General features: G+C 40.6%; 1 protein-coding gene across 1 annotated transcript; it reads right to left on the reverse strand.

The window, feature by feature from the left end:
- Positions 1 to 25,410: 25,410 nt before the first annotated feature.
- Positions 25,411 to 97,237, reverse strand: LOC118233001 (cadherin-18-like). The gene is made up of 12 exons (XM_035428291.1): positions 96,817 to 97,237; positions 83,696 to 84,177; positions 69,580 to 69,874; positions 62,996 to 63,115; positions 48,773 to 48,940; positions 47,472 to 47,659; positions 47,011 to 47,264; positions 44,335 to 44,471; positions 38,431 to 38,552; positions 36,679 to 36,793; positions 28,839 to 29,090; positions 25,411 to 26,247 (listed from the first exon to the last, which is right to left on the reverse strand). Exons 2-12 carry the CDS (start codon positions 83,921 to 83,923, stop codon positions 25,703 to 25,705), a joined length of 2,424 nt encoding a protein of 807 aa, XP_035284182.1. The 5' UTR covers positions 83,924 to 84,177; positions 96,817 to 97,237; the 3' UTR covers positions 25,411 to 25,702.
- Between the last annotated feature and the right edge of the window lie 46,942 nt (positions 97,238 to 144,179).

Consider the following 144,179-nt stretch of genomic DNA (forward strand, 5'->3'; position numbering starts at 1 on the left):
TGGTCATCCTTCCACTTTTTCTCTACTATTTGATCATTTTGTCATGTCAATCACTTACATTTTGTCACAAGCCGAATACCTCCGGTTTATAATAATATAGTAGAAGCGGTGACAGCGGCATGAGAAATGTCACAGAACACAAGGTGTCAGTCCAAAAGCAATGTTTCTTGGAACTAAAGTTTTATTTTTTAAAAATTGTCAAATAAGAAAATCTCAGAGGTGGACCAACAATCAGAGGGCAAATTTAACAACAAGGAAGTTGGGGCCTCCCCACAATGGGAAGGTGGACCTGAATTATTGCCAGCCTGCCCACAAACACAAACCAAAACAAACTCAGAAACTGAAAATATCCACTAAATAAAACAGTCCCGCAATAAAGAAACCAAATCTACAAGCAGCAAGCTTGCTGCTATCAACAGAGACTGGGTTGAGGAGAGGAGGGATGAATATTCATAAGCATCCAGAAGCTGAATTGTGGGTCTTTCCCAGTTTGCACAGAGAAAAGTAAGAGATACCTACAGACACATGACCATTTCAGTAGGGGAGAAAATTAATAATGGCATAATTCATGCCAACTTTCAAATGTATGGCATGTGCGTGTACACCAAACTAACATGTAAAGAAACCACACCATTGAACTCACCATTACCGGAGAGTTTCAGCAAGATTAGCCACTCAGCTGCAAAAGTGTGTTAATTGTCTAAATAAAGCAAGGTATATCTCAGGAGATAAATAGTTTTGAAATAAAATTCAATGGCAGTAATGAAAAGAGATCATTTGGCATTCAAGGAGCACTGTAAATGGATTTTCCAAGGATCAAAATAAACCCGGGTTGTCTTTATCCATTTATTAAGAACATTTTCTTTTAGTAATCATGGTCAATGAGTGCAGAATAGTTCACCTTTCACTTAATGAAAAGGAAATTCATTTTGCCCCTGTCATTATTTCAGCTACAATTATTTGTATTTAATTACTTCTGTTTGATTAATTTGAACATATCAAGGACACAGAAAAAGGAACAAAGCATGTTTAGAAAGAGGCTTAAGTGCACAACTCCAGAACTTGTTGAACTTTTGGCCGATGTTACTCAACAGGAACGTGTTTGTAGGAAGACAAAAGGACTCAGAAACTACGTGTATGAGTGCATATTGGATGCTGAAAAAATGTATGCAAAGGCATAAAAAATTACTTGCAGCCTATGAGGACCCTATGGAATTAGATAAGAGGCATTTTTATATTATAAATCGGATGTTGAGGATAAATGGAAGTAAAGATAAAATATTCAAAACCCAGTGCCTGCGATTACCTATTCTGTGCTGTCAGGAGCCATGAATGCAGAGGAGGCTTGATGCTTGATTTCACTCTGGTGAACTTAAGAGGAGTTTCACTCATGTTACACGGCACAGCAGTTGTTTGAAGCTTTGACAAATGTGTCAGCATTTTTTGTTTTGCAGTCCCGTGGAAAAAAATGGAAACGCGGTACTTAATCTCACGTTACGTTTAATCACCCAACGCGACTGTAGGGAGCTAGAAATGGTCCGCCTCGAAATTCCTCTTCAGCGTTTGTCATCTCACAGGGCACCACGGCTACGCTATGCCAACCGCTCATTGGCATCACAAGATTAATGAAGCCAACATGGTGGGAAAAAAAATAGACAAAAACCCAGCAACACAATGAAAAAAAAAACATTTTGTTTTAAGTGCCATGGTCTGTATGAGGTTTGGAGAGCTTTAAATAAATGTATGTGGAGCTGTATGAGGAGCTTTGAAAACTGGACTCACAATTAAATGTAGTAAACCAATCGAGCGCCATGCCCTTGCTGGTGGCATGCACTCCCTGTCTTTTGGTCCATAATGTTGCAGTAGCCATTTTGTTTTAGGCTTTTATATCTCTATACATGCTCTATATACAGGGTAGACCTTACCCCGTAATAATCACTCAGTGACTAACGTTTGCTACAGTTTCTACCCAGAAAAGTGAGGTCAAAGATTCGGTCATAAGTATGTAGCCTTGATAAAGATGAACAAGAACAGAAGCAAAATAGGTGAAGAGCTATCTTTGGTGTCCAAAAATAGCAACAAAAAAAAAAACCTTTTTTTAAACTAGTACAACAATGCATTGTTCAGAGAAAGTTTTTTTTTGTTTGAAGTAAAAATTGTACTTCTATGTGCGTCAAATTATTGCCAGCCCTGTAATAAGTACCCTGCTCATGCCCACTTTGGAAGCATAGCACTACTGAGTTTTCTTCTGTAATATTACCCCACGGGGTTCAATAAAATTATATATTACCTTATTTTACTAGATTGATGAATATATTAGGTGCCAAAAGGAGCCAATAATTTTGGATACCAATCTGATTTACCTTAAGTCAGACATAAGTTTATATCAACAGCCATACAATAACACCATCTCCAAATCTTCTCCATCTCTCAGTGGAGAAGAATTTTATACAGTCCTCTCACTACATTTCTCTCTCCAGTGCAATGTCCACAAAGCATACATTTTGGATTTAATTTCTTAATTTTTAAAATGTATTTATTTTGTGTTCATCTGCTTCAGCAGTATGCCCAGTGTCTTGCGATGTGGTACAAAGAGCAAAGAGAGGACAACTATTCCTGTGCTGAATAATGTTTTCCTAAAATAATATTTCCTACATCGATGAGGCATGTTATATCAATAAATGTATAGGTAGTTGTGGCCTTAGACTTCATTTCCCGTGAGGGCCATTGTGAAATGTGCAAGATTCCACAGCTGCACAGAACAAATTTTCTCCATAAAGTACATTCAACACTGTGGTAGTCTTTTGTTCTATAATTGTACACTGAGCACAGAACATCTTCACCACATTTGAGATATACTGTGTCTTCATTAATTTCTGCAGACGCATTCCCCCTGAGGAAGCATTAAAAGAGCATTATCGTCCTACCATATCACTAATACACTTATGCTCAAATTCATTCCTATCCAATGGTGCTTTGCATCTAATTTTCCTCATAAAGAATTGCAAATTTCCACCGTCTTGTTTCGCGTCTGATGCCTGTACATCTTCGATTTTACGGCTACCAGCTGTGCCGTTCATCTTGAAGAGAGGCATTAGTAAACGTGAGGCAGCAGTAAATGTGTGAATATTCATGTTCGGCATTTGAGTACCGCGGGGTCAGAGAGGGGTGAATTTCCCTGCCCTCGGATCATGTCGTAAACTTGTGTGATTCATGTGCACACATTCCATTAGGCACTGTTGAGCTTAATTCATTTTTAAAAGGACCGCTCCTGGCTTGATGTATCCAGTGTGACGTTCAAAGGCGCAGTATGGCGTTATTTTCTTCCAGGGGTGCCGACACTGTCCTGTTTGCATACGTGCTCTGACGCACAAGTATGACCTTTGATTGCGCAATCAGTTCATCAAGTGATACAGAGAACTCTTGAAATCACTCTTGAATTTTGCTACTAATTTACATGGCTCCCCCTTACTGTTTGTATAGCCAACACCTGTTTTTCTTCCTCCTAACCTGTGCTTTGAATACTCTGACAGATGGGAGCTATGTATTATGCTATGTATTAAGGGTGATTCAATTTGTTATGTTTTGTTAAATACGAGAAACTGTCTGTATTTGGCAGAGTATCAAACAGATAAACAAAAACGTCTGCTGTGAGTAAATTATGCTGTTAGTCACAATTCTTTAAACACACTGTGAAAGAGATGGGTACAAAATAATACACACAAATGATCTATTGTTAAAATAAATGAATAAATACATGCATGCAGGATTACAGGGTCTTCCAGGTGGCACAGACAAAACTTAAAGAGGAAGAGAGAATAGGAGAAACGGACAGGCTGACATAAAGAACAGACTGACAGAAAGAGGACAGATAATGGAAGAGACATACACTAAGAAAAAGGAAAAAGAAAGACAGATGGAGAGAGAAAGAGAGAGATGGGGGGGTAAAGGGCAAAGGTGCTGCAAGCATTACAAAAATCAGAAAGACACACAAATAGATGGACATGCCAAAACAAAACAAATATACAAAGAAAGATAAAGTCTTGTCTTTCTCTGAGAAAAACACAAATACTTTTTGCCAGTAGATTTGGCGGATGGTATTCTGTGGAGATCCAACTATGCCATGGACTATTTACAATCTATGTAATCTCACTATGCAATCATATAATAAAAATAACTTGTCTGGGACAGGAACAACCCCATTACTTCAAGTTTAATGCAAAGCTGTGTACAATATTGTGCCTCAATAAAATTGGCACCGTGTAGTGAACCCAGTCTTTACTATAAATAAGTTAAATGTTTGCATTTTAATTACATAAGTGAACTGGGTCACCTTAAGAGTTTCCTTTCATTATTCTTCTTCATTTACTCCATGTTCCATGCAAGATTTACTGGAATAGTACATTTCCAAACCATGTCACAGAATAATAACACAATCACATAAACAAAACAAAAAAAGAATTCCAAACTCTATCACATTCAGAGACAGAGAATGAGAGCGAGAGAGAGAGAGAGAGAGAGCCATCAAGCAGGTGTATTTAGCAGGTGTTTAGGGGCACTAATAACAAGCGGAAGCAGACCAATGCAGAGCTTTTTTAATGCATCCGAAGGGGCAGAGGGAGAGGACCTGTGACACTGTGTCCAGCGGGAGCACCATGAGCCCGGGTGCAAAGGTCTAATGAGCAGCCATGCTCTCACAGTCACCCATGCGCTACCATTTCTTATTGCAGCCTTGTCCAAAAATACTGTGGAAACTCAGGCCATGCAAAAACACAGGTCACATTGTACATCTAATGTGACTAAATCAGTCAAATAGATGTTACATAAAAAAAAAAAAATTCAAATGAATTTGTAACCATCACAGCAAGGCGTTTCTGCGGGTGAAAGTGACGTAGAGCCAGGCTGAGCTCCTTGGAGCCTGCGGTGTTCGGTTATGTAGACCTCGTTATGTAGCCTGCTGTTATGTCCAGTCATGGCAGCATCTCTGTGGTGTCGATAATAATCTACCTCCCAGACACCTTTGTCCAGGACCACATATGAGGCTCGCGTGTTGCTGTGGTGCAGCCATACAGCTAGATCTTTGTTAAGTCTCCCCAAGGGGATCTGGGGCATGACAATTTTTTTGTTCAAGCCTGTGAGTCACAGCTTGATTGATGAATGTTCCCAACATGTATCATGTGACCATTTCCTGTTTTTTAACCATCGTCTCATCCTACCCACATCCAACCCCCTGCTGGTTAGTCAGTTACCTGCAATTCTATTTTAACCTGCCCATGAAAGATCTTCCTCATAACATTGCATTACATTTATTGGGGATATGCTTTTATCCAAAGCGATGTCCAATAAATGCATCATTGGGTCATTGGAACAATGACAAAACGCGAGTCCGATAAGGTACAATACTCATTATGTAACAGTTATTCATAGCCATGAACACGTTAAGTCCCGTTCACATAGTAAGCATAGGCCAGGTCAGAGAGTAATGTTAAGTCAAACTAGGAGGCATGACAACAAGCTACAACATCGAGAGGGACGGAGTGTAGCACAGTGGGTAAGGAACTGCGCTTGTAACCGAAAGGTCGCAGGTTCGATTCCCAGGTAAGGACACTGCCGTTGTACCCTTGAGCAAGGTACTTAACCGAAATTGCTTCAGTATATATCCAGCTGTATAAATGGATACAATGTAAAAAATGCTATGTAAAAGTTGTGTAAGTCGCTCTGGATAAGAGCGTCTGCTAAATGCCTGTAATGTAATGTAATGAGATAACGATACAAGTTCAGTATAAGTGCTGGATAAAGTACATGTAATATGAAAGTGGTACATGAGGTAACATGAGGGTGCTACAGGAACAAAGTGGAAGAATATAGGTCATAAGTGTGACTCTAGAATAGCAGTGCCCTGCCCTGGGAGCACTGATAGTTATTCCAGGTATAGTCTAAAGAGATGCGTCATGCCTCCCTTGCTGCCTTTACTTATGACTTGAGAAGTGCAGCGTGGAAAGAAGTGATGGCTGACATTGTGTTCTCCAGAGGACAGCCCACGTTTGTCTGTGCGCTCCCCAACAGATAGTGGAGGCTGCAGCAACGGGCTCTCAATTCTCAATGGCTCTATGCCACAATTAGCAGCTATTTTTCATTAGCAGCTATTATTACACAGTCTGCCTTTGCTGTCGACACATAATAATAATTCTCTGAGAATGTAATTCTCTGTATGCACATGTACTTCTGGTAACCTCAAAAATTAGGTGACTGTGAAAATGAGGTTCATTACCTCATTTAACAAATGCCATTTACACAATGTTTGGGGTGATGATGCAGCGCCATTGATCAACACAAAACTGAGAACTTCAAAAAGCTGTAATTCGTTTTGCCTTGCTAAAGTTCACGTGGTGTAGAGTCCAGACCTGGGTCAAATACGTATTTGTTTTGGATTCAAATACTTTTCTACACTTTACTAATCTTGTCTGGTGTACTGGAACCAATGAAATACTCTCAAATAGTGCAAACCCTGCCTGCTGGTCATATTGGCAGGCTCAATTACGCCAGGCAGGATCAATGGAGCACAGAAAAGTATGTGAATCCAAAACAAATACGTATTTGACCCAGGTTTGGTGGAGTCACACTCTGGATCTTGGTAATTGGAAATGCTTTAAAACAAAGACATCATGAGCCAATCAGACCAAAAGAGGATGATTTATTCTTAAATAAATCATCGTACCAGGTACTCTGCCAAGTGTGACCAATGTCCACTCTGTCCTCCACACTTTGTTGTGATGGAACAAATAAAATGTCTTTTTTGTTTTGTTTTATTTGTTATTTGATTTAGAACTATTTTATTGTAGCAGATAGAAAATGACATATAGAGAATTGTTTAAACTATAATGTGATGCATGGAAGCATTCACATTGTACATTATGCTAATTCACAATGTTTGTCTCTAGAGTGGCATTCTAACAGATTACATGTAAACAGTACACGAATTGAAGTAGACAACAGTTAAAATGGCAGGATTTCTACAGATGACTTGAGAATAATGTATGAAAATAAATATTTACACACAATCCCGTATGAAATTCCATTTCAATTTTTTGTAATATGTAAAGGCAGATAATTCTTGATTCATGGTCCCTTACAAAAAAAAAGGCAGACTGCCAAATTTGTGTGCCTGGTCATACCTGACTTTTTCCCTTTCTTTAGATCTCTCTTTGATACTTTTTGTTATAAATTGCTTCCACACTTGATTTATTTCGAGTGATGTGTTCAGTCCATTAAATATTGATCTCTCTCTCTCTCTGTGTCTCTCAGACACACACATTTATTTATTTATTTATTTTGTTTTGGGTTTGATAATTGCAGAACAGGGTTCTTACATTTGCTTTTAACATGGTAGCCATTGTGCTTATTACCACCTGTGCGTATGTGTTTTTTTTGTTTTTTTTGTTGGTTGATTGGTACAAAATTACAAAAGATTTTAGAATAAATCGTTGTGAACTGGAAATGCCTTTTTAGTTACTGCTGAAAACAAGGAAATACACACACACAATTACTGAATCCAGCAGTAGGGAAATTCATAAGAGATAGTAAGACATTATAATAAAACATAATAAAGGTATAAAAATGATGAAAACATAAATTCTCTATGAGGCAGCTGGGTATTGTTTATGGGGAACATGCAATTACTGGTAGTTGAATGTATATGCATATGCAATATTTCACATTACTTCTCCAAGGGCCTTTTCGCTTCATAAATTGTCTGTGCTATTTTGACGATGAGCTTGAATCCACCCTTGTAAATACTAGCATAAGAAACATGCACACTTAAAACATGTTTCATATGACTGATTGGTTGTGTACCAAATGCATCACTATTCTGGTACTGTGCTTGTGTATTTCATTTATTTATTTATTTTTGTTGCTGAAAGAAAACGTAGTTATAAAAAATGTATGTACATAATGGTCTGCTCAAACATTCTAATCAGAGTCTCTCAGTGGTGATTACGATGATTCCACACTGGCAGATTGTGTGGGAGTGGGCCGTTTCAGTGATGAGGTTAATCAACTGGGAGATAATCATCATTAGCCATCAGATGGGCTTCTCTTCCAACACAAACAAAACAACCTGAGGCACAGAGAGAGAGAGAGAGAGAGAAGGGGGGAGAGAGATACAGAGAGAGAGAAGGGGGCGATACAGAAAGAGAGAGAGAGAGATTATATTTTCAGTGAGAAGTTGGGGGACAGACAAATCAAGAGAAAGACAAACACAGATACAAAGTGAAAGTTGGAGACAGGCAGACTGACAGATGGAGGACAGAGATGGACAGAATATTAAGGACATAAAACATGCAATATGCTACTTGTTTCATTGTTTGTTTGTTGAAATCACAACATCCATATATCCAGTCAGCATATTTTAATTCTATTCTACATATATTCTACTTTATATTCTAAAATGTTGTGTGTAGATTTTGATGATAGTATTCTGTGGAGATTGGAGATCCACCTATGCTAGAATAATGGCAAGGACTATTTACAATCTATGCAACCTAACTATGTCATCATACAAAAACAAATGACTTTTCTAGGACAGGAGAAACCCCATTACTTCAGGTTAAATGGAAAGCTGTTTGCAATATTTTGCCTTAGTAGCGTGGCTACAGTGGAGTGAGCCCAGTCTTTACTGTATATAGTTTAAATATCTCTATATTTTAATTACAGAGGTGAACTGGGAGATTTTAAGTTTCTTTCTTTCTTTGTTCTTATTTATTTATTGTTGCATGCAAGATCTATTGGATATAGTATTTTTGCCAAACCACATTAAAAAAAAGAATAAGAAAAACACATTAAAAAAACATGAATTCTAAACTCTATCACATTTAATTGCCGGATGCTGGCTGAACAAATGGAATTGAAGTGCCATTGAAAACATGTTCATGCTAAATTGGTTCAGTAGTACCACTCACAACACAGGAAAGTCAGAATGGACATACTGAGGCTGCACTCTGGCACTTTGTGAGTATCAAAAGCCACTGATATCCCACCGGTATATTAACAACTCTCTGCAATATCACTTCCTGTTGGACACCATTTTGGTGAAAGACAAACTCAGTTATTCATAAAACGTATCGGTAGCAAATGTTACATGTGACTGTTTACGGGTCTCATTTCATAAAGGTACCATTCCAACTTTTACTGCAACAGTGAACTATAACAGCCACCCAAGCAATATGATATTCTAGATTTTGGCATTACAACATTGCAGGAGCAGTTTAAGCAGATATTTAAGAGCAGATGGCATTTGAAGCACTGGTTGTCACTGACTTGTCTACTATAATTCTACCCTACCCCCACGCAACCTGGAAATGTGTTCCATAGAAACTCATTTGCAAAGTAAGGAAACAAATCACACTTTTATTACTTTTACAGTGTGATGTCACATTTAATAGATGTTCATGTAACAACTCACATCTCTGAACTTCGCTAACTCCTCTACACATACAAAAAAAGAAAAAAGAAAGAAAACTCTTCTGATTTGACCATAGAATACAATTTGAAACTATGTATTGCACTGAACCCACAGCATATGAACCAGATTCCTATCTGAATGCTCAAAAACAAAAAAAGTAGCCAATTGATAGCATTTCACATTGATTGATGAAATAATAATATCAGTCCACTTTGCCTTAGACCACAGAGGAGCCAACAGTCTAAGTGGTTAAATGTGGCCAACAGTCTGAACTTAAATGGCTGTCTGGAAGACCTGCCGTGATTCTTAGTGCAGTCACATGATTGCCTGCCCTGAAGGGCCCTATTCAACTGGCCCACAAAAATTTGTCCCTGGAAATATTTAGTTTTTATTTATCAGGTTTTTCTTCTTCCCTCATTGGTAATAGATGCACAGCTTTCTTTCTTGACATACATCAAAATATTGTTTTATTAATACCACAACATCTGTAACCACCAACCATTACTACTTATTTTGTTGCTTTGTAAAATTTACAGTATTCGGTCGTTTGTCTGTGTTTAAACTCAATAGTCTGAGGTTCAGCTGTGTTTAAGCGTCACCTGCTTTCTCCCCAGGGCCAGCTGAACTGACGGTAGGTATATGGTCAGTACTTTCCAAACAGAATTTCCTTACGGCTGAACCATAGTCTAAGAAATAAGGTCCCAGGGGATTGCATCAGAAGTAATAATAATGTGCCTACTGCTGAACCTTTGTTTAGTTACATATTTTGTCTAAATCCTAAGATTAAGTAAGCGATCTTCTGAGGTTCAGATATTGGGGCATACATCAGACTCTGCTGTTCTGGTAGGCAGTATGTCCCAGCGCTCTGCAAGAATAAAGTTTCTTTCTTTACAATTGTTTAAATAGTAATACATTACCAAAAATCTGGAATCTCCAGTGTGTGATGTACTGTAATAAGGACATTTTTAAAAATGCATCCTTGGTAGGCCCCTGCATCCAGTTTTGCCCCTCTGTCAATAACATTTAATCTCAATAAAAATGTTTATTTTTACATTTACATTAAAAAAGGCGAGTTACTTGCACATAGAAATAATATTTTATCAACACGTCTCTAAATATATAATCTGTCTGCCTACCAAATTACTGATATCAAAATGATTTCAAGATTCAAGGGAAATTTTATGTGCAGCCAATGTAAGTTTTGGAAAATTGTTTTGTATTTCCTGAGATGTGGGACATGTAATATTTGGAAGACCACGTTGTCCTTAGATGACAGGGTTAAGAAACAGTTACATATATAAATGTCAACAACAAAAAAAAGAAAAAAGTGGGGCAGCATTGCAATGGAACAGTTCTGGTTTCCCTGAAACCTAGTGAGCAATATTGTAACATGGCCAAATTTTAATACCATAAATGCGATAAGCAGATTGATTTATCTAGTTCATATTTTCACACAGGGAATTCTACACAGGGCCATAGCTTCTGACTTGTAGGATCGATCTCCAACCAGATCATTTAGTTCATGCATAATGCACCTAGTTCATTTATTAATATTCTTTTTTGGCTGACATCATGAATGCATAGTACTGTGTGTCCATAATCCAAACAAGAATTACATTCAATTCAGTTAAACTTTATTTGTTTAGTGTATTTTATTTTTACAGAGACACTGTCAGAAAGATGCTTGATAGTGGAATTGACCTGAACCCCCAATAAGTGAGCAATCCATTATGAATAATTGCGATTGAAATTTAATAATCTATTTTTCACTCTCACATCTTTGTGCAGGTCTCTGGTTCACAGACAATACCTCCTACTGAGAAATCCCATTTCACCAAGCGTGTGTCATGGGTCACTCTAAATGTCTCCATGATTAAAGAAAACACATTGCGGCAGTCATAACATCAATGTTTTCATGGAATATTCTGCATAAGTGCAGAAATTAAACACTGAATATTTTGAACATACTGTAGGTTACACTGCCACAAAGACAGCAGACTCCAACATGTTAGAGACAGTGTTATCGCCCTGTGCATATTTTATTATGTGTCAATGTAATCATGTATAAAGATGCTATTGGGATGTTTTCCTAAATGGGCAAACTTTCACTTTGTTGCTAATAGTTCAAATGGGAAAAGAATGATTCATATGGAAACAGGGTGCCAATGGATGAGAAAAACCTAAATTAACACTGACTGCCACTAATAAAAAAATGAACAGGCATAAGATCAAAGAATGAGTGGGTGGACGAGACTATGCTCTGGTTTTCCTTGTGCTTTTCTGCTTTTCATATGTATTTTTTATTCATTTGCTCTGCTGAAGAAAGGAAATAAGCATTCCATGTTTTTATTTTATTTAATTAATTAATTTTTTTAAATCTGGCATTTATTGTGGCTCATCCAACTGTGTGCTACCACTGGTCTCATGCCTGGCGACAAGAATGCTTGGTGGTGGGGGGGGGGGGGGCAGTTCACACAAAATAAGCTCATAGGATGGACCGTTTAGGCCATCTTGTGCTGGTTGGTGGGGGGGTGGAGGGCGGGGGGGTTTGGTTGGCGTGTGCTGGAGTGCAGGGAGACGGAGCAGCCAAACAGTGGCTGACTGCACTTGAAAATACCACAGATGGAGGAGTGTAAAAACCATCCCAAAATACCCCCTTAGAGTAAAATTGTGTGTTCGGGAATCCTCACTGATGCCATAGGCTACCTTGTCCCATGTACATGTTATTGCTGCAATGAAATGCAAAATCCCATGTAGATATATACAGTGAGCTCCATAATGTTTGGGACAAAGACATATTTTTAATTTATTTGACTCCATAATCCACAACAAATCAAACAATTCACATGTGATTAAAGTGCACGTTCTCTGCTTTTATTTAATGGTATTTCGGCTTCACCTAGTAGAAAAGACAGCACTTTTTATACACAGTAGAGTTGCTCTTCTGTTTTTCCTTACACATCGCACTAATACACAAGCATCACTGTTATCGAATGTGCCGTATCGACCACAATTTCCAACCCTATTTGCTGATGTCTTCCCCATAGATCTACATGCAGGTGTCACTTTAGTCACTGTTCCTATGGAAACACCAGCCAGTTGAACAGTCTTTGTAACTGAAGCGCCTGCCATCCATGCCCCAATAATGAACCCTCTGTCAAAGTCACTTCGATCATTTCCTCCTACCATTTTGATCCAAAATCGAGGCCAACTGGGCCCACTCAGCATTTTTATACATGCTGCCAAGTATAATAAAATGCTAATTGCTTAATTGTGTTATGAGGTACACCTGTATGGAAGCATTTTCATTCATTATGTTTCTCCACTCATTTATTCTGTTTTTTTTTATTATTTGTCACCCGTCTGTATACACGCACGCACACACACACACACACACGCTCATATATATATATATATATATATATGTATATATATATATATAAGCTTTTGATATCTACATATTACAAAAAGCTGCAAATTAGTAAAGCTAGTGATACAAAGCTTTTGACACCCTAATATAAATAGCATTGGCATTTTGAGTTGGAGGTGGACACCATAACCTTTTAAGGTTATGGGTTATTAATTGCAGTGCTGTGACAATTAATTTGCCCTTCATAATTAATTTGTAATAAATAACCCACACATATGCAACCCATCCACCAAGAAATGTATTTTTGTTAATTAGAGTTTTGACTGTTTTCTGGTGTACATTTATACAGAAATTACCAAACCTTTTCCCTTAAAGACTCCCTCCACTCAAAAAGATATACAGATTGATTTTGTGCAGAACTTGTCACCAGAGTGCCTTTTTCATATTTTTCCACTGTAGACTGAGATTTTCTCCATACTTGGAAATCTTAGTTGTGAACTAAAACAGACGAGAAAAATTTTTGACATCACAATTATGTTGAACCTATCATGGTCCACTATGCAAATATAAGCATTGTTTCCCTATGAGAATAAACTTCTATCAGTTTTATCAGTCTATACAACTTCCATACATATGGATTCCAGATTGGGAGACATTACAGAGTTCCAAGAGGTTCCAGTCAAATTGTACAATGTGTGTCAGCATGTGTTTGTATTTGAATTTTTCAGGGTTGGCTCTAATGGTCAACCCACAGTTCAAATGCAGAGAGACTGATTGGACTAATTGGTTTTCCTGTCGCAGAATCAGCGGTTGCCGTGATGCTAATACACAGGCCTCATCACTGACATGAATGTCCTCTAAAATGATGTGGTGTTGCTTAGTAAATGGCCTGTACCAGGCTCCGCTATCTGCAAACAAGTTCACCCTCTGATGATGTGAACAGAGACAGCTGGTTTCTTTATTGGCTTGGAGTGTCTGCCTGCCTGTCTGTCTGTCTGTCTGTCTGTCCGTAAGTCTGTTTACTGTCATAGATCAGCCATTAGAAGATGCCCGCACCGAAAGAAGTTGGGACAAGGGTCTCTGCACTGATTTCATAATTTGTGCTCCTTTTGAACAAATAAAAAGATCAAAAGTGAAAGACAAGAATTTCTGAGCGGCAATGTAATCCGTCAAACCGCAATGCAATCAGAAAGTTCTTTCAGTTTTTGTTCAAATCACTTACCCAAATTGGTACTCACCTGCTTGAACAAAAGGAAAGAAAGAAAGAAAGAAAGAAGGAAAGCAAGGGAAAAAAGAAACACTGAGGCTATATTGAAAGGCCTGCATCATTTCCATAAACCACAGGACATAATTGACCCTGTGCGCAGTGAATGTATGTGGAATTTGCAAGGTTAGCGGTGGGTACTGCAATGGAAGCCTTGGAGGGAAATGGCTCAAGGTCAGCTAATTCCCAGCTGCAGGCTCCAGGTGTGCATCCTCACTCATAGGAATCTCTTGGTGTCATCACACTACATGATGGAGCCGCTGGGTGGTATTGCATGAGAGCTTGAAGGAGAAATCTAATTGACACCAGAAGCTCTTGTCCCATTCTAAGATCCCTGGGACTCTTTTTCTTTCTTACAAAGAGCCATAGACATAGAGACACAGACTTATGTAATTGGCAAGTTATATGAGCTGGCCAGCATATTACGAATAAAACCATTTTTTCATAACAGGCAACAGAAGTTCAGATCCAATCCACCATACTCTGTCTTGTTCTGACTGATAATTGAGTAAAAGTAAAAGACTTTTGCACAATTTAAAATGCTGTTTTGAGTCAGCTCTAATGGTTCCCAAAATCATGTTATTCTTCGTATCATTATTATTTTTGATATTTTATTTTCTTCTCCTAATTATTATTATTATTATTATTATTATTATTTTGTTTTTGGATAATTGCTTTTGGATAACATAGTATGCAGGTACAATTTTATTTGCATTAACATTATTCCTGTTCAGCACATGCCTGTTTTGAACATTTTTTTTACATTTATTATAACAGCACAGTAGTACCCAGCACATGCAATCATAGTGAGTCAACTGTAAATACCATTCATTGGTGATTCACTTTGATACATACCAACAAATAATTGCGCTTCAGAAGATATTTATACATTTGCATGTTGCCCCTGGCTTTTTACACAGATCTGTGCTAGACGAGTGTACTTGCGATGATCTAGGGAGGAGGCAGCTTTCAGAACTCGGTTCACCTGGAGAAGTTGGGCAAAGCACGCGGTGCTTAATCTGCATTTCCGTGGTCCATCAATCACTCCCTCCGAAACCTTCCTTCACAGCTGCGTCACCATGGTTACATCTTCCAGCCAGTCATTTGCAATCTTGACTCAAGGCACCCTTTATAGTCAGCAAGCAAGTTCAACAAACTGAGCATAGTCCTCATTCACTAGATTTATGAAATTACCCTTAAAGCTTAAATGCAGCATTCACACATAGTACTTCTCTTAATTAGCTGTGCTTCTTAATTCATTTAACCTTGGATAGATAGAACGAGCAAACAAAAAAAGGCTGTTTCTTAGTAAGGTCTGTTTATAGCCTACTAATTTGTATAATACATGGGATAATCTAGAAGCTGATTAGCCATTGTAATTCTGCCTTTATGATGGCAAGGTGTAGACTGCATCATGTACTAATCAAGTGCTAATTGATTTTGTCATCATTTCAGCATGCAGGGGTTTTTAATTTTCCTGCAATTAATTAAGGAATCCAGTTACCTGTAACAGCATGTTCATTATCCTCATGAGACTAATGGCATTGCTGTTGCAAAGCAGCTGATATTGAAATGCGTCTTTATAAACTTTGGGAAAACCAAAATAAATAAAAAAATTTATAAAAACAATACATAATGATGAAAACAGGCCGTTCAGCCCATATAGGCTTACCATTTTCCATAGTCTAATGCAGGGACACCCAAACAATGACCCAGGGACAATGTCAGTCCATCTAAGATGTGTAACATTCAAACGTAAATATTGATGGTTAATATTTTGGATAATGTTTTAATGCCAGGATTCTGGGTTGCCTCACTAAGTTGAAAACTTAAAATCCTTGTAGAAGAGAATATCTACTACATCGGTGCTGAACTAGGAAACCCCAAGGCTCTCTAGTACGTGACCTGGCAAGCTGTTTTACATATTGGCAACTTTGAGTGTAAAGAAATAATTTCTACACTCTAAACTCTCCAGATACCGATCACATACAACCAAACTATGAGGTGAACTAGATGATCCATCCAGAAATATTATAGAGAGAGCAGTATATTTGTTATGAATTGTGTCTCACATATTTTCCATAAAATTTGTCTCTGTTTCTTATGCAATCAGGAGATCCTATCAGACAGTGTATCAGTGCTCTTTAGACAAATATAATCCCCAATTACGGGTGGCACAGTGTTCATGACGATGAATCACAATGAATCACTAAAAGGGGAAGTTAATTCACACACTTGAGAGCCAGATGGTAATTACTTTTCAGTCGGGCGTGCAATCCTTACTAATTTAGAAGTATTAAAAGTTAGCCATTCTCAAAACAAAATTTTACCCGGTCTGTTTGTTGCCATTATTCTAAATGCTCTGTTTCATTTTTTGCATTGTTCAGAACTAAGAAATATTTATAGGATTGATTGATTTATCTGAATTATTGACTTGTCACCACATATGATTACATATGAATAATACATTAGCTGTCACTGGTCTCCCCCTGGAAAATAAAGTAAGCTTTTTGCCTGAAGATATATCAAATATGAATAAGTTTTTATATAATTTCTCATGTGTCCGTGGGCTTGTATTGAACTTTGCACACAAACCATAACTCAACAAAAATAAATAAGAAAATGTAGTCATCACATTTTCTCAAACACAGTTCAGACTGAATTGCATTCAGCTGAATCACACCATACAATAAAGTCTCACCGTGCATATATTCTATTTCAATTGATGATATTTACATTAATAGTAACTTTCTTTTTTGTAAACACTAGCATCCAAAGCCAACAGCTGCCAATCAAACCTAACTTATATCCAAAATCTTATTACACTTTAAATGAGTTCACATTCATCTGAGTATATACAAATTGATGACTTTATGGATTAATATAGGAATTATACTTTTTTTTTATCGAATGCATTGGAAGTAAGATTTTTTTCATTTTTATTTTTCATTTTTCTACTGGAAAGAAACATCCATTTACATGCTGAATCCAAGCCCATATAAACATATACAGAAAAAGGCTATTAAGTAATGGTTCCAGTCTTCTGAGATAAGAGTTTGCTTTCAGCAGGACCTATTCATGCATTCATGAGCTATGAATTGTTGATAGTTCATTTTTAATGAGAATTTATTATTTTTAAAAAATAAAAGACTGCAAAACTGAAATAAATATATATATTTTAGTTGCATACTAATGGAAATACACTTGATTTAATGTTTTGCAATTAAAGAGTTACATTCTAAAATATTAATGTATCTTTCCCGCCTGGAGCAGCAATTTAATTAACAAAATATATGCATTCTTTACTGCAAACTGTAAAATGTTATTTTTGGTTTTCTAGAGCCATCTCTCTCTCTCTCTCTCTCTTTCACACACATACATTGAGCTAGCAATACTTCACTACTACTGTGCATATGTCAGCATGCCAGTGCCCTCTGTGTAATACTATCACATTGATATTAACTGCAAAAGGACTACACTTAATTGATTCAGTCACTTGTCACTTATGCCCTATTTGAATAAAACTCACTGCTGTTAACTTGGATGGGTCAGGGATGAGATTCATTACTTTCGCTCTTCATGTACTTTCACTCATTTACATTTTCCGTTTTACTGTCTGCTATTACGCCAGGGTGAAGTCGGTCGTGGAGGCAGTATATTAAACCTTGTGGAGGATATAATAAAATAATATCTTACACTTTTACTTTTATACTCTTTAATGCTTTTTTTGGGGTGGTGACAGTTTATGGCACTGACTAGCTAAGACGACCATAAGAGGAAGATGAGAGTTTGAAAATGTTTTGCTAAAATTCACATGTTTATGGTCCTTAAATATGGGTTGCTATATGTAAAGTAACCACGTCACATTTTCCCTGTTTTCTTCTTCTTCTCAGATTTAGTCCAAATGCAGCAATTCTTCAAGATTTAGGCAAAATATGAATTCATTGGGTGCATGTATCTGAAATTTCAAATTAAATATTCATCTCATATATGAAATCTCCTTTTGTAAAAAATATTTTTTTAATTATATATATTATTTATTATATATTAAATATTTTGCTAAATCTAAATCTTTCATTCATATCTTTTGAAAGATATACTAATTAGCCCCAATGAAAGGCATCCAATGGAAGGAAAAGGAGAAATGGTGGGTTTTAGTGATGAGGGTACTTCGAGCAAGGCTGTGAAACTTAACGTTACAAGGCCTGTATTAATTCCTGTCAGGCATGGACAGATATAGTATAAAAAAACGTGATGTGTTGGAGTTCACATTTGGCACCCCATGCTTGAAGACCTGATTAGATAACCAGACTGCAGTTTTCATCACTGTCTCATCATTGTGCTGTCTGTCATGACTTTCCCAGCCATACTTGCAGTTTTTTTTCTTTTCTTGAAACAGTGGGGAGATTTTCCTCTAAAAGTAAAATTAAATTTTGTCTCTCACACACACACACACACACACACACAAATATACGCACACACACACACACACACACACACATATGCACAAATCTGTATGCATACTTTTGCGTATATATAGTTCTGTATTGACTCATTTTCTGGTTAGTTCAGAATTGTCTACAATTTCAGTAAATTAACATATAAAAGTTGGGTCTGGCAGTTTTGGCCTTGTTTCAAGCTAATTAACCTGAAAGTGAAACACAAGAGGATGATTTTGAAAGTGGGAGAAGTACACGCAAACAGAGGCCTGGAGCCGGATGTTGTTAGGATGACAAGCCCACTGTTGGAGGGACTAAAAAGCGATGCAATCAGTTTTAAATTGAGCCGTACTTAAAAAACAACCGCTTTCGCAATTACGCGTCCGCCTTCCTGCCCGCTCACTCACTCTGTCTCCGTCGGGGGGAGGGAAGAGCCACATTTACTGAGCGCTCGTCAGATTCCCGATTGTGGCTTCAGGGGACGGGAATGGCTATTTTAACACTTCCAAGTGGGCACTTGAACTGCCGGGCACCATTTGTACTGATTACTCTCGCGACGAGTCTGTAATTCCACGGAAAAGAAAATTAATATTTATGTAATTTATTCTTTTTTTAAAGCTTACACAGGGTACTGTACTCATCCGCGAGAGGAGTGTGGTGTATCAGAAGATAGAGGTGCATTCTGCACCAGGAAGACCTCAGCTGACCAGACTTATTAACTTAGCAATGCACTGACTTCTTTTGGTGATGCACGCCTAAGGATTTAGATCCTTAACCAAAATCATCCTTTTGGTTAAGGATTTAACCATTAGAGGACTTGGTTAAGGAAAAAAGTGCCCCATGCAGTTTGCACAAGTACAAATATAAATATTTTTTTTTAAATTTGGCTTTTATATTGATTCGCATTGTGACCCAAGACTACTCCTTCGAGTCTTTGTTGATATAACAACCTGTTTGATTCATTGTCTGAGCATATATGCCGGGCATTACTAAACCTTCAGAATGCAGCTCATTAACCGGTCAGCCATCATCAACACAGCAGCAGTTAACACTTTTCCAGCAGCTGCTCTACAGAGGATTCAGTGAATTTTAATGGGCTAATTTGTATTTAGTAGTGGTGGGTTATTGAATAAATGAGACATAATGATACAGGTATCTCGTAGAAAATTTCAGGCATGTGTGGTCAGGGTTGGAGCTTTTGAAAAACCCAGCGCAAATAAAATGATTAAATTGCATATGAGCAGTGATGAGCCTTTATCTCTGCGACACAATTTCTGTAGGACACGTCTCTGAAGGGTTTGCGCATTTCCATCCATCCGTCTTTTTTCCCCCACAGGGATTTCTTCCTCTGGTACACATGCATTAATATTTCTTGTGCACCGAAATGACTGAAGTCAGGGGACACAGTGAGGACAGGGAACACTTGTGCCTGCCTTGCCTGCCCCAACCGCACATCCCTGTGCCATTTTCTGTGAGCACCGCGAAGCATCTTGTAGAAGAGGAGGAAGAAGAGGAAATGCGTACAAGTCTGTAATACACTGAGTGAGATAGGACAGAGTGTAGATAGGGTTATATGGGCTATATAAAATGGAGCAGGGCAGAGGGCCGTTTTCCAGACATGACCCAAAATGCCAGATTGTTCTGGCAGATCTAAGACTAAGGGGAAAGGACTCTTTCCATTGGTAAGGGTGAAGTGCAAAGGGGCACCGGTGACTTCCTGAAAATGTAATGCCGCCAATATCACGAGACTCAACAATAAGGAGCATTTCCTTGGGGTATGAATGAACACACACACAAACACAAACACACACACACACGTCAGGCTGGACACATAAATAGTTAATAGGATCAAGTGCCTTCAAATGATACTTATTGTAGACCAGGGGGCCCCAACATTTAAAAAATAAATAATTAAAATCCGAGATTTATTCTCTCAAAAACAATAAAAAAATATATGTTTTATTAAATAATTAATGAAGATAATGAATGAAACATTAAGGAAATGCATTTTTAATTTTAATGAGAAGCTTGACACTATAATATCCACCAGTGCTTAATAATCTGGCTCGCATCCTTAGAAGGTAACTCCGACTGAGTCATCCACCAGTGTCCCTTGTCCTAAACTTGTGAACAAGTGGGGGTTAAAGATGTTTCTTTTGTATTTGTTGTAAACCTTGATGAGCTGCCACTCCAAGTCACATCTTTTCAGGTTAATAGTTCATATCTTGCAAGCACACTTAACATCTGTGAAAAAAAAGTAAAATTAAAAAAGCATTTCTTGCTGCTGATGGAAATGGGTTGTCAGACCAGCTAAGTGTGCCTCTACTGTGGTCCTCATGATTGCAACGGGTAAAAAATGCTTAATTGTAGGCACTTACATAGCTCATGTTATAGCTAAACAGCACAGGAGAAGTGAGGAAATAGATGGCCTTGACATGGCAAAATGCAAAAACCCAGAATTAGGAGGAGTATTCTAATATTCAAGTCCATTAGAGCCCAATTTAAATTTGCCAATGTATAACCAGCCGGTTGGGAAAATGCCTACGCTGCTTTGAATGGGTAAGAGCTGGAAGCTCATGATGCTTTAAATATGTCAAGTTGATGATTGCAGTTTGCGGTGGATTATGGTTAACAAATATAATGTGCTTTCAAAATTATTTTGCCAGAAATGACTTGGTGGGTAGGGAGTGATGATCGATCACTCGGGAGTGACGCGTCGGGGAGACCCTTAGTGTGGAGTGAGTCATTACGGAGTAATGCATTCCACCTGTCTCAGGGCTTCTCACCTGTCACGCACGCTTGATGCGTGACAGATGTGCTGTTATTGCAGGAGCCCATTTACTGACCACGTGACCGCGTCCGCCGCGACAAATGGAATCAGGGAATGAGCTGCAGTCCCAGAGCCAGTGTGCGCCGTGGCTGCAGAGTGTGTTGGCTGTGAACAACGACTGTCATGGCTGAAGCCACAAAGGCAAGAATTAAATGTTCAGTACTTGTCAGGTATATTAGGTCATGACTAAGTGGTGACAACAGAAAGGACGGCTGCCCTTTGCCTAAATGTTAGGGTAAACAATCCAAGCACGTACTTTTGCACAGTTTCTTCAGTGTCATTGGAAGGTTAATATTTAAGTCGCACAGAGCATCACAGCCATGGAATGTTATTCACTTTTCTTGTTTCAAATAAACGTAGGCCACATTTAATTGTGGTATTTTATGTCTGTTTCATCTGGAAGGTTAACAACATTGAACAAATCTTCCAGTTCAGTAGTTTCATTCAGAGTACAATAAAAGTGCATGCGCTTAATGAGTTTTTCCATGGGAAAGCGATAACCGTCAGGGAATGCTGCCAGGAAGGTTGTATATGACATGCTTGGAATATTTTCTTCTGTGAATTTCATGGAGCTTGTTTGGAACAATAAATACATTCCAAAACTGTTTAGGGAATTATTTCATCCTAATGTTATCTCTCAACCAAATGGCAATCTAATGGGAATAGTCCTAATGGTCTTGGAACATTTTTGTGTTAGCTGGGTATGTAATTTTCCATCTGTAGTGTGGTGCATTGCTGGATGTCTCTGATTATTGTTTTGTGCTCAATTACTATGTGATGAGATGCATTATACTTAGTGTTGTATGCTGTATAATATTGCTACAATGCTGTGGTACTTAATCTGAGGCAATACATTCAAGTTACATATGTAAATTGTCTTAAAAGTCAACTCTTAAAAGTCCACTATAAAACAGAAGCCTGTGTCCAGAGAAAATTTCACAGCTAACATTTGACACGCTAACCATATTGCCCAGAAGGAAATTTACTGAAGCAATGCAAGGTCAGATGCTTTGCTTAATGGTAAAATGGTAGTGCACTGTCTGACATTGTAACCTGTTAGCTTAATCCCCTAACTGGTGTCTAGCCCAGTATAAAACAGCATTTTGGGGCATCTGCATTTCTGTCAGGGATTCATTCTGCCCATTTTTCCCCATAGGATCTAATCAAAGCCCTGCACCCACTCCAACACTCAAATGTGCTGCATTTGAATCATGCAACAGCGATTTCTGAAAGATTAAGATCATTTGTTAAGATTATTGACTTTACATTAATGTCAACAGTATGGGCGGAAAGCTACATCTTTCTGTCTCTCTCTTTCTTTCTGTCTTGCCATCTACAGTACCTTCTGTTTCAGTGCATGAAACGTTTGACTGATTTCTATAAATACTTCACCATGAGGCCATATCAACACGTGATGGCACCTCACGGAAACCAACGTTGTGATAGGAAATGACATGGATGTTGACTAGATTAATGAAACTGAATACAATAATAATTATGTACATGTACTGAATAGCAATCACTTACAAAAATCAGTAATTTATATTACATGCCCTGGGGTGATTAATGATGACATTCATTTAGGGTCTTGACCATAGGAGATTCCTCCACAGCGAGCCCAGGCTTGCCTCCACACAAATGCTACTACCATGGGTAAAAAGCCTCAGGTGAAACGGTCACAGGTAAAACAGTATCAGCTAGAGTGGCCCCAAGTAGAACTGTCTGGTATAACAACCTCAAGGTAAAATGGCTTCAGGTGATTTAGATGCTAATGATGTAGAAGCGCTTCAGGTTATTTAGATGGCAACCATGCAAAAGAGCCCCTGGTTATTTAGCAGTGATCTATTGGGTGTCATGGACAGATGCCATAGACCAAAGCATTATCCATAATCCCTGTGCTGTGATGGAACCCAACCGAGGCATTAAAATGCTATTTATCCATCCAAAATCAATATGAACTTCATATTTAGTGTTGCACCGGTTCTGACAAAAATACTGCTACCGTCAGTCACACAAATCATGATTAATGTGTTCGCCGAATGAGTTTTCAGTTCTAAAGATATTATTGCATGGTTTCATCCTCCGTTTAACACTACACCTGTATGCAAGCACACGTCCACGATGCAAAAATAAGATCAAATTAAACTAGGTAATCTGTCCCATTACCCACGAAACCCTCCACTCATTACCTGCCAATAACGATACATCAAAGGAAAGGCAATGCTGTTTTATCTCCAGTTACTTCAATCATTTATTTCTAGGGCTGAAAATACTCACCTTATGTCAGCTGTCATCATAAACATACTGGCATGCTTGCAAACTTGAATAATTTCTGTTCTGCAAATAAAAGCATTGCTCCAAATAAACGTGGAATGACAGGGATTATATCTAGCTGTCATTACTTTGTCATTTTATAAACACTGTAGTGAAAATATATATCAATTTAAAGGAAATGAAAAGTTTCGCTCTCTTTCCGCTTGTTCACCTAGCTATGCCTGCTCAAGACAAAACAAAATAAAAAATTAAAACACACCCATTACACTTGGGGTCTTATCACATTCTAGGGAAAAGAAGAGTGTAGTAACTTCTGGGCTCTGTATTGTACCTCGGTTCACATATAAAATAAAATAAAAATCTGTCTCAAAAGGCCTAAGATGACACAGAATTGCCCTGGTTTTCCACATGAACATCTATTAAAAGCATGCGTGGGCTCACTTAACCAAGTTCTGTCATTTAGCTATCGGAGTCAAACAAGGCTGTTGTATAAAACACTTGAAATATATTTAGGCTAAATCTCACAGGTGTTTCCATTTCACTGTTAAGTTTAAATGATGTACAGTTACACAGGGTTCCCAGCAGATGGTAAGGCCCACTGAACTGGTAAGGAGAAATTGATTTGGCATCTGTGTTAGTTTACTGAGTCATGTCACTGTGTATTAAATGGTTCATGAGTCTATTACCTGGGTAGATGTGTATATGTAAGCTACAAAGATTTGCTTGTTTCTGTTGTATCCATTAGCTGATCTGTCACAATGAGAAACTGAAACATGCAGAAGTATTGTGCGCGCAGACAAGCTGAGACCACTATTCTGTTAATCTTCTTTCCATAAATCTGGGTCATCAGCATCAATGGTGGTCGATGCTGTTTCCCTGGGTAAGAAGTCTACGTTTTGAAAATCGATGCGCAAATAATCCCTTCTACAAATGAAAATGAAATGGAATTTTGAATATTGTCCAATTGGGACTGTCGCTTGCTGACTGAATATTTTAGTTGATTGAGTGGCCACCCTAGCCTCATTTAATTTATGCACGTGAAACGCATCACCAGTTTTCAGACCGCCATGTGTGGAAAAACACAGCACAATTAAAAGATACACTTATATAGGGAGTAAAGCGCAATTTCACCTTGTCTAAAGCTTCAATTGTCCTTCAGGCTTTAACAAGAAATCATTAAGCATTTTTAAATAAAGGCATGACTGCATTGTTCAAAAAAAAAAAAAAAGAAAAAGATTGTGTAAGCCAAGGATTGATCATACTGTATATGAATCATAACACAGATTTTTGCAGCTGATTTATAATTCTAAATAAATGTAATCTGACCACCCAAGCATTCAGATTCAATTATCTTCCATTCAAATACTGCAGTTCTCCAATTAAAACACTTGTCTGTCTCTTGATAATTATGAGTACTTCATGTTGAAATATAAAATAGAGCCCTGCGTCCTTCAAATGTATTGACGTAGAAAACATTCACTTGAAGTAACACAGAACAGCTGATGTCCTACGTGATACATGAAATAATAAAATATTTCCAGTGCGAATGCACAAATAGTGACTGCAATTTAATGGCATTCTATCTGGCTTTCTGGTTTTGTTTAGGTGCCAATATAAACTCTTGTATTGTCTCACAGTAAAAGAAGCAGACCAAAGAATATCAAAACTTTAAGACCTTCTAAATGCTTTAGTTTAGAACAGTTCCCTAACTTTGTTGGATTGTCATTTATGTCAGTTAGTGTCAGTTAAAATTCACATCCAGTACCACACTTATTTGGAATTACAGACTTTATTAAGCAATAAAAAATATACACCAGGGAAAATATGTTCTTTTTTATGCATTTTAGGTTTTTCTTTTCTCCTTTTTTTTTTCCAAAATCAAATGACCATTTCCCGCTTGTAGAACCTGGTAGAAAGAGTAATTCCTTTGACAGTAAAAGTGAACGAGCGGAATGGTCCAAAATGGTTTTCCTTTTTAAATTTTATTAGTAAACTGGGTAGAAGAGGAAGGGAGAGAGTTTCTTGTTTTTCTTTTTGTTAGTTTGTTTCTATGTGCCAAAAGCTAGCCACTGGCTTCCAGCTCAACCTCCCCGAGCAGTTCTGCCAGTTTCAGGAAGGCGGGTCCCCAGTCGTCCACGTCATTGTAATCCGGTTCCGACAGCCCGTCGGCTGAGTCCAGCGAGCTAACGGAGCCCGTGGGCGAGCCCCGGCCCTCGTAGGCGTACGTCTGGAGGGAGTCATAGGGCGGGACGCTCCCGTCCAGGTCCGCGTCCACCAGTCTCCGCCTGATGATCACCTGCACGTCGGCGTCGTCCAGCACGAGGGAGGGGCTCCAGCTGCCCCGGCAACCGGCCGCCGCTGCCGCCGCCACTGCCGCCGCCGCCGCCGCCGCCCTCCGCCCGTCCGGCCTCACGTCCCTGCGGAGCTTGGTCTCCTCTGCGACGGCGGGGTTCCGCAGGGCGGCGATGTCGAAGGCCTCGGTGTCCTCCTCGCCGCCTCCCTCGTCGTCGTAGGTGACCACATTCTCCCGGACGTCCTCCTCAGACATGACCAGAGGCTCCTTCTTGGCCTTCTTGCTCCGCAGGTTGATGAACAGCACGACGATGGCTACGTGCAGACAGGGGGGGAGAGACCAGAGAGGTGCGGTCAGGAGAACGGGCAATCAAAGGCAATGTTCTGACAAAGTAATAGCTGTTATTACGGCGGAGTAGCAGCTGGGTTATGTGCTCTTCAGATACCATTTACTGAACCCTGCAGGTTACTTCTCACGATTTTGCAGATTGCAAAGAGTCAGGAACACAATTTAAAGATCATACGCTGCTCTCCTATAAAGCCTGTGATAAACCTGCGTGTTGTTATGTCTTTGTGCACATTTTATTGGTTTAATATTTAGAAATACTAGAAATGCACACAACAGACAACAGGGAAAAAACTACTTAAACAAGTGTACCCAGAGGGTAGCAAACACACAAGCACAAATTTCCAAACAAGAAAAAAGCGTGAGGGTTCAAATAAACAACTAAAAACAGTACCATGCAGTACACACACAGTCCACTGTAAACATGTATTCATATCTACAACAGAGTTTCAGATTTGTCCCAGACACAGACTGAAATGCACACACAAACAAACACACACTCATACAAACACACACACACACACACACACACACACACACACACACACAAACACACCCGCACATACACACACACAAACACACAGGCTACACTTTTTGTCCCTTCAGCAACCTGAAACAAATACAATTAAATAAAAAAACAAACAAAAAAAAAAAACAAATCACTTCCAACGAAGGTACGTAATTCAAGATAAATAAATAAATAAATAAATAAATTCACCAAGATATAAGCTGATGAATTTGACAGGAGAAAAGGAGTCAAAAAATCTTATTTTCTGAGCAGAACAATTCAATTTTTATTGATGGACTGTTGCTGGTTTTTGTATTCTTTTGAATGAATGTAATAAAATAGAAAAAACGGAGATGCACTGGCCTCTGAAAACACTTTTCATACTTGGCATTCTGACACATACCAAGACATAATGGGTTTTTATAGGTTACCTTTAGTGATGGCATGTGTGGCTGTAAGTGCATTTCTTATGATTTTCTGACAATCCCAAATGCAATTTTCCTTGCAAGAATGGAGACCATTGATCAGAAGTTGCCTAGCCTTTTCACATTTAAATTACATTAAAATATGGCTTTATTTGTATCTAATTTCATACCAGAAATGCCCTTTATTCTCCTCTGTCTGCAGTTGTAAGAAAGATAAAGAAGTCTGAACACATTTTTAATTTCTATTTCTAGATTATAAACTGCAGCATACTGAAAATAGCATTAGGAATATGACTGAAGTGGCTGGCTAGATAGATAGCTGTGTTCAGTTGCAGTTTTAAATGGTGGTGGAAGAAGCAGAATACAGTTGAGTTTATAAGTTAGACTACTAGTAGTACAGCTGCTGCTAATTATACTGCTAGTACTAAGTAGTACTGCTACTTATAATAATAATAATAATAATAATAATAAGCATATACAAGGAAACCTCCTTTTTTACAACATTTGATACATATTAGCATGTGCTAAAACTTTATCGCAAGCAAATTAGCAATTTACTAAAAAGTATTTAATTAAAGTGCAAATTCTGCACATGAAAGTGCAAAGATTTCAATGAAAATACCTTTATTTTTGTTGAAATGTAGAAATGTACAACATAACAGACTTACTAGTAAACCCCTGAAAACCTTGAAGATGAAAAAAAATCCTATATCAGCTTAAGCTTCCCCCCCAGATGTCTTATCAGAATGTTCTGGGCTGGAAACTGGATTTGACATATAGGAGGTGAAAAATTTCTCATCTTCCAGCATTGAGCATTCAACCTGTAATATCTGTAACTGTAATCATTCCAAATGGGAAACATCCAAGGGAATTGTAAGCTTTTTAATGTCATTCAGCAGAGATATATGGAATTGTGCTTCACGGACTGTGGTCCTTTGACAGACGTTGTTAGATGATGCACAATGGCTAAAACAGATAGGTATTCAGATCTCCACACAGAGTAATATAATGCCCTTTCATCCCGGTAAATCTCCTCCTCCTCTAATATATTTTTCTACCCCTATTCTACCTCTCTATCTGCCCTTTCACTGTCTATTCCTGACCCTTTCCCCCTCTCTGTAAGTACCGATATATGCTCTCATTGTCTTTCTCTGTCCCTCTCGCACTATATATCTTTATTCACTCTCTCACTTTCTCTTCTTTCTCTCATCTCTCCTGTCCTCTATTAACACCCCCCCCCCACTTTCTGTTGCTTCTGAGGTATTCTGCCATCTCTTAACAGGGAGAGGGTTTTCCAGTTGCCAAATAGCGACATTTCCTCCATCCCAAATGAGTTTTTATTCCTGTTAGATCTGAAGAAAAACAGAGTGCCCTGGAACCATTTCAGTAGCGCACCGAGCCGAATGGCATATGGGCTCTCGCGAAACCCCCGATGAAGGCCAGACGCCAAAACGCATCGGTTTCCACAATAAATTACCATTCTTCCATTCGAGTCTGAGTGTACCTGGAAATGTTTATCCTCATTCCTGCTAGCCCGCCTAACCGGCGGTGACTGCGCCGCGGCGAGCATTGACCGCGCGGTGAACCGTGAACGGGGTTGAGACGACGGGGGAGGGACGCGTTTTACCCAGCAGGATGACGATGCACAGCAGGATGGCGATGAGGGCTCCGGTGCTGAGCCCGGCGGCGGACAGGAAGGCCTGGGCCTGGCAGGTCCGGGCGTGTCTCCCGCGGCCGCACGCGCACACCCGCAGCGTCAGCGTGCCGGTGCTGCTGAGCTCGGGCTCCCCGCCGTCCGACACCACCACCGCCAGCCGGTACAGCTCCTGGGACGAGCTGCTGAAGCGCCGCCTCCGCGCCACGATGCTAGCGCTGTTGTCTGCGGGGTCGGAGCACAAACACACGCGCCCCTGGAGTTAGCGGGAGTACCGCGCGGTGCCCGCGTGCACCGGCTCAGCCTGGGCCTGCGTTCAACACACGCTTCACTCTGACTCACTCTTTAACACCAAACATTGAGTTCAGGGACTGACGAAAAATGTCTTACGGAAGATAATTTAATTTGTGGTTAAACTTAAGGACCAATACTGTTTGAATACGGACTACTGAAGCTCCAGTTTGAGCAATGACACCGCCTGGCTTGCACCGGCTCTATGAAAAGCAAAACAAAAAGAAAAAAAAATACAATCACTACTTCATCTTTTATTCATGCATCTGTATATACTGTCGGAAGCCTGAAACTATTCACAAATGGTTATCTCTGGAGCAAGCAAACCTGCAGGAAAATGAATGTTGAGAAAGTGTTGGGTTGGACACACTAATAATGCACCTTGCACTGCAGCCGCCATCCTAAAAGTTAATTCATAAAGTCTATATGAACTGATCATTTTCCTTAGAAAAAATAAGTCAATAAATAAATAAATAATAATGGAAGCACTCCAGGTGCCCTTTGGAATAAACATCAAATTAAACCCAAATACTTGAATCTGAAATGTAGGTCTTTTGATAGGATGTACAATATTCCTTATATTTATATGAAAACTGCAACTTCATTTTTCTTGTGGTTATCAGTGCATCTCCCTCTCAAATCGTCCGCAGTAGCCTGTCAGTCTGACGGGGTCCTACGTTCCCTTTCCATTCTTATGAATATCTGCTCTGGTGTACAGTCGTTAAGGTGGCAGGGACTCAAATTTTTATTAACTCAGGCGCACCTGAGGCATGCCAAGTTATCACCTCTCACATCCTGAAGGAGCCGTGAAGAAAAAGAAAAGGGGGGAGAAGAAGTTGGGGGTGTTTTGATTTTTATGGCTCAACTGTAAATTTGTATGCGTGGTCACGGCCTCTGTATTCAAAAATGCAACTCTTTTTTTAATTTTTTTTTAACCTAGAAACACAGGTCTATGGAAATGCTCAGGCTCATGGGAATTCCAGGCAGTGAGTATACTGGTGTGTGTGTGTGTGTGCATGCAAGTGTTTTTAGTGGAGTGAGGGGGTCTTCAGGTTGGATACAGTGGGAACACACCACTGTATGCAAAAAAATGATCCGTGGGAAACTCCTACACAGTAAAATATCCAGTGTTAATTAAACTCTAACAGTTTTAATTTAGTACAAACAGATAACAGTAGGTCCCAGTGTTACAGCTGAATTAACACTGGATATTCTCTTATGTAGGGAATCTGTGCTATTTTACTTCAGATTTAAATTAGCATGCCGATGTACAGTACAGGTCATGAGTTGGATGTCAAAACTCATTACTTAATGCCCATTGACTAGAGGAGGGTAAACAGAAATATCTCTAGCCTTTAATAAAAGGATATCTAAGGGGAAGTGAGGGTTGGGGAGTATAAGGTTTTCCACATTTCATTTAATTGAATTTGCAGTGTTTGAGGAAGTACAGATTACAACACAGTTAATGATGTTTCCATCAATGCCTTTCATATATTATTGAGCGGTCTGAGAAACTCCAATTTTGTCACTGTTTTTCCGTCACATTTCTGCAATTATGGTTCCTTTTCTGTAGGGCACACCCCACCACGGGGCTCAAACCGCATTAGTGTTTAAAGAGATTAACTGAAATGTAAGCACAGGAGTGTGTTTGCCTCAGATTGTGCTCGATGTTTCTTTGACAAGACCGTCATGGTGCAATATCTTGTAACTCCTTTGAATATGCAGTAATTTTACCAAAAAACACAGCTCTCGACCTGAAAAGTAAAACTCAACGAGTTCCAGGTCGTTGAGAAGTGCAGTGAAGAGTCTGAACAGTGACAACAGAAAAACTTGTAGAAACACCCCCACCTCCCCCCCTCCTAAAAAAAAAAAAACTAACAAAAAAATATTTGCAGTAGAATATCAAGTGTTGTTTACTCAACATGAAAAGACATTCTGTTAGTCCAAAGGGGATCAAGTGGAGTTAACACATTTTTACGACACTATATTCCTGCATTATACTAACATGTTCAGAGCAATAATGATTATTCACGATCTCCTTCAAGGGCCAAACAACAGCAGTATCTTTTATCCTAAAGTATGCATAATGCATAACAATGCCAGATTTAATGTTAGGAGTGATAATGTCTCGGGTGACAAGGCCGGTGTTGAAGAGTGTGGCTTCTCATACTGAATGAAAGGCTGGGACGCTGTCTCTCAGCTTACAGTGAGCCATTCTGCTCTAGCAAACATTGCAAAATTGGGGTCTGAGTTGCTCAAAGGGCAGCAAGGGCTGTTTTCTTAGAATGAAAAACCCATGGAATAGGCTTCCCGTGCGGCAACTAGAAAATGTGTCTCGAGGGCAAGCTGGCTTATCACCAAGTTCAGGTTTTTACCTGCTTACAGTCCAATTCAACTTGAAATTAATGGCTAGCTCCAATGAACTATTCAAGATAAAACTTTCACATGAATGCGACAAGATGTTTATTTTTCCATTCTCATAACACAAAGAGAAAGTGGGTCGATCCTGATCGATTAGATGCGTCAGGTGGAAAGAGAAAAAGAAAAGTAGGAAGTATGGATAGTTTCCCTGGCAGCCAACCTTAGTGTCTGTTACAACAACAACAACAACAACAACAACAACAACAACAACAACAATAGCAACAAAAAACATAAACAACATGCACAGACTGTGCAGTCTGTAAGACTCGCATCTGTATTGTTTTAGCTCTGTACTCTAGCGCATTGGATTTTAAATGAAATATGTGGTTACAGTGCAGACTGCCAGCTTACATTTGTTACATTTGATCATATTTACATCCATATAGAGTGATCCTATATATATATATACATATAATTTCCTGTTTAAATTGCTCTGGAAACTGGATTAAACATATTCAACTCACACTCAGCAAATGATTTAAGTAAATTTGACCAATTCCTCTTCCTCGTTGTCCACCTCTCTGACCCTTTAGATATTAAAGACCCATTCCCTGAGGAGTTACGCAAGATGGAATCTAATTGAGGAAAGTTTTTAATCATCTGCATAGCATCAAAAGAGTTATTAGACTAATGTATGCTGTTAAATATTTAAATCTTCCCACAGACACATCCTGAATGACAAAAATTGCTTTAAAATGCTTTGCTTTATTTCTTTAACCTTGCCAAACAGTGCATACACAATGGTGTAGAACAAAGCCACATAAATAATAAAACCCCTTCCTGTATATTATTCTCTATTGTTTTTTGTTTTGTCTTTACTCTTAAACCCCTAAGAATATATTTCTTGGATGTGGTATGCAGGGAATTTCCTGAAAAATAAGGTTTTCTTTTTTTAGTTTTAGTTTTTTTGTATTTTATCAGATTATATACAGCAATTATCATCCTTTTTTTTCCTTTATTATTTTTATTGTATTATTAGTCTTTTTTGGATGGTAAGGGATTTGGTGGTTCAACAAAAGTGTACATCTATGGCTAATCAAAAGAGACAAGCAGATCAGGTTAATCTGCCCAATGCTTAACAGTTTAAAAAGCAGACAATCATCTTAATGCACACTAGGCACACGATAAGGAACTCTGGGAAACAACAGCCAGCTGCCTACAGCGGTTGAATGAATAGAACCCTTGCAGACAGACCAGGGCTGGCTTTGAATTCTTAAAAATGTCTTCTCCTTTCCTTCCATTGGTTCCTTTCCTTGATTATTTCTGAACAAATAAGAAGGAAATATGAAAGCGAAAAAGGAGAAGAGGCGTGGAAACAAGGACGGAGGAAACCTTATCCACAGTGTTGTTTTGTTTGTAGTGACATTGTTCAGGTGAAACGTTGAAACCACCCAGCACGTGTACTCTAATCCAGCTATATTTTGACATAACTTAAATCAATACTATTTTTGCATGAACAGAATGAAGAAGTGAGAGCCTTTTGAAGATTGATAATGGAGCCTGATCCTCATATTTCAGACTCGCCTCCTATGAACAGCTGAATTTCAAGGCTAATGCGTCCCCTGTGTGTAGAGGCACATGATCATAATTTCAGCCAAGTGTGAAAACGCATACTTGCTTCTGTGAGTTGTGGTTATCATTTTTAATCATTCTGTAATCTATGTGGGTTCTAGTGGTTCTTCTGGACTTCCACTGTGTAAAAACCTTGATATAGCAACTCTGCCTTGAAGCTCATTATTCCCCTGAGTCAATACAAGTTGGGGCATTTTATAAAAAATGCATTCAATAACAAATATCAGCAACAAATTACATGGTACATTTATTTACTCATGAGTGAGAAAGCTGTGATGGCCAGATACTTAGATATTCTTTCATGTTCTTGCATTAAAAATGCACAAGAGCTCACAGCTTGTACTGTGTACACATTTTATAATAAGTCTGACACCATCTCATATGCAGCAATGGATATTCGGATGACAAATGCACATTAATATGTATAAGTTGAGTCCTGGCTAACTGAGTTTCTGTTTTACAGTTAGACAGCACCTGCTGATGTATTCTAAGAGTTTAAAGGTCCACCGATGTGCAGATTTAGGAGGGAAAAAAAAGAAAAAAAACGAAACTATCACTGAGAGCCTTGCTCTTTCATCAACATAATTAAAGTTTAATTCAGACTTCTCCCATGATATTTTTTATATCTTTCAAAATACTTGATGCTATTAAAGTGCCACTTATTTAAATATTCCCACATTTAATTTTTCACATGCATGAAAACAGTGTAATCAGACCTAATGGCTGAGACAGTCATTCATATTTTAAGGATTTAGGGTCAAATTAACCACGCTGATGAACATAAAATGGTTTTGTTTATGTATCTTGACATTTTGTCTGCACCCTGGGGAGTAGGCTTATTCCGACTTCTTTTTTTACTGTGGCTGAATTATGTAACATGTAATAAGAACATCTTATTTCATTTTAATAAATTGAAACAATATTATATATGCTTTTTTATTTTTTTTTTTTTTTTGGGGGGGCGTAATTTGGCTAATATACAGTAATGCTGACATGCACACATTAATAATATATGTATTGTTGAATTATGTATATAGAGGAAACTATATTTTTTTCCTTATTTATTACAAAATACATAATGCAGTTGCATGTTTTTTTTTTTTTACATATTAATAACTGGAACACATTATAAAGTGCTATCCACTGATGTGACACTTTTATAGAAGACTGGCATCAGTGGTCCTTACCAGACTGCTAGGCAAACAGGTCCTTTCAATGAGAAAGATCTGAGCAGTGTTTAGTTCAAAGCCTTTCTACTGTAAAATCTACCTCTCCCTGTTCTGTGTACAAGTTGGCAGTGTAACCAAGTGCTGTTGGAACCTGCATGCAGAACTTCACTGGTTCATGTCTCAAAGAGGACAGAGTCAGTACACCTTTGAGAAGGGACTACAGCCAGATCTTCTTCAGTGATATACTGTACATGAGGTAAACCGAGAGGGTTTAATACAATGTAAGCCATTGTTGGCTCCTACTGCCAGATGCTCATTGATTTTCACTTGCTTGAAAATTCAAGAAAGCAGTGTCAGAGTGAAGAGTCACTGGATTCGTTACTAGCTCATTTAATTAATTACTAACTGATCTGAGTCTATCACTCAGCTCCTCTCTCCATCGAAGAAGATCAGATGGCATATTTTACAAAATTAGAGCCAATGACACAACCTTAGCAACACTGATTGTAAATATAAATGAAATAACCATCTGGTTGTGTGTGATCCAAAGCAGGGTGTTAAATGAAAGCAATGGCTTAGCAGACAGAGGCTTCATGCATGAAATGTACCTGTAATAATTGAAGGGGTAATTTACACTCCAAGGACAGCTCTATCATGACATTCCTTTCACAAGTAGAGCAGAAGTCATCCTATTCTTACCTTCCTTTTTTAAATCAAATTAAATTGTGGGGTTTCCAGATTGATGAAAAATTCCACGGTAATAGTGCATCAAGGAACTCAAAAGGAGTCAGATCCTGCTCTGTCTATCTGTTAAAGGGAACTTTTATGGTTTGATATGTCATAAATGCCCTCAACTATGGAAATATGTTGTAAAAACCACACAAAATATTTCACTTATTTAAAAAATCCAAAGCCTTTAATAGAAATTTTGACCAATGGAGATCACCATTATTAGATTAGATGCGCAATGCACTTTGGGTAGATGACGTAAAATGGTTGCACTGGAAGTTAAGTTGTTTTGTCCAGCAGTTTCTGTGACAATACAATGCCACAGAATTTGATGTGATACATGGAATATCTGTGAATAGGACGGATTCATTAGCTAAACATATTAGTGTATCAGCAGATATTATCATTAGGGATTACGCATTTAACAGAGGTACTATTACTGTCTTAAGCTCATATGACATGGATCACTAATAACGTTAACTCATTTAAATGAATGGGGATAATGTACACATTTCAGTTTCACCAAAAAGTGAGTTTTATTGATCCAAATAGTCAAGTGACTTTGAACATCTGCGGCTAGAAAGTGGAGCACTTTACAGCAGACAACTTCTCTGTCTCTGTTGGCATAGCGAGCAGTTGCTCCACAGACACCTCTTATGCCCTACTGTCGTCTCCTCTGGCCCTTGGCATTCATCGTTTTGATTTATTTGATGAGGGCTGTCCTCGGTGCTTTCCTGCTGAGTAATGTCCCACTCTGGCTCGAGTCGAAAAGGCTGAACAGAAGACATTTTCAATGCCGCTCAATGGACAAGAGCAATGGACCGGGAGACCCGGGCAGCCGTTTGACATCGCTACCCAGCACTCACTGCGAGGGTAATAACAATGGCGACCTACGAGTCAACCTAAAATCTTTCATGTGGCTTTTATGACATATTTATATAATTGAAGGTTTACACCATATTAAGGCCTACAAGTCTTAACAGGCGGGGTTCCCTTTAAGACAGAAACCTGCCGGATCAGAACATCCGCAGATGTGGCCGTGAGACATTGAGAGATGAGGCAGTGGTAGTTGCCATGGCAATGACCCACTCTTGGCCTTTTCCCTTTCATTTAAAGTGATAACCTCAGTAAGCTCTAAATTCAGGTGCACCTTTCACCAGTGGAGTCTCAGCAAACTACATTGATGGAGCACCTAAAAGGGGCAGTGGCCTACCCACTACGGGAAAATCCCAGGATGTATATTCCTTGTAGTTAAATCCAACGAGTATGTTCCCTCAAGGGAACGACAGATTTACACACAATGTAACGTTTCATCATGCGCTTATGTTTTCTGAAACTTCATCATCAAACATCTTTATTTAATTAGTATTTAATTATTTGTATAAAACTGGTGTGTCGCAGTGTTCTCAGTTCTTAGCATACAGTTCCATTATCCGAAGAACAGGTTTCACAGCTGGAGGCCATTTTGTGCTACTTGAGTGCATTTTATTTAACTGAACTGTAAGCATGGGAGCACACAAATGAGACATGCACCGTGTACTTTTCACGCATGTGAGAGAGCTACAACATTAAACCCATACATTTTCATAAACAACCTGCAGTGCTAAATTTAATCAGTAACTATTCAGTACCTTCGTTGTCCTTGAGGGTGAAGTTGGGATTGACGGGCAGGTCACTTGGTAAAGTGAAGGAGAAACGGCCATTGGCAAAGTTGTCTTTATCTGAAGCTCTAATGGTCTGAATCACCTTGAGGAATAAAACAAAAACAAAAAACAGTGGAAAAAAAAACATTTATTCCAGTGCAATCATGGAATGAAATGTATTTACTTATCTATCTATCTATCTATCTATCTATCTATCTATCTATCTATCTATCTGTCTATCTGTCTATCTATCTATCTATCTATCTATCTATCTATCTATCATATAAAATACTTGCTTGTCCTTGCCTCTATATGCCAATGCAAAGTCAGTATGAAGCAGCAGGAAAGTAGGGCGTTGAAATGTTGAATATGTCTGTGAATATAACTGGACCCTCCTGCCCAATCAAAAATCAACAAAGCTGGAGGGAGGACCAATTATATCTTTCCGTCAGCTTGAGGCTTTTACAATAACAGTTCCTCTGCACGGGGCACATTGGCCAGTGTTTCCCTCATGTCCTCATTAGTATCGTCTCTGTTGATATAGTGGTCTGTAAAAATGGCTGGATTCCTACACATTTGGCATGAGATAAATGCCAAATGGAGGTCAATGCATAAATGTTACTATTTGTATGTGTAGAAACCTGACACAACTTTACATAATGCCCTCTAAATCCATAAAAAAACATAGGGGATTATTTCGTCACCACAAATTTTAAACTGACATTGCTGGGCAATGTTAGGGAATGTGACTAGAATGCTATAATTTACACTCAGACCTGGAGTGTTGGTTTTCATCACAGAGGACAGTCAAAGTTAAGGACAAATGATGATTGCAGTCAGGTCTGTGTCTTATCAACAGACATGGTTAATGGTTTTCCATGACCAGAATCCTGCTGGTGATAAGCAGTGTTTTGTTGTTTCTGCTCTACATGCAGCAATTTCAAATGAAAAACTAGCATTGCTAGTCCTTGAGACTTGAAGTTTCTATTTCCTGACAACGATAAAAGCATAACTTAATTCCACTCGTGTCTCAGTCTTATTTTCGCAAATAATCTTAAGTGAATATTCTACAGTACACCCCCCATCCCCATTTCCCTAGTGCATCTCCTCGGTTAGCACTGTGCCGCCGTGTCTAAATACTCTTGATGTTTCCTCTAAAAATGCATCAGCCATCGCAATCCGGGCCCCGCTAACTGATTGTGTTGCCTCCGCGCTGTAATCTTCATTTAAATGGAAAAATATGAAGAGAAAATGTGAATGTGATGTGCATCTGAGCGGCTGCGCTTTGCTGCACACGTGCCCCATCTGAATGAACGATGATTAGCATTTTCTAGCCTCCCGCTCGCTCTGTGTGCTTAAAGCGGCGCTATCTGCTTGTGGGGACATCAGCGCCCGCTGAATAATTTATGGGCTCAAGAGGCCAGGCGAGACTGTGGTGCCGGAGATAAATCTTGCACTGCTGTTAAACACATCATGGAGGAGGGAGGGAGAGGGGGAGAGAGGGAGAGAGAGAGAGAATGAGAGAGAGAGAGAGAGAGAGAGAGAGAGAGAGCTAGAAAAGAGAAAGTAAAAGATGGGGGAAGAGAGAAACAAAGAAAGGGAAATGCAGCGACTGAGAGAAAGAGAAAATGGAGGAGAGATAGAAAGAGAGAGAGGGATACGGTGGCACAGAGAGAATATGATGTACAGTATAAGTCAGAAGGACAGCTTGGAGAAAAAGAAGAAGAGGGTGTCAGTCACCTGACCCGGCCTAGAACTCTCACACACGATGACCTCGTCGTCTATGGCGACCTCTGGCGGGTTATCATTGACATCTAAGACCTGGACTGTGACAGGGACATGACTGAGGAGACTTGGATTGTCTAGAAAGAAAAATAAACACACACACACACACACACACACACACACACACACACACACACACGCATACACACAAACATGAAAACTGTCAGCAGAGCATGGAATCTGGAGTCTGAAGTGACCTGTGGGCTAACACATAATGCTTTTCAAAATGTGTCTGTTCCGTTGGGCGTTTCTCCTTTAAAATTCAGCGAGGCCACAGTTCACTCTGAAGGAATGTAGCTTAAACATTTCCAGTTTAGAATCGATGAGCGTGCAGACTACTAAGCAGCCTATGGATTGTGTGACAGTCATATTCTATTGCAGGCTCCACTCATCACTACCCTCTATTGTCAAACCTGTCTCTGACAAGTGTGGCTTCCAGCAAGTTTCCTAGAATACTTCAGGCAGTGTTTCCTAAAAGGAATCATCTGAATGCTCACTGATTTAAAAACTTATATATAAACTGCAGACAGCCACTTAAAACTCCTGCTTCTTTAGGCTATTTTCAAAGTTGATACAGCAGTACGGCATAGCATGAATCTAGACTTGTACTAGTGGATTTTGTTTTAGAGCCCTTGTCACAGTTTATGTCAAATATACACTACACGACCAAAAGTATGTGGACACTTGACATCGAACACCTCCAAAATTATGGGCAATAATATGGAGTTGGTCCACCCTTTGCTGGAACTAAAAGGCCTAGCCCAAACTATGAAAAATAACCCCAGACCAAGAGGTGTCCAGATACTTTTGGTCATATAGCGTATCTTTTTAAGGCTCTCGTAATGTAAAGATGACATATTCATAGTCATAGGATTACCTTCTTTGGGAGGAATTTTTTTAAAAGTCCATTATTACAGCAGACATGTCAAAAATAAAAAAATAAAATAAATAAAAACACAGTTATAAATATAGTCAATTGTGTCATGATGCATGTTAGCCTTCACAGGATTTGATGCTTATTACAGCTTCACAACACAAGAATGCACTGCAGAGGTGTTATACACTGTATACATACAAAATTACACTAGATATAAAGTCTAATGCCCAGACTATGTCAAAACTATACAAGACACTCTTAGAGGTTGAGCAAATCTCTACCAATACCTAATGATAGGTGATCATGTGACTCTTGCTGGAATCAAAATGCAATTCCTATTTTCTATCAGAAAGTTCAGGAGATGGCCAAGTGTGGTTTGATTAACAGAAGCCATGCTCAAGAATGATGTAAAGGCCCAATTCTCATTCTGCTGCTTCCCAGTAAAATGTGTGTGCACTACTTCTTCATCAGTCAAAGGGCACATATGAATACATAAATATATAAATGCATAAATCTAACTAAAAAGCCAGTCTCCTGTAGGGCTGACCGTGTGCTGTTTACTCCAGAATTCACCTTAACGAGCACAGGCAGAAGCATTTAAGCGCACATGATGATTGTATTTATTTAGACATTGGTTCATTTATTTATTTATTTTTTAAAGATTGCTTGAATGACATAAGGCTCTTGGTGAGAATGGTAATCAGTGCCTCTTGAGAGTGGAGCACCCAGAGGCTGAAACTAGGCTCTATGAAAATAAGATGACTTTATTCCCAACACAGAACACTACCTGCAGTAAGAAGGGGGTTGGCATTTGTGTCAGTGTATTGCACAAATAATTGCAAATGGTCACCATTCAAGCCATGAACTATATATTCTTGCAGATACTAGCTCCATAACACTGCATTTGCGTTTTGGCCACAAATTCTCACCTCTCTCCGACTGTCATCTTTTATTGGTAAGATATATATTAAAAACGTGAGGGTTTCCACTGTTTCTCTTCACCTTTCTACCACTGTTATCTTTTATTGGTAAGATATCTATTAAAAACGTGAGCGTTTCCACTGTTTCTCTCCTAACACAGAGACATCATGTTTTATGCAACATAAAAAGAAGCTTAATATGCCAATGAAAGCCAGCAGGTTGCATGCAAACAAATTTAATTAGACAGTAGATGAAGCATTTGAAAAAAAAAAAAAAAAACGTACCAACAGAAAAGAATAGTAAGATGTCAACGACTGTCTAAACCTTTGAACAAGATGGCAGTTAAAGAGAAATTGGTCAGAGTACGATTCATCTCAAAGGCACAAGGGAAGACTTTTATATGGCGGTGGTGTCTACACGTGGTAGTGGTTATCCACAGTCCTGAGGGTTCATGGGACAACCTACAACAAAGCAGCTGATTGACATCTGAAACAGCAGGGAAATCAAGTTTCCATCTTTTTGGGGCCTCCAATTATGTCATTAAGATAGAAAACCTTATATTCTCCAACGGACACCATTTACATGACAGCACAGTAGCACACACACACATACATACACACACAAACAGACACACACATACAGATTCTTATATTATGGTTCAAAAATACATATATTAAAAAAGGCACATCCGAATAAAAATGCACATGAAAAATTATGGAATTTCCCCTGAGGAGAACTGGGAATGGGAATATTCGCCTGTCTGCTCAACTCTGTCTCACCAAGGGATTTGCTTCTACCATTGCGGGGGAAGACAGTCTGAAATTTCTGAGTACCACTAACATCCTGTAGCATGCTAAGAGATTGCTCTAATGAGCTCCTGCCCGAGCACGCTCACTCTTTGCGCTGACGCGATGTTGACTGACACAGCTCATCAATTATAAAAATGCGCCAAATTCCTTTCTGCAAAACAGCAGAGGGTATCCCTGGTGATGCATAAACGTTTGCATGATGTGAACAATGGAGCAGGTGGACAGTTATGGAGATGCATTGCGGTAAGGTTGTTTGCAAAAACCATCAGATATATTGTGATATGCTGGCTTCTGATGCCCTCATTCTTACGGTATACAGACATGACCTCAATGCTTAACCTTCTGCTACAGCTAGTCAGGTTTGACCAAAAACTGTGACTTTTGAAGTCGATTGGTCAGTTGGGTCTCATTGCTCCAGTATCCTGTGGTCTATCCATAATAACAAGAAGGGATGAGTCAAGGTTGCTCCCCCCGATGTTTGAGACTGCATTGTTTTTTTAGCCAACTACTGTATAATAAGCCTAAATGTATCTAGGAGTCCACAACAGTGAAACACCATTGGTTCAGTTCCAGCATGGGAATGGTTAAAGTGGGCTAGTGTCCCCTGGGATACCACTAATTAATACTCTCAACATTGAAAAAGATGCTCACATGCAGCTGGTTGATATCAAGCAAAGATGTGAGTTATAAATGGTTCTAGCCTCTGTCCTACAGTACTATATGGACTGTAGAGTGTAAAATCTTCATATCTGAGCAGTCAGATACAGCACTCCATATGCGGGTGATACGGTGATGAATCGAGAGGCAAAAAAAAAAAAAAAGAAAACAGGGAAAGATATAAAAATAAAAAGCATGCCCTGATCCAACCTCTTCCTATCCATTTGCAGACTTCCACTTCAATTTAAACATCACTGTTAGCTAGTGAGCTTCCAATACGAGATGCAGACCAGTTACCCCATTTGTTTCTGCCAGACATGACAGCACATTACACATGAAGAACAATGTCATAACATTGTAATAATACATGTAATAATGTATGTAACAAATTGTATAAAACATTAAAAATAAGTTACCGAAAATAATTTCTGCATACATTATGAAAGTGTACGTAGGTCATAAGCTGTAATATACTGTCATAACAGTTTATACAAGTTGTTATGTTATGTTATACTTGTGAAGTAATGTAGTTATTATAGTGCATTGTTCAAGTAAAGGGATAGTGGTAGAAGTTAGTCGTAGAGCAGTAGAATAATTAGGATATGCCCCTTAGGGATGAGCAAACTGACAAGCCTAGATGGGCTGAACTTCTCATCAAACATTATTATGTTCATCATTGCACACTTATTAATCACTTGAAACTTTGGATAATTATCAGACCTGGAATGACATCACACTCCCATAGTTCCAAGGGTTTCTCTCTGTCCATACTGTTAACTCACAGGCCCTGTGGTCATCCTGTGCCAACAGTCATCACAGTCCCAAACCAGAAGACATCAGTCCACTGCTCTATATAATTGAATTAATTTACTATTATTACATTTTTTTCCATGCGCTGAATAATTCCTGTCCTGTGAATGAACGGTGTTATTTCCATACCTTCCAAAAATCAAAGAATCACTGTAACTAACACCTCTAATCAATGCCCACTGACCTCCATGTTGAGTGACCAATTTTAGCGCATTCTCACTAGTTTCTCAAATGGGTTTATGGCTCCAGCAGTGTCTGAAATTGACATTATGTCTTCTGTATGGAGCCACGTAGCAGCTGATGTTCATTGCCCCAGAAGACAGCAAGGCCCTCTGTAAGATAGTCTTTTTGAAAGCCTATTATCGCCTTGAGGGCCACACGCCACTCAAAGTGCACTATATTCTAGACTTTATCCCCATGACAACTGAATGCACTCCATCCACAATATATTATTTATAGTTCCGTTAGCTTTATTTTAAATTTAAAAACACACTTGCCATTTGTTTTTTTCCCCAAGTATTTAAATGGCCCCTTTTTTGTTGGTCTAACACTGAGCAATAATGCCTTTCTTTAATACAAAATTACAGTGCAGCCAAATCATATGGACATGTCTACTTTCACTGGAGCTCATTATTAGAGAGTAGAAACAGTATAAATCTGAACAAATGGCCCTATGGTTGTCTCCATTCAGAGAACATAGACAGACCCGTGGAATGCAGTAACTAATGTGGAAACTGGGACTTAGTCAGGAATCTGGCAAATACGGAAAATACAAGGACATTTTGACACAATCAACAGATGTGTGCACAGCTCCCTCGACTAGTTAAAGTCCTAACATCTGCCTCCTAGCTGAGTGAAGCTATTGCAGCAGGCCAAATTTAGCACCAACTGTTGCAAAGCCCTCAAAAAATGCTATCAGTCCCATGGTGTCAGAGATGGCACCAAGCTCATTCATTTTCACAGTAATTTGGTTATTAGTTGTTTGACCGAGGCCAGTGATTTTGAAAGCTGCAGCCAATCTCTCTCCCAACATTTTTTGAGCTATAAACTATGCTCATGTATTCAACAGCACCTCTTCAAAGGCCTCTCCTCCTCCTTTCTCTACTGTTTCTGCTCAGTTTAGCAAGGTTTAAAATAAAAGTTCCATAAAAAAATGAATAAGAAAAAAAGTGAATGCAGGGAAGAAAATAAATCAATATATGCCTTATGTGATAATAAGGGATTCAGCAATATCAGGAAAAATGAAAGAGAGTACTCTGAAATCAGAGGAAAATGAATTTTGGCTCTAGAAATGCTCCAGGAAATACAATTTAGGTTGTATTCAGAATTCAAATTAGGTGATGCGACTGGAACTTATCAGCATGGTCTCTCTGTTGTTATCAAGGTGTGAAGATTCACCCCATTATCAGGGCAACACCATTAAAGAAGAGAAAAGGAAAGTGTCAAAGCTTAGATGCGGACCTGCAAAAGAAATGGTGGAAAAATGGATTGACCCATCGACTTTCAGTAATTCTCCTCCTCTCTGTATAACTTCAGCATTCTACCCAGCATGCTCTGCTAATTTCAGGATTCATTTGCTCCAGTCAATACGGATGTGTAAATAGGCCATAGCAGCGAAAGATTACCATGTAGTTATTTCATAAAGAGCTGAAAATAACTCTCTTATATAAATAAAGCTCATAAATCGATGGCAGGATGGGATGTGTGTGTAGTTTTGGGGGTGGGGGGAGGGGTTGGGGGGGTGGGGGGTGGGCAGGTGCGGTCTCAGTGCCAGCCTGCACTTACCAACCTCCGAGGTGACGACCGTGACGTTATACCAAGCTGTCTCCTCCCTGTCCAGGCTCCTAGTGGTAGTGATGACTCCCGTGGCTGCGTCGATGTTGAAATTGGAATCTCCGTGTACGCTGCGATCAATGAAATACCTATTTATGGAGAAGGAGGAACAATTAAAATTGCATGAGCGCTGCCTTGGCCCTGTCTCAGAGTAAGGTAATACAGAAGGGAAACCCATTACATTAACATTTTGAGACAATGTCTGAAAGGCCTGAGTTTGCAAACCGCCACTCCCATCGAAAACATCTGAAATGCAAAGCACACTGTTAGGTCCTGGTGCCATCCACAGGAACTAAGACACCTTGAGCCAAAACCCTTGTGTGGAACTACTGATCAGGATAGCAAAAATGAATGAATACATAGCAAGCATAACAAGACTATAACAGGGAAACTGTTATTTGCTAAGTCCACCATGAGCCCATAAACATGGGAGAAGATGAAGAGGATTTGTGCACAAAAAACAAGGCCACAGCCACTGCACATGCTGAACTAACAATCTGCTGCAAAACTGAGAATTTCAAAAGACGATCCTCAAAGCCTTTCTCCACTCAGGCGTTTTGGAGCGGAACAGAAGAAGCAGAAGAAGAAGAAGAAGAAAAAGAAGAAGAAGCTTCTCTGATGTCGATGTTAATTGATGTTGAGTATTTCAGCTCATTTAACTTGGATGGAGAAGGTGAGTCGCCTCTCATGCGCAGTCATTTATTTACTCCTCGCATTAATGCCAAGAGTACTCTCAAGAAAGAGAGATATCATTCATTACGAAAACATCCTTCATATACTCTGTATTTTTTTTGACATTCTGGATATGCTGTTGCTGTGTGGTGCACATTATGACGAAGTGCAACACTTTTTAAATGACCTCATCTCCCACACCAGAGCTTAAACAGAAAATCAGAAGGTGTCGGAAGTCCCTGCGTGAGGGAGGTGACCAAACTGTCTCAGAGGTCCCAGAGTACAACTGTTAACTGGAGGAGGATCGTGGACTGGGGGGTGCCGCCAACTATCATAGACGCAACGCATGGATTTTTATATACTTACATCCCATTCGACAGTTGCTGGATCTGTGGACATACAGTAGTTCCCTCCACAAAACTCCCAGATCCTGTTTCGGCTGGATTCAGTATAAATGAAACACTGCCCCACCCACACCCTTCCCCACCCTGAACTTACAAGTCTGTTGCAGTGACCCTAAGTTTAAAGCAATTTAAGCTATCCGCCAGCACACAAGTAATCAAGATTAATCAATTCCCAAGAAAATAAGGTCCTAATTATTTTGGCCAGACATGACTCTGTATTGATTTTTCTCTTCTTTTTTATTTTTTGCTTTTGAGAAAATGCTTGTGTGAACTGAGGAACCTCTTTGCTTTCATCCCCCCCGCAGTTCAATGATAAGTCGTGCCAGGTCCCTTGTTTCATCTGCTGTGTCACGCGATAAACCCAGACAGGGACTTTCTGAGGAGAGAGCTTGTGTGCGCCATTTTCTTACATCATTTATTGTATATGCTAATGTCTTCTTCAGTGCTTTCAAAACCCCTTAATCTGATCCAATTAATCTACTCCTTCTTTGTCTTTTTAAAATGACACGTATCATTCATATTACATATTTTGCACAGATCTACACATTATTCCTCTTGAAGGCTTGTTAGGCCTGAAATATATCCACGTAGAAATGGAAGATTTATGAGAGAGGAGCGTAATAAGCAGCAGATTAGCAGGCTTGTGGAACACTGCACTATGCTACTTCGAGCTGATGTGCACGCAGTCACACAAACTGAATGGGGAATCCATTGATTTGTTTTTTCCTCATCTCATGGCATTTTGTGATTGTTGGATACATCTGTCTCTACTTTTTCTCTGTTAGTTTCCTGCTGTGGCCGTGGTCCTCAGTAGCTAATGGCCACTCTTTCAATGATAGCCTCATTTTATTCTCTCTCTCTCTTTCCCGCTCTCTCCCCTCTCTCTCTCTCTCTCTCTCTCTCTTTCTCTCTCTCTCTCATTCCCGCTCTCTCTCCTCTCTCTCTCTCTCTCTCAGCATAATGAAGATTAATTTAATGAAAGATTAATGAAAAAACAATGTGCATGCAGTCATAAGAAAATGTTCAACTAATGCAAGCTAAAATGAAGCAAACAAAAAAGATAACTATCGATGAGCAGAATAACAAGTCTGTATTGTTTGGTAATGAGCGTTGAACTATAAGTGATGTAATAAAATCTCTCCCCCTCTCTCTTTTTGTCTCTATCTCTCTCTCCCCTGGTTTTACTCCTCATCCCCACTCTTTCCTTGTCTCTTCAACATCTCTATATCTTTCTTCCCTCCCTCTTTCTCTCTCTCTCTCTCCTCCCTCTCCATTAGTTTTGCTATGTGCAGATCGTAATGTCAGAATAACCTTCACAGGAGTGTCGGAGCATTAACATTTCACAACACAAGGTAGAGAACTGTACCTATGAGCAGACATTGTACATTGTCTGCACACACACACACACACACACATGCGAACACACACATGCAACACAACGTGCCACATGCCGCACCATCCCCTCTCAATCGGTGCGCTGTAAGTTGATCGTCTGCTAAATGTCAGTAAATGTAAAGATACAGGTGTTCAGAAACGGGTGTATGGCACTCACCTGACCGGGCTGTTAGTGCTGTCTGGGTCCCGAGCCGTCACCGCCCCCACCTCTGTCCCGATCTCTGCGTTCTCGTACACGTCCATTATGTAGTAGTCCATGGAGAAGACGGGGGCCTCGTCCACATCGCCCACAATGATCTTCAGGGTGGTGTGGTCCTTGAAGGGGCCCAGGTGGGAGAATCGGGGGTCCAGGTGGGTGTTCGCTCCCTCAATGTGAAGGGTGTATGCCTTCTTCTTCTCAAAGTTTAGGGGCTGTGGAGGAGAATGCTGTCAAATTGGGCCCACCATGAAGGGGGAGCTGATTTACTAGTGTTGAATCAACTCTAGCAGTGTTAAGTGAATGCTAACTGAGTTCCAAAGGCCCATAAAGTACTCTTTTATAGTTAAAAGCACTCTGTAAGAGTTGATTTCACAGGACATTTTTGCTGTGTTGGTGCGGTCTGGATTTGTGTAGCCCACCTTCTTCAGTGAGATGACCCCCTCCCGCTTGTCCCGGTCTGTGGTGATGGAGAAAATGGCCGCCCCCTCTGCGTTGGTGATGCTGTACGTGATCTCCGCGTTAACTCCCAGATCCTCATCGTTCGCTTTGATCTTGCCCACCGCCTTGCCCACTTGAGCTGATTCCGGCACGTACAGCTGGTAGTTTTCTGTGAACATGCATGAACAAAACACATTGTGAAAACATGAACACGTTGTGATAAATGTAAATTCCCAACACTTCTATGTAAACTGAACAGTGTGATGCGATATGACGGTTATCACGGCTGGGCAGTTTGCTTTAAGATCCAGGCAAAAACCGTGTCATGATTCAAGCACACATTATAGATGGCTAAAACAAGGCAAGTTCCCTTTGAATTCTCATTCAAGTCTTTATATTCCACTGAGGTAGCCCGAGGTTCAGGAACTATGAATTTGAATTGCTAACGATATGTCAAGCAGTGTCAACGGCACGACCCGCAGAGTCGCATAATTAACCCCAGAAAGCCATTAGCTTTGTGCGCGGGGCCTAGCATCACGGAACCTACTCTCGCACTTCACGTCGCTCAAAATAAAAAAAAGGGGAAAAACCATGTGTGAAAAACGATCAGCTCTGCCTGCCGGACCGGGAGAGGTCTCGGGCGGGCTGGTCGTTTGATTACGGAGTCGGGGTCAGTGGGATTTGATCCCATAAAGAGAACACTGCGAATGTGACAAAGCAAAGCTGTGAATGCGAAAGGACACACATCAGACCCCGGACACCAGGGACCTTCGGCCCACTCAAACGCCTCCCCTTCACATATGCCTTTACTTTTCAAAGGAGAAAAAAATATCACCATAATGGCGTTTGCATGTATGATAAGGGTTGCTTTAATTATTTAAAAAAAGAATGGAGGATCCGACAGAACAGAGAACTTTGCTTTCATCAAGCTCTGCGCTGTCACACGCTGTGCAGATAGAGTTCTTAATGCTCGTAATGAGCTCTGGGGTGCCGTGACGACGTTTCAAAGCAAGCCCCGAACTATGGCAGAAGGGTGGGGAGTACCCATTTACACCCTTTTATACTTCTGAGAACCTCCAGAAAAATGATGCTCATTGTTGCTAGTGGAAAAATAATTTCACCCTCGCATCCACGGTGCAATATTGGCTCACAAAACAAACATTCGAACTGATGAAAGAGACGGAAATTCCGTAACTGGCTGGTTCTTCATCATTGCTATTGTTGTCCCTTTTGGAATTGTACACACATGAAAGCAAATTAAAGGCAACGGGCCAATACGCACTCTGAGGGAACTTGGGCGGGTTGTCGTTGACGTCCGTCAGCGTGACGTTGACCGTGGTCGATCCGGAGAGCCCGCCCACCTGGCCGGCCATGTCTTTGGCTTGGATGACCACGGCGTACTGCTCCCTCGCCTCGCGGTCCATGTTTCCCAGGGCGGTCCGTATCACGCCTGCAACACGAGAAAAACGGTCACGGTCCCTCCGTGGGATGGGCACCCGTCGGACCTACACGGCCCGGTAAATCGTCCATCTGTCCAGTGGTCTGTAACCTGTTGAATGTTGCATATACCATTTTGTGATATTGGATCTTGATGAATTATCAATTTTAATTTTATTTCAATGACTTGCTTGCTTGCTGGTTCCTGCCCATAAAGGCCTATAAGACACTGATATATCAATACATGCACATGCAAGTTTCTGTACATTGCATGTCAAGTTCATTTGACTGCATATATTGGATTTGTTTAATGTTTCAGTGATGTTGTACATACATGTGAGCTCACTGGTGTAGGAGTGTTGTTAGCCTGCTCTGGCACTGTTGCACATGTGAATGCACGTACGTTCTCTTTTTCTTAATCATATTATCTCTGTTATCTGGAAAAGAACACTCAATAAATTAACTAAATATCTGTTACTTCCACACCCCGCCCTCCATATGCCCTCACAGCCCACTGAACCACACATGACTCTTAGACTTTGTAAATGTCGGTGGTAAAAGTGACATTAATTCAAACAGGGCAGCAGGGATGGTGTTAACTTTCAAGTTTGCTACTGCTGATGTGCCCCCACTGCTGAAAAAAACCCCAACTTGAACTGCTTCAATAAATAACCAGCTGAAAATATGGCAAAAGAAAAAAAATATAAATATACGTAATAAAATCAATGCTATATGACTTCCCCAGGATAAAAAATGTTTAGACAGTGAGTAATGTTCTGTATAAATGGGAATTACATTTTGTTTAGATCACAGCACAGAATAAAAGTTTACATTCAAAAGCATAAACCAGTGGCCTGTGTGTCCCTTGTTTATAATTCCGCACTTTCAAAACCAAGGTTAACCTTTCATCAAACTTCATTGTGTTTCACAACCTCGGAGGACCATTAAACCCACCCCAGCCTTGGATTCCCATTCAATTATCTTTACAGCTTTGCTATGAAACATGGAAAATACTGTTCCCTTCCCACAGTGCGGAAAATAATGAATAATTCAGAAATGCACCAGAATACAGTCACACCCTAAAACAAAATGGACATTGTAAATATTTACAAAAAAATAATTAATGATAATGTAGGAGCATAAATTAACCCCTTAAAAATAGAGCTCTGGAAAATAATGTCAGTATATATGGTAATGAATGAATTACAATTAGCCATATTAGGTGCTATTCTTTCATTTTCCATTTCTTTGTTTTCCATCAAATGGCTAGTTAACATACGTGAGACACAGCTTTATGAGTTGGGTTCAATTACGGCATGTGGAAATGGGTTTGGTGGCAGTAATGCTGCAGGTATTCGTCCACAGAACCAGGGACTGTGAGAAAAAATATCTCCAGGCCAAATGGAAATTGTTTACCATTTGCTGTGTTTTGTCCCATGGCGAGCAGGTGACAGTAGTTGGGAAAAAGAGACAAAAATGATAAATGACTTGCTATCTTCCTCCCTGTTTTTTGCTCTCCAAAATGTATGAGTGGTCTTGGTTTATGTATGCTTCAGGATTGGCTCTCACACCTATTCCATGTAAAATAGGGAGCTGATTAGAATGTTAACTTCAAAGATGATTTGGCCTTCGGTGTAAGATTCATTAATCACACGCATAAAATCACCTGAAAAAGATAAAAATGGACCGTGTCCATGTTTTCTGAATTATGGAAGAAAATATGGATACTGTCCATGATAAACAGACAGTGTCAGTTTCAACTGTTTTCAGTTGCACTGCAGAATCAAGAACATTGTCTATCTCACCTGAGGTAAAGAACCAAGGGTAGCGTCTATGTCACCTCAGGTACAGAACCACGCACAGTGTCTAGCTAACCTGATGTACAGAACCATGGACATCTCATCACTGAATTAAGGTCCTAGTTTTATACTTTCTTCCTGATGTTCCCTTCCTTTTCTTCAAGGAAGAAATATCCAAAATGCCAGGATGAAATATGACAGCCACACCAAGAGGCGTTCAGTTCCAATTTATGAAAATGGAGGGAGCAATTACATTCCCTTGCTCCCTTGTTTTTCCTCCCTCCCATAAATGGTATAAACTGCAAGCTCCAAGCAAGAAGAGAAATCCCACAATGCAATGCTCCACACATAAAAAAGATGGGATGAGTCAGTATTTGGCTGTCAAAAGGAGGAGGCAATGTTTTTTTTTTCTTCATAGGATAAGTTTGGAAGGTACGTGAATAATTAATGAGCACATATTGAGGAATGGGAGGGGGAAATAAGACTTGTTGAGAGACATTGCTCACTAGCGTCAGTGAGGTTGGCTCCAGTATAGTCGGTTCAGCCACCCATTTCAATGCAAGTCAATAATTTTTTTTTCCCCAAAAGAACCCATAGCCATGATGGGTGTTTTTCTTTGTCGAATGTCTTCTCATGAGCCAATTTGTTATGTTATTATGTCATTTGGACAATATTTTAATATTTTGTGGTGGAATCAGAGACAGTGTGGATCACTGCCGATTCACTGCGCGTAACTGTATCTCATGCACTAAGTGGACGAACCAGACCCGGCCCAGACTTCATGACCATTTAATGGTCCCCACTTTTCCCTACAGTGCTGTCTCTGTCTCCAATTTGTACAACATAGCAGGACTTCTGCAGTTTCACAATGCTTTTCACAAGCACACGGAAAGTCAATGGAGGATGTCAGTCACTTTGTCCATATTTTTTCTATGATTAAGAATTGAACTTTGTCAGATTCTTTAGTCAAAATGTGTTGTGCCTGTGCTTTTGAGAGAGGTTTTCTCTCAAGAAAACGTCACTAAAGGTGCCACAAAGACTGGGGATAGTGTTTTTAATAAGACTGGTTTTATTATTACTCAAGATTAGCTAGGGTACGGTTACTATGAATTATTCATGAACCTTCAAAAGTCATCCTGTAAAAATAAAATATTTGCGCATAGAGAGAAGGTTGCTGTGGGGTAGCACTTTGGTTGCGAGTCCTGTTCACTTCCAATTTGGATGGTTCCTCGTGTATCCTGTCTAGCAGAGCACCTGTTAAGCTTTCTTGTACATCACACATTTTGCCACAAAATAGCTCACTCAAGGGAAGAGAGCAAGGGAAGGGGAATGTGTTAAATTGTAACTGAATCCAAACACAGAATCCTCGACATTGTCCATCATCTCAGTTCAAACTTTGACCCCATGCAGAGCTCCAACCCACACTCCGCAGGAACAGATGAATCATGCAGCGAAAGTACATCAAGAGCTCAGACAAGAGGGGAACATCTATGCCCAGCCAACTTGTTTCAGTAGGAGCTGATGTTAGGTCAAGACTGATGCTATTTCTGAAGACAAATGCTTGTAACATGTTCATTCACCTGTCATCTATTTCCCACACTGCGTTGTCAACCCAAAACATATTTCAGTAGCTTAGTTTAGTTTGAATAACAGTAATACTAGTTACAGCATGATAAGGCTGCAGGAAGTAGGAAAAGCAAATAAAAGAAAAAAGCACCTCTATTGAATCCACTTCCACAATATAATATTTGTTCTTTATTTATAGATATACATTTGATATATCTTATCACACATTGACATGTATGAGCTTTACATAAACTGTGATTAACAGCACTGATACTGACAGACTGTTGGGAAGCAAGACATTACTAAATTAAGCTTTCCTTTCTCGAGAAGAAAATATATTTTATTTCTAGGAATCTTTCCTCTAGCTGTAGAGAGAGAGAGAGAAAGAGAGAGAGAGCTTTCTTTAGAGATGTCATACTGCCATTCATTATTAACACTTTTCACCTGATTTAATGTGCACTAGTAATTTTAATTACTTGAAGACTCCCTTGCACTAAGTGGCTTTATTATAGGAAGCTGAGTGACACTTGTGTCTCTCAAAATATTTGGACAATAATTTTGCAGTCCTCTTAAATATTAAAAAAAGCACAGAAAGTTGAAAAGGACAGAACAAAACAGAGATAAAGACTCATTGCTCAATGGCATTACTAAAGACATGAAACCGTGAAAGTGAGATGGATTAAAAGACAATGAGCATCTTATGCTATTTTATATATCCAGTCACGATGGAACAGGTGAGATGAGGAACATCTTCACAACCAATATTCCTGTCTCACTCTTGGGCAATCACTAATATTACATGCCTAGTGTTTATACAAGCCTTCTGCTTGACAAGCCATTTAGTTTTCCAAGAGCAGTTGATCTTCTTTGGACTTAAAAAAATAAAATAAAAAGATTTCAGACAGCTCAGCTTTCCATAATTTTGTAAAAGAAAAAAGGAGCCTCACCGCCTGGGATTGAAGTCTAACTGCGCCATTAGTGACTGCGGTTCAGGGCAACACTTCATTTGCAACAGTGCGCCCATGGTTAAGAGAGTTCGGTTGGCTGGAGTCCATGTCTCATCGCTCTTTAGTGTCTTATGTCTCATTGCTCTCTATTCTTGGATGAATACTCATATTTATCAGCACTCATTGCTGCAACCACCTCCTATTGATTTGGGAAAAATGAGACAAGCACAAACTCTCCTCAGAAGAATGTGATGTCAGCCACTACTTCTTATCACATTGCACCTTGCCAGCCGGACTCATATAAATATGAGTCATAGGAAGACACTTAATGTGCAGCTTAAAAGGCAAACTTGCAGGAGTTAGTGAGCAAAGACATACTCATCCCATCTGACTGAAATTCTCCCATACTTGGGTTATGCTGTGGACAATTTTGTGTCACCATGGCACAATCCAATGCCAGGCCAAGGGGCCTATCTATGAACAGCAATCCTGAATCATGTTCATGGAGAGCCATAAAGTCTGCTGATTTTATCAACATCTAACTCCAGACGCTAGAAACCAGGAGACCTGTGATAGCTCTTCGGCCAACGTTTTTACCTGATCAATTGCTGCGCAAGTCAAGTGCCAAGTCACAACTAAAGCCAGCAGATACTGTGGATCTCCAGCACCAGGATTGAAGCCAGTGCACGAGAACATGCACTAACAGGAAGGAACCAGCAGTCCCTGAATACTCTATTCTGACTGTCTTTAGTGACAGTGATTGCATAAATACAGCTACAGGGGTGCCTGTAACAGCTCATTCTTTCATTCCAAACTCTGGAGCCAAACAATGAGTCTGGAGTCAAGAGCAGGTGGTGTGTGCGTGACTGTGTATATGTGTGCGTGTGCATGTGTGTGTGTGTGTGTGTGTGTGTGTGTGTTTGCGTGGTTGAAAAGGGAGACTATAATGCGGGCAGACACCTTGGTCTGTCTGAACAAATGAACTCCACTCTGGAAGATTTGCCCTGGAGTGAATCTCAGTAATGGCTGCCAAACTCACACTGACTAAAACCCTAACTGCCAGGTCACTGAAATCTCCAGACCCTTGCAAGCGAACACACAGCGAAGAGGGGAAAGTTGCAGATGTAAAACGGCACCACGGCGTTAGACAAAAGACAAAACAACAGGCTGAGAAACGGGGCCTAATGCAAACAGGCACTGGATAACACAATTTCCGCTGTCAAGTTTTGAAAATCTATTTTTCATACACATTTTCTCTCTCTCTTTGAATCTTATACAAATGAAAACTTTGTATATCCCATGAGAGACATATATAGATCAGAAAATGCAATACACAATGAAATAAATGAATGAAATAGCTGAAATGAAATTAATTCGGATGCCAGGAAGAGGACTGTGTTGTTGGCCGTGTTCCTGTCTCTTTTCTCATCTCTCAAGGTGATTCAGACAGTTAAGAGCTGCAGAAAAAAGATGAATTTGCCAACGGCAAAGTGACCTGCCCGCAAATCCCAACTTCACCCTCAAGGACAGCCAAAGTATAGAATAGTTACTGCATAAATTATGTATCATAAGCTGTGTATCAAATGATATTGGGGATTTGGAGGTCTTCGTGTGTAGCAGTAAGGAGCAGACAGTTGATAGCCACATAGTACATATTTGCATCTCACTCTGTTGCAACATTAACAGCAGTTAACAGTTTCTGGATAAAATAAATGCGCAGTTGAAAACTAGTAGCACCAATCGTGTGTGCATCCAGTTGAATGCTCTCCCAGAGTTTCATTTATTTACAGAAACTTCATAGCTGAATTTAACAGGAAACTGAAGGATGCTGCACTGCAGACGTTCCTAGCTCTGATGTGATCTGATCTTCGATAAGAGCAACAGAACTGAGCTCTGATTGAAACAAACATTGGCTTATTCCTGAAATTTAGAGCCCTGTACCAAGATCCTCCAGTACACACATCTGCTGACTGCTTGACATCCATTAAGGAGTCTTCACAGAGCGCAAATCAATACATTGAACATCAAACCCAGTAAGCGTGTTTACTCGGTATGGCCAATCACACCGCTTTCACAATAGCTGCAAATAGCAAGTCTTCGCTTGTTTTTCACATCTTTTTTTCACATTTTTTTTTGTTTTTCACTTTTTTTCAGAACATGAATTTCTAACACATTGAGCTCTGCAGAGGAGTGCACCAGCAGATCGATGGGGAGGAGGAGAGGTGTGATCTCGTGTCAGTTTTTGACAGGTTTCAGATGTCTGCACTGGCACTGACCTGAGAGTGGCTGGCTTACAGGTGTGTTCCGGTCATGGGTAATCTCAGTACTTTGACCAGAGCAGCTGTGTTGCTTATCCTGAGATTGGGCTGGAAGCCAGCAGCTCCTGTCGATGCTCCCTTGGATCCATTACACGTTCCATTATGCCGTTAGCTACATTTGCACACATGGAGACTAATGAGCTCGGATTTTATAATGAAGTGCAGAGCAGTTTGGGCTGATACGCGGTGTCATAAGCATTGTTATTTAAATATACAAATAACCATGCTTTATATATTATCAACATGTCAAGCCAAGTCAAGAATAAATAAATAAATAAGGAAGTATGTGTAAGGAAAGCTGCTGGTGCTCCAGGCTTTTTAATTGCTAATTAGCCTCAGGGTCACTGTTTTCATTTAAAACCAGCTCCAGGACACCCGCTAACAGAAATGCATGTCATGTCGTGTGGCTTTTACACAGAAGGTGAGATCCAGACAGATTATGTGATTAGTTGCTTCACACACTCTTTTGTGATGGCAAAAAGATCTCCAATCATCCATTCATCCATCCATTATCTATACCCTCTTATCCTGGGCAGGGTCGCGGCGGGTGCTGGAGCCTATCCCAACATGCATTGGGCCATAAGTGGGACAGAATCTCTACCCCAAAGTCCTGACTCTGGCCTGCACTACAGCCAACATGACAGCCCCATCCTATCTACAGGACATAATTCATCCCTACATGCCAGCTCAAGCACTCCACTGCAGCAGGGTGACTGGCGCTCCCTGCCATTCATGTAAATGGTTCTAGCTCATCCCATCCATGGAGCTTCTCCACCCTAGCTCCCCACTGCTCATTTTCCGCCGTCATCTGCAGATGCACCTCTTCAGACTGTACCTTGACTAACTCTAACACTACACCTCCCAAGGGTTACCCCCAATCTAGTATCACTTATGTATCACACAGTGCACCATCAGATCTCACTGTGCACCTGTTTGCTGTGTGTAAAACACATTCCACGCCATCTCATGTCTTCACCCACAGCAAGTGTCCTAGCACAGCCACGTGTTAAGTACACCGTCGGAGACAGCTGAGGCTCCTCTGCGCTGGGCTGTGTTGGTCAGCTTGCCCCGCCTCTAAGATTTCCTTTACTTGTAGCGGAGGAAGAGAGAGAAAGATTATAAAAATGAAATCCAAAAGCGCCAGTGCATTGCCATGTGCGTTGCCATGGCAACGATCCAGTACCAGAGGTGTGGCGGTGACACGCTTCGCCTTGACTTGAGGGATGGTTGGGGGAACGATTGGAGTCGGCGTGATGCTGTTTGGCTGCACGCCTGCCCCACGGTGCCCTCATTAGCTACGGTGAGCTTTCCTCAGCCGTGTTTTCCCCTCAATAAACAGCAGCTCTGAGTGGCCTGCGAATTGTTAGCGGTGCACGAGCTCTCGACACGCAGCGCCGCTATTTCAACCAATCCACTACAAATTCCCGAGACAATGGGCCGTCTTTGACGAGCACTGCCTTTTCAAGCAGGCGGTCCTTGAGGAAACTTTCTCTGCCGTTTGGTTGAACAAACAGAGTAAAGGTTTGACAAGCTTGTGCATAACTTATGCCGGCATCTCACCCCCGTACACAGCCCCCCGGGTTCAATCTAACCCCGCCAAATCAACTTAAGGGAAAGTGCTACTCCAATCAAACTGAAATCAAACCCCTCCCAGAGTGAATTGGCAATGCTGAAATAATGTGCCCCGAAACTCAAGCAGAACTGACAAACCGTCTTAAGGGATGGAGTCACTTTTGCATTGTATAGCAGTGGATTCATTAATATGGGTGTTCCCAGTGCCAGCTCTTGCCTTCAAGGGACTCTAAGCAGGATTTGATTAGGGGGGGCCCAACAAACCACTCACTACCTAACTAATATAAGATAATATACATATTAGAATATTTACAGGGCCCCTGGTGGCCATGGGGCCTTAAGCAGCCACTTATGTCACTTTTTGAGTCAGGCTCTGGGTGTTCTGTCTTTATTTTTACACAATAGCACTCTCTCTATTGACACTTCAGTTAGAATCCAGTGGGAAGATCTGCTCATTTAGCAGCTGGTGCGGGTCCAAAAGAAGAGACTGTAACCTCTGTTCTCTTTTAGCTGAGAGAGATTGTCAGCCTTCCAAGAGTGTCCAAGAGGGGTTAACCCCCAGCTTTAAGCGTGGGTGTTCAACAAACGTTGCTTTAGCAGAGGCCTAGGGTACCGCGGATTGAGTGACAGAGTGACTGGGCTGAATCTGATCCAGAAAGGTGTTAATCCTCCTCATTCAAGAATGCTTCTGTCTGTCAGGCCAGGGGAGAAGACCCGAAATTCCCCATCAGCAATGAAACTGGCCCACTTGACATTCAAAGGGGAGTTATAGAATCGCTCTGTGTGGCTGAATGCACATCCTTGTTTCTCCTTACTGTTGTGTTGCAGCTGATGAGAGGCAAACAAATAGTTTCTCAGAAAAAATGTCCCCTATTCAGCAACTACACGGCATAATCTAGCCAGACTGTTTGGTGTGATTCCCCTTCAATACTATTGTTTTCAATCAGCCATTTGTTTGCTGCATCAAATGAAACAAAGCTAGCATTTATTAGCATTTGAATAGGAAAGTTCACTTTTTTTCAACAGTTTTCTTGCATTCAGGAAACTGCAGTTTTAGTTTTTTCCAGCTCGGGACGAGCATCGTTTTCTACATGATCATCCTTGTCTGAAATAATCCTATTATGGTTTTTACAATGATTGCTGTAACAGGTCTAATCCTGCCTTTTACCGATACCATCGTCCACCAGCAGAATAGGTTGCTGTAGCTGTCAAGAGAGGGACGCACCACGGCTTAGATAGCATTGTCCCGATTTACACTCGAAATCATCTTAATCCTTCTTGTCAAATGAGAATATTTGCGTATAACAACTGGTAAGAGCAAAGCCTAACCGCATTAAAAAGCTTCTGGGCTCCGACGACTATATTGCAACCATGCTTTTTACTTCAGAATCATGTGTGAACAGGAGCCAGAGTTGATTGTTTCATGTAAGATCACACAGCTCTAGCGTGAACAAAAGCAGCAACATTCCTGGATATAGCACACAAAAGGTTATGACGTTCTTGTGTTATTGCCACAATTTCGCTAATAAATACTTTACTGAACCTGACCTCCCAACGATTCTTGAACAAATATGAGACTTTGCGCACAGAAGATATTGGAGCTGTATTGTGTGATTTTGTGAGGGAACATTGTTTATAAATAAAACATGTTTTAGAAATGGAATAAACTGTGTCGCTGTCTTTGCTTGTCAGATATAGCTAGCTGTTTAACCTGGCTAACAAAATTATTTCCATCGCACTTTACTGAAAACAACTCCACGTATAAGTACTTTAGCTGATAAAATACTTCTGTTGTTTAACGCTTATCTAACACTAGCTATTTGGGATTATATAACTGAGCTATCTTGGCTAAAGATGTTACATTGAGTTATCTTTTAAACTGTCATTCTTCAGCTGTGTTGTGTTGATAGGAGTGGCTTCTCTGCTAAAAGTATTATTTAGCGACTATCATTCTGCATCTGAGAGAACAAACCCCAACTTAACCACTCTTCTGCCGTACTAATGAATTCACAGAAAAGATGACAAGAAACAATGCATGCTGAGCAGGCACGTCACCAGCAGTGAAGCCACTATCACCTCCTCGCCCTGATATGGACATTCTCATTCACAGACAGGAGTCCCCCTGCTGGGTCAGGGCAACAACACTCAGTGACTCACACCCTGAGTGTCTAACAATGTTTGCTCCTGCTCCACAGCATGAGCCTGACAGGAGCTAAATGAAACATGCCAGCGATGATACCTCAAGTACAGGGTAATATGTGTGGGCAGCACTGCAGCATAATGGTTAGGGAACTGGGATTGTAACACAAAGGTTATGGGGTTGACTCCTAGCTGGGCCGCTGCTGTCTGTACTCTTCAGCATGGTGCTTAACGAGAATCGCTTCAGAAAAAAAATGGACTGGATTGTATGCAAAGATGTGATTTGCGTAAGTCACTCTGGATAAACGAATCAGCTAAACTGCATTGTAATGCAAAATATCAGCTGAATAACACACACACAAAAAAAGATATACATTCCTCCCATCCTTATTACAAGATTGCTTGTGCTATGGTTGGCAAGTGAAGTGAATCACACTCTAATTTAAAAAAAACTCTAATAAAAAAAAGGTGTGCAATGATCCTTTGATGACCACATACAAATGCCTGAAGACCTTGAAAACACAGACATAGAGTATAGCTGTGATGTTTCACACATGATACTTCTTCATGTATGCAATTGTTTGGTGACAACCACATCAATGGGGGAGACAGTTTGAGTGGAACAGGTTCATATTACAAGCAATTTCTCCATTTTACATTGCAGCCTTGACATCACTGGGCTTCTGAGTAATTTTTTTTAAACTTTCATTTCATGTGTTACAACCTGCCATCGCTTTTGAGAAGGTCAGGTTACACAATGTTAAACACTGCAACACCACCTAATGTTCACGACACCATTGCTCCTGTTGACATAACCATGGTTATGACTTGACATTGGACCGTGGTATGTGTCACTCACTGAGACTGGCGTGTCTAACGAGATAAGCCACGTGGCATGCTGTTCAGGCTTTCCACCTGGAATATGTCTCCAGCAGTTGATTCGGTGCCTGACATCAAACTATGTTCCCGATTCATGCAGGGAGCGAAATTCCGCAGGAACCTTTTATTACCAGGTGGCACACGGTTTGCAGCAGTATGCTATTGATTTTCTCTTCCTCTCATGTTTGCTCCTGTCTTCCCATCCACGTACCCATTTTGCCATCCAGTGCATTAATAAGCAGGAGAATCGATAAATGATCAGCGTGATGGTGGAGGACATTAGGAGAAACAGAAACTGTGCAGAAACACGGAGCATGGAATTCAACCGGTACGCTACAGTATTGAAAAAAAAAAGAAAAAAAAAGAGGCAATCATATTCTCATTGGCTAGGCTTGGAGGATACTGCAATCTCACTGGTTGTGATGAAGTGTCAGAAACATTCCTACAGCAGCAATGAATGGTCATTTTTCAATTTTTTGCTGAGGACACTGTTTTACTTCAAACCTGAAAACCACGCAGCTGTGTAAATATGTCACAAATGTAAAACATTAAAATTTAAAGCACAGTATAACATATTTGTAACAGAAACACGTGTTGTGTGTGCCATATTTATGTTGTCCATGTAAACATGACCTGGTTGGTTCAGTAATGAATATTGGTGGACATGGTTGGGTGACTATAACCAACTCTGACACATTTCTGGTTGTTTTGCAGTCAGCCAAAGGTAGCTAATCTAACAGAGGCCAATGTTTGTTCAGTAATGCACACCATATTTCTCTAACAGTACCTTCACCGATGTCTGCATTCTTACAGTCCTAATACATTTAATCTGAAGATATACATTTAATATGAGGACTGGTACAGTCAAATATGATATAATATAACCAAACATGTGGTGATCAATCACCAGGCAGCCTTTGTTGGCTGGATATTGGTAGATTATAAAAGCTGAACAATTTGTCACACATTGTTTTTCAACAAGGGCAAATTAATTTGAATTATTCCTGTTGGAGCATCTTGTTGGCCCTTGGAATCTCTACTAGCAAACCTAGTGTTGGTTCAAATTGGCCCAATGTTGATATCTAGGATGTTAGGATGTGAAAGAAAAAAAAAAATAAAGAAAAAATCAAAAGCTATCATATATATGAGGCTCTGTGCATGAAACTCCAGAGGCCTGATCAATCTGCCTTTGCCTGCTTGTGATAGATGTCTGCTGAAGTAAATAAAGCAATACTCCGGAAAGAGGCCAGCCTTCCAATGTAGCATTTCAATGCAATCCAAAATGGTTCTGGCAAAGTAATCATAACCTGTGTGCATGCGTGTGTGTTTCTGTTTGTGTGTGTGTGTGTGTGCGTGTTTCTGTTTGTGTGTGTGTGTGTGAAAGAGTGTGCATGTGTGTGTGTGTTTCTGTTTGTGTGTGTGTGTGTGAGAGTGTGCACGTGTGTGTGTGTGTTTCTGTTTGTGTGTATTTGTGTTTGTGTGTGTGTGTCCTGCCCTACTCCACACACTGCGTCCCAGCCCCTGCTTGCATCGTGCTTCTTCAAAGTTAATGTGGTTACTGGAATCGGATGGATGGTCTGTTAATTCTTCTGTGAGGGAACTGCATATGGCACATTGGTATGCCGGTAGCACTGTTGAACAGGAGTGGGAGTAACTGGTGCTGCAGTAGCTCAAAAACTCTCCTTTCCCTCATCTAACCCAATCACACTTCAAGCACGGCAAGAAGAAATTCTCAACTGACCCATAGGGTCACTCTAGACAACCATGTCCACAGTCTTTGGACTTGCGCATAGCCTTACTGTCTGCATTGTGTCAGTTAAATAATTAAATGCATTTTTAAAAAGGACAATGCTGATACCTGCACTGCCTTGCATTTGAGCTCAAGATTTTGCTTAACAAAAGGAAATAAAAGACCCCCATAACACTTAACAGCTCTATCCCCTCCTGCCTCTCTCTATATTTTAATTGAATAACTGAATATGAATATATGAGCCTCAGGAAGTTAAATATTACTCCAGAATAGTCTCTTGGCAGGAACTCTATTCAGCTCATTTCAAATAAAAAAAAAAATAAAGAAAATATCAAGGGACTGTTCTCTACACTGACAAACAATGCCTTTGCTAATTTATCCTTTACACGTTGGACTGAAAAATAATATCTCATGAAAGCCATGCAGATACGTTGTGTGTTTTTTGTGAAATATGAGGTAACCCATTTTCCAAAAAGCAAAGGACAGGATTCCCTGAAGAGCTTGCCTGTAATGCTTCAGAGGAAGTTGGCTTTGGAACACAACAATCTGCTCAAAGTGCTGAACCCTTTGCAGAGCAGAGCACCCCTTTGTCTGGTCCACCGCTGTTGCCGTGGTTTCTACAGCACTGAAAATAGCTCTCAGCACCACTTTATTAACACTGATCTGGCAATATAAAACCCACGGCAGGATCACTGGTGTTGTGTACCATTCAGGAGACCTGACAGGCAATAAACAGAAAGTCGTGGGTTCACATCCCTTTATCCCCTTGTGTCTGCTAAGCAAATAAATAATATTATGGAATCAGTGTGTTATAAACATGCCATGATCTGGACTGAATCAACACTTGACCCAAAATAAATGGAACTTTTTTTTTTCTTTAAACAACCACAATCTAGCAAAAAATAATTTTAGCGATTTTCAATTCGGCTTTATTAAGGAAAACTTGATTAAATCCTGGCCATTGTGTTAAGAAGAACAATGGTAAATGCAGTTTGCTAATCTTGCACCAGTACAGTGCAGCTGCTCCAGCACAGCCCCAGTGGGACGGGCACAGCCCAACCCTCTCAGACGGAGGAGAGAAAGCCAGTGTTTGCTCACCGGTTTTTGGGTCGATGGAGAAGTAGGGCTGCCCCTGCAGGATGCTGTACACCACCCTGGCACTGTTCCCGTAGGTTGGGTCGTCCGCGTCCGTGGCCGTGACCTGGAACACTGAGGTGCCTGCGAGGAGGGGGACATTCATTCATTCATTCATGCATTCACTATTCTATACATAATGGTGCAATGAAAAAAAAATCAACAATGAAAATGAAGCACGTACACATTAAATATCTCTTATTACCTTGTGGAAAGCTCTTTACTGTATCAAAAGAGTTAGGACCTTGAGGCAGGAGATATATATACACACAATGCGATGGTTAGAGCACATGATGAAATATGGACTGTGGCTGCAGCATGTGTACAGTTTTCAAAATGGCTGATCCTTTTTCTTTGGGCATTGGAGAACCAGTAAAGTGACAAGCCCATTCTGGACACTTACATATACACGTCCATACATGCAGAGGCCAAAGAACATTAATGAATCAATAAAAGATGCTCATGAATGCCTCCATGACTCACAGCAGACCCTGATGACTCCCAATAATTACCACTGAAGTGCTTTGCCAAGTGATCAATAAGTCAGCAGGTACATAAAAAAACATAAATCAATACATCAGAAAAAAAAGACAAAACAATCGATATCTTTTGGTTAAAGGTACAAAAGAGGAATAAGCCACTAACTCCCCCTCCTCCCTCCTCATTCAGATTTTAATGTGAAGTCAAGTGATTAATAAATATATAACACAAAGCGGCCAAATCCCCCTGCAGCTCAAGAGCCTCTGCCTTCACTAAATCACGACCCAGGTCACATACTTCATCAAACACCCTCCCCCTTCCCTCCTCTGAGTCCACTATCATTACCTCAGATAGTCTCAGCCTATACTGCTATCATTTCATCCATCAATACCGTGTGAAGTTGTTTTTTTTTTTTTCTTTTTTCTTTTCTTTTTTCTTTCCAGAGCCACGGAGCGTTTAACGTAGTTTTGAAGCCTGAAATTAGTCCTCCGAAATCGGATTACTGGAGCCGGCCCAGTTCTGGCAGCAGGAAGCCGGCGTCGTGAAGCCCGAGAAAGCCTTCCTCAGCCGCTGCTCCTAACAAATGTGATTAGGTGTGAACTCCTGGGGTCCTGGCAGTGATCTTGGCACTTCTTCAACGGAAAAAAAAGATTTCAAAGTAACTCGCGTGACAGCGGCTTATGTTTCAAATATGTATTCCCGCATCTGAGGGATATCTGATTGCAAAGTGCGTGTTGAAAATGCGCATTATATCCCTTTCTGTAGTTACGAGTGCAAATTTATGATTGCATTTGAAAATATCTAGGTGCAGAATGCAAACACAAGTGTTTGTAACATATATATGAATATATGTATAACAGGGTATGTATTAAACAACATATGAAGGTCATATCCTGTATGTAAATGAAGTTGCATACTTCGACATATACTATGTATCCTATACGGAGTAGATATGGAATCCTGTAATGAAATAAGCTAACATTTGCTTTCAATTCTAAAGTCTGACCACAAATAGGGTAAAGCCTTTCTAGTTTTACTTTTTTAAGCAGCATTGTGAGATTTTCACCACTGGAATTAACAGTAAATTTGAGACAAAAAGGGTCTGCAGAGCCCTCTGAGGGTCACTGCAGTTGGGGCCCTGAAACCCCAACTGGGTCAGGGCAGGACCTCTGCTCCTGGGGCCACAGTCCCATCTGTTTATAAATATGTTCTGCTGCAGCATAGCCAAAAATATTCTGATAGCTGGGCCATCTTCAAACTGTTTTGGCCAGTAATACCTTGGTGGAAGTTCACAATTGAATGTAGTGGTTCAGCCAAGCTAATTGGGTGGGCCAGGATAGCTTTTAGGTGGCCGTGGCACACCCATATCTATGTGGTCGCTATACAGTCTGTCTCAGCAATTCTATTAATGAGATCGTCTGGTTCTGCAGCTATTTATCATCTGGCTTCAATTTAAGGTTTTTGTTTGTTTGAGCTTTTTCAGGTGCTTTGCAAAATTTTTTCTTCAAACATTAATACATCGAATGCCGTTATTAATTGAAATGTTCTATGCAAGACATTAAAATTTACGAACAGTAATAATTTCATTATGCTATAAACACAAACTTATGCTGAGAAAATTGTTACAAAAATGCTGGAAATTTTAATGAAATCGCACCTTCACTTGGTAAATTTTCACCTCCTTCACATCTTTTAATTATGACACATTATACTTCCTGTATCTATGATGTGTGTATTTGCCTTTTTAAAGCTCTTCCATGTCCGTGTGTACTATTGTTTGGATAATACACCATGTGCTACCAGACTGTTAGCCAAACACTGAAAGTTCTTATTCTCAGCTGCTCAGCTGACGGCATCTGCTCCTGGATATCATTGCTTAGACTGAAAAAGTTAATCCGTTGCTTGCAATATACTGGAAACCTGAGGACTTTACACAATACAGGGAGAGGAATACACTGCACAGCATCACGCTGTGTCAGCAAATGACACAGTGGGCACAGCGCAGGTGTGGACCCTAGTTTTGTTAAGATGGACGGCGTTGGATTCTCAGTGCCTCTCAGCAGTTTCTCGGAGGAGAACAGGGTGGAGGGAGGGCAGGGGGTCCAGCCGCACTCGGGACAGTCGATTCGAGAAGAATGGAAAGCTCACTACGACTTGGCGTGCGCCCAGCAGAACAATTACTGACAGGAAGGAAGAACATCACAGACGATTAGCCCTAACGCCTCCCTGAAGATCCGCTCCTGTCCGCGTCTCCTGAAATCGGTACGTTCTTTCTGCTGAAGGTTGACGGGCATGCCGAGCTATTGACATGCGTGTAACATGCACTACTGCTCTGACAGACATCTAAAGATGCGGTCAGCAGCGCCCAGCACGGAATACAGAAATGGGTGAAAGCAAAAGCTCGCAGCTTTGAATACCAAATGACTCGTTGCTGTTGTGCCTCTGATGTAATAATTCATACAATGTAATCAGAACATATGCAGTGCACTGATTGGTTATGCCCATGTAGATGCAGCCCCATGAGCAGCGGACAAACTTTAAGCTGCTATTGGCAAGTCAGATAGGCATGTCTGATGAGTGAATAGGAAATTACATTTTTGTTATTTGCTCAGAAAGTTTAATGAGAGATTAAATGAAACTGTCTAAGGAAATATACTGTTTGACTGCTGATGCTTCCTAGTAAATAACATCTGTTGCACTCTCAAAATTACTGACAGTTATATTTGATTAGGCTCTTCAGTAATGGTCCAATGCGCTGTTACATCCCAGTCACTGTTGAAATTGTGTTGGAGTACATGAAGAACCATTTGAGAGAACACAGTTTGAGGCTAAAAAAAAAAAAAGTGGTGTCACAACCTTATGGCAGGAATGAGTTCTTCGAAATGCTCACAAAAGGCAGTTTCACAGTAAAGTACAAAAGATGGGTAGGATTCAACTTCTATCTGCCCGGCAACAGCGCAGTGTTCATCAGAATGGACCGGGTTACTAGAACCTCTGCTCGGGTACTGCAGTTGTAACAGGCACAGATAAGTTAAATCAATAATGAAAAAAATAACAAAAACTCCATACTCCTTGAACAAAGACATCTGCTGAACAAACACACTGTACTGTTCTGCATTTTGAAAGATCAAACAGGAGTGGGCATTTATATGCATTTGACTTGAGGACACACAGAAGGAGGCAGGTCCCATGTGGGTTAGTCCAAGTATTGCGACTTCCCAGAAGTTTACTGCAGAGAGATGGGAATGTTTCGCCCTCCAGTCAAAAGAGCTGCCTTACGCACACCTCCACTTTCATCACGCCATCCAAGTTGGTGCAACCCTAGGGGTATAATTTGTGCACCAAGAATGCCTGTTTCAGAGCAAAAGGTATCACTTAAAATGCCAAACAGCAAGTCAAAGGAGGCGTTTCATGTACAGAAAAGTATGTATTTAAACTGAACGGTTTCGTGTGCGCTGCATATCAATGAAGTTTCAGTAACTAGTGGCTTGGAGCAGGAAACAGTTAACAGTGAGAAAGGGGAGCAGGAGAGAGGATGTGAATGGTAGTGTGTCTCCTGAGAATTTAGCCGCGCCAATGCCGTGATTAACTGCAGCTCAGAATTTGAATGAAATCAGCGTCCTCTTTTGCGACAACAAATTGTGCTGCCAGTTCTGATTTGAAACAAGTTACGACCTGGGAAGAATGTGAACACAAAAGCAAACTACTGGATCAATAGCACAAAATAGGGCCTGAAAGAAGAACCACGCCACCCCTTTTCTCTGTAACCAATCACCAATCAGCACATTTAATGGAAATGCTGAGCTCTTTCCCTGGGGTTGCAATTTCTGCACCCAACTTTTCCTTTACTCTGTATTTAGGGTCCTCAGGTTGGAGAGCATCTACAAGCAGCAGAATTGAAACTCAAGCCACAATAAGCCTAACTAATGGCTGTTAAAATTATTTGTTTAGGCGCCAGTGTAGTGTCTTCATACAATGTCTTCTTAGGTACTACACAAATCACTCTAGCTGTAACTATAATTGAGAAATACTTAAGAATCTTAAGAATCCCAGAGACTGTAAACCTGCTGTACATGCAAGCAATGGAAATCTGGTTCTGTAAGGACAGCATTGATGTAAGCCTAATTGCTTTGCAGTCTTTGCAGTCAGTGTAACTACATGAGAAGTGACTAAAACCCTACATTGAAAATATTTCATTTTTAACTGGCAGACTATCTAATAATACTGAAAACTGATTTCTTTTTTTAGATGGTCTGCATTAGTGTGGGCTATTCTTTTGCTTGACTATGCCATGCACCCTAACAGAAATGTCTGGCTACGCCCCAGCATTGTCCTTTCAGTCTCCATTCTAAGATTCTTCTTCTTCCTACTCTAACTAATGGTCTGATTAGAGATCGAGCCAGCCAATCAGAAATCAAGTCCTCCATCTTCGATGGGCTGAAATTGTGTCGCAATTGTTCATTTTGAGTGAGTGTGCAAAGTGCACAGAGAAGGGATGAGGAGAGAGACAGCAAGTAAGACATTGTGCGAACATGAAGTCACAGAGCTCAGAAATCTGTGCGTATGTGGAGTATATTAGCCGACTGGTAGGGTGTTATTTATTAAATGCTCTCACATTTAATTACTCTGCCTTCAACAAATGTCAGTAACATAATACCATAGACATGCAAATAAACTTTAACCGAACACAAAATGTATTTTCGTTTGCTGAACATTAATGATATTTAATGTGGCAATACGTTTCACTACCACAAAGTTAAATTCATGTGTGTGCCATGCATGTGCAAAAAAATCTCTTTGTGTGCTCAAAATATCTTCTCACGCACGCAGCAGTTTGGCATAAAAATAACTCCACACGAAATGGAAAGACTCCTGGGGAAGTCTAACACAAAAGAGCCCACAAATGCAAACTCCTGCCCCCGCCCAGAGTGGCACAATTACCTCGTAAAGAAGAGCTTCTTTCAGCTGCATCAGGGCAGTGCCGTCATGCACCGTTCCGCAGCAAAGAAATTACAGTACTTGGCAGACTTACAAAAAAAAATTGAGTGCGGGTCAACTAGCGTTGAGCTCCAAATGGTGCGGAAAGGCAAGAGCAGGAGTGGTGTGCGAAATAACCACCAAGCTATTTCCCTTGATGGAGTAGACTGAAATATCCGGCTGTTCACTTCACTGTCGGCCATGTGATTTATTTCAAACACTGCTGACAGCTCAGTGACTTCACACAAAATTTTAATAAAATAAAATAAATAATCCATGTAATGCACAGACTTTGCAACACAGAGGCAAGATGGAAACTAGATAGCAGGTAGTAAGCTAGACATTGGCTGCAATGGGATTAGCATTAAAATGCTAATGCGCTATATTGTTAGAAGTTTACACACACTGCTGAGCATTTTGAAACTTATTAGTGTTTCAGAGGCTCGACTGTGAAAACTAGCAGTGATTCAGAGAAGCTTTGTTAAACTAGAAGTAAAAGCATTTAAAACATAATATTTGTAATTACGCAGATTATTTTGTAATACCTCTTGAAGTTCATTTCACAGAGAGGTATTGAGGAACTGTGCGGTACTAAGGATTTCTGTTTCATGTTTGACATGAAAGTCACAATGTGACAGGTCACATGCAACCCCTTTAAACTTTAATCTTCCTGCAGTTCTTGGCAGGAACTAAAACATCTGAAATATAGAAAAGAAGAATGAAATACAACGTAAAAAACAAAAACAAAAACAAAAAAAAACAATGCTTTCAAAAGAAAACCCAAAACAGGGATAAAACAAAAAAACCCAAAACAGGGATAAAACAATTCAGTAAAAACATGCATAAAGGTGTTATGGGACAGAGTAAACACCCTTATCAGACAGAAATTCCATATTTAATCTCTTTATCTCCATTGCTCAGGATGACCTAAAAATTTTCCTCTTACAGGGCAGATAAATGACCTCAGTAATCCGGTGGGGAAAACCTATGACCCGGCTAATGTACACAGGCTTTTAGAAGGCAGAACACTAAGCCAATAGCCAGAGGCTGCACTCATAATAACATCAAGGAAATGACTGGGCCAGCCTTACCGATATTCGACATTTCGGGCACTGTGGCGACAAATGGGCCGTCTGGAAACTTTGGGGCATTGTCGTTGACGTCTTGAACCTTAATGATGAATTCCGACTCGGGTTCCAGGGCCTTGTTGGTGTGTCGATCGATGGCCTGAGCGTGCAAAACGTAGTGCGCCTTCTTCTCGCGGTCGAGACTCTTCGCGGCGTGGATGTCTCCTGTCACCTCGTCGATGATAAATATCGTTCCGGCACCTTCTCCAGAGAGCAGGTACCTGACAGATCCATCACCTTTGTCTGAGTTGGAGTGGAGCTGCCAATAAAGGAAAGACAGCGCATTACTTTCCCTGGGAGATTTGCATGCAGTGAAATATCACGCCCGAATACTCCCAGATTCATGCATCAGAGAGAGAGTGTGTGTGTGTGTGTGTGTGTGAGAGAGAGGGGGGGGGGAGGGATTAGTTTTGGATCCATGATGGATAAACTACCTTCAGTTGTTCACTTGCCTTCAATATTACACTACCTTTGGCTTGAGCAGAACAGGAACAAAATGCATTTGAGTGACCCTCAGTGCCCACTATCATAAAGCACCTTTAAGTTCTTACACCAAGGCTAAGCCATCTGCGGTTACTCTTAAATTTACAAATATACCTTTCGATGGTTTTTCATGCACATGCAAAGGAAGAAACGTCACAACAAATACCAGAAGAAAGCCAGTATATGAGTTAACATACGTTGCAGACTGGAATGGGTCCTCTACAGCAAAACTGTCATATATTTATAAGGCCTGGATATATCCCTCAGACACAAGCAAGACAACATCACAGGGATTACACGACTTATTAAATGTGGATTCTCCAAAGCCCCCTCACCGCTGAGGCACTCTTATACGGGCTCCTCAGATCCACCAGGAAACACGACGGAGAGGCGTATTTATCGCCTCAGCCGGAACCCTTTGATCTTTCAGCGTCGCGCCGGGAAGCCGCGCGTCTTCGGGGAGAGAGACGGCGGTCTTCGTTACGCGCGAGACGAGAGCGTCGTCTCGTTTTCACCTCCTGCCTTTAATTCCTCCACGGTTTCATGGACAGTGGAGGCCGGTGACAGGAATTATGTGTCTTCAGGGGTGACATTATTAGGTTTTATGGCTTTTATTCATACAGTGCTTGTGTTGGTGTTCAGCCAATGATTTAGGACTTAGTCTATTTTATGATGAAGCCATTATTATTATTATTATTATTATTATTATTATATAATTATATAAGAATAATAATAATAATAATAATAATAATAATAATATTGTTATTATTATACTTTTTTGTTTTATTTTAGAGAAATATATATGATATGGGATTATAAACAGCTAGATCTGAAAACTTAAATTAATATAAAGGGAACTGATCATTATATCCATTGTAGTTTACCAGACCATTTTTTTCAAACAAGACATGATGAAACCTTGTTAATTCAAGACAAAAAGAGAGGCAGCGGTTCGGGGAAAATCCAATGAGCTTGGGCTAAGAGGATGAAAGAGTTATTAGATGGCAGTAACCGAAGCGTCTCACAGCAAATGAAAGAAACACATCACATTATTTCTCTTATTTATTGTCAATTTAACTGTGCACTTGGGCCTATAACGCAGCCCAGGTATGATGAGTGGCTCAATGCAAATCTGACTTCGATTTAACTGATTGTGTGTTCATCATTATATGCGTCTTTCTATGCCTGAGAGAGAAAAATGATTGACATGATTTATTTATTTTTTCCCCCTGTGGCATGTCGATGATAATTTGTAATTCCCCTGGAAGACCAACATTGTGCGAAGACTGGAAAAGGAGGATAACATTGAAAAGTATATATGGGTGTACAGGAAAAGGGTTTAATGTAATGTAAACAGGTTAATCCAGATTAGCTGTGCTACACTGCTACACTACATCACTGGAAATTAAATGTTTTGTCCTGGGAACACACGCTCATTCAATCTCGTGGCAGGGAGACAAGACTACCTGTGAGAATTTTAGTAGTACTGTCGCCTCACAGCAATAAGGTCATGGGTTTGAATCTTGGCTTGGGCCCTTTTTTGTCCATGTGGGTTTCCTCCAGGTACTCTGATTTTCTCCCTCAGTCCAAAGACATGCAGGTAGGTTAATTGGAGACTCTAAATTGCCCATAGGTATGAGTGTGTGAGTGAATGGTTTGTGTGCCCTGTGATAACTTGGCAGCTTGGCCAGAGTGTAATCCTGCCTCTCGCCCAATGCACACTGGAATAGTCTCCAGCACCCTGCCCAGGATTAGCGGGTATAGTTAATGGATGGATGGATTATTACTATTATTGGTAGTAGTAGTACTACATGGAGACTGTGTGTTTCCATTGCCATGGAAACAGTGATGGTGACTTGCGTATAACGTAATGTACACAACAGGCACTGTATATTTTTACTCTGCTTTTTTTTTTTTTTCATTTGAAGATCTCTTCCTGTCATAGAGTGCCACTTTTTGGCCCTTTATCCTTTCCCCATGCAGAGGGTCATTTTTCACTGCGTGGACATGCTTGCCTCCCAGTCTCGCACTTTGTGCCATTCTTCCCCCCCCCCCCCCCCAGCATGTCTTTACAGAAGAACATTTTGTTATTAAACGGATTACAAAGAACGAAGCCACGAGCCCACACCCCAAGCCTTTTTTCCACCTGCTTCACACATTTTCATTTTTTTTCTTAATTTATGTGCCGCTGCGTTGGGGTGTCCTCTCAGCCAATGGCCCCCGGAGAAATGCGGTGCCGCAGAATGGTTTGATGAAAGTGCAGGCATGATTGCGGCATGCTGAGAGAGGGCTGCCGCCATTTGGACACAGCACAACATCAGCTATTACTGGCGGCTAATAACAAAACACCCACCAGGATAATGGGGTGGAGGATGACCTGCCGCAACAGGAAGCAAGGAGGATGGTTTGGGGGGGCGGATGGGTGTCGGGGGCAGGGGGAGGATTGGGGGCCAACAGAATGGCCGCCGTGCATTTTTGGTCTGTAATTTTGCCGCTCAATTCACTCAGTGGCAGGGATCAAGTCACGGAAACCCAATGAATAATCCGCCATCAGGTGCGTAAACCATCTGGCCAACGCTTATTTTCACGTGAGGAAAGCCTGCAAGGATGAGGGCGTCTTTGTTAGTGTTTTGCAGAAGGGAGGGTGACCTTCATGAGGGGCTATACGTGTGGGGGTTGAGATACGCTGACTGAGGTGCTGATACGCTGAGGTGCTGATAGCTCTTTGGCTACATGGGCAGTCTATTATAAGGGAGCTAAATAAAACATTATAATAATAATAATAATAATAATAATAATAATAATAAAACAGGCAACACAAAAGAAATCCCTCAAGCCCCCCCCCCCCCATTCAACAGATTAAACCTCAAAATCACCTTTTTTAAAAATATTTGTAAAAACGCATATTGTACATGCTACATGTGCATGTATTACAGATATGTTTGCAGTGTGTTGGGGGGGGGGGGGGGGGGGGGGCAGGAAGAAGGTCTGGGTATCCTATATTAACTCATTGCACAACAGCGCTTTCTTTCTTCAGTTCTTCAGTTATTTTTGTAGACATATACACAATGTACACAATGTTAACACATAACAGCCATCTCTCTGGTCAACTGGGTGCCTGTGGTCTTCCATAGTAACAGCTGTGGAGCTCAGCTCCTAAATTCATGGATGACACTACAGCAGTGATGCTTTGGTCGCGATTGGGTGTTCCAAATTTCAGGCCAGAGAAAAAACAGATATAAAGTTTTTCCTTCTTATTCAAATAGAAGAAAAATAGCATCTGAGATTTGAAACTGTAGCATCGTTGGTTACAGCAACTGCACAATGACCACAACGCCTCCTGCCTCAAGAAGCAGACCATGACAGACAGCAAGAAGCAATAAGCTCTTTATGCCATCAAACAAAGCAAAATTATATATTATATAAGCAAGTGCTTTCAGAGAGGGTGCGTTTCATGGTTAAACGCATGTGGTCTAACCGTGGGTCATGGTGGATTAGTGCCCTCTGGGGTGTATGCAAGGCGGCTGGCCCTGTTTTACAGAGGCCAATAAAACGCCCACGCCACAAGAGCCGCAAGACCAGTTAAATCCAAACTCCGGCTCGTCCGCAAATTACAGGAGACGCACTGATGGAAAGGTCAATCTTCTGTAGCAGCAAGAGCTCTCTACAACAGCGCCTTTTCTTTAAGGAGGAATCAGCAGGACTGCTTTTTGTAATTTGCAATTAGTGAGAGGGTGATAGGTTTGGTGTAATCTTAGCCCTGCTCCCCTGACAGCAGAGATTTAATCATTATGTCTTGTTCTGGGAGGTTACTACCTCTGACTGTATTACTGTCATCAGTTTTTAGCCCCCCCCCCCCTCCATACACCCCAAACCCCACCAGCCCACCTAATGGCCAAGTACATAGCAACCTCCGTGACTGATAGCCAATCCACTCGGCAGAAGCCTTGATTCCAGAATACATTTAACACAGATGTCCCAATTACTTGAAGGTGAGAAACAATCTATCACATACAAATGAATAAATAACTGCAAGCAATTCAGAAAGTCCACGTGCACGAGCATGACCTCACACAAATAAGAGACATCAATCTGACAGATGGAAGCTTCCATGCCCCCGAGTGAGTTAACGCAGAGATATCACAAGCGTCAGGTTAAGAAACGGGAGGAGCAAATCTTCCATGCGGCACTGTTGGCACTTAACAGGCACCCGTGTGAAATGACTGGTGTTTTCTCGCCACCTCGATAACGAATGTGGATGTGGGCGGACGGATCCCTCGAAATCGAGTAACAAACCCTCCTGCAAAATGCCGATAATTAGATAAACAAAAGAGCGGATAAAACAACCACCTCAGTCATCGTTTGTTTGGTTACGGGGCCCTGTAAGCTTTAGCTTTCCGTGCAAGGCTTCTAATGTTCTTATTCTGGCTGCTCTTTATTTCGACTTGGAGCGCGATGCATCGCCGTGGGATCCCTGGCTCAGCCTAACGGCAAAGACGCTTCCGTGGGCGTGGAAACAGGTCTGAGCATTCGTCTAATCGCATTGCTCCTCTGATTCACGCGTTCTGAAGGGGCGAGCACAAAGGGAAGCGCTAATGTGCCGTTTGCAGCGACTCACAAGAGGAAGCTCGCCGCCCACCTTCGCCGCACTTTGTCAATCTGAGCAGCGGGGAAGACGCACGGCAGCTGTTCAGGGGCACCGGTGTTATGACCGATGGGGTCATGGGTTCAAATTCCAAGCGGATCGAGGGAGCTACAACACAGACAGATACTGAATTTAAATGGCTTCTGCACTCATCGGGAAACCCATTTGTATGTGTAACCAATGGCCATTGGACGCACCATTTGTGCGTCTAGGGTGGATCGGCTGTTCTTATTTCCCGTCTGAACCCTCCAAGGGCCCCAAGGTAGACAGGAAGGGCTTGGGGCTCCACGTTACCAGCTACAGAACGCAGCTGTGTTCTCCCTCTCCATGTAGGTAAACAGTAGAGCCTTGACTCCAATAACCTTCAGCCAAGCGATGGGGTCAATACCTACACAGAGAATAAGGACCTCTCACCAGGGAGAGAATCCACAGGATCATAAGCTTTTTACAGAGGCAAATAAATTTATATTGACATTGGGGCAGCCCCTCTACAGACTCACCATCCCTAAGATTTATAGAATGCATATTTATTACGACAGTTTATATTTATTTGTTTATTTACTGAAAAAACTTGCTGGGGTTATAGTGAAATGGTGGTTTACTCTCCGGTACAAAATGGCTGCTGAGTATCATCCAGGGAATGCCACATGTTGGATTTTGGTGGAGGTTAGTTTCCCCCTTTATTGTAAGCAGGACCATGCACAGAATGGCATGTAGGGCATATGTTGTAAAATGAGGAAATGAGGGGTAGATTGTAATCGTGGGCAGGGGGTGATAGTGGGTGATTGCGACTGTGGACCTGGGGGTGGGAGGTGGGGGACGGGGGGGTTTGAAGAGGGATTGTGATTGCAAAGGGAACCTGTGGTTTAAAAAATGAAAGATGCCACAATCAAAAGGGTACTTCTGCTCTCTTAGGGCAGGGGGAATGTGCTTCAGCCTATGTTGGTGCACATGACAGTCCTAACTGCTAAATGCTTCCTCAGTGCTTTGGGATTGTGCGTATACATGCATATGTAGGTGCTTATATGTGCAATGTGTTATCATTATTATAACCCAAGTCGAGGGTTGCCAGATTTTACATGGTCTACAAAACAGGCCACCCCTGGGAAGACCTCAATGTGTTTCGCTTCATTCACTTTTGAAACCTAGAGGACCTTGTCCTTGGTCCCTGCAGGAATACTCCTCAGAAGAGATGGATTTTATTCATGGGAATTGGTGGAGGGAGCTTTAAATGAACTACGAGTGTGATGGACATTCAGATAGCAGCATAAATTCCTTTCTCGGCCACTGAGAAAGGGAAGCAAAAACATTCTAAGTGAAACCCCTACTCAAGTTTTTTTCATGCCATTAAACTTCAGATAACTGCCTTATCCTGTCACTGCACATTCCTTATTTAGTATTATGAATAAAACATTTTGCTGCCTTTATTACAAGGCAGATATTTTGTGCTGAAAACGATGCCAAGGGCATTATTTATTTATTTATTTGCCAGAAAAAAACATTTTTTCAGTCTCAAACCATCTGATAATGCCATTCTAAAAGTCTGAAATCACATTTTTATTATAGCAAACCAAAATGTTCAAAGAAAGCAAATGCAACAGCCCAAAATAGGATAAAATCTTGGAGAGCTTTAACAGGTGACTTAGGTGCATTAACTGTCTTAACTACTGCTTGTTTTTTTCCCATAGACTGCATGTTGCTGTTCTCGTTGTTAGTGTTAATCAGTTTAACCTTCAGGGTCCAAGTTGAACTATGCGGTTGTTCCCTGCACTTGGACCGGTACTTCTCTCTAGGGGTTTCGTCATACTTGTTCCTGGTTATGGTTATACACTTTGTTGTACGTCGCTCTGGATAAGAGCGTCTGCCAAATGCCTGTAATGTAATGTAATGTAACACAGTTTGAAATACTGAAACAAAGGCAAAAAGAGGAATTGCATACCATTTCCAAAATGTTCTCACCAGCTGGTGACATAACTAAAGTATCACCTGCAGGCACAATGTGGACTAACACAGTGTAAAATGTTGTCAACATAGTCATTTTGTCAACAAATGTAGAAACATTTAAAGCAAGCACTGTCAAATGTTGTCAATGTAATGTTGTTTTCACCAGATTTACAGACGTATCTGTCAAATGTTGCCAGTGAAGTAATTTTATCTCCAGCCTTGAGATATTTAAATAAAATATATATCTTGATGTTGCTAAATAATATTTTATTTCTTGTGTTGAACACCCTGTTCATCATGCCAGTGTCCATATTGAGTGAAGGGATACTTTGTGAAAATTCTCATGTGTTTAGACTGAAAGCACATACACACACGCACACGCACACACACACACACACACAAACACGGGCTGACCGAATTAAGTGAATGATAAGCACTACAAGAAAATGCTATTAGAATTTACATATAAAACAAAACATATAGCTTCAATGTAAATTTCAAAGACAGTGAGTGTGGATTGTTATTTGATGTTTATTTAAAATGAAAAGCCGCATCTATAGGTCTGTCCATATAGCGTGATGAAGTGGAATAACTCAGAAACAAGCAGTTGAATGCTATGGAATTGATGGGATTCCATTCCCTTAATCTTGAGATGCTCGCTGTCAAATCAAGTTGTCAGATGAACACCAGGTTCCATGATGGAGTGATTGACATGTCGTGTTCCGCAACCTAGAGGGAGCGGAAGGCTTTCTTCTCATCTCTGACGGATGGGTGGCTTCTCTAAAGCAACACCCCCTGCCCCCCCACCACCTTTTCATTTCACCTTGACCTTCACCTTGTTCAGGTCTTTCTTTTTTATCAAACATGTCACTGCCACTGCCGTGGATTAGTTCTGCCATGCTGACATGTCCCTATATCGAGGTGACCTTCTCTGTGCAGAGTGCGTAATGTAGGTCTTTCAGACTCTGTAAATGTTACAGAACTCCACATCAGTGCCTCCGTTAGGATCTCATTTTTCTTATTTTCCAATTTATGGTCAAGCTGATAGTCGGACGCGAAGGCATACAGCTACACATTAACCTAGCGAGCTGATGGAGGTCTAAGGTGATGAGAATTTGTTTATAATCCAGACACTTTATTTCTTCTTTTTTCACTCCAGAGGGTAATTTTACTACACAAGCTTCTGTTCTGTACTTTTCTGACCCAAAGGGAGAAAAAAGGCCAATAAAAATAGCTAGGGAGCACATATTAATGTTGTGGAAACTTGAACATGAACCTAGGGGTTCATTTCTGACTTCCACTGCTGCTACATGCACATTAAGAAAAAATATGTACTTTGTAAATGCTCTCAAATAATAGTGGTATCCTTTCCGTTAGTGAGCACAAGATGATGTCGAGAAATCACATGCAAAATATCAACCAGTGGCTTGTGTGCTGTGATTTCAGACAATATACAAGCTAATGGCTAAAGCTGCACCAACCCAAAGTCATCACAAAGTCAGCCTGCTATTATGTGATGGAATTGGTTAGGATAAAAGAAGTGTGGGGGGGGGGGCGGAGGGGGTTGTGGGTGCACAGAGCCTTTTAATTACCCCAGGAAATAAGAGGGTTGCTTTTGAAATATCATTATATCTCCAACTATTAATCTCCTGTAATCATCAGCAGATTAATGCTGGTCACTCCATGTCCCGTGTCTGCATTAGGACAAAGTAAACCATCGATGACCCCTAAACGAACGCCAACGTGAACCTCGAGAGGACTGATCGGGACCTGACATTATTTAATATGCACGTCCAATTCATTTCCCAACAATAGGTTAGGCCCTCCATAAAGACACGGCAATCTTGTGAGGCTAGCTCAGGCGGCTTACGCGGTCCTCAGCCGTTATCATGCAAATGCTTTAATTAAAGCCGTTGTGGAAAAAAAACAACAATACAAAACACTTTGAGGAAGAGGGGCTTATGAGAATTGGCGACCCACTCAGCTCAATTTTTCGCCAATTAACAGGGATGACTTAAAAGCAAGTCTTTGTCTGCTCACAAAGTTTATCAAGCTGTCAGACCAATTATTGTCCATAATTACCCCTAGACCATAATACATATTTAAATAAACTTGGTTTGCATTGCCATGTTAATACCTCTCATCTGCGATTCAGAAGGTCCAAATTATACACTTATATTTTTGTTAAAACAACAGACTGCAAAATGCTTCCAATTTAAATTCAGGATCAACCTTGTTCCTGAAATTTTTTGGTTTTTTGATTGATAAATAATATTCCACTTTTCGGATGCTTTATCCTGCTGTACTCATCTTTCTCTAGAGTTTGGAAGAAGATTCTGGTCATGCCAGAACCGACGGGGTGGGAGTTCCATATAATGACACATAGTTGGTCAGATGCTGGCCAGAGGAGGGAGGATATCAGTTGACAAAGTATGGGTTGGGCAGTGTAGTATTGTAACTAGGGAAATGGGTTTGTAACTGAAATGGTATGGGTGCACTGCTATTTTACCTTCTGATCAAGGTCCTTAACCTGAATTACTCTGCTATGTATCCAGATGTATAAATGGATTGTCTGCATAAAACAAATAGCAATATGTAATGTATTCCTCATTGTGCAATAGAAAGTCCTCTGGTCAATTGGTTGGCTGCAGTCTGAATGACCCCGTTTCTGTATGACACAGGTGTCAGGCCACTAAGTCAGTGATTGCCTGAAGAACCCACACAACTTGTTCTCAAGGCCTTAATTGGCCGCTGATTGGAAGGAAATCATAAATAAGTGCAGACACCGCGGTCCTCCCCGACTTGATTAGCGATCCTGTGGTGCAGATCGGTTGGTGGTCTGCAGGATAAAAATGCTGTGACGGTTGGTCGTACACATTCCAGATCCAAAGACATGGCAGCATGCTTCCAGATTGATGGAGCACATGTCAGTTATGAGATGAGCAATTTGAGAAATCGCAACTGGATGCCACAATTTATAATGAAACCTTTTTGTATTTTTACCCACCTCTTGCTAACAAGGTAGAATACTCATGAACAATTTTATTCCTCAGAGCAGAAATCCTCTGTTTTTGCTGGGTACCAAGATCATTTATTTTGTTGTCAGTTCTGTGAATATTTATAAAGATGAAAGAAAAACAGATTGTTTGGGGGAAAAAATGGGCTATTCCATGGAACAAATATAGAAATATAAAAACTTAACAGACAAAACAATTTCATCAGGAAATAGAAGGCAGAAGAGGGGGGAGAAGGAGAGAGATAAAGATAGAGAGGGAAGAGTGAGATCACAAAAGAAGAGAGCGAGCGTTTGTGGTACAAGGTTCGTGCTAGGTTCTATGACGCAGCAGTGCTTTGAATAGTCACCGATAAAGCATCACGTTAGCACGGTCGGCTAATGCAGTGCTACAGGGCAAAGGGAGGGGAAACACGCAACATGTGACTGGAATGGCTGAGGGTGCGCGACATCCATGGACTCGACTGTCACACTCTTCTCAGTTCAGATGAGAGGGGACAGCAGAATTTCCTGATACACCAATTAAAATGGCCGTTTATAAAAAGAGCGGATCGAGTTGCGTGCAGGTAGATTTTTTTTTTTGCCCATTAAAGTGTGAAAGTTCAGAAACTGTCAGCAATAGTTTGTCAAATTGGGTTTGTGATACAGAAAATGCATTTATATTGGTACTGTAAATCAAAGGTAGTGACGTATTTTTATTGAATCCAGGCGATGTCCGGATACTAGGCCCCTTAGTTCCCATAGTAAAGGCACATCTTAATGCTACGACATTCAGTCACATTCTTGGGGAAGGCCCTTTCCTGCTTCAGCATTACAATGCCCCCATGCATACAGGGAGGTCCATACAGAAGTGGTTCTGCCGAAAAGATGTGTGGAAGAACTTGACTGGCCTGCACAGAGTCCTGACCTTAACCCCATCCAACACATTTGGGATCAATTGGAAAGCCAACTGCGAACCAGGCCTAATCACCCAATCAGTTTCCAACCTCATTTATGTTCTTCTGACTGAATAAAAGCAAATCCCTGCAGCGATGACGCAACATCTAGTTTAAAGCCTTCCCAGAAGGATGGAGGTTGTTATAGCAGCAAAGGATAGACCAAGTCCATATTAACCCTGATAGTTTTGGAATGAGCTGTTGGATGTCAGTTGTCCACATACTTTTGCTTATGTAGTATATTTTATGGCAGTAGCTCCAATGGAGGTGTTGCCCTCTATTTTATATGCAGATGATATCTGCCTGCAAGTAACATACTGTAGCTTGAGTAGAGCTCTACAATCTTTGAAATGTCAAATTCTGTAGCAGGGAATGCAGAGAACAAGCAGAGAAAATGGAACCCAAATTCCAGCATTAAATGCCTGTGTTCACTATGAGGTCCTTGCAGGTTCAGGATTTATATAAGAAGCGGATTAGAACTGGCAAAAGCCTAATTTCACACAGATTGTAAAGTGTGTAAATACATATGAATGCGCAGAATTGCTTGCCAAGACCTTTAGTACATACTGTACAGAAACCGCTGGGACGCTGAAACCCAGGTCTGACGCAGTCCTGGATGCAATCTAAACAATGAGGAATATGATATTATGATCAGTTTGGATGAACAGATTAGCCTGATTCTACCATTAATCTGCATACTTTAGCCTGATCTAACGTAAGCTACATGGCCTTCTCTTTTCAGTTTCTTGTCTGCGTTTCCACGTGATGATGCCGTTGTATCTTGGTTTATCAGCCCACCTCCCATTCTGACAGGATAAAACATGTCCTGCTCCTGATGGTAGTGTACTAATAAGGAATGTGCCCATTGGACCGCTGTTCTAGCCAGCCGTGGGTTCCTCGGCGTGTTTTTACCGCCGTAGCGGTCGGCCAGTGACAGGGCCGTTCACCGGCTACTTCACATTCTCTTTAACAGCTGATCCTCATCTCCAATGCCTCACATTAACTGTCTGCGAGTGCACCGCTGTGGGGCTGATTCACAAAACACCGGAGGACCGACTGCTGTGCCGTTGGCAGGCTGCTAGTGGGCACTGCCTGATTGATGGCCCGGTATAGTGTTCAAATTAAAGCATGCCCTATTCTTTAGTGTACAAACAAAACCAGCCGACCAATTATTCTCATAGAAAAAAAGAGACCACCTCAAATGAGAGAACTGCAATCCTCTGTACCTTTCATAGTTTTAGCATATTTTCTATTAGCCTGCCTCAATGCTTATTGCATCAAAGCAAGTATGTCAATAACTGTAGATTTTTTTATTTGTTATGTTTCAGAATATGAATCATTGCATTGATTGGTTACCTTTGACAAGTTGTACGATTATTCCAGAAAAAAATAAAATAAAATCATATTAATGAGCAGAACATATCAGTGGAGCAATCAGCAATATTCTGAATCTGGCTATTAGTTTTTCTTTCTTTTTTAAATGAACAGATTTCACCAGTACTGTGCCAGACTGCCATTTGACTGAAAAATGATACCACAACTGCAGACGATGCTACAATTCTTGTACATTTGTGCCTCATCATTAATGTGATTTGTATCTTATCCATACAGAGCAATGAATCTGACAGAGGCCCCAACTGTGCCACAGTCGCACAGTCCATCATTGTAATGCAGAAGTAATGCTACTATCCCAAAAACAGATATATAGCTGTAATTCCTTTTTTCCATTAAAAATTAAATTACCTCCACCAACAAAGGCGGGAAACGTCATATATTCTTCTGAGCACAAGCATGAACAAACATATCCTGCCCCATCTTGAGGGGCGAGACTTTTATTTTGCTGAATGTTCAGAGGAAGACACGGATTGCTATCTACCTGACATTTTTAAACTGATTTTGTGGTTTAAAAAAAAAAGAAAGAAAAAACCTTTGGGTTGTTGTGGCGTCATGCTGTTTCAGTTCCGCAGCTCAGCATGGAAGAAATCAGGAGAAAGACACGGCTTCTTATACAAAAAAAAAAAAAAAAACATCAAAAAATTACGACTCGGTGACAAATTCTCGCCGACATTCCCCTCTGATTTGTTTGACAGCGTAGAATATCGTTTTCCATCTGTCTTACAAATTACCTGAAGACCCTCCGCAGTCTCATAAGGAAGCATGCTTACTGAATACCCCCAGGGTGGGGGCTGGGTTGGGAGTGGGGGGCTGTTGGGGACTTGTGGAGGCTCTCCTGGGCTCTTTTCTGTCTCACGTTTGAATTATTTGATTGAAGCCATTGGCTTGGAGAGATCATGTTACTCCAGCAACAGAGGAAATTCCAGGAAAAATCCTCATGACTTAGTTATTGCTATTACGACAACTTTCCCATCCCTGAATGGAAATATTTGTGGATTTTATATGGGTATTTAGATAAAACAGCAACCGTGCTAAGACAATAAGATAAGTAAATAAATTAATAAAAACAGTGTCCTAAACTGGCTTACACGAACTGGCAACCATGCAACAATCTCAGAACCAAGGTAGCTATTGTCTTTGGCTGCTGCATTAATGTGAATCTAAAATGGTGGAAAACAGGGGATTTGCACTCATTTAAATACAGTTCATTCTGCTGTCCAATTTAATGAGCAGAGCTATTCCAGTCATTCTATATTTAGCATGAAAGCTACCTTTAGCAATCCATTGATAGAAAGCACAAAGGGATAATACTTCATGCAAACATAACGTGGATTTCATCCCCCAAGCGGTTTGAAAATTTATGTACAGCAACTGTGCAATCACAAACATCCAGACCCAATATGGCGACAGTACAAGCTGACTATAATGACTGCTCTGCAATTCTAGTTTTCTTACTGAACCAAATGCACACACACACACACACACACACACACACATACAGTACATACACATACACAAGCACACACACACAATTGTTTTATTTGCTGTTCCACCTAAGGCTGTGCTTTTGCCCTTAGTACACGTGTACAACATGTATCACGGCATGTAGTGTAGTACTGGCTCCATCACCAAAGGCAAAAAAAAAAGAAAAAAAGTTGACCTTACCTTTCCAACGTACTGGGGGTCCGAACCAAAGTGCTCCTCTAAAACGAAGAACTGATTCCAGATCCAGCCACGTTTGGGCCGATGATGCACCTCCTTCTCCCCATCCGGGAGCTTGGTTTGGTTCCTGCTCAGCTTGCTGGGGCTGTGGTGGGACGTGCCGTGCTCTCCCCGGACCACGCAGAGGCAGAAGAGCAGCGGACAGAGGCAGGAGGAGGCCGTAATCCTCATGGTAGCGCACCCCTGGGCGTTTGAGCGCGAGGGTCCCACGGGGGGGGGAGGGGGGGGGGTTGCGCTGAAAGGCGCTAGATCCTGATCGGGCGGGTCCGAAGAGTTCTGCCAAGGTCCATGGTTTCGCTGGCTAACAGGTAAGCCAAGCTGCGTTTACATTACGGAGTGAGTGACAGCAGGTGAAAGAAAAAAGGCAAATGATGTTTCTTGATAGTTTTTACCACAGTCTGTCACACGTGTCCATCTTCCTAGTCCTATGGAACAAAAGAAAAAAAAAGAAAAAAGAAACACGTCACCACATTATGCTGACAGCCCACAGAATTTCTGATCGTTTCAAAGGCCCCTACTCAGTCCATCCACTGAATAAAATGTGAGCCTTTTTTTTTTTATACAACAATATTGGGTACTCTCATAGATGGAGAAAAGAGAGAATAATCCTCTAGATATGTTCTACAATTTTATTGTTGACATACGGTTACTACTGTACAAAGGGTCAAATTACAGGACGGATTCCACAGCAGTCTTTGCCCAGGTGATCAGGATAAAAGCAGCCATAGTGGGAGAGAAGACATTTCAAGAGGCAGAGGCCATTTTGAAGCTCAATTTTCTCATTTTTTTATGGTTCAAATATGAAGCAAGCTGTTGTGTTTTTGATAATGGGACTGAAAGTAGGATGTCATGTCTGTCTCCTTTACTGTAAATAAATGTGTGTGTGTGTGTGTGTGTGTGTGTTTGATATGCAGTTCTTGAGGTTATTTCACACTGTGTAGTAAGTATGACATTGTTGATGAAACAACTGTTGCTGAACAAACTGGCTTGTTTATGAAAATGTTTTTATTTCAGTATGTATTTTTTGATGGGAATACGGTATTCTTGATACACACATTTCAAAGCTGATTTTAAAAATGGACGTACTAAGCCAAGAGTACCAATAAGTTTTATAGGCCTTACAGTTACACTTAGGGAGGGGACATGACAACATCATCCAAAACAGCCCTGGATAATATATTTCACCAGTGAACACTTTGATATTCAGATGCTTCACACCTATACCCTCTGACATCCACTGGAATTGAAAAATACTCTGCAGACATAAATACATACATTCAGCAGCCATACACAAATCCATACTTTCATATTTTGCATTTTCCTGAGGTAAACAAAAAATTTGAGGATAAGAAGTGTGTGCTGTTGACTAAAGTAAAAATTTCACTGTGAATCAGTGCCTAATAATAAAAGCATCTTAGGAGACTTCTGAAGAGGCTTTAAACACAAAATCCCCTTTTCAAGAAGGTCTCATCTGAAAACTATTCACAAATACCCATGGCAGTACGAGACATATCTGTCACCCCGTCTGCAGCAGGGGAGAAAAGAGCAAAGGTGCAAAACCTGATAACGGGACGAGAAAAAAAAAAAAAAAAAACTTTGCAGAGCAGAGGTGCGAAGGCCTAAAAAAAAAAATCTGTATTATATCCAAACTCTTTTTTTTTTTTGTAATACGGATTCAAGCGTAACAACCCAGCACAATTTCAGTCTTCAGAGAGCTGCTCCGCTCATGTGACTTTGTGAGAGATTTTCTGTATTTTGGGGACAGCTATTTCAATCCACCCATCTCTTAAAGTCTGCACGCCTGAAGGGAAATTATATAGATAAATAAATCAATTAATTAATCTGCCTGAGCCTACTTGCCATGACTATTCGATAAGAATAAACAATTTTTTAAATGATACATATTTAATGTTTGGCAAAATTGAAATCTGTCTGCTGACATTTATTTTTCTGTCTTCCTATTGAATATACTGGAGCATGGCAGCAATAGGAATTCAAATAGAGGAAAGAAGCGTCGAACTTGAAGCAGTCAGGGTTATGGGTGCATTGGTTATGGATGTTTTTTTCTTTTTTTCCCCGTTGACCTTTAACTCAAGTCACAGAGAGGAGGATAATAATAAGAAGAGTGCTCTTCTGTATTGGGTTTTTTTGAGGTTCACTCTATTATTCTTATTCTAGTAATGGTGCCTACTTATGGTCCATAAGTCACCGGTCTCTGTCCTAGCAACAGCCTTAATTACTTGATTAGAGACATTGATTGGATGGGGACTGCTGCTCCAGTTGTCAGTGGGCTATTGAAACATCTGTCTTTCAGAGAGACCGTTTAACCGATGTTTTGACTTACTGTGGTCATTAAAGATCCTGTGGCTGTCATCACCAGTGGTAGGCATGCTCCCTGGTGCCCTGCCCAATTTCCAACTCAGGCTGTCTTAATCAGGCTAAATATCCCCCACTTTATTGCTGGCTTAATAAGTGCTATCTTTTCTCATTAGCCGATGCACCCAGAGTGTTCTGCTTGCTGTGTATCACCAGGGTGGGCTCTATACATTAGGATGATAAGAAGTGAGTTCTGCCCCTTGTGATGGTGTTTCACCTGTGTCATGATAGTGTGGGTCATGATGGGTCCCAGCTGTGATTCATTATAGTCATAGTTACCTGTGAAGATCTATGCAGAGATCAAGACCAGGACCAGGAGTAAACACCACCTTATTTTGAGACAAGGTAGGGCATTGCAGATGACAAAAGTTGCAATATTATTCCTTACAGAGTTGGTGACATAAATTATATTTTCATGGGATCGTACCAAACTGGAAACTGAAGTGAACCTCGAGGACAAATACGTAGAATCCTTATTTGTATGTAACCCTGAGGTCAGGACAGAACCTATTAACACTGGGGTCTCAGCGTCACTTCTTATTGGGTGGATGACAGAGTGAAATTTTATTTTGTTGAATAGCTTCTCCCCCTATATTGAGATTATTGCATGGAAGTGGTAGGAGTAAAATAGTCATTGTTTCACATTGGGGTGGATGTTCTGCCTCAACTCATTTTCCATACGGGGAAAGTAATGACACATCTTCAGGGATTCCATTTGAAGGATTAATTACAGAGTCTTCACATTTATTTTTCCCAATTAACTTTGAATTAAAGGGGGCAGAATTCAGAATTGTGCCCCCTCACTTTAGAGAATATTTATATTGCTCTATAGCAGTTGCATGTCATTGTCATTTGGTGTGTGTACATAGACTTGTACCCGTATTTTGTTAATTGCAATTTATACAGCATAGTCTGTAAGTATTTGCGTCATGGTACAATTTTTGTTGTTTTGGCTCAGCACTCCAACACACTGGATTATAAATAAAACTGTGAATATGAGGATACAGTTCAGACTGTCAGCTTTAATTTTAGGGCATTAACAATGATATCAGGTGAACCTTGTAGGATTTATAGCCCTTTTAATACATAGGTGGCCTATTTTGGCACATCGAAAGTAATTGGACAATTGCCTGTTCAGATGTTTCTTGGCCAGTAGTGTGTTTCTGCACCATTAGTTCATGCACAAGGTAGCTAACGCAAGATCAATAGTCAATTCTAGGAATGGGATTTGGATATGAAATATTTTACTCTTGTCACAGCAAGAGGACCGAAGAAGTGGGAGTGGCAGAAAAGCAGGCCAAAACAAGGCCGAAAAATCAGAATAAATCAGAGCGATAGCTAGAACATTGGCTGTGTCAAAATCAAGTTTTTGATGCATTGTTAGGATACAAGCATGCGAGTTGTATCCTAATGTTGCGAGCATGTGAGTTCAACAATAGCAAACAACCTGATAGACCATGGAAGCCCACTGTAGGGGAGGACCAAATAATACTCAATTGTGAAGAAGAATGTTACAACTGTCAAACAAGAAAACAAGAACACTCTCCAGGATGTAGGCATAGATGTGTCAAAGATTAGTATAAAGACAGCAGCAGCATAACCTCAGAGGTTCATGGCGATATATATATATACATATAATTATTATTTTTTATTTTTTTAACTAGAGTTTTGGAACAAATGAGACTAGCGTTAACCTATACCAATGTGATGGAAGTGTGGAGAAAGCTACACACTGCTCATGATCCAAATCAATCCCCTCATCTGTGAAACATGGTGGAGGTAGTGTTATGGCTTGGACATGTGCAGCTGCCAATGGAACTGGCTCAGTTGGCTTCATTGGTAACATGACTACTGATAGCAACAGCAGGATTAATTCTGAAAATTTTAGAAGCATCTTATCTGTTCAGATCCAACCAAATGCCTCACAACTCATTGGACAGTGCAGTGCGACAATGATCCCAAACATACTGCTCAAGCAACCATGAGGGGTTTTCAGGACCAAAAAGTGGAATGCTCTTGAATGGCCAAGTCAATCACCTGAGCGGAATCCAGCTGAACATGTGTTCCATTTGCTGAAGGTATAAAGCTGCTGAAACAACTAGGAGCTGAAGATGGCTATAGTACAGGTCTGGCAAAGCATCACCAGGGAACATACCCAGCATCTGGTGTTGTCTATGGGCCACAGATTTCAGGCAGTGACCAAATGCAAAGGATTTGCAAAATAAGTACTAAATATTCCCACTTTATAAATGGGCTGCAATTCCTACGGGTTTTGCCCAATATACTGTGTATGTGAAATGTATAAATTAAAGCTGACAGTTGGCATTTTTACATTGTATTCATTGTTTAATTTCTAATCCAACGTGCTTGACTACAGAGCGAAAACAACAAAAATATGTCACTGTCTGAATACTTACAGACTGCACTGTATGTAATGGTTTTGTTATAATTATGATTTGTAAATTACTTCATACATAACTGTCCCTCTGACAAACAAATTTCCTTTCCTTAAACATTCATATGGTAGCAAATGTTTGGAAGGTGTGCGGATGCACGTTTCATGAAAATTCTGGGATTTAACTAGATGATTGTCAATGTGCCTACCATCAAACATGAACAAATGTGTCTAGTCTTGGATACAGTATGAACACTTCCTTGTGTTAGAAAAGGGAGCATTACGCTATATGCAGTAGCAGTTGTTATTTTAACAATACGTGATAGTGAAGGAGCTAATATTAAACCTACAATAGTTTAAAAGCTTTGCTCCCTTATGCTGCTAGGTCATAGCCTGTATGACTATGCATTAAAACATGTTTAATTGATACCATTGGCTATATCATTAACCTAACATCCCCAGGATAATCGTGTAATCAATAAAACCTTTTGTAATATGTTCCTTAATTTCTAAGCGCATGCATTACATAGCTAAATATTTAAAATAACAAGATAACAATAATTTCCTCTTTGGACGTTGGAGAATGTACTTGCCCCAGGGATAGAGAAAATGGTCTGAGATGAAAACACATTGTGTGTGTGTGTGCGTGTGTCTGTTTAAACACAGCCATTGATAGCCTCGGCATTTGAAAGTGTTAATTTGTTCAGTTTAGACTCAAGTTAATGTATTTGGTTTTGACAATTACTTGTAAGAAATCCACCACAGTGGGGATTCTGTTCCTTTGTCTTGGTTGTATTGCACAGGCAGTGGGGTGCCCTTCTCTGTGTCACAATTTATATATTATTTGGGGATATTGATGGAATTAAAAATGATTAATCTGCGAGGACACTGTGGTTCAAATGACCTTTAAAATGTACCACTTCTCTGAATTCAGTTAGTTTTGTAGACTTTGTCATACTTCACCCTCATGTGGGCACTATAATATTACATGATAATTAATCTCTTAAGTCAAAGGTGTTTTCTTTGAAATGGCATGCTATTTATTCTGCAAATCTCTTTACATTTCTAAGTTGAACAGGACAGAACACTCGTGTATAAGATACAATTACGATCCAGAAAATTATCTTTTAATTCAGCAAATCTAAGCTTTCAGCCTCTGCTTTTTCAATCTAATGGTTCACTGTAAGCAGTAGCCTATACTGTATGCAATTTGATTGATACGTAATGGATTGAGGTTTAAAGGGCGTCAGTTTTGAATTAAAAACACAATTTTCCCTGATTCTGTATTGCTCATAGGAGATCACCATGGCTACAGCTCATTCACGTTATTTTCCTGACAAGATCCATTATTTTAGGGATGGAATAAACTGCCTATCTGAACTTTGATATGACACCAGGCCAGTTCTATCTTTACTGATTAAATATGAAAAATAGTATTTTCTTTTCTTTTTTTCAGGAGGAAACTTAAAACCAACAATGCAGTTTGGTGATGTTTTTCTGTAGGAGGCGACACCTTTCGGAAGAAGAGCTTAAGCGTAGACCTTGACTTGCGAGTTTGGGGGGTTTCCCACCCACCCTGTCAAATCACCCCATTCGGCCCTCTCAATCTAACCATCTGTAACCATTTCCCTTTTCATTAGGCTAATTCAATCCTTCCTGCTTCACCTCACCTAATCCGGGGTGAACACTCTGGGCACAACACCACCAGCGCCCCACTCTTTGATCTCGTTATAAATGACAGCCTCAAAAACGGATCTGAAAAGAGATGAAATGAACCGTGAACCAATGTTGCTAGCTGTTATTTATCAAAATAGGGACCAAACTCCTGCCCACTATTCTTACGCACTATTTTCTTCACATGCCGATGTGGAATAAAACATTTTTAAAAATCCAGAAAAAACTCCAGAGCGCTTGACTGGACAGTGGCTCTTGATTATGTTCCTCCATTCGCGTTCCTGGCTCTATTTAGTGAATCAGCAGGGATGTGCAATCTGTGACTCACTGGCCTTCAGGGGTTCCTCTCTCTGTGTGCCGATTGGCTGATGTACAGAACCACCACTTAGATCTTGGAGCCTGAGAGTGTGCTTGCATTCCCAGCACTGTGGTGAATGTTTAGACCCTATTTAGAGCCCAACAGGCATGGAGAAAGCTTGAGTTTGATTATGAGAAATTTGTACCAGAGGAAAAATACTTATTTAATTAATAGTAGTAGAATATTTTCTATGAATTGGTAAACTGCTGTAAACGTGATGATTCTTACTTCTTTTAGAGTAATGATAATAAATAAAATAAAATAAAAAATGTTTTAGGGTTGACATCCATGTGAGCATAAGCTCTTGTACCCTAGCGCAAAGAGCTTCCCCTGAGCTACTTCAGTAAATATCCCATATACCCCATAGATATAAAATGCATACCATTCTGGATAAAGGCATCCGCAGATACCACAAGGAAATGCTAAAATGTGCTATGCACATATACAGCATTCCTCTGGGACTTCACTGTCCAGACTAAAGGACTGAGGGAGCTAAACTTGGTCAGAAATGCACCAGACCTCACAAAACTGCGTGGTGCTTTCTGAGGGAGCAGTGATTTCTCACCTAGTGTCAAAAAAGGAAATGGGTGGGTGGGCTGGGGTGGGAGGACAATGAAGATAAATCCCCCCCCCCCACCAGATTGTGAACCGTGACCCACACAGACAGGGCTCGCAGTCTGTCGTGTCCCATATCTGTGCGGAAAATCAAAAAATGGGAGGACCAGCCTCCTCTCGGTCACGGCCAACGCTCATGCCAGACAGTCAGATGGTCTTCTGTGCTCTCTCCGTCTGGCTTCTGTCTGACATGGGCTTCAGCACACCAGCGTTGGACTTCAATACATAAATGAATAAAATAAATACCATATGACATGAGCCAAGAATTGGATTTGTGATTTGCTCTCTCTCTCTGTATGTATATATATATATATATATATATATATATATATATGAAGAAAAGCACACTTTCGACACATACCATTAGAGTAACCTGAAATCACTGGCATGTTCATGGAACCATTTTGAGATTATGCATGCTTTGTGACATGGTTCATTATCCTGCAGGAAGCATATTTGAAAAAGGGTCGACTGTGGCCATAAAGAAATGCACATGGTCAGCAACAATGCTTAGCTATGCTGTGACGTTCAAATGATGCTCAGTTGGTATTAAGGGGCCTAATGCATACCAAGAAAACAGTACCCACACTATTTCCGTCTCGAGCCTGGAGGGTTCCATGGGGTCATGATGTTTACACCTAATTCTGACCCTACCATGTACATGTTGCAGCAAAAATCCAGATTCGTCAGACCAGGCAATGTTTTTCCCAATTTTCACTCGCCCAGTTTTGGCGATCATGTGCCCACTGCGGCCTCATCTTCTGGCGCTTAGCTAACAGGAGTGGAACCAGGCATGGTATTCTGCTGCTGTAGCCTATCCGCATCAAGGTTTGGTGTATTGTGCATTCAGAAATGCCCTTCGGCACATCACTGTTGTAAACAGCTGTTATTTGAGCATTTGTGGCCTTGCTGTTAGCTTGAATGAGTTTGCCCATTCTCCTCTGACTAACTTATGTCACTAACAAGGTGTTTTGGCCCACAGAACTGCTGCTTAGTGAATGCTTTTAGTTCATCACACCTTTCTCTGTAAACTCTAGAGGCTGTACTGTGTGAAAATCCCTGGAGGGTATCTGTTTCTGAGATGCTGGGACCACCACATCTGGCACCAGCACCATACCACGGCCAAATTCACGTTGATATGTCTTGTCCATTCTGATGTTTGGTCGAACAACAACTAAACCTCTTCGCCACATCTACATGCTTCATATATTGATTGCAGCCACATGATTCACTATTTGGAGGAGCAGGCTATTTGTGATAATGAGCAGGTATACATAATAATGTGGCCACTGAGGGCTAGAATTACTTAAAGATTGGAACTGCTACGCAAAGGCAGTTGCTACAAGGTCACAATATCTACATCAATTTGCTAAATGGTCGCAATGGGTCCAATCATTATCACTCGCAGTCAAGAAGATAACTGTTTTTAATACATTTTTACAGATGAAAATAGCTCTGAGAAACAATAAGAAACAGAAGAAAGGGAAAAAATGAATGTTTTAAGAGTACTAAACAATTTCTTTAAGCACAGCATTTCTATAATGTGTGGAACATAAAATTATAAATTAATCATTGACTGGATGATGTACTTGAGTTGTGGGCTGTATGCAGAGAGCTATATTCTCCCTGGACACTCAACTCTCTCAGGTTGCTAATGCATTTTCTGATTAATCAGTTCAGATTTGGTGGCTGGGCGAAGGACAGCTTTAAGTGAGCTCTTATACATTAAAAATGTACAGTATACTGGAGTTATAATGCAGTTTTTGGAAAAAGGGTGTGTATGTACAGTATGTGTGTGCATGTGTGTGTGTGAATGGATGCCTATTGTGTGCATAAGTATGCATATGTGTCTTCTCTAAGGACATAATCTTAACTGAAACCTACTTTCAGGAAGTACTAGCAAGGTCATAATTCAATTTATCTATATGAGAATGCAGAGAAGTATTTGAGCCAGGCAAAGTGGGGCAGGCTGGTGAGGGATCAAGGTCAAAGTGAATTACCCCCGTAACTGGTTTTTGTCTTAGCCTAAAGAATACAGTCATTAATGGCCCGGCGATGAACTGGTGCAAGGCAGTCCCAATGAATTATGGGAGAGTCCAAGACACCCGGGGCACAGTCGCTCCAACGGTGAGCGTGTATCTAGCTGCTCGGAGATGTTCAATCTGTGAGGCTTCAAACCCCAAGCCGGAGACACCCTCGGGGGCACTCTAACAGCCTCTGCAAGCTTGGGAGCGAGCAGGCCTCTCCAAATGGAACACTCCATTGTGCCTTTGCACTCAGTTCAGTGTCCCACAATCCCTCAGGTGATGGCTAACCATAAAAGCTACCAATGAATCTGCGCTATTAGCCTAACATGAGAGACCACAGATGAATAGACAATTGAGCCCAAGCCTTTTTGGGCCCTACATTTTATTGTAAGTCGCACACGTGGTTCTAATGGATACTTCTAATGTCTAACATTTCAGACCCAAAACTCCCGGAATTGAATGATATGGAATCCAATGCCTATGCAACATGATCTACTGTAGGAACAAACATGAAAAAAACACTTCATATTGCACTGCATGCAACATTATTGTATTCTCTAATCCTTTTTTATTTGTATGGAGCATTGAAATTCATGTGCATGTATATGTACGTCAAACAATGCCATACAAAACATTATTCAGCTTTATATTCTTACTCATAATGAGGGTGAAAGTAAAATTCAGCTACATAGAGTGGGGTGAATGTCTTAAACATGCTCAGTAATGTATATCTTTTTTCCCCAAGGACTTGTCTAAAGAGTTCAAATTCTGATGGATTAAGTCACTTACACTGATAGGTTTAACATCTGACTGTGAAAATGATTCCAGTTAATGAGACTGCATCTAATCCACTGTCAGTGCAGCGGTAATTCTCCCAGGGTTCCTGACGGCATGCTTAAGGATAGAACGGAGCAGAACAGTAGCCAGACTCGAGATAAAAATGACAGTAAACTGTTCCAGTTTTCTGGCTCTGAATGACCCGTAGCAGAAGCGCCGCTCTTTTTCATGGTTGAGGTGCAGCGGGGCCCGGGCTTGTTAGAATTCAGATGCATGAGACACCAAACAGCAGACATTGTTAATGCACTGCAGACTTTAAACGCATCGAGGGGACGCGGGAGAGAGGAGGTACGGAAAAACACGTTTCCTCCCTCCCTGCAGCTCACTGCTCGAAACAACAGGATTTCTAAAAGCTTTATTTGCACTTAATGTCACTGCCTTCGGAACACATGACAAAACAATTTGACTTCCCCGTTATGAAGAACCATCACTTCTACCAGACTGCAGAACTAAAGTATCTATTTAGTCTTTTTTTTTCTGGGGCTGGAGGAAGCTGTCAGAGAAATCGCGACAAGCAGCAACCCCCTCTAGATCACGGGCCGAGTGAGTGGCTCCCACAAAACAACTGCAATACCATATCTGACCACAAGGTGTTGAGGAGAAAAGTAGAAAAAATAATAATTAACAAAGCCAGATTGTCCTGCATACATAAGAAGGTACAGGCAGTTTGCACATCTGTTAATCTAAGCCTGTCAGGAAATGCAAGCTTACACAGGAACTATGAGCTGTGGGTACGCACACACAAGCACGCACACACAGACACACACACACACGCATGCACAATCACACACACACACACACACACACAGACACGCACGCACGCACACACACACGTACACGCGCACATCCACACCCACACAAGACCAGATGCTGCACTCTACCACTTACTGGATCTAACAGGAATCAAAGCTGCTGTACAGGAAACATGCAGAGCATAGAATAAAGACAACCTCCTGCCAGTGGGACAGAGACAAGTACGTGCAACCTGAGCAGGGACCAGAGCTGAAGCCTAAACACATTTCTTTATCCGAGTGTGGAAAAGACAGTGTGGCGAGACAAAACTGTTTTAATGAAAAATCAATGCAATGGCAGCAAAACCTTGTTCATGTGCTGTGACCAGGTTTGCTGGCGTGTAGAGTTTCTTGTCTGCTTCCAAACATATTGTCTTTGTTTAAGTCAAGTTAGCCTGAATGCAACGTCTGATTCAAATTCAGTGGCTGTCAGCTGTATTATAGTACCTCTTAAAAACACAATACGACTGACCATGGCTTTTCAGGCGCGAGTATAAAGATGTCAGTCTCCATATTGCAGATTCTGATTAAGTGGCTGCAAAGCGTACAGGTGAAAACCCTGCGGATCCTTGGGAGATATTCTGAGCCTTACTCCAAACAGCGCGGCACAAAAAGGTGAGAATAGAACACCTGCCAGTGTACGTATGTCCTCAGCACAAGACCAGACGCCTATTTAATCAGATGCAAGTGCATGCGATTGCACGCTGTCACCTTATCGCTGACTAGGGAAGATGCTTTCATTTACGCCTTACACATTAGACAGTGGCTGGGCTGGGTCTGCCAATAATTCTAGCATTATTGTTTTATTTTATTTTTTTCATTTCTTCTGTACAAAAAAAGCACCTCCCAAGATGCATCGGTAAATATTCCCAGAAATGAAGGCTCAAACAGTTCCATGACATTGAAATAAATATCCCAATAATATCCAGGGCCAGGCTGGAGGGCGGTGGGGGGGGGGGGGGGGGGGGGGGGGGTTGGGGGGGGGGGTTGTTTGCTGTTTGATGGGGTGGGGTTGGTGGGGTGGGGTGGGTGTCTTGGGATAGGGGCTTGGGAATGACATGCATTTGCCACTCTGACACACAGATTGCATTAGGGAGTTAGCACGTTCACCTCCGAGGCAGGACTCCGCAGACCTCTATTGCATGCAACCGCTCATGAAGGCTTTTTTTGCGACGGGTGTAATGAAAAGATGAAAAGGTGCAGGCTGTGCGCGTCTCAGGGCTGCTCCTCGGAGGCTCCGCTGAGGGCTGGGCTACGAGACTCTGCCGAACGTACCGTTCAGACAACACCCTCGCACGGCACATTAAATATTAAAGCGGGACCACACTTCCGTGCCGTGCGGTAACGCGTTCGGACCGCAACCACCGTGACCGACCGAAAGTGCAGCACCTGCACAAAACCCGAAACTCATTGCCATTTGTCTGCAGCATTCGAAAGGCAGTATTCTGTTTTAAAGAAAGAAAAGAAAAAAAGAAGCAAAACAGTTTCCTGACATGTTAAGAACTCTCTGTACCCCATGTGGCAAAGATGCATTCGCATACCAAGGCTGCAGAGACAGCTGGTGGAGGGGACACCACATGCCTTTTCAGAAGGAGAAGAAAAAAAAAGCATCCCGATGCCAGAATGATAAACTCTGCGCGAGCCGTGCATTTTACTCTCGTTTACTTACTTCTTCATTTCTTGTCTTTGCGGAAGCTGAGAGACCGAAGCCCAAGACGGTGCCCTGGCTACAGATGCCTGAAATGGACCGGGCAGGTGCTTGCCCCCCGTACGCGTGTGCCCTGGATGCCCGAGCATGTCGCAGCATGCACACCGCGCTGAGCACCCAGACCGATTCCACACAGAGACGCAAAAGTCTAGCGGAGCGCGGTACGGGGGGAGTGGGGAGGGAGGGGGGGTACTAGGGGAGAATGAACCCGGAGATCGGAGAAACGCACGCAGCGGCAGAAAAGAAGAGGAAGAAAAGGAAGAGGGAGGAAAGAGCGCTTTACCTTGTCTCGCGTGCACTGGCAGACAGTGAGGCATTTGATCTGAGCGGGCTGCTTTCTCCCATAGTCCTCTGTCTCCCCGCGTCTCTCCGCTCACGCCGCTGATCCCAATCCGCTCCTCAGGAGTCCGCTTTCCCAGTCCGCTGGGCTACCGCCGCGCCTGCTGCAGCTCAGGAGGGGAGCTGTGATTGGCCAGCCCCGCGCGCGCACACGCACACACACACTGCAAGTCTGCCCTCCTTGTTTCTCTCTCTCTCTCTTGCACTCCTCTCTCTCTCTCTCTCTCTCTCTCTATCTCTCAGATGCTCTGGGGTGGGCTGCTCTGCTCAGTTTTCATTCCCCTTTCTCTCTTTTACCCTCTGCCTCTTCATTATTTTCACCTTCTACTTTTTTATGCCTCTCCCTATCCCTCTCCCTCAAGCCACACCTTTCCATGTCTCTATATCCTTCTTTCCATCTCTCTCCCTCTTACCCTCTATCTGTCTCTCTCTCTCTCTCTCTCTCTCTCTCTTTCGGGAGGAAAGCTAATTAATAATAAGAGCCGGGGAGGGACGGAGCGAGGGCATGTGCGCGATGCGGGGATGAGTAGATGGAGGTGTTAGCCCATCAATTAAGGAAAGGTGGGGGCGTTGGCGGGGGAAGAGGGCAGTCACGCGGGCCGGAGGGGCGGGCGGAGGAGAACACGGGGGGACTAAAAACGCACGCTCGTGTGACCTCTCTCCCCTCCCATCTGTCATCCCGCTTCAGCACTCCCTCCCGTCCCTCGTCCCAAGGAAACGGTGATTTATCTCTAAAACTACATTTATTTACGCCCCTCCCCCTCCCCCTCCCCCTCCCCCGAGCGGCCGCCAGCGCCCACGCCGGTCCGCACGTGTCCCGGGTACGCTATGCGCAAAAAAATAAAATAAAATAAAATAAAATGTTACGAGGCGCGCTGATGGCCGTGGCCAATTCGAACGTCGTCGTTTACAGTCGGCCGAGCGATTTATAGTCCGTGAGATGGACCACAGAGCTGATGCAAGCAGGTTTTATCACAGATTTTGTTTATTGCTCTATTTTTCGCTATTTTTCTGTCTTTCTTACACAGTTTTACTCTGGATACTCTCTGCTGAATCTGTGTCCGTTGTGGATGTAAAAATGGTTTCCTGGTATTCAGTTGCTAGACGTCCTTTGCTCATTCATATTAGAGGCCATGAACTGTATAGTGTTCCAAAGTGGTTGCGGTTCCAAGGCTACACGTAATAATTAAATGGCAAACTGTTATTGCTTTACAATAACAGTTGGGGTGTACTCTTATAACCTGACTGGCTTCAGTGCATTTTTACATAGACCATTTGAAACATTTTCACTGTGTAAGTCAATGACATCAGTGAAGGAAATAATAATAAAGTAAACTGTATGCTGGTGATAGTTGCATTATGCTCAGTAAAGCCTGGTGCTGGGATCATTTATATGAAGGCTGTGAGGAGACCAGTCACATGCCTGCCTTTATTTCTGTGTTCTCTGAGATAGTGATGAGACCTTGAGGTATACAGTACACTTTAAATGTAACCGAAGATGTGAGGGCACTTTGAAGTTCAGTAAGACTACATTGCTGAGAATGCACGCACAGTCTTGCGTGCGTGCATGCACACGCAGACAAACATGCACACGCAGGCATGCACATGTGTACAAACACGTATATGTATGAGTACACACATAAACTCAGGCACATACTGACGCACAAACATACACATACACACACACAAACACGTGTGCACATGCCCAGGCACACAGATGTAAACATACCTGCATGTTTACCAAAGCATAGATACAGGTGGATGTGCTTAAACCCCGTTGGCTTTTCCCTCATAGAAACAAGTAGCCAATGTAACCATAATGTTTGCGACCACTAAGACAAGGCGGTTGGGGGGGGGGGAGGGGAGTCTCATCTCAAAGCTCACAGAACATTGGTCAGCTAATCACAGGAAAAAATAGATTATGCAGTTGGATGAATCTCATTTCATGGCTCTGGCTTTGGTGGGGCTGTGTGTTCATGCAACGCCATGAGGGCAAACGAACGACCCACGCCCAACACGTTTGCGGCTCCGGTCCAAATAAAACGCCCGCCCGGTTTAACTGATTTCATTAATTTCCTGCGGTCCCAGGGATGGATGGTGGCTTCACATAAACAGAACATGCGTCATATCGATCCCGCAACCAGCGCACGTTTTTCTGCTAGCGCTTCGCTTGAGAGAGGCCCCAGCGACGTCCATGCGCCGTATGTAAAGGCGCGGTGATTCACGATCGACATTAGCCGTGGCTTGGTGCTCGCAACCGGCAGGAGTTCAAATCTCAGGTGGGCCGGCGCAACCTTACCCTCAAGCACTTAGCTTATCTTTAATTGCTTCAGTAAATATCCAGCTGTGTAAACAGATAACACGCAAAAATTGAATCTCTGCAAGTCGCCCTGGATCAGGGCATCTGCTAAGTAAATTAATTGTGATGCTGCCGTCTGGAAAACACGCTGATGTTGTGGAGAAGCTCGAGCCAAAAATAGTGCCTCTTTAGGGGAATGGAAAAGAAAAGAAGTAATTTGGCGTTTTGTTGTACTACTTCTAACCGCTCTTTGGTTTGTTGGTGCAGTAAGCGAATCTATTAGCCAAGCACATGTGGCAGGTGGAAGGGTGGGGGGGGTGGGGATTGGGGGGGAGGGTCACAGTGGCAGTGACCCGTAAACCACAATCGTTATCTGGAAGTTAGTTGTGCGTAGTTTAGTCATTTGTCCTGGACTGAAATGAATAAAACCCCACTGCCCGCTGACATTGGAGATCACTGGGCAGGATCGCTTTCAGATGGATGGCCTTTTCCTACTGTGTTTAAGGTGGAAGGGTTGAGTTCGTTGACGCATCACCTGGGATGCAAACAAATGTGTTGGTGAGGGGGGACAAGAGGAGAAAGGAGGAAGGAAAAAACACTGGCCCCGCTCTGGCCTGGAGGAACACGCCTCCAAGCACCTGCCATTACCCACAATCCGTCTCTCAATCTCTACTAGTGACCTCTAAGGGGAGGAATTTAATGCAACTAAAAGTCAATTTAATGTTGGCCCTGAAATATAATTGAAAAGTCCAGTGGATGATGCAATTGCAATACAGCCAAAATGCAAACTAAAAATAATAAATAAATAATAATGAGTAAATATGATGAATAATATTAGCACAGATGATCCACTCAGACAGCATATGTTGAATATGATATTAAAAATACTTAATGTGCTCTCCCCTCAGCAGGTCAGTGGAGTGGGTTGCTGAGGAATCAAAACTTTTATATATACAAGTTATATCTAATAATCATACTCTATATTTCATACATAAATATAAATATGAAATAGTACTCTGATCTAAAATATATATTATGGGTATATGGACACTCGATTAATGTAGCTTCACAGATGCATTAACAATAATAATGTGACAAATTATGTATACTGTGAGTTGGTGGCATGGTGGTGCAGTGGGTAGCACTGTCGCCTCACAGCAAGAAGGTTCTTGGGTACACTGGTTTCCTCCCACAGTCCAAAGACATGCAGGTTAGATTAATTGGATAGACTAGGTGTGTGTGAGGGAATGGCGTGTGTGCCCTGCGATGGACTGGCAAACTTTACTTCCACCCAATGCATGCTGGGATAGGCTCCAACACCTCCTGCAACCTTGACCAGGAATAAGCGGGTATACGTCACCCGAATACATTTTTTAAATGGTCACTCTGTGCAAGTTGATATTTACTGAAGTAATTCATGTTGGCTACCTTACTCAAAGATACAGTATACCTGGAAATAAAGCCTGCAGCTTTTGGATTGCACACTCATATTCCATCCTATACATCTTTAAAACTGCGATGCTTGCTATTCAGTTAAAATTGTTCCATTACTTGTTTTTTTTTCTTCAAATTGTTCATAGTTGCTGTAAACAAATAAACAAACCTACACGCATACATACATACATACATAAACACATACATACTGCACACACACACACACACATACATAAAAAGGGAAAGAAACAGAACATTATCTGTTTTACATGAATTCATATTGAATTCAGAAACATGAACTTAATCTGTCAGCAGTCAGAGACTGGATTTTTGTGCATAACATTTGTGCAACATAAAAACTCACTCACGTTATAGGCTTGCACCCTAAAACCTTGTGTTGCTGAAGGTGCACACCTTTTCTCTAGGTAATCACCACTTACATTTTTCTGTGCATCCAGAAAATAATTCATAAAATTAGCAGTGCGTGAGCTTGCCTTTTCTACATACACACTGCAGTGTTCAATGAAATGTCAAGTATATGCAAAGCCAAAACATGGAACCTACAAATACATCTTATTCACATAACAAGGGTACGTCCAAGCATTACTGTTCTTTACAATGCAGTTGCCTTGTAAATGTTACCATTGTTTTTCTTAGCAGAGAAGGATGATTGCAACCCTGAAACCAGTGACCTCAAAGCTTAATAAGATTCAGGGTGGCATTGAATCTCAAAACTCAGTTAAAGAAACAATGCTTTTTCATTAAAATGCCCTTGTTTATTTTCTGTGCGTAGCTGCCGAACTTTTCATAATTCAGCTGCATAGGTTTCTCTGTGTTGGACAAGGCCATTCACCAAACAAATGAGCCGGACTGTTTTGTCTCAAATGCAGTGGATGAAGCCAATCCTCTTTTTGATGTACTATTGTAAATTAAACTCAATATCCTGCAATGTCAGGCCGTGCTGAAATGCAAAATGATAAACAACCTATGCAACATTTGGCAACAGGGGTAATATTCCTTTCTGTGCATCCCATACTTCTGAATATGAACAAAATGTATAATATGATAAATGTAATAGAATCCATAGGGTGAAAAAATAACAATATAGACAATGCCACACTTTCCACAATGCACAACTAACGCAGGTATCAGTTACACAACATCTCTCCAAGAGCGCTATTAGCTGTAATTACATTAATAATTAATTACACTCATAGCTGGATCTGAAAATGTCATCACATCACAATTCTCACACTGGAGCCATGAACTATGAAAATGGCATACCTGAGTATAGAAATATGCAGGAGGGAACGAACAATCCATGAAAAAGTACATGCAAATTTCTTACATCATGTGTAAAACAATTGTCTCCCCATTACATTAAAATATATGATAAGCTTTCCCTATAAAGTAAAGCTTCCAAACAACTATAATAATAATAATAATAGCAACAAATTATTCATTAAACAGTGTGTGCTATGTTGTGAACTTGACATTGATTTCACTAATAATGTATGACAGCAGTATGAAATCATTCTTCTTATTCCCATCGAGTCCAAAAATGACACTTTTGTTTTTGCTGGTTTATTGGTCACAGCCTGCTGATTAGATTCTGCCGCTGTAGTGGAGAACATCGCTCTGGGCAGGGCTGGGACAAGAGAAACAAGTGTTTGAGTGCTTTCACTTCAAAGCTGTCTGATATTTGATTAGAGCTCCCTTGCGTGGGAGCTAGGCTATTTGTCTAAGTCCGCCATGCATGGACTCTGAATGAGATCTCGGGCCTGGACGGGTCGGGCTGGACCTTGGCGGGACATAGATATGCTCCGCGGCACGCCGACGCGTTGTATACCCTGACTCACGAGGGGCATTCAGACAACTTTGAAAAATTGACCGAGATTCCCCCGCCGGTCTCTTTTCTTTGTTGAGTAACCAGCGCTTCACAAGCCCACTGTTGACATACAGGATTAGTGGTTTTTCGAGGAGCGGATTCAAGAGTGGGTTCTGGAGTCCCATCGCTGCTCTCAACCTCATTTTTCATACTGAATTATTTCACGGGGGGCTTGCCAGGTTGACACGGTGGTTTGAGAGCCAGCCTTGTAACCAGAAGCTTGTAGGTTTGAATTCCACAAGTGGGATGTTACATGCTCTTGCGCTTCATCTGAGTTGTCTCAGGAGCTATTGAGCTGCATTTATGTATGCTGTGAGTGGTGTGATTTGTCATTACGCCATCTGCTGAGAAAATAAAGAATTTAAGTAGGGAATGGTGTATGCGAGGGAGGTGCTTCAGCTCAAATCTGACATTCCAGTCCTAAAGGGAAATTTAAAAAGAAAATGATAAAAAAAATTTCTCATCCTTCAAAAATCATATAAAACTAGAACTGAAGCTGTCTCTTGAAGAAGCGTGGGGGTTTTCGCGTCTCGGTTGTGTTAACTCCCTCAGATGTCCATTTGTATGTGAGCTCATGAATAGCCATAGCATGATACATGCATATGAATTTCATAGTATTTTATTGTGTCCTTTGTGAATCTTTAAGCTCTTTGCAGTGATGTTGATAACCCGCCTCAGCCACCACTAACGCTTAGCACCCAGCTGGGCCAATCACAGCAGCCACTCCCCATCAGATGACAAATCAGCTGAGGTAGACAGTGAGGGATTCACTTTGGCCCCAGAGGATGATTTGATTAAATGTAGCTGGCACGCCCAGGGTCTGCGCCATTGTTTTTGATAAGTTCTACGAGAGAGGCGGCAGTGTAACTTAGTAGTTCAGGGACTGGGGTGACAGCTCAATGGTTACAGATGTGATTTCCAGCTGGTGCACTACTGACATGTAATGTGATGTAATGTAGTGCAATGTAACAGTGTTTGTGGCATCCGGTTCGGTGGAACAGATTGGTCGCGGCAAAGCCGATTGGTGGAGAGAGCACACGCACCTGGGTCGCGTTAACTAATCAGCCCATGTGCTTAAAAGCGAGTTCCACTCTGCAGTTCAGGGTCAAGACCAGGAGTACACACAATGAGAGTGAGCCTCTTTTGAGTTTTGTTTCCCTGTAAGGAAGTAAACCGGCCCTAGAAAGCTGGAGGAGCTGGTTAGCTTTAAAGCTGGCCAGCTACGAGCAGCGAGCTGAAATGCTGTCGCTCCGTTTTGTTTCGTCTTTACTGTCTTAGTTTGTTCAGTTAGTTTGTTGTTTTTGCCCAGAACGTGTGAGGGGGAAGGGGGAAGGTGTCTGTTTATTTGATTTTGTGTTGGTGTGGGTGCGCGCTCTCTCTCTCTCTCTCTCTCTTTCTCCATGCCCCAAAGGCCGGTGCGCACCCTGCCGCATCTCCCTCCCAGGGGTGTCACCCCGGCATGCCACAGTGTTCAATGGCCACACCCCGAATTAAGACCCCGAATTTAGGAGTCCTTCTGAGTTCCAGCCCCCATAGGGGTTTCCTTATCACTGCGCATTGTGTGAGTATGTATGAGTGTGTGTGTGTATGAGTCTGTGTGAACTGTAAAAGAATGCAAGTTGTGGATGAATGTGGATAAGTGTCTGCTAAATGCCTAAAATGTCTAATTACTAATGTCTAATTTCTCAGTTCCTCTAATGGCTATGCCATCAGCAAACTATGACCTCATCTTCTGTGACTGTCTCACAGGAATCCAAAGGGGTAGTGCACAGCTTCAGCTCTGGTGCTCAGTATATGGGTGAGAGACTAGAGGATTTCAAATTGTAGAGAAAAATAAATGGAGAAACTATTTTTTTTTCTTCTGTTTTAAAATAGCCCAAGGATCCCTTTTGATAATACTTAAGCCATTATGCATCCAATTAAAGCTGTTAACATGAATCATAAGACTAAAATAATGAGCACATTTTTTCCCCCACAAATCATAACACTGACATGCAATTAATGCATTGTAGCCAAGGTAACAGCAGCTATTTAACAGATATACATTATTATTATTTATTTAATCAAAATGTACAGAACAGTTATAATGCATTTGATGACTCTGAGAGCAAAGGTTTACAAGATGGGTTGTAGGATCAGGGGATCCAGACTTTTACCACAGTGTCCCAGCTTACATTTCTCAAATGTGATTCTTTGCAGGCTAATCTTGGGAAGTCCATGTGGGGATTAACCAGGATTTCAGTCTAAGGTCATAATCCAAGCTGTAGCTGCTTGGCAAGGTTACAGTTGTTTCAGGGACTGGATTATGTTATGAAACTCATAAGATCTCTGGAGTCTTTATATACTTATGGAGGGGTGGGGGTGGGGAGGGCGAGGAGACAATATTTTAGGTCTGAAGGAACACACAGGAAATAAAACGACTTGATACAATAATAATATCACTATTATTATTATTATTATTATTATTATTATTATTATTATTATCTTAAAAGTCTTGTTTCGTGGTCCTGTTTCTCAGTCACATGCCATTGATGAAAAAAAACTTCATGGTGGGTCCATGGCTTACTCCTACAGGGATTTAAATCTTTTTTATATATAATTGCAATCAGGATTTGACCTGTGGTTGTTTGGTGGTTCCCACCTATGGAACACTTAAACTAATCAGTTTACTGGAAGCGCTCACAGTATCTACTTAAATTTTACACATATCATTTTTAATGATGTCCCGTGTTCTCAGAATAAAGAGGACATTTCAGGTCTGTTGGTTGCAATCTGTCGGTCAAGAACGCATACAACCAAAGAGCTAGCGCAAAGTGGCAGAGAAAGAGAGGCACACACATTTTAAAACATTTAAAATGATCACTCTCCCCCTGTCCTGAATGACAGGGCTCTGCTCATGGAACAATGTAGTATCCAGAAGAAGGGAGGAGACCATCCCAACAGTGAGATAACTTGGCTTAATTTGATCAAGTCGTACTTCTCATCTAACAGATATAAACCTCTTCTGTCTGAAATTTATTGAGCACGGGACCTGGAATCACTTCTGCTGCCTCTTGGTTATAGAACAGCCATCATCATAGTGGCCAAACATACATCTAATTTCACTCTTAGACTGCTGTACTTATTATCTATATTTTACTGGCAACTAACCCCTCCACACACACACATGCACACACACACACACACACACACTCACTCACTCACACACACACACTCACTCACACACACACACACACACGCACACACACACAAACACACACACGGCCCTCTTTTGTTTCATGCTAACTTTCTGGTGAAAGTGACACGTAGGCGACCTAACCAGGGGATGAAGGTGGACATTTGATTCTTCCTGAAAAAACACAATCACCACCCTGCAGAAACACTAAAAGGTACATTTCTTGGAAGTGGTGAAGTGATCCCTTTCATCTGTGGATAAAAGGCAAAGCAACTGCAATAGATATTCTACAAAATGTATGACAACTCAGGAAAATGAAACTGAAAATGTTAATATGTACATTTTTGTGCAATACTGCATTATACAGAAACTACTGGATGCATGAAAAAATATGAAATGCATTTTTAATTTATTTTGAGCTAATTTTATACATTATAAACCAGTGTTTATTTATAAACTTGTTTGTTCATTCATTGATCCATTTTACAAGACAGTAAATCTATGAAACTAATTATTTCCCCCCTTATCTTGTTGCATGTGTTATTATACTCATTAACGTGATGCTTCAAATCAAAACCACTCTTGCGTATGATGACAACTGTACATACCAAGCTGTATAGGGTAATTCCTGTCACTAGTGGGAGCCCTTAGTTGTTGTGTGTCAGTTTTGTAAATTTTTACTGTGCTTATATTCTACAGAGGATCCATGTGAGGCATAATCATGGTTGTGCATTTTCAGCCTCTATTGGAATACCCATCATACTATCTATTTAAGTGCACTTTTTGTTTCTGTCTATAGCATATTGCTGAGTTTGTTCAGCCAGACATGTCTCATGCACTCAGTAATGGTGACTTTTTTATTAATTCACTCTGTAAATCATGGAAGGTAAACTAATGGAACCGCCTACATCTTTGTGCTGCGGGTTATTTAAGGAAATTGAGGCTTTTCTGTATCGGTACAACAGCATTGTTGCGTTCAGCAATTCACAATGCAAGTTCATCCGATCACCTCTAACAAAACAGTTGCATTTAGATCAACAGTCAGCAGCCATGAACGGAGCAAAGCTGTAAATAATCTCTTTCCTTCAGAGAGAGGCCTCTTGACAAGGTGACAATGCCCTCCTCCACAGAGCACAACAATTGGAGGAGCATGACACCAGCGCTATCCATATTTCATGTGCTTCTCTGTCGCCAGAGCTGAACTCGACTGAGCATTCGTGGAAAATTCTGGAATGATGTCAGAGACAGCGTTTTCCCCTTCATGCAGCTGAGCCTGACTTTCCTGTGGAAAAGGGCTGTCATATGCCAGTGGTCATGCAGGTGATACACGGCCACATGTGATGGCTCAACTTTGCTTTGCATTAATATTACGTATTTTACATATAAAATATGTAAAAACTGGTACGTGTTACGTATAAGTATTTTTCCCCAGTACCTCTTTTGATAGATTGTGCCTTTTCATATATATAGTGTCTATTCATGTATATATTTTTCAAATACAAGAGTGACAGAATTAGACATTTTGTGTAAAAATGCACAGATTTCCTCAAATTAATACTTTGTGTAAAAGTATAGTACAGTGGTTTATATTGGGCTTCCATAGGTTGTGAGTTTGACTCACAGCTGGGCATTTCATGAACGTTGGAGTCAATTCATGCCTGCCACTTGAAAAAAATGCCTGCCGCTTGATAAATGAGGAATGAACTAAAAATGCATTAATGACTGAATGAATGGCGAGTGGATGAATGAGCCTATGAATGAACTGCTTAACTGAAAATGATAATGAAAGACTTCATGAACAATGACTAAATGAATTAGTGAGTGTAGTGGGTATGCAAGTGTGGTTGCAAAACCACTGGTGAGCTTGAAGCTCAGCTTTTAAAGAGCGAAAAATGCTTTCAAAGACCTTGAGAAACGCTCATTGATTTTCTCCTTTGTCAGTCGTCACACACAATCAGGCAGTGTGGATGCTATTGGCTGTCCGATGACCACCCCATGTCCTGAACTATCGATTAGGGTTCGGCTCAGTTTTGGCACTGCTTGGCTCCCACAATCACCTTGCCTGCCTGGTAGGTGCTCCTGTAGAAAACAATCTGTGTTTTTGAGTTTTCTTTTGTTTTTTAGAGTCTGTGCAGATCCCTCATATCTGTACATTACACCTGTTATGTTAATAGTCTTCAGCTTCCCCCTCCTTCATAATGTGTTTACTTCTGTGTGTTTATGCATGTCTTGGCATTAGTTGTGAGAATAACCAGACAAAATAAATAAGTAAATAAAGGTGTTTAAGCACATAGCTTGTGAGCCTTTGGAAAGCAATGTTGTGAATCCAGAGACACCCTGTATTTGATAATTCATCAACAGACTGTCTGTTATCATATTGACACTGAATTTATTCTTCTTTATTTACACAAATCTTGGAAGTTAATTTAGTCTGGAAATATCCAGCCAGTTGGAACCAAAGGTTTGTTGGGATCCTTTAAAAAAACATATAAATATAAACTTGAGTGTGTCTGTGCATAAATTAGCAATTATCAATCTCCATTCAGGCTCATTAAAGAGAGTGTAAAAATCACATTAAAGACGCATTACACTTCCGTTCAGGGCTTAAAATGAAAAGAATCTATAAACTGGTCACATGTGACTGCTGCTATCATGGACAGATCACACATGAAAGCTGGTGTCAGGAACCGTTTCACATGTTTTTTACTTGTCAATAGGAAACATTGATTTGATTGATTTAAACGGAGCTTAATTTCCAGGACAGATGTAGGATGCCTGATGTCATATTTTCATCGACCTTCAATGTGGAAATCAATTCTTGAGTGAAAGAATGCTCTGAATCCTGCCGTCCCCTATGAGACCTTGCTGACTCTGTACTCGACACAAGACCAGTGGGGTCCTTGGGGCAAAACGGTGGGCCCTATTAATCCAGCCCGAACCGCAAAATGCAGAAAGGCAAGTGCAAACTGCTGAATTCCCGTGAGTATTAAAAGACCAAAGACCAAGGTGAAACATGCTGAAGAAATGTCCCTCCTTGATAGAGATAGAGTTCTGAGTTTGTTAAGAAGAGAGAAGTGATTAAATCTTATGATGAAAACAGCCTGTTCAAAACACACACACACACACACACAAAGTTTAAGCAAATATGCACTACACTACAAGTAGCCAATGTCAACCCTCTTTGTCCCAGTCCCCCCTTTGATTGTCTGCAGATGAGCGCAAAAGCATTCAAGGGTTGACCTTCTCAGAAAGGCATTTAATAATATATCAATAGTTTAATTGATAATCATATCAGTGAATAAACTTCATAAAAATTGACAGAACACGCAATGAAAAGAAAAAAGCATTTGGGTGTTCAAGGGAAGAGAGGAAGTGAGACCTAAAGAACATCTATAAGTACTTTCTTATGACCTGTGAAGACCTTTAAAATGGTAAACCACAGCTCCCCTTTATGGCGTCGCTAAATTAAAAAGCTCTCAAGCCTTTTGTCCTAACGAAGGTCTTTCTGGCCACAATGTGCGCGCAGGCTTAGACAAAGCATTTTCGAAGGCGGCCATGCTTTTCCTTTCAACGGTATATAAGGAACAAATGAACTTCGATGCGATGCAACATTTGATTGTACTAATAAACGTTCCCCAAGGCCTCGGATTCTCATTTCTCTTTTTCTCATGCTATTGACAGAAGCAGGCCGCCGCATAGTTTTTACTGGTGTCCGCAGAGGCTTTGAGATTTGAACGATGGCGAGAATATTCCAGTGTTATGGAAATAGTGCTCTTTGGGCCTGATCTATAACGCAATATAAATTACAGGCGGAAAGTTCAGCCGCCCTTTACGGCGTCCTGCGCGACAGAGGCGTCCAGGAGGCCGTGAATGATTGTTGCGCTGTGATCCTGCCCTTTGGCTGTCACAATCAGACTGACTTTTCCCTCTCAGACCCGTCAAATGCCATCTCTATGAATAAATTGTATGTGGTATTATTTCAAAGAGATACATCATTTTTTGGTGACCATTACTCCCCTATATTGTGTGTGTGTGTGCGTGCATGTGTGCGTGTGTAGTCCTCATTTTTGCATACAGCACGCAACTTCAAAGGACAGACGTATGATATTGTGGGCACAGTATGCGTCCAAAGACAAGATAATTACAATTGGTTTGTAAAGAAATGCCATTTAGCAGAGAGCTAAACCCATTGAAATCAACACACAAGGTGTAATCACATGTCCTTTGATGGGCCTGTCAGATGCATTCAGAATCATTGCATTAACTTATGAACCACCACTTAAAGAGCCATAGGCACATATACTGACACAATCATAGGTTGTGTTCATCATCGGTGACAATTAACATTGCCACAAGATTCTGATTGGATATGGTAACGCCATACCTGGTGTGAGCAGCATTACTGATGGGGCAAATGCAGTGAAAAGTGGACCCAGACTAGATGGGGCCCAGAAATGTCCAGTCTGACAGGGAAGAGTATTATCAGTCTTCGATTTATTTTTTTTAAGGGACCCAGTGTCACATCTTCTCATGGGGCCCATGACTCCAGACAGTGTCCCTGTGTGGTGGCATGCCTCACAGACAGTGTATTCAGGAAGTATGACATCTATGGGTGCCATAGAAAAGCACACACTTTGGAGAAGTCCAATGGCCACTTCATTTGACTCTTTCAAATGGTGAAAAAACAAACTAAGGCTCAAACACTATTTGTGACTCTACACAAAGGAGGGTTGAGTGAGAGACTAAGAAAAATAAAATGGCTCAGCCCATCAAAAGCCTCTGAGCAAAAGCAAAGGGGCAGCATGCTTGGTCTTACATAGGCACATGTTGGGCATCATTTAAACAATGGTCTTGTGATCAAATTGTGTCTTCAATAGTGGGCTATGCAGAAAACCATGATTTAGTAGTTATTAATAAAAACTCACTTTGAGGTGGATATGAGTGTATCTCTATGCAAATTTTATACTAGACATGAGTTACTATAAAATACCTGCTGGTTATGTGGAGGTACTCCAGGTTTAAGGGCTAAGCATGAACCCTCAAAGTGTCCACACTTGAAGAATAACAATTAACTGATTATCATTTTTTAAGCAGAATGACTGCAAGAAATGTTGAAATGCAACCTCATTTAGAGGAAAACAACTACTATTGGTTGCACATTGACAGGTAATTGTAAATCACATTCATGAGGGTTCAAATTTAAGTTAATTTGACATTTATATATCACAGTGCAGAAGATGCAGATACTCCATTTCAAACCAGCGTAATCAACTTTTCTTTCTTCTATAATGGATCAAACCATTCATAGTGAATTTCTCATCCAACAGATGGAACATAAGATAGCATGTCTATTGAATAAGCGCATAGTCATGATAATGGTATTGTACTTCAATGCAGAACTCACCCTCTCCTCTTCCTTGGGCTGTAACATGCTGCTCTGCTCTCTGGCAAATCCTTTTAACTGCTACTTCTTTTTAGCTGCGGCCGCAGCTCTATAGCTCTGTATGTCGGTCGGTCGGTTGGTTTGTCGGTCGGTCCACAAACAGTGTCCCACCCCGTAGCGGCCACAGTTTTCGCCCCAGGAGGCTGAAATTTGGCATGGACGTTGGTCATGACCGAAGATAGAGCTGAGTACCTTTCAAGGCCGATTAACCAAGAGGGGGCATGGCGATGGGCGTGGCCTCTCACAAAAAGGTGCATAACTCCTGAATGGATTCACAGTTTTGCACAAGATTTTGTGGAAAGGTTGGTCATGAGGTCACGTGTTTGTGTGAGGGTGTGTGCATGGATGCATGCACGCATGGATGCATGTGCGTGTGCGGTCACAGCTATTGCGGATTCACGCTTGTTTTTTTTTCATTGAAGATCAAACATAAATTATAGGTGAGGGAATCTTGATTCATGGGGAAAAATATGTATAAATAAAGAATGGCAGCTGGAAAATTCCTACACATAGTAGAAGTGAGAAAGACAGAAGAGGGCAGGGAGGGTTGAACAAATGGGTTCGACAGCACACACAGATTTTTATAGACACAGGTTGGAAGTGTTTCTCTGGGACAACTCCAAGGTTAGCCCACGGGCTTATGCTTTATAGTGCCTCTGTCCCGTGGGTTACAGCACTGATGAGTAATGATGGCAGGAAGTGAGGTCACAAGGGGTTGGCGATGAGGGGATAATGGCAAAAGGCCCTGGGGGTTGCTAGGCAAAGCTCCAGGCTCGACTCCCAGGTGGATCACTTTCCTGCTACCCTTGAGCAAAGCACCTCACCTGAAGTACTTGAGGAAATGTCCTGCTTTATAAATAGATAATATGTGGAAAAAAGACCTGAGCTATGCACATTTCCTGGGGCGAGATTGCCTGCCAAGCCAACAAATAAATGTAATATTGTTTACTCTTGGCATGTCACTACCTATTACTGTGGCATTAATCTGCCAACCTCCAAACCATCATCCTTGATTTTTAAATAAGGTTTCCAAGCGCCTATTCACCTTTGTGTCTTCTCACCATTGACTTTAGGTCGGAGAGGATTTTAACATTCATGCGGATAATTCTGTTTGATAATCTATCGAGAACATTTTTGGCTCTCTCAGGAACATTGAATCTGACGCAACAAATTTCATCACGGACACAAATCAGGGGGCATACTCAATTTACACTTCTGGGCGCATCGACCAAGTGTTGTGATTTCAATTTTTTTGTTTTGCAGACCATTTTTTAAAATTGATAAAAGGAGTTTAAAAACAGACTGGGGTTTGATAGCTGATGGATGTTACGTAAGGACATTTTAAAATGGCTGCCACAGATTGCAGTCTTGTAGTAAACTTATCAGATATAAATATATGCTCATTTGCTACAGTAAATATTCATTTCTATAAATGGATGGTATTTACATGGATAAGGATGCATGCTAAACATTAGAGTAATGTGAGAATGCCACAGGGCTCCTTAGATACTGCTGACCAACACCATTGCTTCACTTTGCACACAACTAACCATATCCCAGTTGTACAGCAACTCTCAACCACTGTCTTATTAACCCATTAATGCCCAGATGTTTCCCAGAGATTTCTTTTTAAAGCATCTATAGTCATCCAAAAAATATTCACAGATGGAAAAATAGTGGTAGAGGCTTTGGCAATTTTAATTGCCCGTGAGTTTAAATGGGTTAATCACAGATTATCATCTAATGACTAACATTTCCCCAAAACTGTTGTTCCATTAGTGACGTTTGCCATACTAACCTCCAATGCTCCAACTATGATTTGCACTTGCCTGCCAGGACCATTTAATCTTTCTCTCCAAAAACATGACACATACATAGCTCAAGTTGCCTAGAACAGAATTCTGCTGTTCTACAGTGATAGAACATCTATGCAATGGTCACCATGGTGACTGCATCTATCAGTAATACAATAAGACCGCTGAAGATTTATATATGTTTTCACAATAATCACAATTTATGGCGTGGCACATTTTCAAATTGTGTACAGTACTGTGAAAACATATTTGCCCCCTTCCTGATGTCCTCTATTATTGCATATTTGTCACACTGAATGGTTTCAGATCTTTAGACAAAATATAAAATCAGACAAAAGGAACTTGAGTAAACTCAAATGACATTTTTTCATTCATTTAAAGAAAAAAGTAGATTTTTGGGTTGTATGAACCAAATGTATTCATATTTTTGCAAGTGTAATGGAATATCTGTAGTGCACTCACAAAAATAATAAAAGAAGCATTGAAATTAATAACTGTTGTTGAGTTAGTAGGGAGTTGTCATCATGAAGTTGCTTGCAGTAGAACAGACATCATACCGCCACCAGGTCCAGGATCAGGAGTTACGGAGAGGACACAATGATAAGTGGTTCCATTTTTCTCATAAAAAAGCATACAATATTTTGTTATTCACCCATTGATATTTGTGAAGACCTTGCCATTGAGTTTCATTGAGGTCAGAAGGACAGGAAAGCAGTGTTGAGCGCAAGCACTGGAGTGTTCTATGGCTTTGGGCTGTTCTAATATTTTTCAGCTATAATATGTAGACTCTAAGGCAAATGGCACCTAGCACAAATGCATATTATGCAATAAAGGCCCCACTCTGTCTTTTCCAGTGTGAGCACTGTCTCTAATTAGAGCCGTCACTGATTAGCACCATCCGTCCATTCACCACATTTTTTTCTAGAGTGGTGTAGACATTGCCTCCCGCCACAACCTTGTACATCATTTGAAGGAGTGGAGTGACACGAAGGATCATTATCGAGGTCCCTGTCTCATCTGTAATGCCTGGGGCGGAAGCCTCTACTGCAGCTCCCATCTCTGCACTTGGCACGTCTTTTACGGTGCGTCCCATACCATGGGCACCTCATGCGTGTTGGTGTCCACGGTTACGAAAGTGTATGACAAGTGATCGTGTCACGTCTTTTCACTTGCTCTCACTCTACCTCTTTGCCCTCTAAATAGAACTTACTTCTTGCTGAAGAGGCCTCGCTTTTGGCTGTCTTCGCGCTGCAGGCCCACTGCACTCTCATGCATGCTATCCAGCTGCATTGTGGGGGACAAAATTAATCCTTAATACACACAGTTAAACTAATGTATCTCAGGCAGCCTCTTACAGTCATAATGTTCAGCACTTTCTTCTTGGAATTTTTTATAGAGAGGTTATCTCAAAATACATTTACCTCAAAATAATTTCACTGTAAGCAACTTTTTGAACTTTTTTCTATAGGTTTGCCTGCATTTGTGGATATAATCATGACACCATAAAAGAGCTAACTTAAACTTGTTGAATAAGTGTGACATACTGCTTTACCTGACTGCTTTTCTGAGCTGAGCTGCACTCTCCTTTTAAGACAATGATGTACTATCTGTGACAGCAGAGCAAGGTCATTACAGAGTTGTTTTGAGAGAGTGTCCATCTGATGTCCAGAGTTCCTTCAGTCTGGCACAGAGTTACCCTTGTCAATGCAAATACCGCAGAGGGCCACCAACATGATGGAGTACATGACAGGCTTACGTTTATGACCTGAAGGCAGAACATGCTTTTGCACACATCACCAAATGTCGTACCATACCACAAATATCCAAGAACCTCTTCTTGAATATTTATTCATTGCATTTCTTCCTCTCAGAAATATTTGTTAGAGCAGTATTGTGGTGTAATGTTTAGGGAACTGGACATGTATCCTAAAGGTTGTAGGTTCAGTTCCCAGGTAAGATACTGCTGTTGTAACCCTGAGTAAGGTGCCTAACCTGAATTGCTTCAGTATAAAGCTATGGCATGCAGCTATATGAAAGAATGGATTTACTATGTAAAAATGAGAAAGTATAAGTCACTCTGAATACAAGCTCCTGAAAAAAAAATGTCTGTAATGAAATGTACTGCTAGGACATGGATGTATTAGATTTCTGCTTTTAATTGTCGAAAAACCATTTGAGCAGTGATATTCACACAAATGAGCTGGACAGTTTAAAAAAAAAAAAACCTTTTTAATTTCCCCCAGGATTTGTCAGATTTACTCTTAATGAGACATTGATTTATGTTGAGTATGCATACATGCAATGCGGGGAAAAATCATTGTTCCATAAAGACTGGTTGAAAGGAACTTCCAGGATGTGCATTAATCTCTTAAAATGTGCTGTTATGTGTCCCAGAGGGATGGACTTTCTGCAAACGTGTATCAACCACAAAATGCCCTTTAAAAGGTGGTTGGCAATATTGAGGGCATTGTCAGTTTTATATAAACATTCCTGACATTCTTGCATCACATACGTAGACAATGCTATGTAAGAAGTTGTGTAAGTTGCTCTGGATAAGAGCATCTGCTAAATGCCTGTAATATAATAGACAAGCGTTCATTTTTTTTTAAAAAATGGTCTAGGTTCACTAGTGCAAGCACTGGCACTCCAGCTAAAGATAAATGCAGTTTTATTAGTTAAGTAAAAGAACAGTTCAGAACTATTCTTATCATTCTGGAACGATGAATGATATTTGTACTTATCAAATAATATTAAGTCACTTTTTTTAGTATTAATAAAAATATATCAGCAGAGACTCAGCAGAATGAAGAATGGTGCATTAGTATTTTCCAGATATTTTACTTAGCTGCTTCATAGAACCAAATTCACTCCTCCTTGCCAGCACATCAGGATAATGTTACAGCATCTGAGGATTTTAAAGATACCAGTTTTAATTGGACTTAAATCAGCCACGATGTCCTCAGATAAAACAGTAGCAGTGCAGTGGAGAAGAGATGGAGTGAGGAGTTTTGGTTCAGAGGAAATGATGAAATGACAGATGTGTGAGATTATGTGACATTAAATCATTTCTTTTATTATATCTTCTTTCTTTTTTATTATTTATGAATGAATTAGAATAAATCTTGTGAACTGGAAAGACATACAGTTTATCACCCACTGACATGTCGGGAATTGTGGACAGTGGAGCAGTTTGGCTTTCTTTGTTAGAGCAAGCCATCAGTCTTTAGTTTGGCTGTAACTTGATGTGATATAAACATAATACAAAGGATTACAAAGAAGATGAACATATTGCACACTATCTGTCAAAATTCCCTTTTAAGCTATTGGAAATGAAAGAAAAAAAATCACAATAAAAAGATACTCATAGATATCAAAAACATTAGAATGCAGATGGTTATTCTGAACCACTTGTTTTCATGCTTTACACAATTGCAATTACAACAGTACTTAATTACCAGATCTCGCCATGCGTTCTTACACACACAGGGACTGTAGTTTATCCAGCTGGCTAACTGTGGAACTTAATTATATGTTGATAAAACAATTATGAAAAGGGTTTGGCTCAAATGAAAAAAATCGAATGATTCATGTATGGATTGCATTATTTGTAATAATGCATAGCTGGTTGTTTATATATATATATATATATATATATATATATATATATAAAAACTGTGTGTGTGTGTTTCTGCTTGCCGGTGTGGTCTGTAACTCTTCAAACTCTTCACTCTCCTCCATCACACTGAAGTTTTCCCATCTATCTATCTATCTATCTATCTATCTATCTATTATTATTATTGGTGTCATTGATGTTGTTTAAATAATAAAAAGAAACTTAATTATAACAAATTCCAAATGCATATGAACAATATTTGTTTAATATTTTCAATCATGATCAAGATAACTTGCACTAAAAATATTTTGAACATACATTCATAAGGTATGAGAGGGCAATGAACAGCCTATGAATATGTCAAGATCTTATCGTTACCTGCTAAAGAGGCCCATTTTAGTCTTTGCCAAACAAAAATATTAAAATAATTCAGCTATCTGCAGCAGTGTTGTGCTTTGTTACACCATGGAAAAGGAAAGTACAGTAAAGCTGTTGTTTAAACCTTTATTAATATAATTTTATGGTGTGTGACAGGATGCTGATAGTGCAATTGTAAATGAAACCGCTGTAATCAGAATAGCTTTTGTGTTAATACGACCATACTGGCAAGTACTGCCACTCTTTACTTAAACTCATTCAAACTCATTTTCAATAAGAATTAGACTGAAAATTATGTTGCAGGAATCTACCTACAGCTGATTGGTTTTTATTTCAGAGGCTTCTATAAAGCATTATTGTAATTGCATTCAGTGACAGTTATACATTAACATTAACACTAAAATATGACCCACTGTGGCTCGATCAGCTGTCCATTCAGACTGAAATGAACAGCTGCACAGGGTGTGTAAAAAAAAAAAACAAAAAAAAAAAAACACATTTTGTAACGCTGGATGTATTTGACTCCATATTTCTGCTTTAAATGGAAAATATTTGAATGTGAAATTGAAAAAAGGCCGTGTGTTCCAGTGTGGGTGGGATGCCTTCTTTCATGGAGATGTTCCGGGAATTCACTGTTATAATGTGTTTCCGGGAGTTATTTCTGGAAGTGATTTCTGTGTGGTTCCATAAACTCAGGGCTGCTATTTATATATTGCATTTATTTTTCAATAACTCTGATAGCCATTTTGATTAAATATTCCAAACCTGAGAAAGAACCATGTAACGATGTACAACTACACACAGGAAATTGTTGGCCTCCGGCTCCCTGACGACGGGACTGACCCTCTGCTAAATCACGTTCACCATCAACTTATTCTGGTCAACCAAGGCATAATTAAGTGCCTGTCTGCTTCCTTTTGTGACCCTGAAATAAACTACTGCTTAATCAATTAAGGCACCAGCTTTGGGCAGGAATATCCCTTTTAGGGGGAAATGGGGAGCTCGATTGAACACACATAAACGTTTAAAGCAGTAATAGTGGTTTATCTACAGTATCAGTGTTTGTGTGCCCAAAATAATCCACCATATCCAGGTTCCAGGAATAAAATGTGGGGTTCCCTCGTGTCAATGAATTTGTGAGTATAAAACTTAACAACTTTGCTCTGAGGGTAAAGACACTTGTCTACCCGACCAGACGCACTGCACGCCCCAATAAGCACTTTGCATGATCAACGAGTTTAAGTTGGCCTGCCACCATCCACAAGATAAACCAATCTGTTCTATTTCCCTCCGACAGCTGTTTTGAGGAACAAGTACAGACTTTTCCTCCAATATCTTCCTTGCGGCCGGACCCAAATGGAAGATCTGTTGAACATCGAAAGTCGTCTTGATTGGAACCCGTCGCAACCCCGACTTCAATGAAAAAATCTTGAAGGAGTCCACACGCACCCATAGTGGCCTTGGACCAGCTGATGCATCACCTAACAGAATTAAGGACTAACCTTCCCTTTTATTGCCTTTAAGTACTGACACACATTTTATTTAACGCTGACATTGACCAATAGGTTAGCGTAAAACTTGTAATACCTATTAGGTAATTTCACTGCTGTTTGTTGTTGTTTGTTTTGCTATGCATATGTTGGTCTGGAACAGCAAATGTTGCTTTACATTGTTAAAACTTTTATGATACGATTAAACAAACAAACCACATAATATAAAGTAGTGTGTCACTAACTAATTACACAAATTAACCTTTGTTAAATTGTCGTACTGTTAACCTCAACGTTTAGCCATAGCAATGTTTCTATAATATTATTCTTCATATTATGCAATTTATTGTTTTCAATTTTCCTATTCACATATTCATTATCATAGCCAATAAATATATATCCTTTAGTTTCAAACCACTCTCGTGTCCGTTATTTCATTAAGTTGGGCTCTACAGACTTATAGAATTCTGATTCTGATTCACTACAACCAGTATAACATGTTTGTGTCACATAAATAGAATGCCATGCACATTTATTTTTATGAAGAAGGACAAACATCCATCCATCCATTTTGTAAACTGCTCACTCCAGGTCAGGGTTGCAGAGCATGGGTGAAAGACAGGAATACACCCTGGACAGGCCACCAGTCCATCACGGGGCTCTCACAGCATTCACTCACACACTCATACCCCAAGGACAATTTAGACACTCCAATTAGCCTAACCTGCATGGGAGGAAAGCTGGAGGAAACACACATGGGCATAGGAAGGACATACAAATGGCACACAGCAAGGCTCTTGGCTGGAATTCAAACTCAGTACCTTTTGCTGTGAGGTAATCACTGCACCACTGTACTGCCCACACAAGGACACGTACATTTGAAAAAAAAAAAGATAAATGCTATGGCTAATGAGTTATCATGCCTATAATGAACAAACTGGGACTATGAGTCAGTTCGTAAGTGTCCTGAAAAAACAGTTTTTTTTTTTTTTGTGAAGCAGCGAAGATCAGGGGTCCTTCAGCAACATTTCTCACTGTTTTTTTTTAATCGTTTCCCTCTTTTTGGGGGCTTTTACCAATTTAAGGACCAGGTTCCTGTGCTGTGGTGCTAAGAGTGCAAGCCAACACAGATTCCTCGCCCTTTCCACACATTTGAACGCTCCTGACGAATCAATTTCCGTCGTCTGATATGGGATCACAGACCACGTCTTATTCTTTCTTTAAACACCCTTGGATAAATCATTGCGCAAGGGGATTGCCAAGATTACTTTTCAGAAACCTCATCCTCAGAAAACAATCCCGTGATTACACCTTGAGTAGAATGTAAAAAGAGAGTTGCCGTACTTCATTGGTTCAATTTGGGCCTCTGTCTGACACCTGGACTGGGGGGTGGAAAAGACATCATGTCCGAGTAAATCGTTTCACCCTCCACAACGTGCTCTGTCTATGAAATCTCTGCTCATTACACCTGCATCCTTGCATTACAATATTTTTTTCCGATTGACCCCTCGAAGGATAGTTTAGGTCAGGAGACGCAATTTCACTGTAAGAACACACACAAGCCAGGACTGAAATAAGGTGACCTTTCTGACCTTCTTTCAAGCTCCATTTGAGTTCAATGGAGCCCTTCTAGAAAACCAAGGATATATTGGAAGATGGTAAAGCTAAAGAACAGCTGTGTTATTACCAGTTGAATTATTGCACATCACACTTTCCCTATGACTAGCACCTGTATATTATTTGTATAGTAAAATATACAAATATATAGGATATACAATGCAAAGGTATTGGGACAGTACCTTTATTTGTTGTTTTGGCTCTATGCTCCAGAACATTTGAAATAAAGCACTGAATATGAGGTTAAAGGGCAGACTTAATTTGAGGGTATTTACATCCATATCAAGTGATCCATCACACAAAGTCCTCACTTACTACTCTGTAAGTGAGAGTTGGGGGAGGGAGGGGGGGGGGGCTGTGCTCATAAAGCTTACTGTATTATTCAATTCTTCAACCCATTGCAAATTAACAACTGGACTAGCTCATGTTATTTGTCTGTGAATTCGTATCAATATTTGTTCATTGTTAATATGAATCAATAAATCAATTTCACTGAAATCACACTTTTCTTTATACAGAGAAACTAGCCATTTGAAGATAAGAGGGAAACAAAGCTAAAAAAAAAGTGCTTTTTTAAAAACAATGCATGTTAAGTGTTTTTCTCATCGCTCGTTATTCACTGTCGGCTGTGACACGTGTTTCTTTTACAGCCCAAGTGGCAGTGATTTGCAAGCCTGGTGTATATGGTTTATTTTTCAGACAGACAAATTGTTCATTTACATTCTGCAATTATAATGCTGTCTGTTCATGCAGAGACATGCAGTCAATCCAAAGACATACATGTTATGCTACTTGGGGGGGGGGGGGGGGGGGGGGGGGTAGCATTAACAGCATTAACAGGCCGTTGATGTAAATAAGCAAGCGTGCGCAGTCATCTTACCCTGTACGAATAAAGGTTCGATAAAAAATAAATGCACATAACAAACTCTAAGCACTGAACACTGAGTTATGATATAAGCATAAGTACATATGTATAAAGTTGAAAACGGTGATATATTTCAGTCCCATGTATTCATATGCAGTCAATGCTTCTTGTTTCAGACTGTAACATCCAGTTTTCGGTAACTGCATGTATATGAAACTCATTACTATAATTCACTATGAAAGGATGTTCTAAATCTAATCAATTGATTAAAACTGAACATTTGTGCCATATTGAAAATGTTACATTCTCATAAGTCTGTTTTCTTGAAAATGAACTCAGTTTATGAAAGTACATTTCTATGTTCTCACTCATCACCATTGTGTATGCCTACTGGGAACTAACAAAACCTAAACCAATACCACTAAATGGCTTTGTTTTGGGAAAGGGGGATCTTATGTCTGCAGGCCCCGCAGTGTGAATGGGGAAAAAGGGAAAAGAAGGAATGTATAAATGAAGAAAGGAAATGTCCATGTGTTCCTCACAAGCTTGTGCAGGCCCCCTTGCATCATGCTGGGATGTGAGGCAAGGTCCCGACCCCACAGTTCTCATTAACACAACTAAGCTGATTCAGAGCATCCAGGTCGATAGCACAAAAAGTGGCTCTCAAACAGCCTCAGGATTGTTCCAGAAAATATGTGAGAGTGTAACCAAACAGTGCTTTAACATATGACATATATGACCCAGGCTACTACTACAACTACTACTACTACTACTAATAATAATAATGTCTTCTGAAATATTGTAATTCTGTAATACTGTACCAAACTTTAATTTTTTTTGAATGATATGACACAACAGGCTAACAGGCAGTAAACACCTACGCCAACTTCATGTAAACTTGCTGCTGTCAACTCAAAAAAATAAAATAAATAAAAATCCCCAAGCACCTGAGCAAAATGTGTCATATCAGTTTCTTTCTAAACCATTAAAGTTACATTTTTCTTCCTCTTGAAATATGAATGACTTCCTCGAAAGATAAGCCATCCTCTGGCATCTGATAAGCTTCACTACGCAATCATAAACAGCGGCATAAGATTGAAGAAAGGATTGGAAAAGTTCTGAGAATACTTGGAAGGTGTCAGCAGGAATGCAATTGGTTTGTGGAAACTTGAGGTTAGGTTTAAGTGTGTAGGTCTGGGTAAGGCTAATTTCAAATTAGTGGGCATTAGAATTTTAGGGTAAAGCTGAAATTATAGTTAAGCAAAAGTTTTAGATATCGATGAGGTTAAGATTATATAGGATCTTAGGTTAGGATGATGTTCGGGAGCAGCTGGGCTAAATTTGGCATTAATATTTCAAAGATATTATGGGTTTAAAACACAGATTGAAAAATAAATAGGCTTCAAGGAAGGAGACGTGTTTTTAGACCAAGGAGAATCCAGAAATGCGCTGCCTGGGGAGATGGCACTCATCAATGCCATCTGAAGCATGTTCTTCATTATTCTATTGGACCCAGAGGAAACTCAAAGCTGCATTTCATAGCAAAAGATTCAACTAAACCCAAAGGACATAACAGTCCCTTTCCATTAACAGACTTGTCAGTGATGGGTGATGTGATGTCTTCTTCTGTCATCCACGTTAGCATGGGAGTCAGAATTAGTTTGGGCCCGTGGCACGACATAACACATCCTATATTATAATAACCGAATTACCAAAGGGGGTTAAAAAAAAAAAAAGATGAAGTGTCAAATGGTTGAAATGTTTTTGGAATGGAATATTTGAATTTGCAATGACAGCTGTTGAAGATTTTTGCATTGGAGCAAGTGAGCTGAATTATATAACCAATTTGAGATTGCTGACAATGTGTACTCAGTGTTTCAGATCATGTCCTATCACAAGTGTCTCATATAGTCCCAAGGCAGTGCTATATGGTATTTATAGTGCCAAGTAAATTCAACTGAATCCACTGACCTAATGAGTTTACATGATCATATTTTGGTATCTCAAAGACACTTTCTCTGGGACTAAAGGTATTATAAATGAATCCTACTGGACAAGAAAGTACAAATATATATTTATTACATGTGAATGCAATACGTTTGTTGTTTATGTAAAGCATGAATATGTCATGTTCAGACATACAGAGAATCACAAAAGCTCATCCACTTCAGGTAATATTGTACATTGAACCAAAGCAAATTAACCCATGACATTTGGTAAGCAGTGACAGAGATCAAAGTGTCAACATTAATACAAGATTTGTGGTGTCGAGTGTGGAAGTGGAAGGAGTGGTACAGTGAAAGCAATTGCCTAATTGATACACTAAGAATGTTGACTTTTCCCACGGCTTTGCAGAAACACCGACTGTAGTGTAGCCTTCAGCGAGTTCCCCTGGGTGCAAAACAGAACGGAAGGTTGTAAGAACATCAGAACCATCCTCAGCTCCCCGGTATGCAGGCAGACCCGTTGATGATCACTAATCCACTCTGCTGCTTCGGAATTCTTTTGGTTGGCGCAAAGGTGAACAGAGTGCATTCTGGGCCTTCAGCAGGGAGGAGAGGAGCCCTCGAGACCGGTGTTGTGCAATCCCTCGTCGTCCCCTCTGGTTCTGTCTGGAACGTCCTCCTGACGTCTTTAAACTCTTATCTCACAGCGCTGTTCTTTCCTCAGGCTGCCTGTCAGATGACTGGGGGCCGTTCATTTTGAAACGAAACCCCTTAATGGCTATAATTTCAAGCGAGGAGCCAAACAAGCAGAATTCCCTCCATTTGTGGTACATTTTAGTAAAGAACTGCGCCGTGGGCAATAAACATTAAGGATGCACTGACAGGACTCAGGGAAAAGCTACATAAAAGTAGCAATGGAATTTAGGATTCTAGTTGTCTATTAGGTTATAGCTTTATTAGCTGGGTGGGAAAATCTGTATTGAAGGGTGTGGGGGGTCTATTTGTCCCACATTCTGGAGGTGTTGACTTTCATTTGAGCTAGGAGCCACTTCATTCGACTTAACATTGTCTTGATCGAACAAGTTTAACCTCCCTCTCCAATTTTGAGATTGCTAGTGTGTGTTGGTGGTTTAAATGAGAGCTGTGATCTGCAGGGACTGGCATAGACTCAGCCTAATCTCTAGCATTCATCTGAAAAATAAACCCAGAAATCTGGTGAGACAGAGGGGGAAAAATAAGACAAAAAGTCATGTAGCTCAAGTATTTTGTTTACATCAGCCTGACTAAAATAGGCCCTATCAGGATCCTGCCCTGTAGTCTGCACAGCCTCGATCCTTTTATGTGAATCTTTATCTGAATATAGTAAATTAATAATTCATTAGAAATGCATTGCACCATCACTACAATACAGAGCTTAGAACTAGGGATCTTACAATCATGTCTGATGTTCTGTGTTCTATTTATAGCTAGACAATAAACAAACCACCCCACCGTTTGTACAGTACATTGTTCGTGTATGAGGTGTAATGGTGACTGAGTTAATGTATAATTCATGTTGTGCACAAGTTCACTAGGTGAGTGTGGTGAATGACCTTGGTGGAAGTAAGATTTCCCAGGCAATGAATCAGTCAGTAATTACATTCCCAGTAATTGGCAGTGAGAAGGCGATGCTATGCTGTACAGGCAGCTGATCCATCCCAGACTCCTCCCTCATTTACATTTCGGCCTTTAGCGGACGCTCTTATCCAGAGTGACTTAGACAGATTACATTCCTTACATAAAATCCATTTATACAGCTGGATGATTTCCTCAAGCTATTCTGGTTGTGTACCCAGCTCAGTGGTACAACGGCAGCACCCCAGCTGAGAACTAAACCCACAATCTTTGAGTTCCAAGCCCAGTTAACTAATGATTATGCTATTCTGTCTCATATTTATTCTTAATATGGTTTCACCCCAGCAAAAGCCTCTCACAGTTTCCAATGGTCTACACTGTAGACTCTACAGAATCCATCAGCCATTTTGATAATATAATTCATTGCATAGCACAAGGAAATATATATTCCTGATCAAACAGATCGTATTACATTAAAAACAGCAAGAGCTGCTTGCATATACTGGATGGAACAATATTATGTATAAATAAGCTCCTTTATGCTTCACATGCTTCACTATGGACCAATTATATGGAAAATATCTTTGAATTCAGACAGGTGTATTAGAAAATATACTACTGTGTGGCCCTTCCAAGCACCTCTTCCTGCTTAGCTAGAGAGAGAGGAATTAATTCCATCATTTACAATAGGTAATGACAGCTTGCTAGGAATCAAGGGTTCCCCCAACAATGTCAGAATGTGTATAATAATAATAATAATAATAATAATAATAATAATAATAATAATAATAATAATAAATCACCACTCACCATAAATCACAAAAAGATTGCTAAGAGTGATGTAAGCCTTTTTGACCAGATAACCATATTCCACAGGATAGGATGGATTTTGCTTCTCCGACAGACATGTTTCCTGAAATCACAGTTATTGCAGGGGGGCGGTATGCTGTGATGGTAAACAGTAGGGACACCCAGACATCTGTAAACATCACAGGCAACACTGTGGGAAACCCAAACCACGGTAGAACACACACACACACACACACACACACAGAGGGAGGGAGGGAGAGAGAAGGTACTGTATCACATTCCTTGTAATCCCTAAAAACAGAACAAGCTAAATTCCCTCCTTACAATGCTGACAGCAAAAATAAGACCGACGGCTATGACAGCCTTATTGCTTTACTCTGAACCCCATTTACCACTTGCTGAAATGAATAAATAAACATTTACGTCTATAGCAGCGTACAGATATTCAAAGACACGAAAGGCAGGCCTTATCTGTTAGGAGTAGCTCTTGACACGCTGTCCTCTGAGAGAAAACATTTCTAAATGCATGCTCACTCCCGGGTCTGTCAGTCTAACCTCACCCGTGGGTCATAAGCACAGAAATCTGCCTGCACTGCACTGGCGGCTCTCTGTGATGTGACCAGGATGTAAGCTCTAGCGGCTAAGCGCTATCTCCTGACATTTATAAAAGACACTGACCCACAGCGGTGGGGGAGGCATTCATTAGAGACGTACCTGGCCTTATACCATCGTCTGCTTCCCCTTCAGGTGAGGCTTTGCAGCAGCGAGATAATGTCCCTCTTACGTTCAGGCACTCTTCTTCCTCTTTGGAAGAAAGAGGAAAAAAAAGGGGTCAGTGTTAATTTCACTGTCGGCTTAAATACCAGGTCAGCAAATCGACAAGGACAGTCCTGACCAGAAAGTAGAAATGGAGAAAGCCTTGCCCTGATGGAAATTTCAATATTTTTTTTCCACAGTGAAAAATGGTTATGGGTTAAAGTGCACATTGTGTTGTGTATTTAAGATCACATGTAAAGCCACCAGACTGCATACATATTTTTTTAAAGGATTTTTTAAATGTACCTTTAATCAATGTACATCCAACAGCAGTGTGAATCATCATTTTTAAAACGCAAAATTAAGCAAATCGCATTGGAGTGAACGCACTAGTGATACAATCAAATTCATTTTATGACAGAGAAAAAAAGTCTTTCCTTCCAACCCAGTGTTTTAATCTTGACATAAAGCACATGACAGTTCGGAGCAAAACTTGGCCTTTCAAAATGTTTTGGGAGGGAAATGTGAAATCGATCACCTCTGCCCATCGTTTGACGTTTTGGCGTTCCCTCCCTGGAGGGAGTAGGGGGGACACGCAATAAGAGGGTAAACGGGCAGTGTGCTCATATCTCTGGTATTAGGGAGATGAATGTCACATTGAAACTCTGCGCTGGGCATTAGTCACTGATGACTGATGGGTGCTGGGAGCGGTGATTCATTTCCTCGGCTCAGACCGTGGCGGTGCGCGTCCGAGATTACAAAGGAGTGGCATTAATCTGAGGGCCGCCACTTTGTGGGCCAGTCCTTCCTCCAAGGTCACTGCGGGACATGCGGAGACACACTGGCACGGCCCGGCCGGCACATACACAAACTGTGGGAAGGGAAAGGAGGGACTAGCGAAAAAGAAACATTGAATTTAAAAAGCAGCCGGCGTAGTGTGAATTAAGACAGAGGATCGCTGGCCGCTTTGACTGGGCACATTAAAGCTGGTGTGGTGCTGTGGACGGACCTAACAGGCCTGGGCCCACCCACTTTTTTTGACAGAGGGGAGAACATTTCTTTTTAAAATAATAAATTATTTTCATTAACATGCACAACAACTATTTAGAAAAAAAAAATTCAGGTTCAAATTCAAGTTTTGAAGACATTTTATTAGGCTACGATCAGTCTATTCCACATTTCCGCATGTGTACAGTAAACTGGATGTAAAGGTAACTTTCTTCCAGTAGGTTAGCTCTGCTTAGCTCTTCACAGAATATGCTTGAGTTCAGAAGCACCATCTCAAGAGGAAACAGCCCTATTTGTCCTTTCATACATTCTCTGAGGATGAACTCCAAAGGAAATTGTGAATAAGGGTTATTAGGAACGATGAAGCAGTGGGCTTTGTAGTTAAAAAGGGCAGCACTTTAGTGCAAAAGTATTTTGCGGCAGGCATGCAGCCCCACAATGACGTGCACCACCAGTAGTCTATTTATACATAAAATCTTAAAAGGCAAATAGCTTTCAAAGAAAAAAATATTTAATTGCATGGAAAACACTCCAACAGATCCAGGTGTTATTAAATTAGCTAGCTAGCTAACTGGGAATCCCACATCATTATAAAAGCAAGCCAGCATTATGCTAGGTCTGGTATCACTCGCATAACTTCGTATTACATTTTATTTCTTGGGTCAGAATAGTCACTGTTCTGTAATGGATAGCTAGCTAGCCAAATCCTATTTTGCTGTGGCAACATGTCAACTTCCAACTGTGTAGAATGACGGCTTCAGGTGTCTGATCAGCTGTTTACAACATAAGCAGCACAATAATGGCAACAGTGCATATTTTGGCAAGACAGAGCCATAACACCGAGGTAATTTAGCAAAATAAAGGACATGGAGTGTGCAAACAGTTTCAATTTCAATTCAGTTTCAACAAGCCCAGCCAAAATTACTTTGGCCCATCCAAAGATAAAATCCTGGCGTCAGAACAGCCAGAAATTGTCTATAACTTTTTTCATCATGAGCACAGCTTTTTACGATATTGCTGAATTTGCCAAACATTAAGTAAAAAAAATAAATAAACAAGGTTTTTACATTTAATCAAAATTAAAATCAAATCCCCACTGAGGTTGAAAAAGCAGTAGCAATTTTTTCTGTGATAGTCCTCTTCACTCACCATCCCAGAAAAAAAACATATGATAATGCTTGATGAAACCCAATACTGAAAGTTAAGTATACAGAACCTTTCAATTTGATTGAATGCAGCCCATTGTGATGTACTGACTTGGACCCTAGGGTTATGAGGAGAGACATGAGAAAATGTGACAGTTCTCCTCTTGCTGTAAGATAGTGTGTGACACTTGAAGTCCCGACTTTAGTTTGAGATAGGACCTTGGGCCTACGGTGACACAGGTGTGTCCTTGGTTGACGGAGATGGATCCAGCTGTCACGGGAGGTGACGTGTGGGCCTAAACGACTTCATTTTTGTTCTGTTTTTGTTCCTTTCAAGGCTAATGTGCTTGATCAAAGGGATGAAGTAGACAGCAAGACACCGCAAGCTCAAAATTGGGAACTGTGACTCCTTGAACCCATGTGGCTATTTGTCATGCCTAAAAAAAGAGGGAAAAAAATCTGCAGCCTTAACCAGAACACATCTGCAAAAATATGAACTGGCAAGCATTCGAAGACATGCTGTAAATTAACCCTTCCAACCACCTTTAAATCCTCACCAACAAAAATCCTGTGATGAATTGAAAATACATAAAAAAGTCTTGTAACAGAGGAACAAATAAATGGTATAAAATGGTCTTTAATTAATGTTATTTAAGTAACGTAAATTAATGTACAGTGCACCCAGCATCCATTGTTTGTCCAAGTTATTTATTAGTTATTATTTATTATTATTTTTAGTTCACATCAAATCAGTCTCCATTGTGTTGTTTCAGCCAGGCGCAACCAACTGAGAACATCCGTAAAAAATAACAGAGTGCATGAGAGAGAGAGAGATGTACTGTCCTGAGTTCATTTGTATAAATTCAGTATTCAGCTTCTCACTTGCCTTCCTGTACTCAGGTTTGGTCTGAGGGGAGAGAAAAAATGACACGTTGCAAAACTCTGGCCAAGTGACCATAAAGTCTTTCCAAGTGAAGTCATTTGGTGGTCAGATCACCATATTTAATTTAATTTAGAAATATATGCAACTCATGAGAGACTCATAAGCAGGATGAGAGAAGTGACAAGTGAATCTCATTTCTGTACTTTGGTAATATCTGCAGTACCACAGTAATTCAGCTGAAAAAAAAGCCATTTCAGCTTCTCATCGTCGGTGCATACAGGTAAGTTATATTGCAATTTATGAATTGTAGAAATTCTTTTCATCCTACTCCATGAAAAGCAGGTGACCCTGACTCACATCCCTGTGTGAAGATAATGAGAAAATCCATCTCCCTGCTCTTTCAATGCTCTTTCCATTCACTACTAATGTTGAGTCACTAAAGTATAAAATTAATCCATTGTGCGTGTCAATTAAAATGTCAGCAATGCACCTGTTTGTCAGTTTGTGGACAGATGTGCGCACCTACGTATTTAGATTTTTTTTTTATCATTGCCTGTGGTATCAGTTAATAATAACTGTCTAATTGGAGAGATAGAGCGTTTAAGGAAATTATATATTTGTTGTTCACTGTGCGAGAACCCAGACTAGGCAATGAAAACATAATTAAAGTAAATTAAAGTTTGTGATGAAGAATACAGTAACAAAACAAGCAATGAAACAGCTGGATGTTCAGGCGTGTGTGTGCTTGTTTTGGAAAAAGCGTAGTGTATCCTGAGATTAGGCTAGGCTTGTGTTCACTAGTTGGTTTAAGGGAAAATGTAGAACCTCTCTCCTTTTTCCCATTGATTCGTGTGATAGCAAAAGGGTTGTTACCTGCCCTCAAGAGGACATAAAACTACAAACTGGAATGCAACCTAATTTCCATTAATGATTATGGAAGAAAATTACCCACTATATGTTTTTTCATACAGGGCACTCTTTTTTAAACATTACAGTGATGTATAGCCCCTGTACATTCAATCTCATGTTAGTTTAGTTCTGTGAGGGGACTCTTCTCTGTACTCAACTCTTTGCATTACAGGGCCTTGTAAAAGTACAAGGAGCTGTGCTTTAGATATCTCCAGAATTTGAATAGCTCTTTTGTGGACATTAATGGGTCACGGATATTGACGTAATTCTGCTTTGCAGGCATTGTTTGCCCTTTTCTTCTGTATACACAGTTTTATATATATATATATATATATATATATATATATATTTTTTTTTTTTTTTTACAGAACTTTAGTTTTGAGTAATGTGACAAAACAAAAACAGTTCCGCTTTTTCTTTGATTTAATGTCAAGTAGGGAATTTATTTAGTATTTATACATGTATACAAAATTAAAGACAAAGGTCGATTGGAATCATACTTTGGCTAAACACTCATGGATTGTGTATAACTGGTCACAAACAACATACTCGCTTAAATGTATTACAGATGGTAAAGCACAAATCTAACAGGCTATTAAGTTGAAGAAAGTGGAAATGGAAGCAACTAAGAAACAAGTAAAAATAAAACAAAAAAAGGACATGTTATCTTTAATCATCATTTACAGGTGTCTTAGTTTTAAGTGACCAGTTTAATTACTTCAACAGTTCGCATGAATGGTATTAAACTTGACGCTGTCCATTGTTTTGTTTACTTTTTCCTCTTGGAGAAGTATCGGAGTTCAGTTCTGTTATGAGTACCCTCACAAGGTTATTACAGACTGCTCCACTGTTGTGATGAATAGCCGTTTAATCTAAATTGGACGAGCACAGAATGCTGGCGTGACCTTCTTTTAACCCACAGAGTGAGGTATTGAAGGGTTTTGTTCATTCTGCCTGTGTTATATGACTAGACAATGTTGACAGCAAGCAATTTGTTTTACCTCTCAGGGTCAATATTATCTTGTTCAATTTATGTGACGTTGATAATTTAGAGAGAATGTGAAACATATGCATGTAATGGGAATAAGTAAAAGAAAAAAAAAACTGCAAATAAAGCATGGAATTGTGCTTTATTGCAATGTGAGGGGCTAAATCTTATGTTCATCTTCATCTAATAGATGGGTTTTCTGAAGAGCAAGCTGTGGGTTTCACAGTAGAGAAATATGGTTTTCAGAGAAAGAGCTAAGACCCTAACAACTGCACAATTTCCAAAGGGTTCAGTAAATTAGTTCATCAATTTTTCCGCTTTTTTCTGGAGATCGCTAAGCTTGCTGCCAAACTGCATTTAAGGGCAAAAGAGACCAATGGTTAGCATTAAATTTTGACTCAGAGTTAACTGTTGCATGTTATTAAATGGTATTAAATTCAGGCCAGTTCGATTTCCCACGGATATAATATTCTTTCCTGAAGGTGCATAGACAGGAGGAAGGAATATAGAAAAAGTTGCATCCTCCACCAAATCTGTATGCTGGGCCACAGCATTGTGTGGGCAGGACAGGGGAGTTTGGGAGTTACAAAAGTAGCTAACAAGCCATCTAACATTCCACAGGAAAGCCTATGTACCTCCTGGGATTTCAGTGCATGCTGAAAGTCGTGTGTTAGAATGATAAAAATCGAACATTTTGAACTTGCTCCTGAAATCCTAACCTGGTGTCATCTCTTGGTGTAGGTATAGGAACAGGAGCTACATAGCACTGAGAACGAACACCTCTGTTCCGTTGTGCTGCATGCAAGAGCTCTTTCTGTGGAGCCCACAAGGCAGTACACTGTCTTTGTAATCCGAGGAGTTCATTACACTACACTACATTACATTACATTGCTGGCATTTAGCAGACACTCTCATCCAGAGTGACTTACACAACTGCATTTTTTTACATAGCATCCATTTATACAGCTGGATATATACTGAAGCAATTCAGGGTAAGTACCTTGCTCAAGGGTACAATGGCAGTGTCCTACCGGGGAATTATGACACTGCTGCCCATTATAGTTCACAGCCAGCTATTTATAACATAATGAGAAGTTATAACCAAGCAGTCAATTCATCTTATTCCAAGGTCTGACAGACTGTGAGAAATAAAACCATGTCAACATAGAAGCACCACCATGCTCCTCTCTTTGGGCCTGATTTACTAAGAACCTTAGCATATACAAAACCTTTCAGCACATGCAAAACTAATAACACAACCAGTGACTGGTGCAAAACAAATACCATGACCAATCATTTGTCATGTTATTGGTTTTGCTTGTGCTAAAGAGTTTTGCATATGATAAAAGTCTCTGTAAATCAGGCCCTTGGACTTTTAATTCCAGAACCACATCAGACATGAGAAAGGGGAATCCAAATTACATTTTTATTTCATCAACTAAACAAAAGAAAGCTTTAAAGAAATGACACAGAATTTTTTAAAAATCTGAAAAGAAGAAAACATGTACTTACTTGTATTTACTTTTTGTAAATAAAATTAAGGATATTTAATTACACCTCCAGCATTCCTGGGAATGTGTTCCTTATAGCTATACAAGAGTCATTGCCTTCATCTAAATGCTACTGTGTTTCTTAGATATCCAAGTGTCTGTAAGTTATTCTTTACAAACCATTTATCAGAAACTGAGTCTTTCATGTTTCTTTTTTCCTGCTTTTTGTTGTACAAATGAAAATGTGATGAGTTTAAAAACATTTTCATCATTTTTTTTCCTTATTTGAATTCAGTTGAACTGATCTGTGGCTGAACATACTGTGGGCAAACCGTAGGTTTACACTTGATTGGCACTCTCTCCCCCGCCCTCAGCATGACCCTGGCAGCTTGGAATAAAAATCTGTGTGCAATGGTACGTCTTCCCTGCAGAAAGCGCACTTAGCCACAAAGGTACGTTTATACACGGCATGAAGTTTTTGTGATGGCAGCGCTGAGTAACATGAAGCTATGCTCTGTGTGTAGAATAAAATTGTGTGCTTGCACTGTTAATAAATGAGACTCAAGTGAATGAAAGGTGCACTTATTTTTCTCCTCCATCTTGAACACAGTGTCCTTTTCCTACTTGCCGTCATTTGATTTGCCGGTGTGTTCCATTCTGCGTGCTTGTCGAAGCGGTTAAAAAAGATCAGCGTTGAACAAGTGCAGCAGATAGCATATTCAGAATCATGCAATGCAGCCCTTAATGAATTATGGCTGGAGAGGTGTATGGGCATGGATTGTGTTTTGTGGTTTGTGCTAATAAAGGTTTGGCGTTTGCTGGGGGGCTGGCACTGTAGGCACTGTGCTGAACATTCAGTGTATGAATCATAGACCCCCCCCCCCTCCCCCGGCCACCTTGTTCCACAGCTGATGAAATGCCCAATGATGTCCCGATTCCCGAAGTGCTCTCAACAGAACATGTTTCCCAATCAACCATATTTTCTCCTTCACTCCATATGACTACTCTGATCATGGCCTCTCTCTCTCTCTCTCTCTCTCTGTCTCTCATCTCATGATCTCAAAGTGCTTGACAGTGGATTGGAGAAAATCGTGCCAGCAAATCCGGCCTATACAAAATATCCTTTGCCAGCACTGCCTGCTCCAGTCAACGGGGTATGAATATGAAACCATTAGCTCTGTGCTCTAGTTTTAATACTGGCCAACAGGGGAAGTAAATATGAAACATGCAGAGCATAGATTTCAATGCATATGTCATAGCAGTAGTGTACTAGGATTAGCAAAGTGGTCTCCATGGCAGTAGTTGATGATAACAGATGCGTTGTGATGCCTGGGTGGAGAGGGACTTGACTCGGCTCCAGCACTAATACAGAATACGTGACCGTTTCTGGCTGGCTGTGTGTCCTGTTGAGCTGAGCTGCTGGTTTGTATGAGCTGCGTAGTTAACTGAGTTGGGCAACTGCGGTTACTTGCACACCTGGCCTGGCACAAGCAGATTGCAGGTGGACCACTGACCTGAGGCATTGCGCTTGCACAAAATCACACAAAGGAGTAAAACCCCGCTGGCTGAAACATCCTAGCCAGCGAACGCACAGTGGCCTGCTGTCGGCCCAGCCGGCGGTCCACCAGCGGCTTGCCAATCGGCACTACAGCGGTCCGCTAGCAGGCAGCTGAGGCGCAGCAGTTATGATGGGTTGGTAGAAGATCGCAGAACAGCTGCTGTTTGCTCCTGCCACTACTGGACGGCTGTAGTGATGTTTTGCAAAATGCTGGTGGAGTGACAGCCGGCGCCAGCAGTGATCAGATGGGTGCTTGCTTGCTGGACCATCCACTCTGGGAAATGCCAGCATTGGTATCGCCCACGATCGTGCCACAGGCAACACTAAAGTGGGCAGGATTCAGTCTTTAGCCTTGGCCTCCTGAGAGGATCGGCGGCCATCAGATTAAGTACGAAGTAAGACAAACTGAAAATAATAAACTTAAACGTGAGTCCTCCTGAAATAGTAAAAGCTAAAGTCGATATCCGGGGAGGGTTGGTCTGTGACTGTAGGCAGACAGATATATTCCTGCATACGGACGCTCTTCCCAATAACAGAGCAAATGATCCGGCAAACATTAGATTGTTCTATCCGCGTTTGAGGTCGTGAGCATTAATTAAAGATTAGAAAAGGATCAATTGTAATTATGCTTCCTTCACCAGATCAGTTAAAAGAGTGAACGGCTACTGAATAATGTAGAGGGTGCTTTGAAAATGGGAACCGTGCTCCATCTAACTCCCCGTACACTTAATGAGATTTCCGAGGTGGTAGAGGATGTTTTTTTTTGGGGGGGGGGATTCACAAATGTGGACATGAGAAGGTCCTTCAGACCACATAAAAATTAGATTGCACACCCACACATTGCCATAAATTAATTAGATTTCACATCATCGTTTTTTCGTATTATTCTTTTACTTTGTGTAGGACTGGATAAATACTGGTCTGGTGCAGGATACACAAATTTATTCAGACTTTTATGGGGTTCAGGAAACATCATTTTCCCCTCAGTACAGTTTTATGTGGAGATTAGCGGCTGGGTCCTTACTCTGACTACACACAGACAGCATTCCCAGCCGGGTCATTGCAGTTGCACCTTGGAGCAAGCACACTTACAGTAGCCTGCATTGCATTTGCTGCACAAATGGATAATATGTAAACCGTGAGCTGTTTGTCATCCATGATAAGTGTGTCTGTCAGGCAACTCTACTGTAATAAATAATGTTTTAAAAAATGTGAAATAAATAATGGACCAGCCCCGACAGTTGAATGATTAATAAATGGAGCAGCTTTCTAAAAATCTGGGGGCAGCATTGTGCAAGGAAGAACCTGCTCTACTTTTCTTTTTTCTTTTTTTTTTTCAACAGACCCAGCTGTCAGAACATATAACTCTGATACATTTCCAAGGTCTGGTATCCAATTACTGGGTTGTTTATAATGAACAGATATCACTGTCAATGATACAAATCTCTCAAGGTGTGCACATCCCTCCACAAATAAACTGATAAATGGCTGTATTGTCTGACAATTTAATTGCCACACACAACGGATTAATTTTATACTTTAGTGACTTAATATAAGTGGAGAGTGGAAAGAGCACTGAGACGGTACAGGGAGATGGATTTTCTCATTATTTTCACACAGGAATGTGAGTCAGGGTCACCTGCTTTTCATGGGGTGGGATGGAAAGCATTTCTACAATTCGTACAGTACATTGCAATATAACTTACCTGTATGCACCAATGAGGAGTAGCTGAAATGGCTTTTTTCAGCTGAATTACTGTGGTACTGCAGATATTACCAAAGTACAGAAATGAGATTCACTTGTCACTTCCCTCATCCTGCTTATCTCTCATGAGTTGCATATATTTCTAAATTAAATTAAGTATGGTGATCTGACCACCAAATGACTACACTTGAAAAGACTTGTGCTTTATGGTCACTTGGCCAGAGTTTTGCAACGTGTCATTTTTTCTCCCCCCTCAGACTAAAGCTGAATACAGGAAGGCATGTGAGAATCTGAATACTGATTTTTTTCAAATGAACTCAGGACACATCTCTCTCTATCGTTCTCTCACTCTCAATTTTGTATATTAGAGAAGCAGACCTGTAAGGTTGCAAGTTCGAATCCCAGGTGAAGATGGTAAAAGTACTCCCTGGAGCATGGTACTGTCCCACACTGTGACCTACTTCTGTGCATTACATACTAGTTGGTCACATGGTCAACATGTAAGACATAAGGACCAAGGACATTGTAAAAGCCTAAATAGAAAATATGCAATCATGGTATGTTTATGAAACCCTGCTGTTAAATTAATATTCTTCAGCTATTTTCCAGCTCATTTTCACTTCAAAATATCTTGTTTTCTTTTTTCCCATTATAATCTTGAAAAAAGGAAAAACAAGTCATGTTTGATGCATGTTTTTTCCTCAGGTGGTATTCCTTTCCTTTCAAAAGCAACATGAGCTGACCTTACCAGAGAGTGCGTCAGGGTTTCCTATACTGGCCTCTAGCCATCCGACCTGCTCTGAATACAACTAAAGTAGAGTGTGAATTGCAACATGCAGGAGCCTTTGGGAAGGAATCCAAAAGCAGTGAATTGCTACATTCTGCCACTCCATTGAAATAAAAACCTTCAAACCTTTCAACTAACCGTTTCCAAGGGAACTTAACCCAGTGCTTTCATATGTCTTTATTTAATCGTAACATTGGTGAAGGTGTGCCAAATATCAAAAGAAGTTATTATGTCACAAGTGTAAGTTTGTACTATCACTGTACTCCAGGTGTCATCGTTCTGGCCAAGAATGGAAATGTACTGCTCCCTCCAGCTATGGGCAGTCCAGCAGTGTAGCTACAGTTTTTAAGAGTGACAAAAGCATGTAGCCATATATAGCCTTTCAGGTGATGCTTTCCATGCCTCTCTTGATCTCTGTGGACCATTTTATCTTTCCTTTATTGTGTTTCTCGCTTTCTCACTCACCTCGTTCTCTCTCTCTCTCAGAAGAAAAAAACGAAACAAAAGCGCAAAGCAAATCTGGAACCATCAGACTTGCAAACAGAAGCCTTTAGGCTCAGCGTTGATTCATTGTTTTCTTTAAGTTCTAAGCGAATTAAAATATTTGGGTGTCTCTGGTGCCGTCCCTCGGGACAGGATGTGGCAGGGCGCTAAACACTGCAGCTGGAACCGCTGGAGATGGGAGCATGAAACACGGGAACTGATGCAGTTTCCGTGTTTCCACAAACACTTAAGTGCAGACGCAGTGGCTCCGTGTAACTTATACTGCATTACAAAAGCCGTAGACTATGTTAAACCAACGCAAGTGCATGTAGCTGGGGACTGCATGCATGCTCATGTATTGATGGAGTAAGGAGTGTTTGAAGTTCTTCAACTGGTATTTCCCCGGTTGGGTGAGTAGTTACAAATTAGGTCTTGGAAAGGGCTTTTCTCGCTTTGCACTGCCGCTGCCACTTCTTTCATCGTCCCAAACGTGTGTGAGCATGCGCTTGTTCTTCCAAACTCGAGAGCTCGAAAGACATGTGTCAAAGGCTCGTTACAGGTTTGTTAACAGAATCCTGGAGATGTGGGCGTCAGAAGTCCTGTCAGCTACTGTAAAATATTTTCTCCGCCATCCTCACAAACGAACCTGCTGCTTCAGAAAGGCATTTTAAAATAAAACTCCTCACCTATAAAAAGAATAATATACACGAGTAAATATAACAAATACAAGAAAATAATCATTCACATATGCAATGCAATTGAAAAAGATCCTTCAGAGGGTTTAATGGGTAAGACTTTTGAAAAAGATCCTTCAGAGGATTTAATGGATAAGAATGTATATGACAGTGTAAACTAGAAATATTTAATTCACAAATTACTATTTTGCAGAGAGACAGGTAGAGATTGACATCTAGATGGAGAGGACAGAGTTGGCCTAATGCTTATTTATGATAATGGTAACTTTGTTCTTCATGTCAATAGACCATATAATGGCTATATAAACCACATCCTTTCCCCATGCCAAATCATATCCTTCCAGGTGCTACTCTAGGTGTTGTGCGGTTTTACTGTCCAGTTCCTGCAGCTATGTGTTCTATAAATCACACCCAGAGATTTGTTGCCAGACTTGCTTCTCGGTCTATTTGGAATAAGTGCCAGATTACAGTGGGGGACATGAAAGCCAATGAGTTTAATATGATTTTAATCAACAACACCTGCTGTCAGGTTTGGTGAAAAAAAAAAATAATAATAATAATAAAAGAGAATTGTTTAAAAATGACATACGAACAGGCAGGCTTCACAAGCTACAGCTATGCATGGTTTTGGTGTATTTATAACTGCCTTTTTACCCTAAACTGCTTCTGTCTTTTATTTTTAACAACTTGTTCACAGTCTCTCTGTCACTTAAAGGCATGCCTAGCTGCTTCAAATAAAGAGGGAGGGACCCATTTTATTTCCTTTGTGAGATATTATGTTCCTGAAAGAGCAGCCAGCATAACTGCCTCAGTGTCTCAAATGATCTTTCTCAGAGAACTGGCTGAGCCCTATAGCCTCATAGCCTCACAAGACTATAACTGGCTTAGGCTCTTCAGGAGCAGTCACAGTGAAGCCACGCTGTTTCTGGCAAAACTGCCTGGCACTGGTCCCACATCCCACAATCGGCTGCTTGTGGGCGTGTTATTTATTTTTTGACAGATTGTAGTGTTCATTAAATTTTGACTTGGTTTAATGTTGTGTTTAATTTTATCATTGTCCAGTTTGATAATATATATAAGGGTTTTGAGTAGGTTATTGAACATATCCTAGCTATCTTAGTATAGCCCTACATCAGTGGAGACTCCTGACCAGACTTCTTGGTATCCTATCTCCTGTAGTATGTAGTAATGTGATTTTTAGTGTGTAAAAAAATAAATAAATAAATGAGCTTCAGATCAAAAGTCTAACATAGGAAGAAAGGCTCAGACTATTTTTAAGGTCTCGATTAATGTTCTTTGTTGGCAGGTATGTTATGGACTCTCTACATGACAAACTATGCTGCCCTCAGTGGTACCTGCACTTGCTATTTGGCATGTAAGTGTTGTACAGTCCCTTCCTCTGAACCGCATGAGCAAATGGCTTCCATTGTTATCTACCACAGAGGTCCTGAACTGCACTTAAGTCTCTTTCCTGAAAGCCTGCCCACAGTTTACCATGCAATTATCATTCAGCATGTGCATTCAAAAGAATGGAACATTACATGTCTAAATAAATAAATAAACATAAAGTATTTTGAAATGAGCCCAAGGGACACATTTTAGAGGTCTGTCAGACACATACCCTTGGACCTTACATTACATTACATTGAGTTACGTCATTGGCATTTAGCAAAGTGGCTTGCGTGCAAACACAAATGCAGATATCAGGGAAAGAAGTGCAGTAATTATTTGAGGGGCAAAGTATCATCTCAAGGGAGACAGTGCAAGTGCAAGAAGAGCCAACTCGATTGAAAACTTTTCATCTGCGTAATTAAACGCTGAACTAAGTAATACCGACAAGAAAAAAACTTCTCTAGTGAACGCTACATTATGCAAACAAGAGCAAAGAACCGCAGTTCTAAATGTCAAATGTATCTGACTGCCTTGGCGTGGACCCATCTGCTTAAGCTTTACTGAGGGTGCCGGCCGCACGCCCCGCCTGAAAGAGGAAGAGCCGTCATCGCTAACTGAGCCAATAGGAGGAGCGGGACACGGAGAACTTTTGGGAAAGTGAGAAACAAACGCTCGAAAGGACAGAGAGTGCGAGAGGTCCCCTCGAAAAAGAATGTCCCCTCTGTCTGGATCACCCTCAGCTTGATCGGCGGCTTCACGGGTCCGATTGAAGCAACCTGACCATCTGGCCCTTCCTAATGCACTCGCGACGTGTATTTGAGATTTTGGGCCGTGGCACAACGCCCGCCAGCGCTCCCAGGGCCGGCATTCCCGAAGGCCGCGGCCAAAACAGTCATTATTTTCGGCCCCCTACCTGAGGCATTACTCTCAGGACACTTTTTGTGGAGGTGTTAATGACAGTGTGGCAATGAGACCGCTTACATACCGTCAAATTAGTCGCGCAAGAGTAGCACTTGACTACAATTATCTCCCTCGGTTGCCCTCTGGCTGGCGTTCAGAGGAGTCGCGGCTGGTGTCGCAAAACAATGGATGTTTTTGTGCCTCGCTTATTTATTTGCCTCCGACTACGCAGCCCATTATCTAGCACTGCCTGCCTCCCTTTGATACTGGCGGAGTGTTCGCGTTGCATAGCCGGTGTCCTGATCAGAGAGCAGCAGCACTTGCATTGTCAGAGAGGAAATGTAGCCAAATTAATGCTGGAGAGTTCGCGTTGCTCCCAATATACAGGTGTATTGATCCCCCTCACTTCCCTCTGTTTCTTCTTCTGGGATATTTCAGATTGCATTGTACTGCATTTCCCGTTCCCATAATGGCCCTTATAAATCTACATCCAGGAAATTAACTTATCATATCTGGTCTTAATATAGAGAGACACTTAAAGGAAATAGTCTTAATATAAATCAAGCATGCTGGTACTGTGCATGTCCTTTTAGTTGCCCATATGAATCTGGGTCCAAGAAAATGTCAATGCAAAACCACATTTACCAAATAGACTTCATAAAAAAACAACATGCCGATATATGTATTTCCTTCCTTATATCATATATGAGTCTTTGTCCAGTAAACACACTTAAAATCATATTTAGTCTAAAAAGCAGAAATACAGTTAAAGGCAAATTGATGAATGTTAATGAAAATTAAGCAACCCCATATGATTGCCTATTAGTGGGCCATATGAAAAATAAATAAAAGTAAAACTGCACTGTCTTAAATATAGAAGCAGACTTAATAAAAATTAAACACATTGGTCAACATGAAATACCACTATCCCGCTCATATCCGGCCTGTGCGATTATTGATGCGATTACAGCTTTTGGTTTTTTTATTTGATTAGTTATATAATTTAATCAATGAGTTAATCAACCAGAACAAATGAGTTCATTTATCTATGGATTTTCACATCCAGGGTGAAAGTACTGGCTTCAGCAATGGCTTAACAGACAATGAAAAGTGCATAAATTCTGTGTGGCGATGCTATTTATTTTAATATATTACTAATCCAGTACATACTACTGTGGGCATTTCCACCAGCCGATGATGACGTTCATAGTGACATACAGGTTTCTGCAGCTCCCACATGATCAATTATGATAGTATATTAGAAAGCTGTCACGGACAAAATGAATGAGGACATGTTAATTTCCATGTGGGGCGATGGAGGGAGGGGGGAGGGGGTGGGGGTGGGGGTGGGGGGGGGGAGTCCAGAAGCAAGATTACTTTTACAATGTAAGTGTCTGTCTAAGATACCACACTCCTGTCTATCACACACGAAAAAAGTGTAACATGGTGTCAAAAAAAAGAAAAATTAAATAAAGCTAAGATGATAAGATCAAATGCAGAACTCATCACGTTAGCCTCCTTCAAAATGAACCCAGCTCCCGTGAGAGCTTCACTTTAAACACTGATGTGCATAAACAGTGCTTAAGGAAGATTATGTAATTCTGTTAATTATGGAGAGAGTAATTAAAGGTAATCCACTGCTGGAATATTGGTCAAGCATATTAGGCTATTTTGCATCATTTTAGATAAAATATTGATGATGCGTGCCTGCTGCTGGGTGGCTCATGCTGTTAAGTCACTGCAACTGCAACTCTAACGCAATGGATGGGACCCATGACCCTGGATGAACTGCAGACTGTGCCAACACACGCCGAGCTTGCTTTGCATATATCATGGTAACTTTCATATTTCCAGTGTTAAATCAACTCTTGATGGTTTCTACTTTTCTGAGAGCACATTTAATTCCTCTTAGACTCAAATGAACTCAATTAGAGTTAATTTAATACTGTGGGTGGGGTGCTGTTTCGGTAATTCGGCTTACTACAGAAGTAGCACAGCAGCCAGCTAGCTATGTTTCTGATTTGCATTTGAAATGGACTGTCACAAATCCAGTGCACTTTAAAAATGAAGGGAGAGTATTTTTAGCAAGAAGCTCCCAACAAAATGGAAGGTTATTATATCTGAGAATGTCAGAATGAATTTATTGAATTACATACTGTAGCTAGCTGTATGGCATAAATATTGTGAAAGCAATTCTGATAGAGTGGATAGAAACTATTTAAATTCTGAAACGTGATGTGACTCAACTTCAAGTAAAATGCATACACAAAACTTGAAGTAATTGTCTTTCAAAATAATTATGAATTGACATGATTTGTAGCGGAAATGGCAGACAACAACACAGCTAAATGGTTGCTCTATAAAAAAAACAAAACAAAATAACGTGTAAATTAGCCTTTATCTTCCCTCCACAAGCAGCTAGCAGCTGCATGTAGCCATATGTTAAGTGGAAAACTGTCTAATATGCCATGTCAGGTGACGTGCTGAGTAGCTGGAAGGCACAGGCTTGTTGTCATTGCTGTGGGAACGCTCTGCATACGCACAGTACAGGGTCGTGCAGGGTGAAGTCTGCACTTTTCCTTAGGCAGCCTCTACAGCCTCTTAAAACTGCACCTGCTGCGCTCGGATACCTACAAGCTCTGCCTAGCAAAAGTGAAAAAAAAAAAAACGAAAAGAGATAGAAACTAACATTGAACCTTGAAACTGAAAATTAAACAGAACTATTAAAATTTGGGTTCCAGCCTGCAGGTGGGCAGGAAGAGAGGCCTGGAAGAACATGTGAGGGAGAGGCGAGAGAGGTGTGAGTGAGGAGTGCCTGGGATTAGGATCTGCCAAAATGTATACCCATCAGCATGTTCCGCGTTTTGCACCGAGGTGTGGAGGACCATGTACAGGGCTGAGTGGCAGGCCTCGCACATCTATCACCACGAATAAGGTCTTTTATTTATTTATTTTATTATGAACTTTCTTTCTTTCTTGGAATGAAGTGCCAGGCTTACAGTGAAAATACATTTCCTAAGATATTTCAGAGGTGTCAGGAGTTGCCTCTCACAAGAGGCATCATAAAAAGAATGCATCCTTTGATTTTGAGGATAATGATGATGATGATGATGATGATGTTCTTGTTGCACCCCCATGACCCTGACCAGGCATAAGCAAGTATAGATAATAGATGGTAGATGGATAGATCAAATACATATATGAAACGCTTCAAATCTTAAGGTACCATTAAATTTTAAAACACTCCTATGTATCCCTATTAGTTCTCATTACTAGTCTCATTACATTTAAAAATATTTTAAACTAATCTGTCATTACGAATCTATATTTTCCTGTAGATAACATTTATGCACGATACATTCAAACACAGGCTACATATTTACTAATGTTCCTGCTGTATGTAAGTCTCTGCTGTCTTTCTTTGCCGGAAGATAGTCCTTCCATTTTTACAATATTTATGCCCGATCTTATGCACAAGAAATACAGTATATACTATAGCACTGCAGTATCAATTTTGAAAAAGGAATGTCTAAATCTGTATAACCCTCACTCAAACGCATAGATTATGCATCATTAGAAAATGTCCTCCCTTTTGAATTTATTGCCATTGTGCAGGCATTAAATTCTGTTTTATACGGAATATTGGAAATTAAATCAGCAGCAAGTATTTTATTTTAATGTATGTGGTTCTATCATGTTCCTAGGGAGAATATTTTCTATTCTCCAAGCATTTCTAATTAGTTGAGCCGCTATCTGCAGCAGACAGATAAAACTGTTTTATTATTCTGAAAGCAAACCAACTGGCGCATTCTTAGCAATCATTCAAAATAAGATTTAAGGCAACTTATTTATTCATTTTGTTTATTTATTTGGCAGTTTTGTTAGATCATGACAGAGAAAAAAATTGTGAAGACTCAAAAAAGCTAAATTATGTTGAACACGCGATTGAAGAAATGTGCAAACACATCTAGAACTTATTTCAGAAAATGCAAATAAATGTGTCAAGTAGATTGCATTCAGCAGAAGAGATGTCTCATACACTTCTGCTCAAACATCAAATTATAACGTTTACACTGTAGAACCTGTGTGCGTGCTTGTTTGTGATATAATATGCTGTATATGAATATACAGACGGGTGACCAATGAAAGGAAAAACCTGAATAAAATGAGTGGAGAAACATAATGAATGCAGATGCTTCCATACAGGTGTACTGCATGATAC

This window comes from Anguilla anguilla, chromosome 8 (genome assembly GCF_013347855.1).
Source record: "Anguilla anguilla isolate fAngAng1 chromosome 8, fAngAng1.pri, whole genome shotgun sequence".
Classification (NCBI taxonomy): domain Eukaryota; kingdom Metazoa; phylum Chordata; class Actinopteri; order Anguilliformes; family Anguillidae; genus Anguilla; species Anguilla anguilla.

What these genes read in the sequence shown, in the direction of transcription:
- LOC118233001 (XM_035428291.1), bottom strand. Translation starts at nt 83,923, where the DNA reads ATGAGGATTACGGCCTCCTCCTGCCTCTGTCCGCTGCTCTTCTGCCTC. An exon ending in GGGTCATCTCACTGAAGAAG is followed by an intron (nt 47,265 to 47,471) that starts GTGGGCTACACA and finishes TCTCCTCCACAG; the next exon opens with CCCCTAAACTTTGAGAAGAA. An exon ending in GGTCGTCACCTCGGAGGTTG is followed by an intron (nt 38,553 to 44,334) that starts GTAAGTGCAGGC and finishes TTTTCTTTCTAG; the next exon opens with ACAATCCAAGTCTCCTCAGT.